Source organism: Rhinopithecus roxellana, chromosome 8 (assembly GCF_007565055.1).
Source record: "Rhinopithecus roxellana isolate Shanxi Qingling chromosome 8, ASM756505v1, whole genome shotgun sequence".
NCBI lineage: Eukaryota > Metazoa > Chordata > Mammalia > Primates > Cercopithecidae > Rhinopithecus > Rhinopithecus roxellana.
Window position 1 is genome coordinate 4,511,333 of NC_044556.1, and position 132,307 is coordinate 4,643,639.

The window sequence follows — 132,307 nt, forward strand, 5'->3', positions numbered from 1 at the left end:
AATAAAATACTAGATGTAGTTCAGAGAGATTACATCACAGTGACAATCAGTGTGTGTTTAAGGACATATAACATCTTTACATTTATTACATTTTTCCATTGATATCTTTGCATGGGTCCTTTTTGCATAATAATCATTTTATATCCTTTCTGAGACTTTTTGGGACTTCAAGAAAAGTAATTGCTTTTGGATGCTGAGGTGGGAGAATGGCTTCAGCCAGGGAGTTTGAGACCAGCCTGGGCAATATAAAGAGACCCTGTCTCGACAAAAATTAAGAAATTCGCCATGTGTGGCGGCAGGAGCCTATATTATCATCTACTCAGGAAGGGAGAGATAGCTTGAGCCTGGGAAGTCAAGGCTACAGTGAGCTGTCATCATGCCCCTGCACCATAGCATGGGTGACAGAGCAAGAACCTGTCCTTAAACAAAACAAAGATAATAAAAACATTTTTAAAAAGAAAATTAATTGTAATACAACTTTAATAGGCTATATTGTCTTTTTAAAAATTATATTCAACAGGTTGTTGCTGGTATTTCCATGTGCACTGATAGTCATTTCTGCATAGAGTTTCCACTCTAGAAACTAAAAATATTACATATGGTCAAAACACAGAAAACAATTTCACAGTGATCCAAAATATTGATGGAGCCAGTATTGTGAATGATAATTATTGTTTTCTTATTTTCTTATAGTTTCATAACCTTGATATGCATCCCTATCGGTATATTTTATTTTTACATTTTTTTAACGCAGTTGATATCAGATATGTGATATTTTATATCATATTTTATTTTTACTTAGTAACGAACCTTCCATGGAATGGTAGTTCACTTTCTTGATTTATGGATTTTGTTTTTTACGACAGTAGTCATTTGACCATAACATTGAGCAGATAATCTACACGGGTCCCACTTTTTTTTTCTTAGGTCATAGTTCTTCCTATGATACTTCAGTCCCAGGTACTGGGGAGGCTGTGGTGGGAGGATCACTTGAGCCCAGGTGGTTGAAGCCACAGTGAAATATGATCATGCCACTGCACTCCAGACTGAGTGGCAGAGTGAGACCCTGTCTCAAAAAAACAAAATTGAAAAAAACAAAGATAAAAGAGTATATGGTCATGCCGCTCTGAATGCATGATCTTAGCAGCTAAGCAGGTTCAGGCCAGGTTAGCACATGGTTTGTAGAATTCCTGGGAATACTGGTTGCTATAGGCTTAAAAAAAAAAGAGAAATTGCAAGGAGAATTCACCAAATGGAAGAAAGACATGCAAATTCTATACCTGGTCCTGACATACATCTATATCAGCTGAAGCCTAAGTACCGAGACCAGCTTGGTCATGGAGACCCTAACCCAATGGCGCTACAGGAATTCAAGACACACACAGAGAAATATAGAGTGTGGAGTGGGAAATCGGGGCTGACAGCCTTCAGAGCTGAGAGCCACAAACAGAGATTTACCCACATATTTATTGACAGCAAGCCAGTGATAAGCATTGTGTCTGTAGATTATAGATTAACTAAAATTATTCCTTACGGGAAACAAAGGGATGGGCTCTGGCGAGTTATCTGCAGCAGGAACATGTCCTTAAGACACAGATCGCTTATGCTATTTGTGGTTTAGGAACACCTTTAAGTGGTTTTCCACCCTGGATGGGCCAAGTGTTTCTTGCCCTCATTCCGGTAAACCAACAGCCTTCAGCATGGGCATCATAGCCATCATGAACATGTCACAGTTCAACCCATAGGTTGTATAACTGAATTAATGGCTCTTAAGTCAGTTAACATTCTCCATTTACATGATTTTCTCTTAATTACGAAACTGGAGAATTCCAAGGGGAAAATGTTGGCGCTCTGTCCTTTTTCTAATCGTTCAGTAACTAGGTCCTCTAAAGCCTCTAGTTTCTCTTTACTTAGTGGCCATTGTTTTATCCAAATTGGCTTATCTGTTAACCATTTTGAAAGTATAGGTTCCAGGCCGGGCGCGGTGGCAAGCCTGTAATCCCAGCACTTTGGGAGGCCGAGACGGGCGGATCACGAGGTCAGGAGATCGAGACCATCCTGGCTAACACGGTGAAACCCCGTCTCTACTAAAAAAATACAAAAAACTAGCCGGGCGAGGTGGCGGCGCCTGTAGTCCCAGCTACTCGGGAGGCTGAGGCAGGAGAATGGCGGGAACCCGGGAGGCGGAGCTTGCAGTGAGCTGAGACCCGGCCACTGCACTCCAGCCTGGGCCACAGAGTGAGACTCCGTCTCAAAAAAAAAAAAAAAAAAAAAAAAAAAAAAAAGTATAGGTTCTGGAGGCTTAACAGTGGCCACCATCAAAAATGGTATCCTAAACCTTGGTGGGAACTTTGTCTTTCCCTTGAAGCAGTTCCTTCAAACCTTGCAAATTTTTTCCTAGTCTCATACCAGGGACATACCCCATTTCATGCATCACATGTTGACGTTGAGGGCTGTATAGTTGCTCTGGAATTAGAACTTGTGCTCCCCATTGCTGTAATAAATCTCTCCCCCATACATTTATAGGTACAGAAGTTACAGTTGTTGAATAGTCCCAGGTTGTCCATTGGGCCCTTCACAATGCAAAATATTACTACTTTGATATACTTCAGGGGCTTTACCAACTCCACCTATGTTAAATTGAGCAGGTTGAATTGGCCATGCGGACGGCCAGTGGTGTAGAGAAATGATTGAAATGTCCACTCCTGTATCTACCAAACCTTTAAATTTCTTTCCCTGAATAGTTATTTCACAGGTAGGAAATATTTCAGTAATTTGATTCACCCAGTTAGCTACTTTGCCTTGTTTATTTGTGGTTCCAAATACTCCTGTTCATTTAATTTCACTTTTCCCCATTTCCACATACGGCACAATCAAGAGTTACGCTTTCATGGCTCTGCTTTCCAGGGAACAGAAGAAGATAAAACAATTTGAATTTCCCATTGTAATCTGAATCAGTGACTCCTGTATGTACTTGCACTCCTTTTAAATTTAAACTAGATCTACCTAGAAGTAATCAGATTGTTCCCACTGGCAAGGGTCCACAGATCCCTGTTGGAACTTTTTGGAGGGGTTCCCCAGGCAGAAGACTCACAGCTTTTGTGCAGCATAAATCTACTGTGGCACTACTGGCTGTGGTGGGGGACAGATATTGTATAAGGGTGAGGGAATGAATGGCCTCAGCTGGAAATGCCTCGTTTTGGAACAGACCCCTCATGGCGTTTCCCAAATTTAAAAGGAAAAGGCTCAAATGTAGCTATATTTCCCTGTTGATCTGGGGGGTGTATCCTAACAGGGAACTGCCAAGCCTCTATATCACCCTTTCATCTAGCTTGCTGAATTCCTGCCTGAGTAGAACTGAGAGCTGTTACTAGAGATGCTGCTCAAACAGTCATTGAGGAAACTACTTTTCACCCAGTGTCCTCCAGAAAAGAAAGATCTGGCAGGTCAGGCCACTCTTTTTCTTCAAAATAAGGAGGGGGTGCAGAAGGGTAGGGATGAACACTTCCTCCTTTGCTGCTTTAGCTTTAGCTGGCAAACAAACTTGCTCTGTCATCTCTTCTGTTACTTCATTATACTCTCCTTCCTCCTCCTCATCAGCGTGAAAAGGTTCCAAGTTGGAAGGAACCAGAGCTCACACTTGTTCCATTGTTACCCTGATGCTTCCGAGCTCCCCTTACTCACCATGGGCATTGCTTAAGAGTACTTGGGTATCCTCCGGCTTAGTTCCACATTCTCCAACCATTACTCCTGTGACCCTTCGACCCGGGTTCGAGCCCCACATATGGACACCACTTGCCAAGACCAGCTGAGTCGTGGAGACCTTAACCCAGCAGCACTAGAGGAATTAAAGACACACACAGAGAAATATAGAGTGTGGAGTGGCAAATCAGGGCACTGACAGCCTTCAGAGCTGAGAGCCAGGAACAGAGATTTACCCACATATTTATTGACAGCAAGCCAGTGATAAGCATTGTTTCTGTAGATTATAGGTTAACTAAAAGTATTCCTTTCGGGAAACAAAGGGATGGGCCAAAACAAAAGGATGGGCTCTGGCTAGTTATCTGCAGCAGGAGCATGTCCTTAAGGCACAGATCGCTCATGCTATTGTTTGTGGTTTAGGAACACCTTTAAGTGGTTTTCCGCCCTGGATGGATTAGGTGTTCCTTGCCCTCATTCTGGTAAACCAACAACCTTCAGCGTGGACATCACAGCCGTCAAGAACTTGTCACAGTGCTGCAGAGATTTTGTTTATGGCCAGTTTATGGCCAGATTTGGGGGCCTGTTCCCAACACCTAAGTCTCTATCACAGCATGATGGCTGAATTGGCAGCCAGTACCGCCAGGCATCCTGCATCATCACTGCAGGAGATAAGTTCCACCCTAGTACCCTGTCTGGGAAAGAGTGCACCCACAGTCCCCTGTCTTACCAAGTTTATGGGGTAACAACAGGGAGTGGTCTTTAGGAAATAAATCTGACCTGGTGTTTTGGTTTTGTGAGTGGGAGGTATTCTCAGCTGTCTCCCCACAGGGAGAGAGCCTATTATCCCCTATGCATTCTAGACTTCTGGAGCAGAGTCACCAGTTTAAATCCCTATCCCTTGTAAAGGGAGATTGTATTGAAAATGTGTTTAAAATATCAAGGAAGGCTTTATTCAGCACAATTGTAATATGTGTCATGAGAACTATAATATGGAGTGAGATTACAGTTCTGTATATTACATTTCTCATGACACGTAATAGGCTGTCTCCGAGTTTAATCTCCTTCCTATATTACAGGGCAAGGTGAGGGAAAGGATGGAACTTGGTGAGGTGTCAACAGTTAGGGAAGAGAAAATTGATGAATTATCATGAGTGGGGGAAATTGAACTTGATTGGAATACAAAGTTTTGGTCAGGGGGATTCTCTGTGAACTGCCTTAAAAGGGTTTTTGCTGTAACTGGGCTCTGCAGAAGAAGGCCAAAGCCTAGACAAGAAAAGGGCTGTGAGCTCAAGTTTGGTCAAAGAAGGAGTGCTGGCTAGGTGCAGTGGCTCACAGCTGTAATCCCAGCACTTTGGGAGGCCGAGGTGGGTGAATCACAAGGTCAGGAGTTCGAGACCAGCTTGGCCAATATGGTCTCTACTAAAAACAAAAAAATTAGCCGGGTGTAGTAGTGGATGCCTGTAATCCCAGCTACTTGGGAAGCTAAGGCAGGAGAATCAGTTGAAGCTGGGAGGCAGAGGTTGCAGTGAGCCGAGATTGCACCACTGCTCTCCAGCCTGGGCGGCAGAGTGAGACTACTCCGTCTCAAAAACAAAACAAAACAAAAAAACAGGAGTCCTTAAGACCCCTGTAGCTTAGCGCTGTTTTTTGTTTTGTTTTGTTTTGTTTTTGTTTTGCTTCTTTTGAGACGGAGTCTCGCTCTGTCACCTAGGCTGGAGTGCAATGGTGTGATCTCGGCTCACAGCAACCTCTGCCTCCCTAGTTCAAGCGATTCTCCTGCCTCAGCCTCCCCAGTACCTGGTATTACAGGTGCCCGTCACTATACCCAGCTCATTTTTGTCTTTCTAGTAGAGACAGGGTTTCACCATGTTAGTTAGGCTGGTCTTGAACTGACCTCAGGTGATCCACCCACCTCGGCCTCCCAAAGTGCTGGGATTACAGGCGTGAGCTACCACGCTCGGCTAGCTCTTAGGAATGACAATAAATCCCTAAATTTCTGGTTTTCTCACTACATTTCGAAACACTCAGTCCTCTCTCAAAAGGACGCCTTCAATTATGTGTTTCTCATGATGCATTTGAAACAGCTGCAGTATTTAAATTGTTTATTATTTTTTACTTTAATAAATGGCTATATTTAAAATGTTATTATTTTATGAATACTTTTCATGAGAGAAAGTGCTCAATAGCCACCAAAAACTACACTGTGTGAAATAATTATGCCTGTTGACTCCTGATGTTGAGCACCACTTCATATACTTATTGGTCATTTCTATGTATTGGAGAAATGTAATTCAAATACTTTTGCCCTTTTTTTAAAAAAAAAATTTTTTTTGAGACAGAGTCTTGCTCTGTTGCCCTGGCTGGAGTGCGGTGGTGTGATCTTGGCTCACTGCAGTATCTGCCTCTTGGGTTCCAGCGAGTCTCCTGCCTCAGCCTCCTGGGTAGGTGGGATTACAAGCATGCGCCACCACACCTGGCTAATTTTTTTTTTTTTTTTTTTGAGACCAAGTCTCACTCTGTTGCCCAGGCTGGAATGCAGCGGCATGAGCTCATGAGTTTTTGTTTTAGTTATCTATGATTCATCATTTAGATTGATAAGACCCCTTGTAAAATCCAGTTTTTTGGTTTTTGTTTCTGCTGCAGGAATCAGAACAAAATTCACTTTCTAGATAACATCAAAGGTTAAACTTTGTGCATAGGCATTTTTTTCAAGGATATGCAGCCTCAGGACTGTTAATGTTAACTTTTTCTGCACAGGAATTTGGAGGACTTTGTTATGGCAGGTGCTGTACTCCCACTTTACAAACAAACATTGGGGCAGCCCAGGCAGCACACCTTTCTGGATTTGCCAAAAATACACATTTTCCTATTCTACTGTTGCTTTACCACATGGTTCAGTTGTAGCCTCAGAATTACTTTATAGAAGAAGCTGAGTGTAGAAAGAGAGTATGAGGTCTGATGGTCATGGAATACTTGAGTCCACAGCATCATGGGAACTTCTTGGGAATAGAGTATAGGCTCCCAGTGCTGTTAGTCTTACCCATCCTCCTCTATACATGTGAGATGTTTCAGGATTCAGTGGCCTTTGAGGATGTGGCTGTGACCTTCACCCAAGAGGAATGGGCTTTGCTGGATCCTTCCCAGAAAACTCTCTATAGAGATGTCATGCAAGAAACCTTCAGGAACCTGGCCTCTGTAGGTAAGGGTGACAATATTACTTCCCTCAGTAAATGAGAGAACAAGTATTTTTAGCTCATGTATGCTGCTGAGTGATTTACAGTGTGGATAGGGAATATCTGATAAAGGAAGCATGCTTGCAGTGTACCATGAACATAGAATCAAGTAATTTTTAAAATAATTTTATACTAATTCAAGATTATTTTCCTTGTTCTGTGTTGTAGGGAAAAAATGGAAAGCCCAGAACATATATGTAGAGTATGAAAATCTAAAGAGAAACCTAAGGTAATTTGCACTAACAAGACAAAGAAGTGTCTCTTTAGAAAATCTTAGAATGGGAAAAAATGTTTAAAAAAAAAAAAAGAAATGAAATAAGCACCATTTCAATCTATTTATTCTCAGAAAATTTTCTCTGAACACATATTGAAGGGTGATGTAGGCTTGACACAATGGCTCAGGCCTATATTTCAGCCCTTTGGGAGGTTCAGGCTGGAGAATTACTTCAGTCCAGGAGTTTGAGGCCATACTAAGCCACAATGGCATCACTGCACCCCTCCCTGCCTGGGCAAGAGTGTGGGACCCTGACTTAAAAACAAATTTAAAAAGACAGATATTTAGTATTTGTAAAATAGTTTACTTTAAAATAGTATTCAGAGAGGTCGGGTGCGGTGGCTTACGCCTATAATCCCAGCACTTTGGAAGGCCGAGGAGGGCGGATCACTTGAGGTCAGGAGTTCAAGAGCAGCCTGGCCAACATAGTGAAACCCTGTCTCTACTAAAAGTATAAAAATTAGCTGGGCATCATGGTGGACACCTGTTATCTCAGCTACCCGGGAGGCTGAGGCAGGAAAATCACTTGAACCCAGGAGGGCGAGGTTGCAGTGAGCCCAGTGAACCCAGAGGTGAGTTTGCCCCACTGCATTCCACCTGGACGAGAGAGTGAGTCTCCATCTCAAAGAAAAAGAAAAAAAAAAAGAAAGAAAAAAAAAAGAAAACAGTATTCAGAAGCCTTCTATCATCTTTTTTGATAATAGATATAGCTGGGCCATCTTGTAGAGCCTGTGGTCCATTCAAATTCAGACAGGGCAGAAATCCTACAGTTTGCTGGATGATGTTAAAAATGGAAGTGCAGGCCAGGCACGGTGGCTCACGCCTATAATCCAAGCATTTTGGGAAACCAAAGCAGGTGGATCACCTGAGGTCAGGAGTTTGAGACCAGTCTGGCCAACATGGTGAAACCCTGTCTCTACTAAAATACAAAAAATTAGCTGGGTGTGGTGTCATGCGCCTGTAGTCCCAGCTACTTAGGAGGCTGAGGCAGAAAAATTGCTTGAACTCAGGAGGCGAAAGTTGCAGTGAGCCAAGATCACACCACTACACTCCAGCCTGGGCAAAAGAGTGAGACTCCATCTCAAAAGAAAAGAAAAAATGTAAGTGCAATACTTGTGAATGAATATAAAATCACTGATAAGCAGACCCATTACAATGTACTTCTCATTGTTCACAGAATTTTTGTGGGAGAGAGACTCTTTGAAAGTAAAGAAGGTCATCAGCATGCAGAAATTTTGACCCTGGTTCCAGATGACATGCTGAAGAAGAAAACAACTACTGGAGTAAAATCATGCAAAAGCAGTGTGTATGGAAAAGTAGGCAGTGCTCATTCATCTCTTAATAGGCACATCAGAGATAACACTGGACACAAGGCATATGAGTATCAAGAATATGGACAGAAACCATACAAATGTAAATACTGTAAAAAACCTTTCAACTGTCTCTCCTCTGTTCAGACACATGAAAGGGCTCATAGTGGAAGGAAACTCTATGTTTGTGAGGAATGCAGAAAAACATTTATTTCCCATTCAAGCCTTCAAAGACACATGATAATGCACAGTAGAGATGGGCCTTATAAGTGTAAATTTTGTGGGAAAGCCTTGATGTTTCTCAGTTTGTATCTTATCCACAAACGAACTCACACTGGAGAGAAACCATATGAATGTAAACAGTGTGGGAAAGCCTTTAGTCATTCTAGTAGCCTTCGAATACATGAAAGAACTCACACCGGGGAGAAGCCTTATGAATGCAGTGAATGTGGTAAGGCATTCCACAGTTCCACATGCCTCCATGCACATAAAAGAACTCACACTGGGGAGAAGCCATATGAATGTAAACAGTGTGGGAAAGCCTTCAGCTCTTTCCATTCCTTTCAAATACATGAAAGAACTCACACTGGGGAGAAGCCATATGAATGTAAGGAATGTGGAAAAGCCTTCAAGTGTCCCAGTTCTGTTCGTAGACACGAAAGAACCCATTCTAGGAAAAAACCATATGAATGTAAACATTGTGGGAAAGTATTATCTTATCTTACCAGCTTTCAGAACCACCTGGGAATGCACACTGGAGAGATATCTCATAAATGTAAGATATGTGGCAAAGCCTTTTATTCTCCCAGTTCACTTCAAACACATGAAAAAACGCACACTGGAGAGAAACCATACAAATGCAACCAATGTGGTAAAGCCTTTAATTCTTCCAGTTCCTTTCGATATCATGAAAGGACTCACACTGGAGAGAAACCTTATGAGTGTAAGCAATGTGGGAAAGCCTTCAGATCTGCCTCACTCCTTCAAACGCATGGTAGGACTCACACAGGAGAGAAACCCTATGCATGTAAGGAATGTGGAAAACCATTTAGTAATTTCTCTTTCTTTCAAATACATGAAAGGATGCACAGAGAAGAGAAGCCCTATGAATGTAAGGGTTACGGGAAAGCATTCAGTTTGCCCAGTTTATTTCATAGACATGAAAGGACTTACACTGGAAGGAAAACCTATGAATGCAAGCAGTGTGGCAGATCCTTCAATTGTTCGAGTTCCTTTCGATATCATGGAAGGACTCACACTGGAGAGAAACCCTATGAATGCAAGCAATGTGGAAAAGCCTTCAGATCTGCCTCACAGCTTCAAATTCACGGAAGGACTCACACTGGAGAGAAACCTTATGAATGTAAGCAGTGTGGGAAAGTCTTTGGATCTGCCTCACACCTTCAAATGCATGGAAGGACTCACACTGGAGAGAAACCCTATGAATGTAAGCAGTGTGGGAAATCTTTTGGATGTGCCTCGCGACTTCAAATGCATGGAAGGACTCACACTGGAGAGAAACCGTATAAATGTAAGCAATGTGGGAAAGCTTTTGGATGTCCCTCAAACCTTCGAAGGCATGGAAGGACTCACACTGGAGAGAAACCCTATAAATGTAAGCAATGTGGGAAAGTCTTTAGATGTTCTTCACAACTTCAAGTGCACAGAAGGACTCACTGCATAGGCACCCCATAACCCCAGGCTTTAGGAGGCTGAGGTGGGAGGACTGCTTAAGCCCAGGAGTTCAAGACCAGCCTGGGCAACATGGTGAGACTCTATCATAAAAAATAGATAAATAAAAAGACTTCCAGTTGGTGGTAATGGCAGTTGAGAAATCCATGGCTGGGATACAATGGCATCTGCTGGGCAGGGCAGATAAGTGACAGAGGGAGAATGGGTGGCCAGGGAGCTACTGGAACAAAATGGTGGTCTGGGTCCCACAGCAGCAATGACTTTAAAGGCCAGGGAGAGGTGGGAAAAGGTGAGGGTTCCCAGGATGCAATGCCAGAGACATGGTGATGTCCTTAGGTCCAGGACTGCTGGGGGCAGTGGCACCTGAGGGAGGTAGGTGTGGAAGGGCATCCTTGTGTGGACTGGGGAGGGAGCATGAAGGAGCACAGGGTAAAGTTCAAATCATGGCTGAGGCCAGTTCAAGCTGAGGGTAAAGGTGCCTGGGGGAGGGCATGAGAGTCAAGTCAGGTTTGGGGGACAGGGCAGAGAGTTTCTAAGTTGTGTGTATCTGCGGAGGGATCCAGCATGACTGGGTCCAGTCAGGGAGTTAGGGGCATTCAGAATGAAGGGTTGGATCCTGGACATTTGTGCAGGCCAGGAGGGAAGAGGAAAGTGGTGGCAGGGAGCATAGAGTTCATGGGTATTGGGTGTGTGTCCTGCCAACCTCACATCATGCAAAAACGTAGGACTGAGTTGTGAAGAGTTTATTCAAGTGAAAAGCTGGGAATAGCCATTCAAGAAAACACACACTTCAGAGAAATGGGCACAGGGCTCCCAAGACAAGAGTTCTTTCGTAGATTTTCAATGAATCATTTTCACCAGTCCTAACAGTCTTCAGGTCACCTTTCCTTCTGTTCTAACTACTCTCCTTGTACCCTTGGGAAGGTTTGTGATGCTGTCCTGTTTGGAAGAGCCACACTGCTCTCTTTACACTTTACAGTAGTTTGGTTTGGATCATTTCTGTGCTGTGCTCAGATGCTCCTTCCTTCATCTAAGGTTGAGGAAAAGGAGACATCTGACCCATCCATGTGTGTTTGTGAAACAGGCAGAGGCAAATAATTATTCAGTTTTAGGAATTAGCCTCACACTGCAGGGAGAGGTCAGAGCCCTTCGGGGGAATATTTATGAACAAATAACAGATGATTAAATTCTCCAGAGCAAATAACTTTTCTACTTGAGAATAACGTGTTTCTAGTTAACTTATGCAGTTCATTCAGCAATCTAATGTTTCATGTAATATTGATGATCCTACTAATTATTCTGATATTCTCTACTTAATGCTTAATGAAAAATATGGCACTTCAAAATAGCTTCTGCAGCAAGGCAAGATACATTTTAAGACCCTTTTCTGGGCTGGGCGCGGTGGCTCACGCCTGTAATCCCAACACTTCGGGAGGCTGAGACGGGCAGATCACGAGGTCAGGAGATCGAGACCATGCTGGCTAATACGATGAAACCCCGTCTCTACTAAAAAAAATACAAAAATATTAGCCGGGCATGGTGGTGGGTGCCTGTAGTCCCAGCTATTCGGGAGGCTGAGGCAGGAGAATAGCGGGAACCCTGGAGGTGGAGCTTGTAGTGAGCCAAGATCGCACAACTGCACTCTAGCCTAGGTAATGGAGTAAGACTCCTCAAAAAAAAAAAAAAAGAAAAAAAAAAAAAAAGACCCTTTTCCCCAAAGCATACTGGAATTCACAATTATAAAGAAATGTGGGTCAGGTGCGGTGGCTCATTCCTGTAATCTTAGCACACTGAGAGGCCAAGGTGGGTGGATTGCCTGAGCTCAGGAGGTAGCCTGGGCAACATGGTGAAACCCTGTCTCTATTGAAAATACAAAAAAAAAAATTAGCTGGGCATAGTGGCGGATACCTGCAGCCTCAGCTACTCAGGAGGATGAGGCATGAGAATTCCATGAACCCAGGAGGTGGAGGTTGCAGTGAGCTGTGATTGCATCCTTTCACTCCAGCCTGGGTGACAGAGCAAGACTCCGTCTCAAGAAAAAAAAAAAGGGAATGTAGAACAGAACTGGGGTCCACTCATGTTGCCCAGGAAAACTAGCTATTTACACTAAGGTTTGATGGGCTAGAAAGGCTTTTTACTGCAGAGCCCCAGGCAAGAAGGACCAGGAAAGTAAAGGTTCAAATCCTGGCCTCCCCGAAGGCACGGTGGCTCATGCCTGTAATCCCAGTGTTGGGGGAGGCTGAGGCAGGTGGATCACCTGAGGTCAGAAGTTTGAGACCAGCCTGGCCAACATGGTAAAACCCCATCTCTACTAAAAATACCAAATTAACCAGGTGTGGTGGCATGCACGTGTAATCCCAGCTACTCGGGAGGCTGAGGCAGGAGAATCACTTGAACCCAGGAGATGGAGGTTGCAGTAAGCTAAGATCACACCATTGCATTCCAGCCTGGGCAAAAAGAGTGAAACTCTTGTCTCAAAAAGAATAAAAACAAAACAAAACAAAAAAAATGTTATGCTTTGTTGTGTGTTTGAGAAAACATCTGGCTCTGTTGCCCAGGCTGGAGTACAGTGGTGCCTTCCTGGCTCACTGTAGCCTCCAATTCCTGGGCTCAAGCGATCCTCTCACCTCAACCTCCCCCGTCGCTGAGACTACAGGTATTCACCACTACTCCTGGGTAATTTTACTTTTTTTTGCAGAGATGAGGACTCTGTATGTTGCCTAAACTGGTTTGGAACTCCTGAGCTAACGCGATCTTTCTGGTTAGGCCTTGTAAAGTGCTGGGATTACAATGGGACCTGATAGCACTCAGAGATATGCCAACAGTCCAAGAGCAAAATTTTTTTGCAGGGGGTGGGAGGGGAAGGGCTATTTTCTTTCCTTTTTTTTTTTTTGAGGCGGAGTCTCGCTGTGTCGCCCGGACTGGAGTGCAGTGGCCGGATCTCAGCTCACTGCAAGCTCCGCCTCCCAGGTTTACGCCATTCTCCTGCCTCAGCCTCCCGAGTAGCTGGGACTACAGGCGCCCGCCACCTCGCCCGGCTAGTTTTTGTATTTTTTAGTAGAGATGGGGTTTCACCGTGTTGGCCAGGATGGTCTCGATCTCCTGACCTCGTGATCCGCCCGTCTCGGCCTCCCAAAGTGCTGGGATTACAGGCTTGAGCCACCGCGCCCGGCCAACGGAAGGGCTATTTTCAATTTCATTTCAGAGTTAAACTATAAGCTAAATTCCCTCCCAAGGTTAGTTTGGCCTATGCCCAGGCATGAACAAGGACAGCTTGGAGGTTAGAAGCAAGATGGAGTCAGGTCAGATCTCTTTTCACTGTACTAATTGTCTCATTTATAATTTTTGTAAAGGTGGTTTCAATCTCTCCCTTTGGGTTTCATAACACCTTATTGTTAAGGTGCGGACTATAAGGATGGACAAAGGATGAAGACCACTTTAACTTCTTCCTGCTGACAGGGGATGTAGTGGGGGTAGGTGCTTACCCCAAAGTGTGAGGAGTGGAACCACTTTGCAGCCATCTGGGCATACTCATGTAGGCTGCGTTGGGGCTCGAAGGCTTGCATGACAAAGGCAGTATTCTCATCTATAGTTTAAGTACAGTGTTAATATTTATGCAAACAGCATACTATAGTTTTAGCACAGAAGAGTGAACTATAAGGTAAATAATGAGTCCCAGGATAAAGAGTTGAAGTCTTAGCTTCAGAAGCCTTTGTAGAATTGATCTTAAGCTCTGAGGGATACAGGTAAAAAGCTCTGAGAACTGACCTGGGTGTGGTAGCTCACGCCTGTAATCTCAGCACTTTGAGAGACCAAGATGCGTGGATCACCTGAGGTCAGGTGTTTGAGACCAGCCTGACCAACATAATAAAACCCCGTCTCGGCCGGGCGCGGTGGCTCACGTCTGTATTCCCAGCACTTTGGGAGGCCGAGGCGGGCGGATCACGAGGTCAGGAGATTGAGACCATCCTGGCTAACACAGTGACACCCCGTCTCTACTAAAAATGCAAAAAATTAGCCGGGCCGCGGGCGCCTGTAGTCCCAGCTACTTGGGAGGCTGAGGCAGGAGAATGGCGTAAACCCGGGAGGCGGAGCCTTCAGTGAGCGGAGATCGCGCCACTGCACTCCAGCCTGGGCGGCTGAGCGAGACTCAAAAAAAAAAAACAAAAAACAAACAAAAACAAAACCCATCTCTACTAAAAATACAAAAAATTAGCTGGGTGTGGTGACGGGTGCCTGTAACTGCAGCTACTCAGGAAGCTGAGGCAGGAGAATTGCTTGAACCCAGGAGGTGGAGGTTGCGGTGAGCGGAGACTGCGCTCCAGTCCAGCCTGGGCAACAAGAGCAAAATTCAATCTCAAAAAAAAAAAAAAAGCTCTGAGAACCAATGAGCCATGGGGTCATTAGCAGCGAGAGATTTGCATCAGAGGTTGTTAGATTGGGATAAACAGGAAAGGGCAAATTTAAATATCCTCTCCCATATCTTTTTAGTCAATTTCCTAGTTCTGAGACTAAACCAGTTCAGTTAAACAACTCTTTTCTGTATCAGGAAGTGGCACTGCAGATGAGCTAGGCCTTTTTAGTTATAGAGTAGGAAGGCAGTAACAATCTGACATGTTTTTGTTGCCTGTGTTAGGAGGAATAAGCTTCAGCTTGCACGGTCTCAGGTAAAAGGTAGTAGCGATTTCATTGAGTCTAAGAGAAGTAGAAGAAAAATCTGAAAGCATTAGTTTGGGAACTTGAAGCCCACAAAGAATTCCGGATTTAGTTCAGGCTGTGGAAAATAATAAAAATTCAAGAACAACTAACAACAGGTACACCATAGTTTTGTGAAACATTTTTTTCTCTCTCTAGTCTCTACCTTTATTAAAGATATATTATAGTAGGTCAAATTTAGTTGCAAATAAGTTTTGGTCTTCTTATTCTTGGCCTGATTATTTTCATGAAATGCAAGAATAATTATTTGCCATCTAGGCTTTTTTAAAAAATTGGCTTTGCTGAAACTGTTCACTAAGGAATCTCAGATTGTACTTTTTAAAGCCTTGAAGCCCAGCCACAGCCTATGCCTGCAAATATCTGTATGAGTTGAGTGAATTTTCCTCAAGGTCCCAAGATAACTTGAGGCCGGCCCCTGGGCCTGGCAGAAAGTGACATTCTTTTTTTTTTTTTTTTTTTTTTTTTGAGACACAGCTTAATTCTCCTTGCCCAGGCTGCAGTGCAGTGGCACGATCTCGGCTCACTGCAACCTCCACCTCCTGGGGTCAAGTGATTCTCCTGCCTCAGCCTTCCAAGTAGCTGGGATTATAGGTGTGCACTACCACGCCTGGCTACTTTTGTATTTTTAGTAGAGACTGGGTTTCACCATGTTGGTCAGGCTGGTCTCAAACTCCTGATCTCAGGGGATCCTCCCACCTCAGCCTCCCAAAGTGTTGGGATTACAGGTGTGAGCCACCGTGCCTGGCCAGAAAGTGACACTGTTTACTTGCCACAGGTCAAGAACACTCTACAGATAATGTGTAGATAAGTTATGAGGCCAGTTTTCCCGAGGGCTGTTATTAGTTCCATAAGTCAACTTTGCTTCTTTAAGGAAAGCATGCCATTCCAGACAAAGCCTTGGTAAAATAACCAGTTTGTCCAGTTGTGTCCTGTTACAGTGGAAAATAGATTCTTACTGCACTTATGCAAATAACTATACTGCCATAAGTTGAGAATAATCACAAGTTGTTGTTTTCTTTTTTTAATTCTGGAGAAATCCAGTACAGGTAAAGCAATATGCTCAAAATTTTTTGCTTCCAGGAATATACTTTATTCAATTGCTAAATGTTCTAAATAGCTCAAAAGGTTTTCTTGACTAAAAAAAAAAAAAAAAAAAAAAAGAATTAGCAATATTTGACACATCAGCTCTTTTTGACAGTTCTGGAAGTTTTGTTTTTTTCCCCTCTATTCCAATAGCACAATTTCTAAAGTTATTAGATACCTGCATTCAAGAGTACATGTCAGAATCTTATATCTGATTATAAACTGCTTTTTGGAAAGGATCAAAACAAGACAATTGTCTATGGATGACAAAAGTCTGAAGACAGCTAGTATTAGAGTCACAATTGACTATGAATTTTGGTTACATGTGTGGCATACAACAATTTCACATAACATTTATATACTAAGTCATATCAGAATCATCAGTTTCCCAAAACTTTGGAACATACACCAATAACATTTATACAAATACAGCCCAAAGAAAGGCAAATACCATTTCATAATTGACAATGCTTCCTGTATGACTTTTATACCAAATAAGCCAAATGTGTCATTTTTGGACATCAGGGGACTTAATATCTAAAAGATTAATTAGGTCAGAAAGAGACATAATTTGTAATTTGATTTTGGAAAGTTTGTCAAATATTAAAGGTTTAAAGCACTGGATATCATAAAATATGATCACGGGTTATTCATTTAGTCAAAGTGGTAACTCAAAACTTTTTTAAAAAGGTAAAACCCTTTACTCTGAAGAAGATTCAGCTTTCCAAGCAAGTCCAAATGAAGACAGCATGAGGCCAACCGAATCTGTCTCCTCTCTCTTCTTTTTTTGTAGTTTACTCGAAAGGCAAACAAAAATCTTTTATTTTACTTATTTTTGTTTAGTGACACTGTCTTGCTCTGTCACCCAGGCTAAAGTGCAGTAATGCGATCTCAGCTCACTGCAACCTCCGCCTCCTGGATAAAAGTGATTTTCCTGCCTCAGGCTCCTGAGCAGCTGGGATTACAGGTGTGTGTCACCATGCCTGACTAAGTTTTGTATTTTTAGTAGAGGCAGGGTTTCACCATGTTGGCCAGGCTGGTCTCAAACTCCTGATTTCAAGTGATCCACCTGCCTCAGCCTCCCAAAGTGATGGGATTACAGGCAGGAGCCACCATGCCCGGCCTTTTTATTATCTCTTAATATTATATTTTTCAAAACAAAATCAAATTTTATTTATGCATTAGTGCAGTTTTTGTTTGTTTGTTTGTTTTGAGATGGAGTCTCTCTCTGTCGCCCAGGCTGGAGTGCAGTGGTGTACTCTTGGCTCGCTGCAACCTCAGTACTCCTGGTTTTGCAATACTCCTGCCTCAACCTCCTGAATAGCTGGGATTATAGGCGCGTTCCACGACGCCCGGCTAATTTTTTCTAGTTTTAGTAGAGATGGGATTTCACTGTGTTAGCCAGGATGGTCTTGATCTCCTGACCTCGTATCTGCCCGCCTGGGCCTCCCAAAGTGCTGGAATTACAGGTGCAGGTGTGAGCCGCTGCGCCCAACCATTTTTTTTTTTTTTTTCTTTTAAAGATGGAGTCCCACTCTGTCACCTGGGCTGGAGTATAGTGGCATAATCTTGGTTCACTGCAACCTCCACCCCCCAAGCTCAAGTGATCCTCCCACCTCAGCCTCCCAAGTAGTTGGGACCACAGATGTGTGTCACCACACCCAGCTAAGTTTCTGTATTTTGGGTAGAGACAGGGTTTCACCATTTTGCCAGGGCAGGTGTCAAACTCCTGAGCTCAAGTGATCCACCTGCCTTGGCCTCCTAAAGTGCTGGGATTACAAGCATAAGCCACCACACCTAGCCCATTAGTGTATCTTTAATGCTAAAGCTAGTTTTAAACAAAATTTTATAAATCTATCCAGTTCTAATTTGACCATAAGGTAAGATTTTCATAAACTTTTTATAATTTTTGCTTTGTTAAAGAACAAATCAATATTCCAGAAACCCTACTATTTTGACATATAGGCTGAGATTCTGGCCCTGTATCAGTGTGCTTTTAATATTTAATTTATGGAAGAGCTAAATATCCTTTTAATTTTAGTTAAGTTGCTCACACACAGAACTGTTTACAAATTTATTATTATTATTTTTGAGATGGAGTCTTACTCTGTCTCCCAGGCTGGAGTGCATTGGCACGATCTGGGCTCACTGCAATCTCCACCTCCAGGGTTCAAGCAATTATCCTGCCTCAGCCTCCTGAGTAGCTGGGACTACAGGTGCACGCCACCACACCTGGCTAATTTTTTGTATGTTTAGTAGAGATGGGGTTTCACCATGTTGGCCAGGCTGGTCTTGAACTCCTGACCTCATGATCCACCTGCCTTGGCCTCCCAAAATGCTGAGATTACGGGCATGAGCCACCGCACCTGGCCTACAAAGTTAATTTTTTATAAACTTTACCACATGCTTAAACTTTCAGTTTTATCCTAATTTTTTACTCCTTTAATCTAGGCCAAAAAAAAAAAAAAAGGAAAATCTACATTCCCATGTGTTATAATCTTTTTTTTTTTTTTTTTTTTTTTTGAGACGGAGTCTCGCTCTGTCGCCCAGACTGGAATGCAGTGGCCGGATCTCAGCTCACTGCAAGCTCCGCCTCCCAGTTTTACGCCATTCTCCTGCCTCAGCCTCCCGAGTAGCTGGGACTACAGGCGCCTGCCACCTCGCCCGGCTAGTTTTTTGTATTTTATTTAGTAAAGACGGGGTTTCACCGTGTTAGCCAGGATGGTCTCAATCGCCTGACCTCGTGATCTGCCCGTCTCGGCCTCCCAAAGTGCTGGGATTATAGGCTTGAGCCACCGCACCCAGCCGCATTATAATCTTTTACTAAAAACATATTTCACTTTCCTTACACATCTTGCATATGAAACTGTTTTTTCAGTAGACTCAATTACATGTTACAGTGTTAACTCTTAGCAACTTTTATTTTTGGTGAAAACCTTGGCAAGTAAGCGATTTTAATTATGTACTAGGTGTGGAGCCTACGACACTGGACAGAAATGCAGATAAGGTCTTTCTAGCATAGCTACTGGGCATGGCTAACTCCACATGTCCCCAGGTCTTTTTTTTTTTTCTTTTTTTTTGAGACAGAGTCTTGCTGTGTTGCCCCGGCTGGAGTGCAGTGGTATGATCTCGGCTCACTGCAACTTCTGCCTCTCAGGTTCAAGCAATTCTTCTGGCTCAGCCTCCTGAGTAGCTGGGATTATAGGTGGCCACCACCACACCCAGTTAATTTTTGTATTTGTAGTAGAGATGGGGTTTCACCACGTTGGTCAGGCCGGTCTCGAACCCATGACCTCGTGATTCACCTGCCTCGGCCTCCCAAAGTGCTCGGATTACAGGTGTGAGCCACCACGCCCGGCCGTCCCCAGGTTTTATGTAAAATCTAATGGCTCCAAAGCAGGTAAGTTGAATTATTTTCAAAAGTCAAATAAGCAGTGTATAATCTTACAGCATTTAGCAAACCTAGTATTTCAAATACCTAATTTAGACCAAGTGTCTCATTTTTGTTGTTGTTTTTGTTGTTGTTGAGGTAGAGTCTCTCTCTGTTGCCAGGCTAGAGTGCAGTGGTGCAATCTCAGCTCACTGCAACCTCCACCTCCCAGGTTCAAGCAATTCTCCTGCCTCAGCATTCCGAGTAGCTGGGACTACAGGTGCATGCCATGCCCAGCTAATTTTTGTATTTTTGGTAGAGATGGGGTTTCACCATGTTGGCCAGGATAGTCTCGATCTCTTGACCTCGTGATCTGCTCACCATGGCCTCCCAAAGTACTGGGATTACAGGTGTAAGCCACCATACCCGGTCTTTTTTTTTTTTTTTTTTTTTTTTTTTTTGAGACAGTCTCACTCTGTTGCCCAGACTGGAGTGCAGTGGCATGATCTCAGCTCACTGCAACCTCCACCTCCTGGGTTCAAGTGATTCTCCTGCCTCTGCCTCCCAAGTAGCTGGAATTACAGGCATGTGCCACAATGCCTGGCTAATTTTTTTTTTTTTTTTTGAGACAGTATCACTCTGTTGCCCAGGCTGGAGTGCAGTGGCGCAATCTCACGCCGTGCAGTGGCTCATGCATATAATCCCAGCACTTTGGGAGGCTGAGGCAGGTGGATCACGAGGTCAGGAGATCGAGACCATCTTGGCTAACATGGTGTAACCTCGTCTCTACTAAAAAAAATGCAAAAAAATTAGTCAGGCATGGTGGCACGTGCCTGTAGTCCCAGCTACTTGGGAGGCTGAGGCAGGAGAATCGCTTGAATGTGGGAGGCAGAGATTGCAGTGAGCTGAGATTGCACCACTGCACTCCAGCTTGGGTGACAGAGTGAGACTCCATCTCAAAAAAAAAAAAAAAAAAATTACTGAAGTCATGTGAACTAAAAAAATCAGTTATTTTTCTAATGAAATACTGAATTTAATCAATTATTATTTTCTTTAAAGCCAATTAATTAGACCTCCTTTGTATAAACGTTACATACATAACACAATACACAGAAAGAAGATCTAGTAGTTGTTAAGTTTTTCTTTTTCATTTAATGAACCCTATCACAACTTACACAGACCATCTATGCTTGGACTTTCTGACTTGTCCTGTATTTCCCTTTTTCCTAAATAGTCATTCTACTTTAGGAGAAGAATTTATGAGATTTTTTCATATAAAATTTTTCTTTATAACCTTCCTTGCCATAAATACATTTTCATATCCATACTTTCTTTATATTTGTCTAATCTGCTAACATAATTTCTGATGCTCCCAAAAGGAAAAAAAAAAAAAGGTCAAGTAATGTGATACAAAACAGAACAAAGCCTCACATTTTGAGAGGGACCTGTCTGCTTATAGTTCTTGGGGTTCCATGAGGAAAACAGCGGCTTCTTCCAAAATAAGTTCTGTGCACCTCTCTTTTTTCCAAGGAGTCCCAGCATGTCAGAAATTACCTTAGGTCCTCTCATGCAGGCATTGAGAGTGGTAAGAAGATAGATTTGGGAAATAATTCAGTGGACTGAGAAGAAAACAAAAACTTTTCCCTAAAACAACAAGATCCAAGAAGAGAAAGAACATAAAGAACATATCCTAAATACATGGCTTGGCTGTTTTTACTTTTTTTGGAGACAGAGTCTTGCTCTGTTGCCCAGGCTGGAGTGTAGTGGCATGATGTTGGCTCACTGCAACCTCTGCCTCCTGGGTTCAAGTGATTCTCCTGCTTCAGTCTCCCAAGTAGCTGGGATTACAGGTGTGCGCCACCACACCTGGCTATTATTGTATTTTTAGTAGAGATAGGTTTTGCCATGTTGGCCAGGCTGGTCTCAAACTCCTGGCCTCAAATGATCTGCCAACCTTGGCCTCCCCAAGTGCTGGGATTACAGGCTTGAGCTACCATGCCCAGCCAGATATCTGTTTTTAATTAACTCAATTTCAACCATAGGCCTCTTAAAATTTTTTTAAAAAATCTCTTATTACCAGACTGTAGCCAAGACAGACAGACAGTATTTCTGGCTTTTGAATTTAATTACAGGTAAACTCCCACATGAAGTCAGCAATTTTTTTTTTTTTTTTTTTTTTTTTTTGAGATGGGGTTTCACTCGTCACCCAGGCTGGAGTGCAATGGCGCGATCTTGGCTCACTGTAACCTCCGCCTCTGGGGTTCAAGCAATTCTCCTGCTTCAGCCTCCCGAGTAGCTGAGATTACAGACATGCACCAACACAGCTAATTTTTTTATTTTTAATGGCGGCGGGGTTTTGCCATGTTGGCTGGTCTTGAACTCCTGACCTCAGGTGATCCACCTGCCTCGACCTCCTAAAGTGCTGGGATTACAGGCAATAAGTCTTAATTAAGATTATAAGTTAACCACAGAGGCATAAAGTGTCTCAAATAGATGTGAGCAGTTTTTTACGAAATTTAGAATCTCCCCAACGATAGTTCAAAGAAAATTCAAGACAGCAGATCAGAAGCTGTCAATGGTGAAAAAGAATTAATAAATGGCCAAAAGTTACACAAATAACAAACCAGAAAGGACTCATTCTGTAAGCTGAATGGAACCTAGGATACCACTGTCAAAGAGCAGAGCTTTATTTAGCTCCTGAGTTGAAGCACAGGGCTTTTTAGAGCTTGCAAAGGCCTTTAACTGTTCAAGAGATTTTTTTTTTTTTTTGAGTCTCACTCTGTTGCCCAGGCTGGAGTGTGGTGGCACAATCTGCCCACTGCAGCCTCCCCATCCCAGGTTCAAGCGTTCCTCCTGCCTCAGCCTCCCAAGTAGCTGGGATTACAAGCATGCACCACCACACCCAACTAATTTTTGTATTTTTAGTAGTGACAGCGTTTCACCATGTTGGACAGTGTGGTCTCAAACTCCTGACCTCAAATCATCTGCCTGCTTTGGCCTTCCAACATGCTGGGATTACAGGTATGAGCCACTGTGCCTGGCCTGTTCAAGATAATTCTTAAGGCTAGACATGACACTATCATGTGTCTTCTCTGACCAGCCAAGTGACATGAACCCAAAAATGTACACCCTCTGGATGGTGGAGACCAAGAGAGGGTACCCCAACATGGTCCCAAAGTCATACTTTTTAGGACATGAAATAGGACAAGAGGGAAACCTCATCTAGTGGTGGTTACAGGGACCTGTGGCAAAGTTTGTAACTAACCAATCCGCTGAACTAATTTGAATAGTGGGCTTATAGGGGTCCTAAGCCCACGTTCTATCCTGTGATACCCCTGTCTCCATTACAGAATGACAAAAAGACAAATTCATAGCACAAAGTACACCAGATTTACTACAGCCTAAGACTAGTCTCACAAATCTTTTTTTCTATGAATCAAACCTTTGCAGAGACAAACAGTGATGTTTACTGTTCACACACACACACACACAAACACACACACACACACAGAGAGAGAGAGAGAGAGAGAGCGCGCAGAAACCTGGCTAGTAAGAAATTCTTACACTTTTTGCTGGTGTACCAGGTTTCTTGGTTCCCTTTCTCTGCAGCTTCCAGAACCGAGCAGCTTTTGATGGACCCTGCTTGCTTCAACATAGCTATGGGAGTCAAGCCACCTTACAAAAGAAAATCATCCTTTTCTGTTTTATGGAACTATGAGCAAAAGCTTCTTGATTTTGCAAGATGCTGCCTGACGGGCTGCATGGGGAACCAAACATTTTCCATCCAAGCCAAGGCAAAATACACGTAACAAACCAGACACTAGTCACCTTGCTCAGCACCCGATATCAACCTGGCCAGCCTCAAACTTTCTCCATCGGTCTCTCTGATCCACTCAAGGTGGCCAGGAATAACCTCCAACTGGGAATTTGATGGGTGGTCTCTGGGCAAGATGAAGAGCACACAGTCACTCTGAGTCAGACCTGTTAAGCTTCCCTCAGGGCTCACTGAATGAGACCAGATTTACTGAGGGTTCTCCGAGTTAGGCCTGCTGGACTTCCATCAGCAATTCCTTCAGAGATCCCCTCCACACATACACACACAACACAGGATGGACAGGCCTTCCACACCAAGATCCCTAACCAAGAATTTTAAGAGTATTCTTTCCAAACTAATCTATTCTCCAACAAATCTCCCCGAAATGTTCTTGATTGAGAAGTCTCCTGAATCAAGATGTTTCCTACTAATTAAGGTATGTCAACCAAGACCCTGAGGGAGCTGAACCAACTGGGAGAAGGCACTGGCAGCACCTAGAATACCCACCAAATCAGACACCCCGTAATGGGGCTACAGCTACAGACACTCCGTGATGGGGTTAGAGGAAGATACCTTGTGATAGGGCTACAGTTACACTCTACCATTGAACTACAGACAGACACCTTCTCATGGGGCTACAGTTATGGGATGTCTCCCCAGGACTATTTCTCTGTTGCAGTTAAATCCATACACATTGGGTCGGCAGTGCCCTGCTAGTCGAGAGGATGCCAGAGTCAGCCCCAGTCCAAGAGAACCACATGGCTGTTTGAGCTGTCCTCGGGATCCATCGCCAGAAGGCTACCAAATCCTAGATAGGCAGCCACAGGGCAATTCCTGATAAGCCCACAAAATTGTAACCCCCCAACGGGTTCACCTCTGCCTAGACAGAGGGAATTTATCAAGATGGCAATTGCAATAGAGAAAGTAATTCACACACAGCCGGTGGTATGGGAGACTAGTTTTATTATTATTCAAATCAGTCTCCCTGAGCATTCAGGGATCAGGATTTTTAAGAGTAATTTGGTGGTTAGGGGGCCAGTGAGTTGGGAATTCTAATTGGTAGGGTGGGAGATGGAACCATAGGGAGCTGAAGCTGTCCTCTTCCTGGGTAGGGGCGACAAGACCAGATGAGCCAGTTTACCCATTTGGGTGGTACCAGCTGATCCATCGAGTGCAGGGTCTGCAAAATATCTCTAACACTCATCTTAGGTTTTACCATAGTGATGCTATCACCAGTAGCAATCTGGGGAGGTTTAGAATCTTGCAGCCTGCAGCTGCATGACGCCTAAACTATAATTTCTAATCTTGTGGCTAATCTGTTAGTCCTGCAAAGGCAGACTCATCCCTGGCTGGGCACCGTGGTTCAAGCCTGTTATCCCAGCACTTTGGGAGGCTGAGGCAGGTTGATCACCTGAGGTCAGGAGTCCAAGACCAGCCTGGCCAACACGGTGAAACCCCATCTCTACTAAAAAAAATACAAAAATTAGCCAGATGCGGTGGCAGGCGCCTGTAATCCCAGCTACTAGGGAGGCTGAGGCAGGAGAATCATTTGAACCCGAGAGGCGGAAGTTGGAGTGAGCCAAGATCATGCCACTGAACTCCAGCCTGAGTGACAGGGTATGACTCTGTCTCAAAAAAAAAAAAAAAAACACACACACACTCACACAACAGACTCATCCCCAGGCAGGAAGGGGGTTTGTTTTGGGAAAAACTGTCTTTGTTTCAAAGCTAAACTATAAATAAGTTCCTCTCAAAGTTAGTTTGGCTTACACTTAGAAATGAACAAGGACAGCATGGAGGTTAGAAGCAAGATGGAGCCAGGACAGCTCTCTTTCATAATAACTCTCCTTACGTTGGGGGAAGCAAGGGAAGGGCATTCAGTAGGAGGAGCATCCTTTCTTGGGTGGGTGAGAAAGTGTGGGGGGTGCAGGGTGAAGTTTAAAGTGTGACCGAGGCTGGTTCAGGCTGAGAGTAGGGGTACCCAGGAAGGCACAGGGTCTGTCCAGGTTGTGGAGACAGGCCAGGGAGTTTCCAAGGTGAGACCAGGTATGTTGAGGGGCCCCAGGGCAACTGGGGCCAGAGAGTTAGTGGGGGTTCAGAGTGAAGGGTTGGAAGCAGGAGGTGTGCAGAGCCCAGGAGCAGGGAAGAAGATGGCAGGCATGGCTGAGCGCGGTGGCTCAAGCCTGTAATCCCAGCACTTTGGGAGGCCGAGACGGGCAGATCACGAGGTCAGGAGATCGAGACCATCCTGGCTAACACGGTGAAACTCCATCTCTACTAAAAAATACAAAAAAAAAAAAACCTAGCCGGGCGAGGTGGTGGGCGCCTGTAGTCCCAGCTACTCCGGAGGCTGAGGCAGGAGAATAACGTGAACCCAGGAGGCGGAGCTTGCAGTGAGCTGAGATCCGGCCACTGTACTCCAGCCTGGGCAACAGAGCAAGACTCCGTCTCAAAAAAAAAAAGAAGATGGCAGGCAGCCGGTAGATGTGTGTCCTGTCAACCTCACATCATGCAAAAGTTCAGAATCCAGTTGTGAAGAGATTATTCAAGTGGAAAGCAGGGAATTCTCATTCCAGAAAATACACTCCAGACAAATGGGCTCAGGGTTTCAAAGTTCAAAGTTAAGTTCTTGCAAACTTCTCCCCATCTTTTCTGTCTCTCCTTGGAGTTTCCCTCCCTCCCTAAAAAAAAAAAAGAGAAAAAAAGTTCTTGCATAGATTTTTTAATTACTCATTTTCACCAGTCCTAACAGTCTTCAGGTCACATTTACACCTGTCCTTTCCTTCACCATGAAGGGTCCTTTGTCCCGAACCCTAATTGCTCTCCTTGTACCCTTGGGAGGGTTTATGATGCTGCTCTTTTCACACTTTACAGTAATTTGAGTTGGATCATCTTTGTGCTGTGCTCAGATTCTCCTTCCTCCATATAAGGTTGAGGAAAAAGAGACACATCTGATCCATGCACGTGTGTTTGTGAAACAGGAAGCAGCAAGTAATTATTCAGTTTTAGGAATCAGGATCACCCTGAAGGGAGAGGTCAGAACCCTTCAGGGGAAATATTTGTGAACAAATAACAGATGATTAAATTCTCCAAAGCAAACAACTTTTCTACTTGAGAATAAAGTATTTCCAGTTAAATTATGCAATTCATTGAGCAATCTAGTGTTTCATGTAATATTGATGATCCTACTAATTATCCTGATGATTCTCTACTTAATGCTTAATGAAAAATAGCTTCTGCAGCAAGGGAAGATAAATTTTAAGACCCTTTTCCCCAAAGCATACTGGAATTCACAATTACAAAGAAATTCTCGATTATAAAGAAATGTGGGTCAGGCACAGTGGCTCACGTCTGTAATCCTAGCACACTGGCAGGCTGAGGTGGGTGGATTGCCTGAGCTCAAAAGGCAGCCTGGGCAACATGGTGACACCTTGTTGTAGAGAGCCGAAATGTAGACAGCCAGAGGCCAGAGAATTGTGACCAACTCAGCATTCCACTGAGGCTGTATGATAAAAGAGCAAACTGTTTATCATGAATACAGAATGTGGGCAAACTCACTTCTGTGCCTGCCACCAGAAGGTTTGCTGAGGGCAATCATTCCCTGGCACTGGGCTCCTTGATGTTATCTACTGGGACATCGACAGCCTATTGTTCAAGGAATGCAGTCTTGCAAGCCTACTCTGGACTGAGCAGCTGATCCCTTCTTCCACCTCCTTCCTCGCTATCTCCTTTACCAATAAATACAAAGGGCTGTGGAAGATCAGGGCTCTTGTCCACTAGAGGCAAGATGCCCCCTGACCCCTTCTTCCAAATAGACTCTTTTGTCTTTGTCTTTATTACCGCATTCATCCTGCTTTATTCAGCCCAATACAGGGTCATGGGGCCCATAACAAGTGGCGCCTGAACAGGGACTTCGAGGATGTGAATGAAGGTCTGCTGGAGCAGAGGAATTGAAATTGTTAAGACGAATGGGGACCCCAGGGTGAGTCTAGCAGCAGCAGATATAAGGTCAATGACCTAAAGAGGTACTGATCAGTGACCTAAAGACGTACTGGGAACAGTGCTTTAAAGTAGTACTGGGAACAGCAAGTTTTCTGAATCAGGGTAACATAGGGCAAAATTTGTCTATTGAAGAAAAACATTATGTGCTGTTGCTTAAAGTTCTGTTGAGACAGTCTGGAGCTCAGGTTAATTTGCAGACACTCACCTCCTGCAGAAGCCATAAAAGGTTATTATGCATAACCCATGGTTTCCACAGGGAGGCTTCTTTTTTTTTTTTTTTTTTTTTTTTTGAGAATTTTCCTCTCCAGCTTTTTTATGTTTTGTTTTGTTTTTGAGATGGAGTCTTGCTCTGTTGCCCAGGCTGGAGGGCAGTGGCACACGGTCTCGGCTCACTGCAAGCTCCGCCTCCTGGGTTCACACCATTCTTCTGCCTCAGCCCCCCAAGTAGCTGGGACCACAGGTGCCCACCACCACGCCCAGCTAATTTTTTGTATTTTTTTTTTAGTAGAGATGGGGTTTCACCATGTTAGCCAGGATGGTCTTGATCTCCTGACCTCGTGATCCACCCACCTCGGCCTTCCAAAGTGCTGGAATTACAGGCGCGAGCCACGACGCCTGGCCAAACAGGCATTCTTAATGTGGAATATTGGGACAGAGCAGGAGGATTAAAACAGGCTCATCAAAAAGGTCTTAAAGCTGATCCTTCTGTTTTCTTCACTTGGAGTCTAGTTCCTACTGTACTTCTGTCATCTCCTTATTTTGCTATGGGACAGCAGGCTGAGTCTAAAAATCTGAAAGAATCTGTTGTCCCACCCATAGCACCAATTGAAAACAAAAAACAGGAGATGGAGGATACAGATTGGCCTATACTGCCTCCTCCAATAGCAGAAACATCTGTACCACTTCTTTCAGTAGCAGAAATAGAGACCCCAATACAAAGAATTTTATGTTCTGCTGACCATAGCTGGAGAGCCCTCAGGATCTTGCGCTTTTCTGATTTCCGTAAGGCCTGATCCAAATAATCCACAGCAGTTTATGAACACACTCCACTAGAGTTTAAATTGTTGAACGAATTAAAAGCTAGCATAGTTAATAATGGAGTACAGAGGCCCTTCTCTTTGCGATTGCTATAATCTGTGTTTGGTGCTATGCATCTTCTACACTTTGATGTAAAGCATTTGGCTTGAACTTTCTTGTCTGCTAGTGCATATCTGACATGGAATTTAAATTAGCAAGAAATGTGTGCAGATCAGGCTATGCAGAATCGTGTTGCTGGACATGGTGACATTACAGAGGATATGCTGTTAGGTAACGGCCCTTATTCAGACCTGGAACGTCAACTGGCACTCCCAGATGCTGCTTATCAGCAGTGTGCACAGGCTGCTAAATGCTCCTGGGCCACAATTCCTGAAGAGGCAGTCCCATTACAATCCTTTTTATGTATCATGCAAGGGTCACAGGAACCCTATGCACAATTTCTTGCACGATTACGAGAGGCAGTGAAGTATCAGCTTCCTCATACCACTGCTGCAGAAAGGCTAACCTTAACTTTAGCTTTTGAGAATGCAAATATGGATTGTAAATGTGCACTGGCACCCGTGAAGAGTACTAAAAATTTGGGAAATTTTCTCAGAGCTTATCAGGATGTAGGAACTGAGCTTCATCACTCTACAATGTTAACTCAAACAATGAGGGCATTCCCAGTTCAGACCACAACCCCAATTCAGGGGTGGGTCCCAGGAGAAACACTGATTCCCTCACCCCAGGAACACCTGGAAGCACAGGATTAGATCTCCCAGTCAGAGAAATAATTACATTAGTTGGGGAGACAAACCCATCAAAGTTCCCACTGGTATTTGGTGATCTTTACCAACAGGATATGTGAGACTAATTTTAGGTAAAAGCCATCTTAACTTCCAAAGCATCACTGTAGTGCCTGGAGTAGTTGACTCTGATTATGAAGAAGAAATTCAAGTAGTTTTAATGTCACATCATCTTTGGGTTTTTGAACCAGGAGAATATATTGCTCAATTATTGCTTATTCCCTGCAAATTACACCCTTCTCCATGAAAGGAGAAACAAGGAAATAAAGGGTTTGGGAGCACGACTACAAGAGAAGTCTATCTATCCCAACCCATAGTCTCTAATAGACCCACCTGTGTAGTATAAAGGAAAGAAATTGTATGGGCTTATGGATACGTGAGCTGATGTGTCAATAATATCTAAAGACAATTGGTCCCCATCCTGGCCCTTGCAATTAACTTCCACATCCCTAGTGGGAGTAGGAATAGCTCAAAGTGTTCAACAGAGTGCTGATATTTTACCTTATCTTGGTCCGGATGGACAGTCATGTACTTTTCAGCCTTATGTTGCAAGTATACCTATCAATTTATGGGCTCAAGACTTACTTACATTATGGGATATGAGACTTACAAATTAAAACTTTGATAACTCAGGATTTAAAATGTTGAAGGACATGGGATATCAGAGTGGAAAAGTTTTGGGGAAGTTCCTAACCCAGTATCAGTAACTGGAAAAACAGATAGAAAAGGGCTAGGATGTCAGGATTTCTTACAGGAGTCACTGATATTTGATGTTTCTCCTCCGCCCACTGCCTTACCATTAGAATGGCTCACTGACAAACCTGTATAGGTGGATCAATGGCCCCTAACACAGAAGAAGCTACATCAACTTCATCTGCTGGTAAAAGAATAATTGAGGCTGGGCGCGGTGGCTCAAGCCTGTAATCCCAGCACTTTGGGAGGCCAAGATGAGTGGATCACGAGGTCAGGAGATCGAGACCATCCTGGCTAACCCAGTGAAACCCCGTCTCTACTAAAAAATACAAAAAAAAAAAAAAAAAAAACTAGCCGGGCGAGGTGGCGGGCGCCTGTAGTCCCAGCTACTCGGGAGGCTGAGGCAGGAGAATGGCGTGAACCCGGGAGGCGGAGCTTTCAGTGAGCTGAGATCCGGCCACTGCACTCCAGCCTGGGCGACAGAGGGAGACTCCGTCTCAAAAATAAAAAATAAAAAAAAATAATTGAATGCAGGATATATAGAAAAGTCAGCCCCTGGCATTCACGGGTATTTGTTATTCTTAAAAAATCGAGAAGATGCTGATTGCTGCATGATTTGAAAGCTATTAATGCACAAATTAAACTGATGGGCACATCACAGCAAGGTTTGCCTTCCCCAGTAGCTATTCCAAGAGACTGGACTCTTGTATTAGTAGATCTTAAGGACTGTTTCTTTACTATACCACTATACGAGAAGGATAAGCCTCGATTTGCCTTCTCTGTACCTTCTATTAATCATAGAGAACCGGTTTCTCGCTATCAATGGAAAGTTTTACCTCAAGGCCTGCTTAACAGTCCTACATTACGTCAGCATTTTGTAGGACAGGCATTAAAGGAGCTTTGAAATTTGTTTCCCACTGCGTGTAGCATTCATTTTATGGATGATATTCTTTTGGCCACTCCTACAGATCAAATATTGCCATCAATTATTCAGAGAAGTAAAGCAAGCTCTTGTTAAATGGAATCTCAAAATTGCTGAGAGAAGGTACAAACAACTTCCCCATACCAATACTTCGGAACGATTGTTATGGAGACGAGTATACGGCTTCAAAAAGTAGTTCTCCATAGACAGGTTACAGACTTTAAATGATTTTCAACAATTATTAGGAGATATTAATTGGCTATGCCCAATGCTAGGTATTGCAACATATCAACTTACACATCTTTACCAAGCCCTGCAAGGAGATTCTTCCTTAATTTCCCCATGGCAATTAACTAAAGAGGCTGAAGCGGAATTACGGCTTGTGGAGCAGATGCTTCAGCAGAGACATGTCTGATGGCTGCAAAAACCTTTGCTTTTGTTTATTCTCCCTACCCCCCATTCTCTAACGGGACTCTAGGCCAATGCTTAGACAAATCTGTAACAGTAATAGAATGGCTCTACCTCATCAGTCAAAACCTTGCAAATCTTGCAAATTTTGATTATCGGCAGCCATAGGTTAAAAATGCTTCCAGGATATGACACTGATAAAATTACTGTTCCTTTAGTCTCCCAGTAACAGTCTACAGCTTGTGAAATGTCAACTGTCCAGCAAACTGCTCAGACTTCGTGGGTGCTACAGATAACCACTATCCCTCAGACAAAATTTTGCGGTTTTACAAAGTCCATTCTTTCATTTTTCCTGTGATTACTCATCACAAACCTATTCCAGGTGGACAGACTTATTTTACTGATGGTTCTTCCAAAGGTCGTGCAACTATTTATGGACCTAAACGTACTCAAATAATAATGACCTCTGGGGTTCCAGCTCAATACTCAGAGCTAATTGCAGTCACTCAGTTTTTACAGTTCACAGCTTTAGATCCTGTCAACATTGTCTGTGATTCAGCTTATATTGTAAATGTAGCCAGTTTCATAGAAACTGCTACAATTAAAAGCACACTAGACCTGGAACTGCTTAATTTATTCTTAAGACTTCAAGTTATTCGCTGTCGTGCATTTTGTGAAACTTCTAACTTCACTTACTCATCGTGTCTGTAAAGCCTTAGGTATGATAATTTTTGCTATTATTTCTTTGGTCACGCTAATAACTTCTGTTGTGATATCCTCTGTAGCTTTGCATAGTTCTGTTCAGATGGCTCAGTACATGAAGAACTGGATGCGTACAGCCAACCAAGCATGGCTACTTCAGAATAAAATTAATACTGAATTACAAACTGAAGTGGCAATGTTGAAATCCACAGTCCTATGGTTAGGAGAACAAGGACAAAGCTTACAATTGCAACAGCAATTGTGCTGTCATTTCAATCACACTCATATTTGTGTAACCAACTAAGAATATAACCAAAGTGAGTATCCATGGGACCTTGTGACAGCCCATTTGCAGGGAGCTTTCACATCCAACATCACCTTTGATATTGGTGAATTACAAAGCACAATTCTTTTTTTTTTTTGAGACGGAGTCTTGCTCTGTCGCCCAGGCTGGAGAGCAATGGCACGATCTCCACTCACTGCAAGCTCCGCTTCCCGGGTTCACACCATTCTCCTGCCTCAGCCTCCCGTGTAGCTGGGACTACAGGTGCCCGCCACCACGCCCAGCTAATTTTTTTTTTTTTTAATGTATTTAGTAGAGACGGGGTTTCACCGTGTTAGCCAGGATGGGCTCGATCTCCTGACCTCGTGATCCACCCGTCTTGGCCTCCCAAAGTGCTAGGATTACAGGCGTGAGCCACCACGCCCGGCCCAAAATTCTTGATTTAAGTAAGCAAACTCAAGAATTTCAGCCGTTTTTAGAAGACTGGACCGAATTCCAGCAAGGCCTGGAGAGCCTCAATCCTTGGACCTATCTAAAGCCCTATGTTAACATCTCATATACAGTTCTTGGAATAATGTTGTTCTGTCTGTCTTCTGTTCATAGTCTGTAAAATCGGACGGACTGCCAATCAGAAAATGAGAACTGCCCAGCCTAGCCTTACATTCTTTCAATTAATACATTAAAAAAAAGGGGGGGAATGTAGAGAGCCGAAATGTAGAGAGCCAGAGGCCAGAGAATCGTGACCAACTCAGCATTCCACTGAGGCTATATGATCAAACAGCAAACTGTTTATCATGAATACAGAATGTGGGCAAACTGACTTCTGTACCTGCCACCAGAAGGTTTCTTGAGGACAATCATTCCCTGGTGCCAGGCTCCTTGAAATTATCTACTGGGACATCTAGAGCCTATTGTTCAAGGAATGCAGTCTTGCAAGCTACTCTGGACTGAGCAGCTGACCCCTTCTTCCATCCCCCTCCTATCTCCTTTACCAATAAATACAAAGGGCTGTGGAAGATCATGGCCCTTGTCCACTAGAGGCAAGGTGACCCCTGACCCCTTCTTCCAAATATACTCTTTTGTCTTTGTCTTTATTCCCACGTTCATCCTCCTTTGTTCAGTCCAGCACAGGGTTGTGGGGCCCATAACACCCCACCTCTACTAAAAATACAAAAAAATTTAGCTGGGCATGGTGGCATGCACCTGTAGGCTCAGCTACTCAGGAGGCTGAGAAACAAGAATGGCTTGAACCTGGGAGGTGGAGGTTGCAGTTAACTGTGATCATGTCGGCCAGGCGCGGTGGCTCAAGCCTGTAATCCCAGCACTTTGGGAGGCCGAGGCGGGCAGATCACAAGGTCAGGAGATCGAGACCATCCTGGCTAACACGGTGAAACCCCGTCTCTACTAAAAAATACAAAAAACTAGCCGGGCGAGGTGGTGGGCGCCTGTAGTCCCAGCTACTCGGGAGGCTGAGGCAGGAGAATGGCGTGAACCCAGGAGGCGGAGTTTGCAGTGAGCTGAGATCTGGCCAGTGCACTCCAGCTTGGGTGACAGAGCGAGACTCTGTCTCAAAAAAAAAAAAAAAAAAGTGATTATATGTACATGTATGTATATACACATTTGTATATGTATGTGTGGATATATATTTTTATATACATGTGTGTGTGCATGCATGTGTTTTTCTTAGAGACTGCATCTTGCTGTGTTGCCCAGGTTGGAGTGCAGTGGTATGATCACAGCTCACTACAGCCTCAAACTCTTTGGCACTAGTGATCTGTAGCTTGTCTTCCAATAATTCTTGACCTGAGAGTCACCATTAAAAAAGGTACTTGGGGCCGGGCGCGGTGGTGCAAGCCTGTAATCCCAGCACTTTGGGAGGCTGAGACGGGTGGATCGCGAGGTCAGGAGATTGAGACCAACCTAGCTAACACGGTGAAACCCTGTCTCTACTAAAAAATACAAAAAACTAGCCGGGTGAGTTGGCGGGCGCCTGTAGTCCCAGCTACTTGGGAGGCTGAGGCAGGAGAATGGCGTAAACCCGGGAGGCAAAGCTTGCAGTGAGCTGAGATCCGGCCACTGCACTCCAGCCTGGGTGACAGAGCGAGACTCCGTCTCAAAAAAAAAAAAAAAAAAAAGGTACTTGGCCCGGCTAGGCGCTACTGTAGCTCATGCCTGTAATTCCAGCACTTTGGAAGGCCGAGGCGGGCAGATCACAAGATCAGGAGAACGAGACCATCCTGGCTAACATGGTGGGGCCCATAACACCCCATCTCTACTAAAAATACAAAAAAGTAGCCGGGCATGGTGGCAGGTGCCTATAGTCCCAGCTACTCAGGAGGTTGAGGCAGGAGAATGGCATGAACCCAGGAGGCACAGCTTGCAGTGAGTCGAGATAGCGCCACTGTACTCCAGCCTGGGCGACAGAGCAAGACTGTCAAAAAAAAAAAAACAAAAAAAGGAGCCCTTGGCCCTTGACTTCCTTTCTCAAACCTACACAGGTTTTTATGGTATTAAACATACCACAAATCATGGCATGAGTGTGCCATCTCTATAAAAAGACTTACATACTATGGTTAAAGTAAGAGTAGAAACCTCCCCTTGGAAGCTTCTAATAATGACACAAACATCATGGGTAAGTAAGTCTCCAGACACAATTCCTGCACAACTTATTACAGGCTGCTCAAAGAGCCAGGCACAAGAGGGCTGGCATCCTCTGTTTCTCTGAAAAATGTGCGAAGAGGCTCTGCATTGTTCCCTACTCAGAGAAGTAGAGCCTTTCAGCCTGGCTTCCTCCAACGACATGCCGCTTCTGGGAAAAGCAAGTGGCACTGAAGAGCCTGGGAGATGCAGCACATCCACAGCTTTCAGCAAGATTAGAACCTACGACCTCGCTCAGTACACAACAGGTGGGGCACAGGGATGGGTCTCTCTCTGCTGCAGTTCTCATCACTGAAGTGGCATTTCAGATGATTGGCAGTAGAACTGTCATCTTATGACAGTGTAAAGCAGCACTCCTTCCCAGAAGACAAAGCAGAAGGCGGGAAATACAGCCAGGGGTGTTGGCTCACACCTGTAATCCCAGCACTTTGGGAGGTCAAGGCAGGCAGATCACGAGGTCAGGAGTTGGAGGTGAGCCTGCCCAATATGGTGAAACACCGTCTCTACTAAAAAATACAAAAATTAGCCAAGTGTGGTGGCGTATGCCTGTAGTCCCAGCTACTCAGGAGGCTGAGGCAGGAGAATCACTTGAACCTGGGAGGCAGAGGTTGCAGTGAGCCAAGATCGTGCCACTGCACTCCAGCCTGGGTGACAGAGTGAGACTTTGTCTCAAAAAAAAAAAAAAAAAAGAAGAAGGGAAATTCACTTAAGGCTAGAGAGCAAACTCCTTACAGAAAAGAGATGCCAGTGGGAGTTTGCAGACTCTCCTTGACAGGGAGCCAGAATCCCATTTTTAGGGGCCAGTGGACCCAAGCCTTGCAATTTAACAAAATCATCAAGTTTATTAAAGGGAAATTTCACACACCTAGCTAGGCCTAGAAGTAAATAATGAAGTACTTAATTTAGTAATTTATGAAACAAGAAATAATAGCCTAAACACAACAGCCAAGGAAGTAACATTTCCAGAAATGTTTGCTTTCCCCATAGAAACTAAGGATAGCCAGGCAGGGTGGCTCATGCCTGTAATCTCAGTACTTTGGGAGACAAAGGAAGGACGATCATTTGGATCTAAGTTCCAGAGCAACCTGGGAAAGATAGGGAGACCAGTTTTCTACCAAAAATTTAAAAACTAGGTCAGGCGTGGTGGCTCACGCCTGTAATCCTAGCATTTTGGCAGGCCAAGGCAGGTGGATCACCTGAGGTCAGGAGTTCAAGACCAGCCTGGCCCACACAGCAAAACCCCGTCTCTAGTAAAAATACAAAAATTAGCCACACGTGGTAGTGCACACCTGTGATCCCAGCTACTCGGGAGGCTGAGGAGGGAGTATTGCTTGAACCTAGGAGGTGGAGGTTGCAGTGAGCCGAGGTTGCAGTGAGCCGAGATTGCACCACTACACTCCAGCCTGTGTGACGGAGAGAGACTAACTCAAAAATAAATAAATAAATAAATAAATAAAAGTCAGCCTGGTGTAGTGACACATACCTGTAGTTCCAGCTACTAAGGAGGCTAAGATGGGAGGATCCCATGAGCCTGGGAGAGGTAGCCTGCAGTGAGTAGTGAACTTCAACCAACTCCCAACCCTCCTTGGCCTTTAGAGGAGCTGCTGCTGCTGGACCCAGGCCACCATCCATTCCTACAAACCCTTGCCCACACACTTTCCCTCTGCACCTCCTCCCTGCCCAACCTGGTGGGTGCCATTGTGTCTTGGCCTGGGGCTCCTCAGCTGCCACACCCAGTGCTGCCACCAAATGAAAGTCTTTTTCATTTTATAAGAGTCTCACTATGTTGCTCAACCTGATCTTGAACTACTGAGCTTAAGTGATCCTTCTGCGTTGGCTTCCTAAAGTGCTGAGATTACAGAGTTTCTCACTGGATTAAGTCCTCCCATGCATTCCAAGGAGTGAGGCAGATCTGAAGGCTTTCCCGTACTGCTTACATTCATAAGGTTAATCTCTAGTGTGAGTCTTTTTAGGATAGTAAAAAGCAGTGGAAGCAGCAAAGGCTCTGCTACATTGCTTACACTCATAGGGTTTCTCATCAGTGTGTCTTTTTATGATATTGAAAAGAACTGTTAAAGGTTTTGCCACATTACTCACACTCATAGGGTTTCTCTCCACTGTGAGCCCTTACATCTGAAGGATTGAGGCAGATGTGAAGGCTTTCCCACACTGCTTACATTTATAAGGTTTCTCTCCAGTGTGAATCCTTTCATGGTATTGAAAGGAACTGGAAGAACTGAAGGATTTGCCACATTGCTTACACTCATAGGGTTTCTCTCCAGTGTGAGTCCTTTCATGACACTGAAGGGAAGCAGAAAAAAATGAAGGCTTTATCATATTGTTTACACTCATAGCATCTCTCTCCAGTGTGAGTCCTTTCATGATATCGAAGTGAAGTGGCAGACGTAGGCTTTACCACATTGTTTACACTCAATGTTTCTCTCCAGTGTGAGTCCTTCCACTATACTGAACAGAACTGGAACAACTGAAGGCTTTCCCACATTGCTTACACTGATAGGGTTCTTCTCCAGTGTGTGTCCTTACATGTATTCGAAGGTTGTGGCAGATTTTACTTCTTTCCACACTTTGCATTCACAGGGTTTTCCTCCCATGAGTCGTTGGAAGGTGTGAGGCACATCTGGAGGCTTTTTCACATAGCCTACATTTACTAGGTATCTCTGCAGTGTGCAGTCTCACATGTCTCTGAAAGGTTCTAAGATAATGCTTTCCCACACTGTTTACATCCATCGAGCTTTTTTCTACAGTGGGTCTTTTCGTGCCTACGAACACACCTGGGACACCTCATGCCTTCCCACATTGCTTACATTTATACAGCTTCTCCCTAGTGTGAGCTCTTTCATATACTGGAGAGGAGGGGTGGTATTTGAAGGCTTTCTCATGTTGTTGACATTTATATGGCTTCTCTCCATATTTCTGAAACTCAGATCCCTTGTGTCCAGTGTCAGCTCTAACGTGTGTATTAATGGATGAATGACCAATGAAGACTTCTCCATACATACACACTGCTTTCCCATGATTTTACTCCAAAAGAAGTTTTCTTGTTCAGCATGTCATCTGAAATACAGGCAAAAGTTTCTCCAAAATGATTTTCTTGTGTACTTTCATTGGCTGTCTCTTGCATAAGACTTCTGTGAAAAATGAGAACCACATTATTAATGGTTTATTTATAAGTGATTTTATGTTTATTAACAAGTATTACACTTGCATTTTCTTTTTTTATCTTTTATTTTATTACATATATATATATATATTTTGAGAGAGTCTCGCTCCATCACCCAGGTTGGAATGCAGGGGTGTGACTCGGCTCACTGCAAACTCTGCTCCCAGGTTCAAGCAATTCTCCTGCCTTAGCCTCATGAGTAGCTGGGATTACAGGCACTTGCCACCACACCCAGCTAATTTTTGCATTTTTAGTAGAGATGGGGTTTTGCCAGATTGGCCAGGCTGGTCATGAATTCCTGACCTCAGGTGATCTGCCTGCCTTGGCCTTCCAAAGTGCTTGGATTACAGGTGTGAGCCACTGCGCCTGGCCTACACTTGCATTTTCAACATTATACAGCAGAGTGTAGGCTTTCTGCCCTGTCTAAATTGTGTGGAGGTGAACGGACCATATGCTCTACAAGATGGCCTAGGTAGATACCTAGTAATAAAAATTTTTTATATGGGAATTTTTTTTTTTTTTTTTTTTTGGTAACAGAGTCTTGCTCTGTCACCCAGGCTGGAGTACAATGGTGTGGTCAGCTCAGTGCAACCTCTGTCTCTCGGGTTCAAGCAATCCTCTTGCCCTAGCCTCCTGCATAGCTGGGATTACAGGCGCCCGCCACCACACCCTGCTAATTTTTGTGTTTTTAGTAAAGACGAGTTTTTCCCACGTTGGCTAGGCTGGTCTCGAACTCCTGACCTCAGGTGATCTGCCTGCCTCAGCCTCCCAAAGTGCTGAGATTACAGGTAGAGCCACCACGCACTGCCCTATGTGGAAATTCTTTGTTTTGTTTTTTTTTTTTTTTTTTTTGAGACGGAGTTTTGCTCTTTTTGTCCAGGCTGGAGTACAATGACACAATCATGGCTCACCGCAACCTCTGCCTTGTGGGTTCAAGTGGTTCTCCTGCCTCAGCCTCTCAAGTAGCTGGGATTACAGGCATGTGCCACCATGCCCCGCTAATTTTGTATGTTTAGTAGAGATGGGGTTTCTCTATGTTGGTCAGGTTGGTCTCCAACTCCTGACCTCAGGTGATCCACCCACCTTGGCCTCCCAAAATGCTGGGATTACAGATGCGAGCCACTATGCCTGGTCTTTTTTTTTTTAAAGATAATTCAGTTTTAATTTATTTTTAGTACTTTTTCTTCACAATCCAGATATTTTAAAATGCAGAGAAAATTAACTTTCAATGATATGTTCAGGGACTGGCACTAAAAAAATTTTCAGACTGCAAATGAGTTATACAAATGAAAGTATCAAATGGAGATCCAGTTATCAAAATGAAAGCACTCAACATATTAAAAGTTCACAAGTATTTGTATTAAGCACATTTAAAAAGTCAGCTCGCTGTTGATTTTAAAGAACTATTGCAGAAGTTTGAATAGATTAGTTAATTTATAAAGAGATTAAAACACCTGAAACAAGTATTAAAAAGAAATTTGTGCCCTTATTAGAATGTTGTTAGGCTTTAAGTATGCTAATTTTGATAAATTATTGTTGTTGTTTTGTTTTTTATAAGAAATGATACTACAGAACTGCAATACTGGTCCATCACTCTTGTCTTTACTCTTCTTTTAAAGCAAGAAACAGTGGCGTGATCTCGGCTCACTGCAACCTCCGCCTCCCAGGTTCAAGCAATTCTCCTGCCTCAGGCCTCCAAGAGTAGCTGGGATTACAGGCATGTGCCATGATGCCCAGCTATTTTTTGTATTTTTAGCAGAGACAGGGTTTCACCATGTTGGCCAAGCTGGTCTCAAACTCCTGACCTCCAGGACGCCTCCCAGGTTCAAGTGATCCACCTGCCTCTGCCTCCCGAAGTGCTGGGATTACAGGCGTGAGCCACCATGCCTGACCCTATAGGGATTTTTTTTTTCTTTTTAATACAAACTGTCACTCTGTCGCCCAGGATGGAGTGCAGTGGCACAATCTCAGCTCACTGCAACCTCTGCCTCCCCGGTTCAAGCAATTCTTGTGCCTCAGCCTCCCGAGTAGCTGGGACTACAGGCGAGTACCACCATGCCTGGCTAATTTTTATATTTTTAGTAGAGACAGGGTTTCATCATATTGGCCAGGCTGGTCTCGAACTCCTGACCTTGTGATCTGCCCACCTTGGCCTTCCAAAGTGCTGGGATTACATGCATGAGCCACTGTGTCTGGCCTGGAAATTCTTTTTTTTTTTTTTTTTTTTTTTTTGAGGCGGAGTCTTGCTCTGTCACCCAGGCTGGAGTGCAGTGGCCGGATCTCAGCTCACTGCAAGCTCCACCTCCCGGGTTCCCGCCATTCTCCTGCCTCAGCCTCCCAAGTAGCTGGGACTACAGGCACCCGCCACCTCACCCGGCTAGTTTTTTGTATTTTTAGTAGAGCCGGGGTTTCACTGTGTTCGCCAGGATGGTCTCGATCTCCTGACCTCGTGATCCGCCCGTCTCGGCCTCCCAAAGTGCTGGGATTACAGGCTTGAGCCACCGCGCCCGGCCAGAAATTCTTAATACTATTTTCTCATGGAGTACTTTACAAATACTAAACCTCTACCATTTTTCTTGAATGGGGGTCATCCTGTTGCCCAGGCTGGAGTGCAGCAGCATCATTGTGGTTTACGGCAGCCTCACAATCCTGGGCTGAAGTGATCCTGACTCAGCCTGCTAAGCAACTAGAACTACATGTACATGCCACAATGTCTAGCTAGTTCTTTGTTGTTAGGAGGTCTTGCTGTTTTGCCCGGGCTGTTTTCCAACTCCAGGCCTCTAGCAATCCTTCCACCTCCACCTCCCAAATAGTTGGATTACATGTGTGACCCACTGTACCCAGTTTATGTCACACTGAAATACAGGATTTTAGAGAAAATGTTTTAAGAATAAACAAATGTGGCAGCCGGGAGCGGTGGCTCATGCCTGTAATCCCAGCACTTTGGGAGACTGAGGCGGGTGGATCACGAGGGCAGGAGATCAAGATTGTGCCACTGCACTCCAGCCTGGGCGACAGAGCAAGACTCCGTCTCAAAAAAAAAAAAAAAAAAAAAAAAAATAGTGGCCAGGCGGCTCATGCACTTTGGGCAGATCACTTCAGGCCAGGAGTTTGAGACCAGCCTGGCCAAGGTGACGAAACCCTGTCTCTACCAAAAATACAACAATTAGCCAGGGGTGGTAGCGCGCTCCTGTAATCCCAGCCACTCAGGAGGCTGAGGCATAAGAATCGCTTTAATCTGGGAAGCAGAGGTTGCAGTGAGCTGAGACACGACACACCAACTGCACTCCAGCCTGGGCAACAGTGAAATTCTGTTTCTGAAAGAAAAAAAAAAATTATTATTATTATTATAAATAAACAAATTTGATGCTGGGCTTATTTCTTTCATTTGCCTTTTTTTTTTTTTTTGAGACAGAGTCTCGCTCTGTCGCCCAGCTGGAGTGCAATGGTGTGATCTCGACTCACTGCAACCTCTTCCTCCCGGGTTCAAGTGATTCTCCTGCCTCAGCCTCCCAAGTAGCTGAGACTACAGGTGCGTATCTCCATGCTCGGCTAATTTTTGTATTTTAGTAGAGACGGGGGTTTCACTGTGTTAGTCAGGATGGTCTCGATCTCCTGACCTCGTGATCCACCCGCCTCAGCCTCCCAAAGTGCTGGGATTACAGGTGTGAGCCACCACGTCCAGCCTTTTTTTTTTTTTTTTTTTTTTGAGACGGAGTCTTGCTCTGTCGCCCAGGCTGGAGTGCAATGGCACGATCTCCACTCACTGCAAGCTCCGCTTCCCGGGTTCACACCATTCTCCTGCCTCAGCCTCCCGAGTAGCTGGGACTACAGGCGCCCGCCAGGTCGCCCGGCTAGTTTTTTGTATTTTTAGTAGAGACGGGGTTTCACCATGTTAGCCAGGATGGTCTTGATCTCCTGACCTCGTGATCCGCCCGTCTCGGCCTCCCAAAGTGCTGGGATTACAGGCTTGAGCCACCGCGCCTGGCTTTTTTTTAAATATATTCTCACATTCTAAGATTTTCTAGAAAGACATTGCTTTGTTTTTTCAGTGTAAATTACCTTAGATTTCTGTAGTGATCTTCAATATTCTGATCTTTCCATTTATTTCCTAAAATACAGAACCAGGAAAGTAGTCCTAATTAGTATAAAGCTATAATAAAATCATATTCTATGTTCATGGTATACTGTATCCGTGCCTCATTTATTCAGACATATTCCCTGTCCATATTCCAAATCATGGAACACGATTAATGAGCTAAAAACACATGTTCTCTAAGTCGCTGAGGGAAGTAATATTGCCACTCTCACCTATAGAGGACAGGTTCCTGAAGGTTTCCTGTATCACATCTCTGTGGAGATTCTTCTGGGAAGGATCCAGCAAAGCCCACTCCTCCTGGGTGAAGCTCACAGCCACGTCATCAAAAGCCACTAAGTCCTAAAACATCTCCCACGTGTAAAGAAGGATGGGTGAGAGTGACAGCACTGGGGGCCTAGACTCTATTCCTAAGAAGTTCCCACGATGCTATGGACTCCAAACATTTATCCCATGACTTGATCATCACTTGGTGTACACCCACTTTCTTCCATAAAGCAATTCTGTTGCTAAAACTGAACTAAGCAATACCAACAGCAGAACAGGAAATGTGTCTTTTCAGTGAATCCAGAAAGAAAAGCATGCTGCCTCGGCTGTCCCCATTTGTAGTGTGCATCTACAGCACCTGTCATAACAAAGTCCTCTGAATTCATATGCACTAAAATGTTAACATTAGCAGTCCTGAGAGTGTGTTTTCCTTGAAAATGCCTGTTCACAAAGCTTAACCATTGAGGATACCTGAAAGGGAGATTTTGTTCCGATTCAATTAGCAGAAAGATAAAACAAAAAAACCACAACTTCATTTTTGCAAGGGACTCAAGCAACCTAACTGATGAGTCATAACGAACTAAATCAAAAACCGAAGAGCAGAAACCTTTGCGAGAAGCAGTATTGTGGTAGAAAAACTTAAATGGTAATTGATGAACTGCTGAAGGCTGAATGGGGACAAGGTTCAGAGGTAAAACCTCTAGGGAGCTCAATCTTAACAAAAAGCAAATGTTTATCAAAATTTAAAACTTTTGCCCATGAGAGGCACTACAGAGGGAAAAGGCATCCTACCGAAATGGGAAAGTTTCCCTCGTCCCCTTAGCAGGTGTGCGATGGGGGTGTGACTTGCTTCTACAGTGCCCTGTTGCTCAAACCTCTAGCGGAGCATACAGGTGGGCAGGCTGTGAGGCTCTGACCCCACAGCAGTGTCGAGTGGTGAATGTTTCCAGCTCCTGAAGCCACAGTGGGTGTGTGTTACAGGGTGCTCTCTTAGTCTGCCTATAGGCAGCTTGTGTTCATGAGCTCAGTGAGACCCTCTATCTTGTCGCAAGGACAGAGGGCTTTCTGTATCCCGGGTTCTTGTCTTAGTGAACCAGAAGAATCAGATCACACATGGGCTTGGAGAATGAGTGAAAAGTTTTATTGAGTGGAAGTGATAGGGGAGCCAGAAACGAGATGGTCTTCCCAGGAGTTGGGCTGCTCAATGGCCCCGGCTCAGCCAAACTCTGCCTTGTCCCGCCAGTCCCTGCCAGTTGATGGGCTGCCTCGTCCACCAGTTGATGGCCTGCTGGCGTGCCAGTGCCTGTCAGTGTGCTCTTCTGCTGGCGTGCTCCTCTTGACAACCAGCTGCTTGTGTGTCTGCCCACTAGGGTCTGGGGTTTTTATAGGCCCAGGATGGGGCAAGGTGGGCCACGGTGGTCTTGGGAAATGCAACATTTGGGCAGGAAATGACTGTCCTCACCTAGGTCTGGGAGGGGGTGGAGCCCTAGCCATGGATCGCACCTGCTTCTACCCAGCACTTCCCTTACCCTCTTCCATTTAAAGGGATCACGCTCTTCCCTTCCCAAAACGTCTGTATCACCATGACACTGGAGCAAATATAAGCAAGTCATGCATCTGGCAAGGTTTTAATATTCAGAAAGTATAATCAACTCCTACATCCAACTACAAAGAAAAAAATTCAAACACCCCAAATATAACGTTTTGGAAAGAATGTTGAGAAAAAATGGAACCCATGTGCTCTGTCCAAAGGATTGTAAAATGGCTCAACCTCTATGGAAAACGGTATGGTGGTGCTCAAAAGCTAATTTTAAAAATGTTGTCTTCCAGCAACCCACTTCCAGGTCTATTTTTATTCAATTTAAATAAATTGAAAATTGGATCTTGAAGAGATATTTGAAAACCATGGTTCACAATAGCCAAGAAGTAGATCAATCCATCAATGTCCCTTGATGGCTGAATGGATAACCAAAATGTGGTAAGCATATACATACAATGGGATATTATTTAGCCTTAGAAAATAACATCCTGTTCCATGGTACAAGCAATGGTATACTAATTGCAAAAAGCCAGTCACAAACATTAAAATACAGTATTATTCATCTTAGAGAAGTAGATTTGTCAAACTATCTTAACTGTACATGTAAAATTCCTTCAGCTGGTACATTTTAAGATTTCTTACAATACTTAACTATAACAAATTATTGTACCAAGTAAAAAACTAATTGCTTAAAAGATGGGAAAGTATCTGAATGACATTTCTGCAAGATATATACAAATGGTTAATAAGCATGCAAAAGATGGTCAACATCAGGATTCATTAGGCACAAGGATTTACACAATGTAGTTGAGTGGTTATTGAGTGTTTTCCACTCATGAAAAATATTTATAAACAAAATTTTAAAATTTACATAGGTCAGGTGTGCTGGCTCACATCTGTAAATTCCGGCACTTTGGGAGGCTGAGGCAGGTGGATCACTTGAAGTCATGAGTTCAAGACCAGTCTGGCAAGCATGGTGAAACCCTGTCTCTACTAAAAATATAAAAAACTAGCCCAGTGTGGTGGCATACATAGGTAATCCAGCAACTCAGGAGGCTGAGGCAGGATAACAGCTTGAACCCAGGAGGTGGAGGTTGCAGTGAGCCAAGATTGCACCACTGCACTCCAGCCTGGGCAACAGAGCAAGAATCCATCTCAAACTTACATAGAACCCCTTATTTCTCTGTCAAAAAATAAACAATATTGCAGCAGTTTCAAATGTATCATTGGGGACACATAGTGGATAATGTCCACTAGAGAGGGGAAACGGGTGTTCTGGAATGTGGGGAAGAAACCAGAAATTTAAGGATTTATCATCAGCCCTAGTAAGAACTAGGCTGGGGGGATCTCAAGGTCTGCTTCCTTGACCAAAGTTGAGTCAGGCTCCTCAGAACACTCTTCTCGACCAGGCTTTGAGCTTAGAATGCCCTCAAATTTGGCATCTAATCAAGTTCTATTTCCCCCATCTATGATAATTAATCAGTCTCCCAACTCTTGACACCTAACCAAGCTCCATCCTCTCCCTCACCTTGCCCTTTAGCTATAATTCTCTTGTTGATGCATTCAAGATTGAGTTCAATCTCTTTCCCACACTACCGTTCTCCGGACACATATTGCAGTTGTGTTGAATGAAGCCTTCGATGACATTTTTAAGAAGTTTTCAGTGCAATCTCCCTCTGCATGAAATAAGGACTTAGACTTGAGACCCTGCTTCCTATGTCTAGAATGGCTGGTGATAAAAAGCTGCCTTTCTTTCAGGAGGAAGGAGGGTGTCCTGAGAGTGTCTATACTCACAAATCCAAACACAAGGTCAGATTTCTCTCCTGATGACCACTTTGTTGTCACCCCATACACTGGGAGAGACTGGGGACTGTGGGCATACCACTGCCCGAGAGAACTGCAGGGTACAGTTCGTTTCCTGCAGTAATGGGCCATGATGCCTCACAGTGCTGGCTACCAATACAGACTCTACCCTATGTCATGAAGGGGAATGACCAGATTTTCAATATGGAAGCTTTTCTCTCATTTGGTGGATTCTCTTGTCAAATTCCCCACCTTTTTAAAAAAAAAAAAAAAAAAAAAAAAAAAAAAAAGCATATAGCACCCAGTATTCCCAGGCATTCTCCATCCATTTACTAACCGGGCCCAATCCTGCTTAGCTCTGGTGAACAGATGTGTTTAGGGTGGCATGGCCACACATGCTGCAATTTCTTGATGGTGTTTTTTGAAGCATAAAAGTTTTTTGTTTTTGTTTTTAGATGGAGTCTTGCTGCCCAGGCTGGAGTGCAGCGGCGTGATCTCGGCTCACTACTACCTCCACCTCCTGGGTTCAAGCGATTCTGCTGCCTCAGTCTCCTGAGTAGCTGGGATTACAGGCATGTGACACCCACGCCCAGCTAATTTTTCTATTTGTAGTAGAGACGGTGTTTCACCATGTTGGCCTGGCTGGTCTTGAACTCCTGACCTCATGATCCACCCACCTAGGCCTCCCAAAGTGCTGGGATTACAGGTGTGAGCCACCATTCCCGGCCAGAAGCACAAAAGTTTTAAATTCTGATGTAGTCTAAATGACATATTTGTTCTTTGATCCTAGGGCTCCTGGTGTCATGTCATAGAATCTTTTTCCTAAATCCAAGATTATTAAGATTTTTGGGGCCAGGTGTAGTGGCTCACGCTTGTAATCCCAGCACTCTGGGAGGCCAAGGCAGGAGGCTCACTTGAGGTCAGGTGTTGAAGACCAGCCTGGCCAACATGGTAAAACCCCCAATCTACTAAAATTACAAAAATTAGCTGGACACGATGGTGCACACCTGTAATCCCAGCTACTCAGGATGCTGAAGCACGATAATCACTTGAACCTGGGAGGCAGAGGTTGTAGTGAGCGGAGATCATGCCCCTGGGCAACAGAGCAAGACTCTGTCTCAAAAAAAAAAAAGCCAAACAAACAAAACACTAGGCGCAGTGGCTCATGCCTGTAATCCCAGCACTTCAGGAGGCCAAGGCCAGCAGATCACGAGGTCAGGAGATCGAGACCATCCTGGCTAACACAGTGAAACCCCATCTCTATTAAAAATACAAAAATATTAGCAAGGCGTGGTGGCGGGCACCTGTAGTCCCAGCTATTCGGGAGGCTGAGGCAGAATGGTGTGAACCCAGGAGGCAGAGCTTGTGAGATCACGCCACTGCACTCCAGCCTGGGTGACAGAGCGAGACTCTGTCTCAAAATAAATAAATAAAATAAATAAATAAAAGATTATGAAGATTTTTGTTTGTTTTTTTGGGTGGCACTTTCTGTAACATCAAGAGAGGGAGTTTCTCCTCTGTTCCCATGAGAGGATAAGACTGGAGTATCTGAATAATTCTGCAGGCTGACATGGTAATGAAATTCACTAAACTATGGAGGATAAAACTCAACTTATGCTATAATTTCATGCTATATACTATAATACTATTTTTATGTGCCAGTTATATCTAATGTGCAAGTTATATAACTAAATCATATATACATACACTGCAAGTGTACACAAGTGTACATGTATATACACGTATATATACACACATACACACCATACGCTATACAAGATGTCAGGCTATACCATAATACTGTACATGAATAGCTTCCTTAAATTTTGAAATAAGCCTCAGCAACATATTTGCAAAAAAAATTCAGCAATATGTGACAGTATCTCAACCTCATGATCAAGTGGAATTTAAACCAGGAAAGCAATATTGCTTTAATCTCTGAAAATCAATTCATTCAATACATCATAATAGAATCAACATGAAAAATCAGTGTCCTCACAGATGTAGAAAAACCATGTGACAAACCTCAACATCTCATGATTAAAAACAATAAACTAGAAATACAAAAGAATATTCTGGCCGGGTGCGGTGGCTCACACCTGTAATCCCAGCACTTTGGGAGGCCAAGGCAGGTGGATCACCTGAGGTCAGGAGTTCAAGACCAGCCTGACCAACATGGAGAAACCCCATCTCTACTAAAAATACAAAATTAGCCGGGCATGGTGGCAGGTGCCTGTAATCCCTGCTGAGGCAGGAGAATCGCTTGAACCTGTGAGGCAGAGGTTGTGGTGAGCCAAGATTGCACTATTGTACTCCAGCCTGGGCAACAAGAGAGAAACTCCATCTTAAAATAATAATAATAATAATAGTATTCTATGACAAGAGGTGCACTAAGAACAAAGAAAAACCTACTATAAGACAAGTATGAAAATGCAAAACTACCCTCATTCTTGATTATAAAAGACTGCTTTTCCCCACATTCCACAAGACACGGTGTATACTCTCATTCTTTCTGTTCAACTCAGAACAAAGGTACTACCTGGGCCAACCAGGCCAGAAAACACAAGCCCTTCAGATTTATAGAACATGTACATATAACACCCCTGACAAATTATAGACTTTGTCTCTGCATATACAGGTGTATAAACCAAGGTAGAAACATAGAACGGCAAAAGGGCTTCATTAGTTGGTTTTATGATTCTATGAAAGAAAACCTAAGGCTGGATAATACATATTGAAAAGAAGCTTGGCCGGGCGCGGTGGCTCAAGCCTATAATCCCAGCACTTTGGGAGGCCGAGACGGGCGGATCACGAGGTCAGGAAATCGAGACCCTCCTGGCTAACACGGTGAAACCTCGTCTCTACTAAAAAATACAAAAAAAAAAAAAAAACTAGGCCGGGCGCGGTGGCTCAAGCCTGTAATCCCAGCACTTTGGGAGGCCGAGACGGGCGGATCACGAGGTCAGGAGATCGAGACCATCCTGGCTAACACGGTGAAACCCCGTCTCTACTAAAAAATACAAAAAACTAGCCGGGTGAGGTGGTGGGCGCCTGTAGTCCCAGCTACTCGGGAGGCTGAGGCAGGAGAATGGCGTAAACCCAGGAGGCGGAGCTTGCAGTGAGCTGAGATCCAGCCACTGCACTCCAGCCTGGGCGACAGAGCGATACTCTGTCTCAAAAAAAAAAAAAAAAAAAAAAGAAAAGAAGCTTATGTGGCTCATGGTTACACAGGCTGTACAAGGAGCACGGCACTGGAATTTTCTATATGGTGAGGGCCTCAGGAAGCTCTTACTCATGATGGAAGGCAAGACCAGCCAGGATGTCACATGTCCTTAAGAATATTAGGTTGGTGCAAAAGTAACTGTGGTTTTCGACTGTGAATTTTAAATTATAACGAGGCTAACGCTTCAAGAGTTTGCAGTAAAAATCCTAAATATTCAGTTTCTCTCCTACATTTCCAATATTAACTCCATTCTCCAGTTCACAATATTAGCAACTATTTCTTCTGCATAGCATAACATTGTATTTATTCATCGTGTTTCAAACAGATGCAGTATATTTTGTTTTTTATTTTATCACAGAGCAATAGATGACTCTTTTTAAAGTATTTGTGTGCTATTTCTGAAAATTTCACAAGAGAAGAAGGCAGAGAAAAATCACCACACATCCCAGTGAACAAAACCTTTGTGCTTCTCCTTTTATTTTTTCTAGGCACAGACATCAGGACGCCTTTGGGTTGAGGTTCCTTTTTGGAAACTTTAAAGAATGATCTGTCTTCCGTTCCCCCTCCAATTTTTCCTGGTCCTCGGTTTCAGAACTGCCTAGGCTGAGCTAAGATGCCCACCACTGCCATGTCTCTTGGAGGGCCTAGTGCATATCAGCCCCTGAGTCATGACTCCAAGAGGACAGTCTGTGGTAGGGGAGTGGGGCCTCCCAAGGGAGCAGCTGAATGCTTTGTGGTAGGAGGAGACTCCTGGTATATTCTTCATCTAGGTAACTTTTTATCTGTAGCTATTCACTTAGGAACAAAAAGGCAACTTCTTGCTTGACTCAGCTTTTAACTTAATATTTTCCTTTTGGTATAAAAATTGGGGTCCTGAGGTTTTATTTTCCTTTCACATTATAAAAGCCTGTCCTCCAACCTATCAGCTATTAACAAAATTAAGCAGCCCCCCCACTAACAACTAAGTGAACTGACCTGCTCTTGGCCAATATCAACAATAAAAACCCTCAAAATGGCCAGGCACGGTGGCTCACGCCTGTAATCCCAGCACTTTGGGAGGTCGAGGTGGGTGGATAACCTGAGGTCGGGAGTTCAAGACCAGCCTGACCAACATGGAGAAACCCCATTTCTACTAAAAATACAAAATTAGCCAGGCATGGTGGCACATGCCTGTAATCCCAGCTACTCGGGAGGCTGAGGCAGGAGAATTGCTTGAACCCAGGAGGCGGAGGTTGCCGTGAGCCGAGATCGCGCCATTGCACTCCAGCCTGGGCAAAAAGAGGGAAACTCTGTCTCAAAAAAAAAAAAAACAACCCTCAAAATGGAGTTCTCCGCTGTGACAGGAAGATCAGAGCAGCCTCCTTATACTGTCTTTTAGAATATAGACACAGCAACCGGCCTACATTCATGTTCATTACACATCATCAGACTCACAAAACAGACTCTGTGGCAGTAAGACACGAAATTACAAACACCATCTAAAGGGACTTAAGGAAAAGGGTAATTCATGCCTCAGAATTCATAAAATCTGGTGACACAGGCCTGTTTTTTGGGCAGGAATGGAATCACGTGACAAGTAACAGCCCCTCTTCCTACAGCATTCCTTCCTACCACCTCTAAACATTTTAAATATATATATATATATATATATATATATATTTCCATAGGTTTATGGGGAGCAGGTGGTATATGGAGTATGTTCTTTAGCGGTGATTTGCGAAATCTTGGGACACCCATCACTGGAGCAGTATACACTGAATCCGATTTGTAGTCTTTTGGTTTTTCTTTTTTTTTTTTTCTGAGACAGAGTCTTGCTCTGTTGCCCAGGCTGGAGTGCAGTGGTGTGATCTCGGCTCACTGCAAGCTCCGCCTCCTGTGTTCACGCCATTCTCCTGTCTCAGCCTGCCGAGTAGCTGGGACTACAGGCAACCACCACCATGCCGGGCTAATTTTTTGTATTTTTAGTAGAGACCGGGTTTCACTGTGTTAGCCAGGATAGTTTTGATCTTCTGACCTTGTGATCCGCCCACCTTGGCCTCGCAGAGTGCTGGGATTACAGACATGAGCCACCACGCCCGGCCTGTTTGTTTTTTTGAGATAGAGTCTTGCTCTGTCGTCCAGGCTGGAGTGCAGTGGCAGGATCTCGGCTCACTGCAACCTACACCTCCCAGGTTCATGCAAATCTCCTGTCTCAGCTTCCTGAGTAACTGGGACTACAGGCATGCGCCACCACACCCAGCTAATATATGTACTTTTAGTAGAGACGGGGTTTCACAATATTGGCCAGGCTGGTCTTGAACTCTTGACCTCAGGTGATCTAGCGGTAGCATCAGTGCCTGGGGCAGGTACCCGTTACTTAGCAGTCTGGGAAATGGAGTCTCCCTTTCCCCAGGGGAGTTAGAGAAGACTCGGCTCCACCACCTCTTGTGGAAGGTCTGACATCAGTCAGGCCCACCCGCAGCCATCCGGAGGCCTGACCGTCTCCCTGTGATGCTGTGCTTCAGCAGTCACGCTCCTGGTCTGCTTACATGTTCCACCCTGGCACTGCCTTCTAGGTAGTAGTAGCACAATTAGTGAAAGTACTAAAGTCTTTGAAATGCATAGAAGAAATAATGACATAAGCCGTCTTCTCTCTCTCTCTGCTTCAGCTACCAAACAGGGAAGGGCCCCCTGTCCGGTGGACATGTGACTCGCGTGACCTTACCGATCATTGAAGATGGCTCACACTCCATACCCTCCCGCTTTGTCTTGTATCCAATAAATAACAGCGCAGCCAGACATTCCGAGCCACTACCGGTCTCCGCATCTAGGTGGTAGTGGTCCCCTGGGGCCAGCTGTCTTTTCTTCTATCTCTTTGTCTTGTGTCTTTATTTCTACGATCTCTCATCTCCGCACGAGGAGAAAAACCCACAGGCCCAGTAGGGCTGGACCCTACATCTGGCGCTCCAACGTGGGTTTCTCCCTCATTGTGTGAAGTTGCGCTTTGAGCGCAGGACTCAGCAGAGGATTTCAACCACAGATTCCTGAGGATTGTGGTCAACAAGCTTGGTGGTAACCTTGGGCACTCAAAAGAGTATCCCGGGGACACCATGGGACTGGCCAGTACTAAGTACTCAGCTTATTTAAACTTCATAAAAACTCTCCTTAAAGAAGGAGGTGTAAAAGTTTCTACAGATAAGTTAATTGAATTGTTTGAGGTTGTAGATCTTCCTTGCCCTTGGATTCCAACTGACGGAACTTTAGAATTTAAAGATTGGGATGAGACTAGCAGACAATTCAAAATTGCTCATAAAGGGGGACATATTATTCTGCCCACCATTTGGTCAATCTGGGCTTCGGTTCGCTCTGTCCTAGACTCCTTACAGACTCAGGAGGACAACATGGAGACTGATCCCTTTCCTCTCCTCTGAGGAGGCTGAGGAAGTTCTCAGTTCTCTTTCCCCTGAGGATACTGTGCAGATTGAGACCGTAATTCTACAGGTGGACTTCCACTCTGACATTCCTGTGCCACCGCCACCTACACCTAGAACCTGCCACGCCCCCATTATCGCTTTATGATGAACTTTTAACTGATCTCAATGAGCTTATTTCCCCCAACCAGCAAAATCCAGCTGAAACAAATTATCAACAGCCGTCACGGCCAGACCCTCCTACCTTTCCTCACACTCTCAACTCTCCAGCTATGCAGACAGAAGATGACATCACGCAGCCTGAAAAAGGGGCTCTAAACTGTTTCCATGTAGCCTGATACAGAGGCTCCGATTTCTACACAGCCTGGTGAAAACGCTCTCAATTCTTGGCCCGGTAATGAGGCCTTCAACCCTGTCTCTGTTCAGCCCTGCTGTAGGGCTCTCAACCTTCCGCTGTTCCGCCCGGTAACGAGACCCTCATCCCTATCCCTCCGCAGCCTAGTTTTTCATTTCTCATGCCTGTTTCTCTTTCGGCGACTCAGGCTGCCTTGAAGCGTGGGTCCCTTTCAACAATTCGGGATCCCTTGAAGTCTCATGCTCCCTTCAAGCCTGGTCCACAGATACCTCGGCAGCCTGGATTTCAGGCCCATGAAAGACCTGCTCAGCAGGTCATCTCCTCTTATCGGGGTCTACAGATCCTCAACTCTGCCTCCATTCAAAATTCCTATCTTTTCTCTGCTTCCAGTCTGGTCGCTACTGCTGTTGCCAACCCCACCATTGCCGCTCATCAGCAACAAGTTACATACATCCCTGAAAATGACACTCCGCTTATGAGGGCTACAGCACAGGCAAGAGAATATGGGGATCCCGAAGCCTGGCAATTTCCTGTAATTTTACAGCCTCCAATACCCGCCGTCCCAGCGGCACAAAATCAGCCACAGCCCGTTGATCCTGCTCAGCAAGCGGCTGACCCCGCGGCTCCTCAAGATCAACAGCCTGACAATCAAGCCCCTCAGCCTGACAATCAGGCTGCTCAGGGAAATAATCAGGCTCCACAACTGCCTGCCGCTGGGGCACAGCCAGTTCCTGGTATTCCTGCTGTCCAGGCAGTAGTTCAACCTGACCCCATACATCCAGGCCAGGTTCAGCTATGGCCTGCTACTTGGGAAAGTCTTTCTTTTAAATTCCTCAAAGATTTCAAAGAACCAGTGAAGCAGTACCGCACCAACTCCCCTTTTGTCCGTTCCACATTAAAAGCCCTGGCAGACGATAAACGTTTGGTGCCCTATGACTGGGAAATTTTAGCAATATCAGCCTTATCGAAATCCCAATATTTACAATTCAGGACTTGGTGGGGTGATGCTGTACAGGAACCCATTCGTCTTCATCAGGGCTCTAATCCTCCTGTTAACGTTATGGCTGACCAGTTCCTGGGAATGGGCCAGTGGGCTGCAATTCAAAACCAAACTATTCTAAATGATGAAGTTATTGAACGATTCTGAAAATGTTGCCTAGATGCTTGGGATAAGATTCAAGATGATGGCAAATTATGCCCATCTTTTACACCCGTCAGACAGGGCAGCATGAACCCTATCCAGACTTGATTGCTCTTCTTCATGACGCAGCAGAAAAAGCTCTCCCTGATAGCCACGGCCAACAACTTGTTGTAAAACTTAGGGCTTATGAACAAGCAAATCCAGACTTCCTCTCCTTACCACTATTTAGGAATGCAACCAGAAGACAAGGTTATTAAGCCCCCAAAAGTTCAACTCAGACAAGACTCTTTAAAAACTAAATGATTTCCAAAACTTACTTGGAGATGTTAACTGGATTCGCCCGTCCTTAGGCATTCCTACATACGCGACGTCTAATCTTTTTGCAACGTTGTGGGGCAATCCTGATTTAAGCAGCAAAGGGTCTTTGATCCCTGAGCAGATTCTGAATGACAATTTACAGAAAAACGCATTCAACAATCTCAGGTTACCAGGGCAAATCTACATTTACTTTTTGAAATACTAATCTTTCCTACTGAACATTCACCAACAGGACTCATTATGCAGGGACCTGATTTACTTGAATGGTGTTTTCTCCCACACAGCTCTTTACGGACACTTACCATTTACCTAGATCAAATTTCTATCTTAATTGGTCAGCCTCGTTCTAGTCTCCTTTGTCTTTCGGGTACAGAGCCCCAAAAAATCATTGTTCCCCTCACCTGATTACAAGTCCAATAGGCTTTTGCAGCCTGCATTGCTTGGCAGGTAGATTTGGCTGGTTTCCTGGGTATAACTGACAATCATTATCCTAAGCATAAAACTATTCCAGTTCCTTTAACTCACTTGTTGGATCTTACCTAACATTACTAGAAACACTCCATTAGCTGAAGCTGTCACTGTTTTTACTGATGTTTCCTGTAATGGCTGAGCAGCACATACAGGGCCAAAAGAACATGTTCTTAACACAGGAGCAACTTCTGCAGGAGCTGAGCTAATCCCTGTCATGGCTGTTCTTGAAGATTTCCCTGAACCAGTTAACATTGTTTCTGATTCTGCACACGTAGTACATGTTGCTCACAAAACTGAAACTGCCTTAATCAAATCTCTGCCTGATGATAACCTACTTTTTCTTTTCCAAAGGTTTCAGTCCCTACTCAAAGCAAGGTCTTCTCCTTCCTACATTACTCACATTCGGGCTCACACGCCCCTCCCCACCTCAGCAGCCAATGCCAAAGCTGATATATTAGTTGGTTAGAAAATTAGAAAGCAACTAATTAGAAAATTAGAAAATTAGAAGATTTTCACGCTTTAACTCATGTCAATGCTGCAGGACTCTGGAAAAAGTTCCCCCTTACATGGAAACAAGCTAAAACCATTGTAGGCCACTGACCTTGCCAGGTGTTAATTTTACAGCCACTTTCTTCATGAGTTAATCCTAGAGGACTTTCACAGAATGCTCTCTGGCAAATGGACGTGACTCATTATCCAGCTTTCCGCAAACTCTCTTTTATACATGTAACTACTGACACCTTTTCTCATTTTTCTGGGCCACATGTCAAATGGGGGAAAGTATGAGTCATGTTAAACGGCACATGCTTTCATGTTTCTTGGTTATGGGCTGTCCCGAGAAACTAAAAACTGACAATGGTCCCGGCTACACTAGTGCTGCTTTTAAAAAGTTCACTCAAACACGGGCAATTACTCACACAACTGGCATCCCCTATAACTCTCAAGGACAGGCATTGGTAGAACGAGCTAACAAAACACTCAAAGATCAACTTCGAAAACAGGACACTAGGCCAGGCATGGTGGTTCCTGCCTGTAATCCCAGCACTTTGGAAGGCCGAGGCAGGTGGATCACCTGAGGTCAGGAGTTCGAGACCAGCCTGACCAATATGGAGAAACCCCAACTCTACTAAAAATACAAAATTAGCCGCGTGTGGTGGCGCATGCCTGTAATCCCAGCTACACCGGAGGCTGAGACAGGAGAATCGCTTGAACCTGGGAGGTGGAGGTTGTGGTGAGCCAAGATCGTGCCATTGCACCCCAGCCTGGGCAACAGGAGTGAAACTTCGTCTCAAAAAAAAAAAAAAAAGAAAGAAAAGAAAAGAAAACAGGATACTAAAGCGAAGAGGGATGCTTCTACCCCCCATGTCAGTTAAGTCTGGCTCTTTTTACACTAAATTCTTGAACCTAGTAAGAAATCAACCTTTTACTGCAGTAGAACATTTCAGTGGAAATAAATTTGATCCACAAAAAGGAAAGCGGGTATAGTGGAAGGATGCAAAAACTGACAAATGGGAATTAGGCACTGTGGTAACATGGGGTAGGGGTTTCGCTTGTGTTTCCCCAGGAGAAGGACAACAACCCGTCTGGGTTCCCTCCCGGCAACTGAAATTGCATTATAACTCCAAAGATGAAAAGCTCTCAGAAACAAAAGGCGAAGAACTGTCAGAAATCGAAGGGCAAGGTTTGCCGCCCGACACATAAACTTCATGACCTCAACATTAGGACAAAATCTTGCCATGTGACCCACAATACCATTCTACTCCACCACCACGGGGTCAGATAAAGGTCTTATCACATCAAACAGAAAAATTACTACAAGAAAAAGGAATTCCAAAAATGACGGGTAATATAATTCTGCCTGCCTTTATGGTAGTCAGTGCGGTGGTGAGTATATCAGGGGTTGGGGCAACTGAAAATTATACCTACTGGGCATATGTTCCTTTTCCCCCTTTAATTCTGTCTCCTGGATGGACTCCTCAGTGAAAATGTACACTAATAATAATGCATTCATGCCAGTCCCTAATGATGACAGGTTTCCAGCTCAACCAGAAGAAGGTATGCACTTTTTTTTTTTTGAGATGGAGTCTCACTCTGTCACCCAGGCTGGAGTGCAGTGGAGCAATCTTGGCTCACTGCAAGTTCCGCCTCCTGGGTTCATGTCATTCTCCTGACTTAGCCTCCTGAGTTGCTGGGACTACAGGCGCCCGCCACCACGTCTGGCTAATTTCTCTATTTTTAGTAGAGACGGGGTTTCACCATGTTAGCCAGGATGATCTCAATCTCCTGACCTTGTGATCTGCCCACCTCGGCCTTCCAAAGTGCTGGGATTACAGGTGTGAGCCACCGTGCCCGGCCAAGGTATGCACTTTCATTTGTCAGTCGGCTACAAATATCCACCACTGTGCATTGGAACGTTGCCTGGCTGCTTAGCTTATTCTTATCAGAATTGGATGTGGACCATACTGTCCTCTAGTAATGATTCTTATCAAGTACCTAATGTGTTCAGTAGCAATTCTTTTCAACTTATGACTGTTAAAACCTAATCCACGTGAGGAATGGAGGGTTCCTGTTACCACAAATAATAAAACAATAGGACTGCCAGACTGCTCCAAGGAACCTACAAAGGGACCTTTTTTAGTAAATTCAATTGTATGGAATGATTGTAATGCTCCAAAGGCCATAGTGTTCCAGAGTCTAGCTACAGGTGTTGTTATTGACTGGGCTCCAAGAGGGTATTATTGGCGGAATTGCTCTGGCCAAAATACGAAATGCTCGTTGTTTAATTATTTGTTAGATTATGTAGAGGACGGATGGCAGTCCTATAGGTTGAGGGAACAGATGTCTCCTTACCCATTTAAGTGGATGGACACAGGCACAGTTTTTCCTAGATCAAAAATGATACACCCGATGGTTAACCCAGAACATCCTGAATCATGGAAATTAGCTGCAGCCATGACAGGAATAAGGCTATGGAACGCTATCTATCAACTCTCTCCTACTAATACCAAGACACCCATATTCAACATCGCCTTGATGTCAGAACAGGTGATACCTATCAAGAGCTGTGTCCACCCCCCCCCCCATATGCTGTTATGGAAATGTAATTATCACTCCCAATACACAAACTATAGAACGTGATAACTGTAAGCTGTTCACCTGTATCGATGCTACTTTTAATCCCAGAACAAGTAATCTCTTGGTAAGGGCTAGGGAGGGACTATGGATACCAGTTTATTTACATCGCCCATGGGAGTCTTCCTCCTCTATACACATAGTCAATGAAGTTCTTAAGTTGTATCCTCAAAAGAACCAACAGATTCATTTTTACTCTTATTGCAGTCATTGCAGGACTAACTGGTTACTGCAACAGCAGCGACCGCTGGAGTTGCTATCCATAACTCTGTTCAAACCACTCAGTATGTTGAATTATGGCAGGAAAACTCCACCAGACTCTGGGATTCTTAGGCTCAAGTTGATCAAAAATTGGCTAATCAAATCTCCGCCAGAGTGTAATCTGGCTGGGAGACAGAGTTATGAATTTGGAACGCTGTATGAAATTACAGTGTGATTGGAATACTTCTGATTATTGCACAATGTCTTATGCTTATATTAAACATCAACATAGCTGGGAAAAAGTCTCAATATGTTTAAAAGCCTGGGATGATACTTTAACCTTAGATATTTCAAAACTTGAACAAATGTTTGAGGCCTCACAGGCTCATTTAACTACTGTTCCTGGCTCAGACATTTTTGAAGGAATAACTAAAGGATTATCTGATCTTAATCCCTTTAAATGGATTAAACCCCTCGGAGGATCATTGTTGTCACTGGCATTATTAATATTGGTATGTTTATGTTGTCTGCTTCTAGTCTGCAGATGTCTCCAAGGAGTCCCAGGACAAGTCCGAAGTCAATGACAAGCAATGATGGCGAGGGTGATCCTAGTCAATAAAAACGGGGGAGATGTGGGCGGCAAGCTACTCAGGTGCCAAGGCAAGAGACCGAGGGAACAAGCTGTTCCAGTATAATAAAGAAAATATATAGAATAAGAATAGGTATACTAGAAATAGATGATAGATATGATTATATATGAATATCATTAATCATTAGTTTGTAGCATTACTCTTTATTCCAATATTATAATAATCTTTGTTCTACAATTATAACCTAGGAAAAACCAGTCCATAAACACAGATAGGAGCTGAAGGGACACGGTGAGAAGTGACCAGAAGACAAGGGTGAGCCCTCTGTTATCTCAGGACAGGGCCACTAGAGGGCTCCCTGGTCTAGCAGTAACACCAGCGCCCGGGGAGGCACCCGTTACTTAGCGGACCTTGGTCTAGCGGTAGCATCAGTGCCTGGGTCAGGTACCCCTTACTTAGCAGACCAGGAGAGGGAGTCTCCCTTTCCCCGGGGGAGTTAGAGAAGACTCTGTCCACCACTTCTTGTGGAAGGCCTGACAGCCAGGCCCACCCGCAGCCATCAGGAGGCCGGACCTCTCTCCCTGTGATGCTGTGCTTCAGTGGTCACACTCCTGGTCTGCTTTCATGTTCCACCCTGTACACCTGGCTCTGCCTTCTACATAGCAGTAGCAGAATTAGTGAAAACACTAAAGTCTTTGAAATGCATAGAAGAAATAACGACATAAGGTGCCCTCTCTCCCCGCCTCTGCTACCAAAGAGGGAAGGGCCCCCTGTCCGGTGGGCACGTGACTCGTGTGACCTTACCTATCATTGGAGATGGCTCACTCCTTACCCTGCCCCCTTGTCCTGTATCCAATAAATAACAGCACAACCAATAAATAACAGCGCAGCCAGGCATTCAGGGCCACTACTGGTCTCTGCATCTAGGTGGTAGTGGTCCCCTGGGCCCAGCTGTCTTTTCTTCAATCTCTTTGTCTTGTGTCTTTATTTCGTCTCCGCACACGAGGAGAAAAACCCACAGGCCCAGCAGGGCTGGACCCTACACAGGGGTTCACCATGTTGGCCAGGCTGGTCTCGAACTCTTGACCTCAGGTGATCCACCCACCTCGGCCTCCCAAAGTGCTAGGATTACAGGAGTGAGCCACCACGCCCAGCCAAAATAAAACTTATTTAAGTTATTTTACAGTTTGGCTTTTTTCCGTTAACAAGTCATGACTTGGTGTTTCTCCTTCATGATTGGCTGTTTGCCCAAAATACTCTTCACTTGTTAACAGTGTCTCAGTTTGATTTTTAACAGAAGTGTGACTGGGAACCCCACACAGGAGGCGGGATTCCCCCCACGACTTCCGCACAGTTTGGGGAGACGCGAGGCTGCCGGCGCAGAGCTGCCCAGAGAGAGCCTCGGGGCAGGGGCCCCAGTCGCCGCGCAGGGACGGAACAGGACGCCCGGGGTCCCGGTCCCAACTGCCGGCCCAGACCCACCCTGAGGCCAAAGGGACCGAGGTCTGAGCTGCGCCAGGGGTACTTGGGCCTCAGACCCCCCGAGTCGCAACCGGGAGGTCCGCGTTTCCCGGATTCCGCAGTTCTGACCAGACCGTCCCCTAACCCTCAAACCCCACCTCGGGGCTTCCGGCTCTGCGTACTCACCATTTTTCAGCTTCCAGATATTCCGGGGTCTCCTGCAGGACTCCGGTGAGCAGTCCAGGACACGGCGCAGGCAACAGAAAGACAAAAGCTACGGAGGAGGAACCTGGTCTGTCTCAGAGCAGGAAAGAATCCCGACCTCAGGTCGACGCTAGCAGCCAGGGAACAAGGAAAGCTGCAATGGGGGGCCCGCCTTCCGGCGGATAACAGCTGGCAGGGCCCCGCCCCAGCACCCCGATTGGATAGAGCATCCTGCCCCGCCCCCTCAGCCCTCAGTGACAGCAGAAGCCCTGGGTAACAGGGCCCTGCAGAGCAGGTGAGTCCTGTTCCAGTCGCTGGTTCTCTAAATGAGCTCAGTTTCAGCGCCCTGCTCTTCGGATATTGGCATTTCAGCTAAACTTGCTCTTAATTTCTACAAGGGACACTGCTGTCTTTTTCACTCAGTGGGCTCCTTCGCCCTGCAAAGGGTCACAAATGTGTGTAGGGAATTCCGGACTCAAGAGTCCAATAGAGGTGAAGGAAATTAAAATTTTTTTTACCCCAAAATATATTTCTTTGACTTTTTTTTTTTTTTTTTTGAGACTGGGTCTCACTTTGTCATCCACGCTGGAGTGCCGTGGCGCTGTCCTGGCTCACGGCAATCTCCACCTCCTGGGTTCAAGCGATTTTACTGTCTCAGCCTCCCTAGTAGCTGGGACTACAGGCGTGCTCCACCACCCCTGCTAATTTTTGTATTTTTAATAGAGATGGGGTTTCAGCCAGGCTGGTCTCGAACTCATGAGCTCAAGCGATCCGCTCCGGCCTCCCATAGTGCTAGGATTACAGGCGTGAGCCACTGTGCCCGGTCACTCTTTTGACATATTTTGAAATTGTGGCCGCTTGGCCAACAGAGTGGTCTTGCAAAGGTGCCTTTGGGAGGAAAATGTGCATTTGCGAGAATCTCCGTTAACGAAGCCATGGCCCCCTCCCTGCTTATTTCTCTTCACCGGAACTAGTAGAGATTCGGGGTCTGACATCTTTAAAACCTGAACACAGGCAGGAAGCCGTGACTCACGCCTCCAATCCCAGCAATTTCGGAGGCCGAGGTTGGAGGATCTTTTAAAGCAAGCTTGTCCAACCTACCGCATGTGGGCCAAGGATGGCTTTGAATAGAGCCCAACACAAATTAGTAAACTTTCTTAAAATATTAGATTTCGTTTGCGATTTTCTGCCGCGCACCGTGGCTCACTCCTGTAATCCCAGCATTTTGGGAGGCCGAGGCGGGCAGATCACAAGGTCAGGAGTTCGAGACCAGCCTGGCCAATATGGTGAAACCCCCGTCTCTACTAAAAATACAAAAATTAGCCAGGTGTGGTGGCAGGCGTCTGCAGTTCCAGGTACTCAGGAGGCTGAGACAGGAGAATCACTGGGACCCGGAGGCAGAGGCTGCAGTGAGCCAAGATCACGCCACTGCACTCCAGCATGGGCGACCGTGAGATACCAGATTAAAAAAAAAAAAAAGATTTTTTTTGCAATTTCTTTTTTCTTTTCTTTTTTTTTTTTTTTTGCTCATCAGCTATCATTAGTGTGTTTTATGTGTGGCCCAAGACAATTCTTCCAATGTGGCCGAGGGAAGGCAAAAGATTGGACATCCCTGCCTTAAAGCAAGGAGTTGAAGGCCTGGTCAACACAGGGAGACTCCCATCTTTATTATTTAAGTATCCAAATAAAAAGAAAAATGTTAAAAAGTTGGAAAAGAAGCATTTCTCTTTTCTTTGTGAGAGGCTTCATTTATATAACGTCCATCTCTGCTAGTCAAGCCCCTTTCTTTCCCTCTGTCAGAAGATGTCTTGCCACTAAATCCGATTTGCCAACATAACCTGGGATTTTTGGGCCACGCTGAGTCCGCATTCTTTGCTGTCCTCAGGATGGTATATGAGCTTTTCCGTGTTATTGTTGGGGGGGGGGTTTCATTCTGAAGGTTTCCTGCATGTACACTCTAAATAAATTTGTATGCCTTTTCAGAGTTAATCCAACTGCCTCATGTCAATGAGTTTTCAGCAAACCTTTAGAGCAGACACACCAGGAGCTTATTGCCCCCACAAAGCCACCCCCTTTGCCTCAGAGCAGGAGGGGAACCCAGACTAGGCCGAGAATGACTGCACCAGGAGGGAGAAGCAGATGTCCTCCAGGGAGCCAGAAATGGAGATGAGGCAGGCCAAGGCTTCCTCATCTTCGCTCTCCCCACTGCCCACCCTGCCCCTCACAGTATAGAAATGCTCTCTCCTTCCAGATCTTCATTTTCCTCAGCAGGAAACTCTCACCTGGTGACAGTTTAATCTTCTGACCTACATAAACTGTCAACTTCATAAGCCCTTTGTTATAAGACAAACCAAACAAGTCTCACTGAGGTTGACCTTCACAGATTTTCTTCATATGTCATAATTACAGTCTGACCCCAGCGACTCTATGCATGTCAAAACCAAAACACTTGCCAGAAAATGGCCCCAGGCTCCAGAGGGGCAACCTCAGAAAGGATGGAACCCCCAAGCACACCTGCATGTAGGTCTCCTGCTTTCCAGGGCCCTGCAGCTTCTCAGAATCCACACTCTCTGCAGCTGTTCTGGGCAGCTGGAGGCCACCTGCAGGGGAAGGCAGGGTGCCCCGGAAGCCCCAAGGAGCTTCCTTTCCCTTCCTTTGCAGGCTCCACACTGGCCTCAGGCTCTGCTGCCCCCTGCAGGTTATTCAGCTGCTTCCCACTCCATTGATTAGTTTCATGAGACAAACACCCTCAATCCCACTATGTGAATAATACACCAATAGAGTCCCTGCTCTCCTCATGATTGTGTGTATAAAATGGGGAAGGCACATTCTAAGATATTTAAATGCATTAAAAGACTTCTAAATCACGACGTCGGTGGTGGCAGCTGAGGGCCCTGCAGCAGCAGCTGCTCTAAAGCATGAGCCAGGCGGTGGGATTGGGGCTCCTGGGATGTGGTGCCCGAGGTCAAGAGACGCAGCAGCGCCCACAGAGCTCGGGCACAGAGGACCTGATGCCTGCCAAAAACCATAAAAATCCCACCACACTACCTGGGGAAACGCCAACTCCCTTGGATGGTCTAATTGTAAAACACAGTGGATGGTCACACTTCCTTATGGACTGGATCATTCTAGCCACATAAGAGGCTTGGCCTACTGAGGAGTTACCAGGAGGGATGACCTCCTTGCAGTCAATGGAAAAGGCCGCTGGTGAAACCATCCCTTTAAACTTGATCAAATTCATCAGGGAGGAAGGGAGGAGAAAAACTTAAACCTTCTTGTAGCACCTTCAGCGTTATTAAGTCAGCTTGCACTTGTTTCATACCTAGTATACTAGAATCCCACAGGCCATAAATGATAGTGCCCATTAATTGCTGTATAGATAACAACATGAATATTAGATGTTTTCCCTTTGAAATATTTCCTTTTCAGGGCTGGGTGCACTGATTCATGACTGTAATCTCAGCACTTTGGGAGGCTGAGGTGGGGGAAATCACTTGAACCTGGGAGTTCAAGAACAGCCTGGGCAATATACTGAGATTCAATCTGTACACAAAACAAAACAAAATGAACAAACAAAACAGTCAGGCATGGTGGCATGTGCCTTTATTCCCAGCTACTTGGGCGGCTGAGGCAGGAGAATCCCTTGAGCCCAGGAGTTTGCAGTGAGCTATGATCCCACCACTGCACTGCCAGCCTAGGAAACGGAACCACACTATGTCTCTTTAAAAAAATAAAAAGAAAAAAGAAATCCAGACATTTGTTGGTCTTTGGATTACTGAAGAGCATTTATCTGACACTTAGCCCAATGTTTGAGACTAACATATAGACTTATTAGAAAGGAGCACTTTGGGACTGGGACACGGCTCTGCAGGAAGCTTTGGACACATTAACATGTTAGTATGGCAGGCACAAGCCTCATGCACACCTTTAGAGGGTAGAGCTGTGACTCGGGATGTTACAGCTGCTGCTGAGGGTACAATTTGAGCCTTATAGCAACCACAGTGTGGTAAATCAGTTCCTTTAGGATTTTGGTTATAATTATGACAAGGAGATGAAACCAGACACTCTTGAGCAAGTGCTGGCAGTATATGATGCTTTCCAGCAGGTGGAATCCTTAAGAAAGAATCTTTCGCTGGGCGCGGTGGCTCAAGCCTGTAATCCCAGCACTTTGGGAGGCCGAGACGGGCGAATCACGAGGTCAGGAGATCGAGACCATCCTGGCTAACACGGTGAAACCCCGTCTCTACTAAAAAATACAAAAAACTAGCCGGGCGAGGTGGCGGGCGCCTGTAGTCCCAGCTACTCGGGAGGCTGAGGCAGGAGAATGGCGTAAACCCGGGAGGCGGAGCTTGCAGTGAGCCGAGATCCGGTCACTGCACTCCAGCCTGGGAGACAGTGAGACTCCGCCTCAAAAAAAAAAAAAAAAGAAAAGAAAAAAGAGAAAGAATCTTTCTATGACTGTGAGAGTGGGATTACCATGCCCAGTTAATTTTTTGTATTCTTAGTAGAGACGGGGTTTCACCATGTTGTCCAGACTGGTCTTGAACTCCTGAGCTCATGTGATCCACCCATCTCTGCCTCCCAAAGGGCTGGGATTACAAAATTTATACCTCTAAGTATAAATTTGGAATCACCTCGCCCGGCCTCCCATTAAATTTCTTTCATTTGGCCTGGCAGAGTTTCTCACGCCTTAATCCCAGCACTTTGGTTGGCTGAGGTGGGTAGATCGCTTGAGCCCAAAAGCTTGGGCTATAACCACCCTGGGCAACACAGTGAGACCTAGTCTTTATTTTTATTAAAAAAAGAAAAATAGGGCTGGGCACGGTGCCTCACGCCTGTAATCTCAGCACTTAGGAAGGCGGAGGGGGGCGGATCACGAGGTCAGGAGATTGAGACCATCCTGGCTAACATGGTGAAACCCTGTTTCTGCTAAAAATACAAAAAATTAGCCGGGCGTGGTGGCGGGCACCTGTAGTCCCAGCTATTTGGGAGGCTGAGACAGGAGAATGGTGTGAACCCGGGAGGCGGAGCTTGCAGTGGGCCAAGATCGCGCCACTGCACTCCAGCCTGGGCGATGAGCAAGACTCTATCTCAAAAAAAAAAAAGAAAAAGAAAAAGAAAAAGAAAGTAAAAAATATATATATATATGAGGCTGAGCACGGTGGTTCACACCTGTAAACCTAGTGCTTTGACAGGCCGAGGCGGGTGGATCCCCTGAGGTCAAGAGTTCAAGAGCAGCCTGGGAACATGTTGAAACCCCATCTCTAACTAACAATACAAAAATTATCCGGGTGTGAGCCAGGCGCGGTGGCGCACGCCTGTAATCCCAGCACTTTGGGAAGCCGAGGAAGGAGGATCACCTGAGGTCGGGAGTTCGAGACCAGCCTGACCAACATGGAGAAACCTCATTTCTTCTAAAAATACAAAATTAGCCAGGCGTCGGTGGCACATGCCTGTAATCCCAGCTACTCGAGAGGCAGAGTCAGGAGAATTGCTTGAACCTGGGAGGTGGAGGTTGTGGTGAGCTGAGATTGCACCATTGCACCCTAGCCTGGGCAACAAGAGTGAAACTCTGTCTCAAAAAAAAAAAAAATTAAAAAAAAATTATCCGGGTGTGGTGGAGTACACATGTAATCCCAGCTACTTGGGAAACTAAAGGGGGAGAATTGCATGAACCCAGGAGGCAGAGGTTGCAGCGATCCAAGATCACGCCATTGCACTCCAGCCTGTGCAAACTCCATCTCAAAAAAAAAAGAAAAGAAAAAAGAAAAGTTTCTTTTTTGTCCCTAGTTGTTAGGCTATTACCACAATTACCAGCAGTTGCCTATGAAGCAAACCTATTCTCACAATGGGTCCAAGAAGAAGAGTAGAAGATTTGGAGACATTCCAGGTAGAACCAAATGCAGCACTTCTACGATAATATATGGCTAATGTGAAGACTCTTGGGGTGACTTAGCTCAGGCTGATATAACAAAATACCGTGAACTCAGTTTCTTAAACAGCAGAAATTTGTTTCTCACAGTTCTGGAGCTTGGGAAGTCTGAAATCTTGCTGCCAGCAATTTTGTTCCTAGTGAAGGCTATCTTCCCGGCTTGCAGCTAGATGCCATCTTGCTTTGTCCTCACATGCTGGAGAGACAAAGTTCTCCTTTCTCTCTTCTTACTAATCCCATTATGAGGGTCTCCTTTATAAATGTACATGATCTCCTAAGAGGTCTGTGTCCAAATATGACCATATTGGGGTTTAGGGCTTGTAAGTATAACTTTTGTTTTTAAGACAGGGTCTTAGGCCGGGCGCGGTGGCTCAAGCCTGTAATCCCAGCACTTTGGGAGGCCGAGACGGGCGGATCATGAGGTCAGGAGATCGAGACCATCCTGGCTAATACGGTGAAACCCCGTCTCTACTAAAAAATACAAAAAACTAGCCGGGCGACGAGGCGGGCGCCTGTAGTCCCAGCTACTCGGGAGGCTGAGACAGGAGAATGGCGTGAACCCAGGAGGCGGAGCTTGCAGTGAGCTGAGAGCCGGCCACTGCACTCCAGCCTGGGCGGCAGAGCAAGACTCCGTCTCAAAAAAAAAAAAAAAAAAAAGACAGGGTCTCCCTATGTGGCCCAGGCTGGTTTTAAACTCCTGGGCTCAAGGGATCCTCTTGCCTCGGCCTCCCAAAATACTGGGATTACAGGTGTAAGCCACTGCAACTGGCCTCTAAGTATATATTTTGAGGAGAGTAAATGCAGGACATGCCAAGGGGTAAGTAGAAGTCCATAAATGAGACTTTGGAGATGATGTAATCAGACAGGACGTTACCACAATAGCAGATGGGGAGCAAGAGTCACAAAGGAATGAGGTCCGATTTTAGAATGGCAGAGAGAAGGGACATCAAGGTAGCGGTATGATTGCATGAAGGATGAAAATGCATGCCAGTGCCACTACATGGAAAATTATTGTAAATATCTAGGGAAAAATGAGGATAAAAAAGAAAAGTAAGTAGTCATAATGAAAACAGAAAACAGAAAATGAAAAACAGAATAACCTTTGTTAGCATGCAGTTGTTAAAGACTTTAAATAAAGTATTTGTCAGAAACATGTATGGATATCTTGATTTAAAAAAAAAAAAAAAAAACCCTCATTGCTGAGCATGGTGGCTCATGTCTGCAATCCCAGCACTTTGGGAGGCCAAGGCAGGAGGACTGATTGAGTTCAAGAGTTGGAGACCAGCCTCAGCAAAACAGTGAGACCCCTGTCTTTATAAAAACATTAAAAAAATTAGCTGGGCAGAAAGCTGAGGTGGGAGTTCAAGCCTAGGAGCTTGATGCTGCAGTGAGAAGTGAGTGACCACACCACTGCACTCCAGCTGGGCTACAGAGCAAGATTTTCTTAAATTAAAAAGAGAGAGAGAGAGAAAAGAAGGAATAATTACAAATCAGTCAACTGTAAGAGGATGACTAGAATGTGCTATACAGATGATGACAGATCATCTAGGAAAAATGCTCAACCAATGGCAACCAGTAACAAGCAATACATAATCACACAGAGATTGTGTTTCAGAATAGATGGGCAACAGGAAGTGATTTAGATAATTCAAAGTGTTGGCAAATCACAATAAAGACACATCCATGAAAGGTGAGATGGTTAATTCGTAAGTTACGTTCATACTCTATCAACATTTCCTAGTAAATTTGAATTTATCCATATTCTACAACCCAACAACTGTTTCCCGATGTGTAAAAATTTGTGTTGTATTTCCAATTAGGAATAAAAACAGAAGACCATTGTCAATAAGATCAAAAGATAGACTTGAACCAACTCAAGTCCCATTAAGTAATGGAACGGGCGAGTCAATTGCGTGACCCACAACTTCACAGAGCAGCATGTTTGCAACAGGCTCAGGCAAGAAAACCAGAAATACACCCTCTCAGCATAATATTAATGGTGTATTAATGGTAATATTATGTTACTGAGAATTCAGAAGTGGGAAAATTCTGATTTGTGACAAAGAGATGACAAAGCTACAAAGAATAACAAAAAGAATCAAAACTTTGATCACTTTTGCGTAAGAAAAGTGAGTGAGACCAAGGAGACACACCAGAACTGCCCAAGGCCTATTTATTTTTTGGGGTGGTACATCTCTGAATATTCATATTTTTATTATTTTGACTTGGCATACAATAGCTTGTTTCAAGAACTCTATTTCCTTCTTCAAAGATTATCAAACTATTCACTAAGGTTCCAACCACCTAATTAAAATCCTAACACCCAAATCATAATATAAAATTCCTAGATGTGACCAGGTGCAGTGGCTCATGCCTGTAATCCCAAAACTTTGGGAGTCCAAGGAAAGTGGATCAACATGAGGTCAGGACTTTGAGACCAGCCTGGTCAACATGGTGAAACCCTGTCACTACTAAAAACACAAAAAAAAATGAGTAGAGTGTGGTGGCATGTGCCTGTAGTCCCAGCAACTTGGGAGGCTGAGCCAGGAAAATGCTTGAACCTGGGAGGCAGAGGTTGCAGTGAGCCGAGATCGCGGCACTGCACTCTAGCCTGGGTGACAGAGTGAGATTCTGTCTCAAGAATAAACACATAAATAAATAAATAAATTATCAGATGTGTGGGGAGAGAGCAATTATATGGCAGCAAGATTCTATAAAAGAAACAAAACAGAGGGAGCTCAGGTACACAGCCTCCGTCACCCACAGCTCACGTGGAAACCCATACTCCAATAGTTATACATTCCCAAGCTTAGGAGCCACTTGGACTGTGGAGACAGAGGCCAGGCTGGCCCACTCCTAGGTAGTGTGTGAGCAGCCAGAAAATGAATTCTGGGACTTTCACACACACCCTGCTGTCCCCTCCCCACAGTGTGGACACAGTCCTTCCACCAGGGTCTCAATGCCCACCAAAGACCACTCACTCACTGAGTCAGTGGAAGGTTCTGACCTATGGTGTCTTCTTTTCTGACATCAAATGTGTGGTACTTGCTGAACACCAACCAATTCTCCAGCACTAAGCAGTTACGCAACCATTCAGTTCAGAAACCACCCAGAGTTAGCAGAGACTCCACGAGTTCCTGGCTCACCCAATACAGCCCCACTTGGCAGATGCCACTCAAAGCTGCAGGGGCCACCTGTACTTCTCAGCAACTGCATCTAGATCTGGGTCCTGTACAACAACCTCCTCAAGTTCCATGATTTGATAGAACTACTCACAGTTCACTTACGTTTACCCACTTACTATGAAGGATACAACTCAGCAACAGCCAAATCAAAGACATGGACAGGGACAGAGTAAGGGGTGTAGAAAGGAGATGGGGGTAGGTGGGTAATCCTGAAAATAGCTGTGATTCAAGAAATCCCCCATCCTTTATGTTGTGCAAGGGCACCTTACTGCAATGAAACAACCTTCCCATTATGACTTAGATGATGCCACGTTTGTTATCTATGACAAACCAGACACAGACTAGAAATTGCAGTATTTACCTCACAAACCATTAGGCAAAAAGCTTTGTCTTTAGTGATCAGTCAAAATGAAATATCTAATAATATTTGTTTTTTTGAGACAGAATCTCGTTCTGTCACCCAAGCTGGAGTGTATTAGCACGATCTTGGCTCACTGCAACCTCCACCTCCCTGGTTCAAGTGATTCTCATGCATCAGTCTCTGGAATGCCGGGGTTACAGGTGTGTGCCATCACACCCAGCTAATCCTTGTATTTTTTGTACAGATGGCATTTCACCAAGCTTGCCAGGGTGGTCTTGAACTCCTGACCTCAGGTGATTGCCCATCTCAGCCTCCCAAAGTGCTGGGATTACAGGCATGAGCGACCACGCCCAGCCACCCCTGAATTTCTGACTGACCCCTTCTAAGCCTATATGCAACCCCACTTTATGTAGTTATTTAATATTTTTATTTTTACTTGTAAGTTCAGTACCTAGACTCTTTTTATGACCTCTCCTAATGATAAGCTGATTTCAAGGTCTAGAATTAAAAGTTATTTCTTACCTAAACCTACATTTGTTTCACTAGAAATGTCTAGAAAAACCTCCATGACAAAAACTGTCACTTGTGGAGGGCATCACTGAGTATCTGCCTGTGGATTCCTAGCTTTCCAGGGCTCTGAGGTTCTCTTAGTACAAAGCGCTCCTCCCATGGTCAATTTGAGCAGCTGAAACACCTACAGTGGGGGGTACCATGGGAAGAACCAGGTGAGCTTTATTTATTTTTTTTGGAGAGTCTTGCTCTGTTACCCAATCTGAAGTGCAATGGTGTGATCTCGGCTCACTGCAGCCTCCGCCCCGAATTCAAGCGGTTCTCATGTCTCAGCCTCCCGAATGGCTGCAATTACAGGCTTGAGCCACTACACCTGGCTAATTTTTGTATTTTTAGTAGAGATGGGGTTTCGCCATGTTGGCCAGGTTGGTCTCGAACTCCTTACCTGAGATGATCCACCCACCTTGGCCTCCCAAAGTGCTGGGATTACAGGCATGAGCCACCACGCCTGATGTTAGCTTCCAATGACCTCTCTTTGTAGGTTTCTCATTGGCCTTAGCTTGCAGTCACTGGACTCAGGCCTCTGTTTCAATGAGAAAATACCCAGTGTTTGAAGAATCCAGCTTTTCTCTCAAACTCGGTTTATTATAGGCTGGAAGTAAATTATAAGGCACTTGCCTATCACCCCTCATCAGGAAAAGTATCTAACCCTTTCAGTCAATAAACATATTGAGAAATGTGTTGGCTGGGCGCGGTGGCTCAAGCCTGTAATCCCAGCACTTTGGGAGGCCGAGACGGGCGGATCACAAGGTCAGGAGATCGAGACCATCCTGGCTAACATAGTGAAACCCCGTCTCTACTAAAAAATACAAAAAACTAGCCGGGCGAAGTGGCGGGCGTCTGTAGTCCCAGCTACTCGGGAGGCTGAGGCAGGAGAATGGCATAAACCCGGGAGGCAGAGCTTGCAGTGAGCTGAGATCCGGCCACTGCACTCCAGCCTGGGTGACAGAGCAAGACTCTGTCTCAAAAAAAAAAAAAAAAAAAAAAAAAGAGAAATGTGTTTACACTATCATGTAATTGCTCCTTCCATGTGCATGTCAAAAAGATTAATTCTCTTCCTTGTTCTTGGGCTATAAGTGATTAGAAAACACGAAGAAGAGACAGAGGTAGGATCCTTTTGAGACCACTACCCCTCCTTACAAAAAGTTAAAGTAATCATCCTTGAAATTTGGTAAGCTGCAGTTTGGCAAGTGGCAACCAATGAAATCATTGAAATATATGCACTGGCTTTGTATAGGAAAATGTAACCCTATTAAGCATCTTCATTTTGCCCTACAGAAGTGAAGACTTAACTTCCCCATGTTGGAGCAGTGACCCCACTCTTCAGGATCTGTTTCCCCAGTGGCTATCCTCAAACTTTGTGCTCAGATATACTCAATATTTAATCATATTCTCTGAATCTTACTATCTTATTAAGGTGGACATTATTACTTCATTATGATTTCCACAACAAAGCACATACTACACATATGTGAACACAAACCTATGACAACAGTTGCCAGCCAGGTCTTACCCCACAGATAACAGGAAAAGAACAGTTTATCCATCATTACAAGTTCTCCACCCTGCAAAGGAGGACTGATATATTGCTGAATCTTTGTAATTCACCAATTTATCTACTATACTTTGTTGTGGAAGTTTACTCATTTTTCCCAGCTGTAATAAAAGATTTTCCCTATTTCTTTTCCCAAGCTGCATTCCCAAAGCTAAGCCCTGAAACTCTGTTAGAAATTGTCCATAAACAGCCAGGCATGGTGGCTCACACCTGTAATCCCAGAATTTTGGGTGTGGTGGCATGCACCTGTAGTCTCAGCTATTAGGGAGGCTGAGGTGGAAGGATAGCTTAAGCCTGGAAGATGAAGGCTGCAGTGAGCTGAGATTGTGCCACTGCATCCCAGCCTGGGCACCAGAGCCAGACCCTGTCTCAAAAAAAAAAAAAAAAAAAAAAGGAAAGAAAGAAAAAGAAATCATCCACGAAAAAAGGACAGACCAAGAAATGTACTACACCGCCTCTAAGGAAGAAAAAAATTAAACAAGAAGTTTGAGGCTGGGCACGGTAGCTCACGCCTGTATCCCAGTACTTTCAGATGCTGAGGTGGGCAGATCACAAGGTCAGGAGTTTGAGACCAGCTTAGCCAATACGGTGAAATCCGGTCTCTACTAAAAATACAAAAATTAGCCAGGCATGGTGGCATGCGCCTGTAGTCCCAGCTACTCGGGAGGCTGAGGCAGGAGAATTGCTTGAACCTGGGAGGCAGAAGTTGCAGTGAGCTGAGATTGCACCACTGCATTCCAGCCTGGGCAACAAGAGCACAACTTTATCTCAAAAAAAGAAAAAAATAAAAATTTTGAAACTAACACTATGTAAGACAAATGATTTTTTCCTGAAATCTGTCTTTATCTGGGCTCTGTGCAAAATTTTCTTATCTTTCCAATTGTAATGAAAATACAATTTACAATTCATTTAAAAAATCTGAAGCTGCAATAGATGGACACCTTTTTTTTTTTTTTTTTTTTTTTTTAACAAAGGCTCTCACTCAATTGTCCAGGCAGGAGTACAGTGGCACAATCACAGCTCACTGCAGCATCAACCTCCCAGGCTTCGGTTATTCTTCTGCCTCAGCCTCCTGGATAGCTGGGAGTACAGGTACATCCCACCATATCCAGCAAATTTTTTGCATTTTGTGTAGAGAGAGGGAATCGTCATGTTGCTGTGGCTGGTCTTGAGCTCCTGGGCTCAAGTGATCCTCCTGCCTTGGCCTCCCAACTGGTTGAGATTACAGATGTGAGCCACTGTACTCAGCAATGAATAATTCTTTATAAGGGGACAAACCCTGTCTGAGCATGATGGCTCATGCCTGGAATCCCAGCACTTTGGGAGAATTGCTTGAGACAAAGAATTAGAGAGCAGCTGGGGCAACATAGCATAATCCTGTCTCTATTACTTAAAATTCTAAATGAAAGTCTGAAAAGCAGAATTTCCCACCTATTCTCTCTGAGGGAGCCTTCATCTACACAACAAGGTCTGCTTTGCCAGCCAAGCTTCTTCCTTTCCTCTTGCAGAATCTGTCTTGCTATTAAATCTGACTTACCCATCAAACCTGGGATTTTTTTGGCCATGCCACGTCTGCATTCGTTCCTACCCTGGAATGGTAGTTTTTGTCTTATTGATGGGTGGGTCTTCATTCTGAAGGCTCCCATATATACATGTTAAATTTGTATAACTTGTCTCCTATTAATCTGCTTAACTTCCTTGATCTGAAATTTTTTCCCTGTTTTTCCACTTTATTTTAAAAAGCACAGAAGTAAAACAGGCATATCTAAAAATGAGCATTTTCATATCTCATGAATCAAGGTATTTTCCATATATAACCAGAAAATGCTGTTCATATTTAATAATTCCTTAACATCAACACAAGAGTAATACCAAAACCTTATTAATTGTATAACTGTGGAATTCTGAAAGCTTAGTTTGAATTCGTTTCATTTTCTCTGTTGTACATTGAAGAGAGTGTGGTGTTATGGTATGTATTTGTTCTCATCCAGGGTAATGTTGGTTGTGTTAGGCCTCTGGGGAAGGCCCCTGACCTTCTGCTGCCCTCCTTCCACTCTAGTTTCCCCACCTTTTTGATTGTGGGTCTTAAAACCCTCCCATGAGAGGGTCCCACTGACTTTATGAAGAGTTTTAGTCTTGGAAATACTCATGATATTCCCTATCTGTAGCTGTGTGTCTCAAGTTAGTTCAGAATAAATAAGTGTGTGGACTGCTAAAATAATTTATTTCTAAATGCTGAAAGTCAAAAATTGCAGATTTCCTTGTCTAACCAGATGCAGAAAAGCATATGTTATGAAGGATCAGGACTCCAACAGGCACTAACGTCACTGCCTTCCAAAATTAGTGGCCTTCCTGGCATATGAACACTCTTTGGGACTGTGCTCCAATGTCTCTTTGGGTTGCTACTTGGCTCTTTGTGAAGGATCAAGACACTGTCATAGTCTAGGCCAATGTCAGGCTCTCCAGTGTGTCCTGTTCATCACCCTCAACCTGCACTTCTATTGTTACTGTCATTGGCCATTCCAACACTGTGCTTGCATCCTGTGGAAAGTCACATTTGGGGTCAAGTAGAATGGTGGTGTTTCTACTCTTCGGTGAAAAGTATCAGGGTGCATTTGGCCTTCAAGGCAGAAGGATGAGACAGGGGTTAGATCCAGGTGCACCCAACTGTTTTTTAAATTTATTTTTATTTTTTGTGACGGAGTCTTACTCTGTTGATCAGGCTGGAGAGTGCAATGGCCTATTCTCAGTTCAGTGTAACATCCGCCTCCCAGGCTCAAGCAATTCTCCTATCTCAACCTCCTGAGTAGCTGGAATTATAGGCACACACCATGATGCCCATCTAATTTTTGTATTTTTAGTAGAGATGGGGTTTCACCATGTTGGCCAGGCTGGTCTTGAACTCCTGACCTCAAGTGATCCACCCACTGCAGCCTCCCAAAGTGCTGGGATTACAGGTGTGAGCCACTGCACCTGGTCAGGTGCCCCCATCTCTGCCACTGCCCTGTCTTCCCTGCTGTGAGTCACTTTGTGTGATCTGACAATCAATGATTCCACCCTTCACTGATGTGGATACATTATCTGGGACTGGGTATGTCCTCTCCAAACACAAATAGGGTTTGGTCAACAATTGATGCTGAACCCTTTGGTGCCTGATTTTGACCTTAGGGTTTTTTTTAAATAAGGGTTTCTGAAGAGAAGCTTCATTGGTACCTTAAGGGAAGTGATTGAATTGTTCTACGCCATTGAATAATATATAAAAGTCACTTTTCCACGTTGCTGTTAACTTTACACTGCTGAAATAAGCAGGTTGTTGACAAGTTAGCATCAACAGCACATTATCAGAGAAAGAAAGGCTTGTATTTAGAATATTTACACAAATTTATTACCCTCCTATGTCTCAGTAAAGCAATTTGAAAAAATATAGCTTTATAAGGCAAAATGAATGTGTATGTTTTAACTAAGGTACTTTCTAGTAAACAATGCCCATACATTTCAGGAAATATTTTAGTCTTTAGAGAATAAGTAAGGCAAAAACAGGACCAGGAGTCTAGAGCTGACCTCCCCTCACCACAAGGCCAAGTTTTTTTTTCTTGAGATGGAGTTTCACTCTTGTTACCCACGCAGTAGTGCAATGGTGCCATCTTGGCTCACTGCAACCTCTGCCCTCCCCCTGGATTCAAGTGATTCTCCTGTCTCAGCCTCCTGACTAGCTAGGACTACAGAAGCATGCCACCACGCCCGGCTAATTTTTGTATTTTTAGTAGAGATGGGGTTTCATCACATTGGTCAGGCTGGTCTCAAACCACTGACCTCAGGTGATCCACCTGCCTTAGCCTCCCAATGTGCTGGGATTACAGGCATGAGCCACTGTGTCCAGCCAAGGCCAAGTCTTTTACCACTGGAGAGACAGAAGTCACACACCGGGCATATGAGACAACGCTCCTCAGTGACCACGATGGATCAGGACAAAAAAAGAGAACATTTTATAACTACATTTCTAAATGTGATAACAGAAAACATATTTCAAATCATAACCATGACCAAAATTTTTCTCTTCTTACTAATGTGACTTGGAATTCTCATACATCCCACAGTCATTGATGACTTGTGGTCATATTTACCACTACGGTATATTACACCCTTGCTGACAGCAGGTATGGCACTGGTGGTTTTGGGGAAGAAGGCACTCAGAGGTATATGAGATAACTTTTGGTATTATGAGTGAATGAAAAATTAGGGTTGAGGCTGGGCCCAGTGGTTTATGTCTGGAATCCTAGCACTTTAGGAAGCCAAGGTGGGCAGATCACAAGGTCTGGAGTTTGAGACTAGCCTGGCTAATATGGTGAAATTCCATCTCTACTAAAAAATACAAATATTAGCTGGGTGAGGTGGGGCACGCTTGTAGTCCCAGCTACTCAGGAGGGTGAAGCAGGAGATTTGCTTGAACCTAGGAGGCAGAAGTGGCAATAAGCTGTGATTGCACCACTGCACTCTATCCTGGGCGACAGAATGCGACTGTTTAAAAAAAAACAAAACAGGCCGGGCGCGGTGGCTCAAGCCTGTAATCCCAGCACTTTGGGAGGCCGAGACAGGCGGATCACGAGGTCAGGAGATCAAGACCGTCCTGGCTAACACGGTGAAACCCCGTCTCTACTAAAAATACAAAAACTAGCCGGGCGAGGTGGCGGGCGCCTATAGTCCCAGCTACTAGGGAGGCTGAGGCAGGAGAATGGCGTAAACCCAGGAGGCAGAGCTTGCAGTGAGCTGAGATGCGGCCACTGCACTCCAGTCCGGGCGACAGAGCCAGACTCCGCCTCAAAAAAAAAAAAAAAAAAAAAAAAAAAAAAAAAAAAAAAACACACACACACACATACACACACAGCAAAATTAGGGCTGAAATAAAAAATAAGTACATAAGCATGAAAAGTAAAATTTCTTTTTTTTTTTTTTTTTTGAGATGGAGTCTCGCTCTAGTTGCCCAGGCTGGAGTGCAGTGGCGCGATCTCAGCTCAGTGCAAGCTCCACCTCCCAGGTTCACACCATTCTCCTGCCTCAGCCTCCTGAGTAGCTGGGACTACAGGTGTCCGCCACCACGCCCGGCTAATTTTTTTTTTTTTTTTTTGGTATATTTAGTACAGACGGGGTTTCACTGTGTTAGCCAGGATAGTCTCAATCTCCTGATCTCGTGATCCACTCGCCTTGGCCTCAGAAAGTGCTGGGATTACACGTGTGAGAGACCGCGCCTGGCATTTTTTTTTTTTTTTTTGAGATGGAGTCTTGCTCTGTTGCCAGCCTGGAATGCGGTGGTGTGATCTCTGCTCACTGCAATCGCCGCCTCCCAGGTTCAAGCGATTCTCCTGCCTCAGCCTCCCGAGTAGCTGGGACTACAGGTGTGCACCACCACGCCCAGCTAATTTTGTATTTTTAGTAGAGGCAGGGTTTCACCATGTTGGTCAGAATGGTCTCGATCTCTTGACCTCATGATCTGCCTGCCTCAGCCTCCCAAAGTGCTGGGATTACAGGCGTGAGCCACTGTGCCTCATCAATTTCCATGAGGAAAAAGATGTCTGGCATTTTATCCACATGGTAATACTGACTCACAAAGTCCAAATAATAACAATGTAATATTATAAGCTTGATCTAATACATAAAACCAATAGGATATTTTATTATAGCTTCTTAATTATTTAAAAATAACATGTTAGTATACAGTTATGATAAAGTTAATTGTTTACATTCATTAATCTGTATTCAAAGAATCTTGGCAGATCTGAAGGCTTTCCCACACTGCTTACATTCATAGGGTTTCTCCCAAGTGTGAATCTTTCCATGCTGTTGAAGGTGCGAGGCTGATCTAAAGGCTTTCCCACATTGCTTACATTCATAGGGCTTCACTCCAGTGTAAGTCCTTTCATGATATTGAAGGGAACTAGAAGAAATGCTTTCCCACATCACATACACTCATAGGGTTTCTCTCCCATGTGAGTCCTTTCATGACATTGAAAAGAAGTAAAATGAAGGCTTTACCACATTGCTTACATTGATAGGGTTTCTCCCCAGTGTGAGTCATTTCATGGTATCGAAAAGAACTGAAACATGTGAAAGTTTTGCCGCATTGCTTGCATTCATAGTGTTTCCTTCCAATGTGAGTCTATTCACATCCATAAAAGGAACCAGGCTAGCTGAATGCTTTCCAACAACCCTTACATTCATATGGCTTCTCTCCCATATGAGTCCTTGCATGTATATGCAAGGAAGAAAAATAATTGAATGCTTTTCCGCATTCCTTACATTCATAGTGTTTCTCTCCAATGTGTGTTCTTGCATGTACTTGAAGGATCTTGGCAGACGTGAATCCATTCCCACAATGCTTACATTCATAGGGCTTTTCTCCTCTGTGCTTCCTTTCATGTTTTTGAAAAGAAGAGAATTTACAGAATGCTTTTTCACATTCCTTACATTCATAGGGTTTCTCTCCAGTGTGAGTTCTTTCATGCATCTGAAGGTTTGAGGCAGATCTGAAGGCTTTCCCACATTGCTTACACTCATAGGGTTTCTCTCCAGTGTGAGTCCTACCATGCTTTCGAAGGTTTGAGGCACAACTGAAGGCTTTCCCACATTGCTTACACTCATAGGGTTTCTCTCCAGTGTGAGTCCTACCATGCATTCGAAGGTGTGAGGCAGATCTGAAGGCTTTCCCACACTGCTTACATTCATAGGGTTTCTCTCCAGTATGAGTCCTTTCATGATATCGAAGGGAATTGCAACATCTGAAGGCTTTACCACATTGCTTGCATTTGTAGGGTTTCTCTCCAGTGTGAGTTTTTTCATGTGTTTGAAATGACTTGGCAGAATAAAAGCTTTTCTCACATATCTTACATTTATAAGGTCTTTCTCCAGAGGGCATTCTTATGTGTTTTTCTGTCCTTTCATGAATTTGAAGGTACTTCACATATCTGAAGGCTTTCCCACATTCCTTACATTCATAGGGTTTCTCTCCAGTATGAGTCCTACCATGCACTCGAAGGTGTGAGGTAGATCTGAAGGCTTTCCCACATTCCTTACATTCATAGGGTTTCTCTCCAGTGTGAGTCCCACCGTGCACTCGAAGCTGTGAGGCAGATCTGAAGGCTTTCCCACACTCCTTACACTCATACGGTTTCTCTCCAGTGTGAATCCTTTCATGATATCGAAAGGAACTGGAAAGATTGAAGGCTTTACCACATTGGTTGCATTTATAGCGTTTCTCTCCAGTGTGAGTTTTTTCATGTGTTTGAAATGACTTGGCAGAATAAAAGCCTTTCTCACATATCTTACATTTATAAGGTCTTTCTCCAGAGTTCATTCTGTGTGTTTGAAAATTTATAAGATAGGATAAGGCTTCCCCATATTGCTTACATTCATACGTCTTTTTCCCAGAGTGGATCCTTTCATGTCTACGAACAGAACTGGTATACGCGAATGCTTTTCCACATTCTTTGCATTGATAAGGCTTCTCCCCCATGTGACTCCTTTCATGTCTATGATAGGAACTGGAACTATGAAATGCTTTATCACATTTGCTACATTCATAGGGCTTCTCCCCAGTGTGAGTTCTTTTATGTATTCGAAGGGTAGCAGAATAACTGAAGGATTTACCACATTGTTTACATTCATATGGTTTCTCTCCAGTGTGAGTTCTTTCATGGATAAGACATAAACTGAAACAATGGAAGGCTTTCCCACAAAATTTACATTTAGAAGGTCCATCCCCTTTGTGCATTACCATGTGTCTTCGAATGCTTGAATGGAAAATAAAGGTTTTTCCACATTGTTTACAAGCATAGGGTTTCTCCCCAGTGCGATCCCTTTCTTGTGTTCTAAAGGAGGGGCGATATATGAAGGCTTTCTTAGGTCGTTGACACTTAGATGGCTTCAGTCCATATTCCTCATACTCATATGCCTTGTGTCCAATGTCACCTCTGATGTTCATATTAAAAGATGAGTTACCTATGCCAACTTCTCCACACACAAAGCTGTCACATGATTTTACCTCAGGAGAAGTTTGCTTCTCCTGGAAGTTCAGCCTGTCATCTGGAACCTGGGTAAAAGTTTCTCCACAATGACTGTCTTCTTTAATTTCATTGACTTTCTCTTCTATGAGACTCCTGTAAAACATGAGAAGCACACTATGAAGGATTTGTTTATAAGCAATTTTATATTCATCAACAAGTATTGTACTTGCATTTTTAACCCTGTCCATCAAAGTATAGGCTTTCTGCCCTGGCTGAATTGTTTAAAGGTGACTGGACATATTCTACAAGATGACCCAGCCATACCTATTGTTTTAAAAAATATTCATAAGGGGCTTAATACTATTCCCATGTAAACTGTTTTATAATTACTAAATACTCTATGTCATTTTTCTTTTGAGTCCGGTACTTGTCCTGTTGCCCATGCTGGAGTGCTGTGATACTATCATAGCTTACTGCAGCCTTTACTGGCTCAAGTGATCATCCTGCCTCAGCCTCCTGAGTAGCTGGGACTGCTGATGAATACCACAATGCCCAGCTAATTTTTGGCCGTTGTTGATATATGGTCTCGCTATATTGCACACAGGCTGTTCTTGAACTGCTGGCCTCAAGCTATCTTCCTATCTCCACTTCTCAAAGGACTGGGATTACAGGAGTGAGCCCTCAGCCTCAGTCACATTTAAATATATGTGTTTTGAGAAAATATTCTAAGAAAAAACGAATTTGAAGCTGGATTTCGTTCTTTGTTTTACTTCTCTTCAACATATTCTCATATTCTAAGATTGTGTAGAGAGACACTGCTTTCTCTTGTAAGTGCAAATTACCTGAAGCTTCTTCTGGGGATTTTGTACTCATATTCAATGTTCTGGTCTTTCCACTTTTTTCCTAAAATACAGACACAGAAAAATAGTCCTGAAGCGTATAAAATTGTGAAAAAATTATTAGATTCTATGCCCATGATTTACTGCAGCCATGTCTTATTTATTCATCAAAGTATTTCCTGTCTGTGTTCAAAATCACTCAGCAACATTGATGAGCTAGAAACACTGGTTCACTAATGCACTGAGGAAAGCAATACTGTCATCCTTACCTATAGAGGTCAGGTTCCTGAAAGTTTCCAGCATCACTTCCCTGAAGAGATTCTTCTGGGAAATATCCAGCAATGTCCACTCCTCCTGGGTGAAGTTCACAGCCACATCCTCAAAGGCCACTGGGTCCTGAAACATCTCACATATGTAGAGGAGGATGGGTGAGAGTGACAGTACTGGGGGCCTAGACTCTATTCCCAGGAAGTTCTCAGAATGCCGTGGACTCCAAACACTTATTCCCCGCTTTGGTCATCAGATCCCTTTCTCTCCTTCTATACTTACTTTCTTCCATAAAGCAACTTAGTTTTTTATTTTTTTAATTTTAATTTTTATTTTTAATTTAATTTAATTTTTTTTTTTTTTTTGAGACGGAGTCTCACTCTGTCGCCCAGGCTGGAGTGCAATGGCCGGATCTCAGCTCACTGCAAGCTCCGCCTCCCGGGTTTATGCCATTCTCCTGCCTCAGCCTCCCGAGTAGCTGGGACTACAGGCGCCCGCCTACCTCGCCCGGCTAGATTTTTGTATTTTTTAGTAGAGACAGGGTTTCACCGTGTTAGCCAGGATGGTCTCGATCTCCTGACCTTGTGATCCGCCCGTCTCGGCCTCCCAAAGTGCTGGGGTTACAGGCTTGAGCCACCGCGCCCGGCCCTTTTTTATTTTTTTGAGACAGAGTTTTGCTCTTTTGCCCAGGCTGGAGTGCAATGGCGTGATATTGGCTCACAACCGGGGTTCAAGTGATTCTCCTGCCTCAGCCTCCCGAGTAGCTGGGATTACAGGCATCAGCCACCACGCCCAACTAATTTTGTATTTTTAGTAGAGATGGGGTTTCTCCATGTTGGTCAGTCAGGCTGGTTTCGAACTCCCAACCTCAGGTGATACACCTGCTTCGACTCCCAAAGTGCTGGGATTACAGGCGTGAGCTACTGTGTCCAGCCAGCAATTTTTTTTTTTCTTAACAGAGTCTCTCTCTGTTGCCCAGGCTGGAGTTGAATGGCACGATCTTGGTTCACTACAACCTCTGCCACCTGGGTTCACATGATTCTCATGCCTCAGTCTCCTCGGTAGCTGAAACCACAGACATGTGCCACCATGTCCAGCTAGTTCATAAAGCAACTTGTGATGCTAGAATTGAACAAGTGGTAGGCAACAGTGGTAGGATACGAAAATGTGTTTTCGCTGAAACTAAGGAAGGAGACCACCTCTCTTATTGTCTCATATTTCAGAAAACGAAAGAGGAAGCAAAAGTTAGAGGAAGGCAGAAACGAGATCAATAGTCAGTCTGGTGCCACACCCCAGGCCTGGCAGTTAAAAATCAACTCCTGACCTAACCACTTGTATTAGCTATAGATTCCAGACATTGTATGAGAAAGCATTGTGAAACTCTGTTCTGTTCTGCTCTATCCTGTTAATGATGCATGCAGCCCCAGTTATGCACCCCATGCTTGCTCAATCGATCACGATCCTTTCACGTGGACTCCCTTAGAGCTGTAAGTCTTTAAAAGGGGCAGGAATTTCTCTCTCTCAGGGAGCTTGGTTTTTAAGATGTAAGTCTGCCAACACTCCCAGCCAAGTAAAGCCACTTCCTTCTCTAACCCAGTGTCTGAGAGGTTTTGTCTGTGGCTCGTCCTGCTACATTTCTTGGTTCCCTGACCGAGAAGCAAGGTGACTAGCAGACGGCCGAGGCAGCCCCGTAGGTGGCTTAAGCCTGCCCCGTGGAGCATCCCTGCAGGGGACACTGGCCAGCTTGAGTGATGCGGATCCTGAAAGTGCTCCCAGGTAGGCAACTGCACCAGTGGAACGCCTCACCAGAGCAGTGCATGGCAGGCCCTCATGGAGAATCAACACAGTGGCTGAACACCAGGAAGGAATTGGAACTTGGAGTCTGGACATCTGGAACACGGTAAGACCAGTCTTGGGAACTTGCCCACTCCATTTGAGTGGAAGTGTGGCCTGATCACCCACGGTGTGCCTTTATCAGCACTTTGTTTTTGGTTTTGATTTTGACTTTGCTTGAAGTGCTTGACGAACAGGCGTGCCCTTATTGGCACTTCGGCTTTGGTTCTGATTTTGATTTAGTGTGAATTAGACAAGTGAGTGACCTTTACCCTTTCCCTCTTACAGTGTGAGTGTTGTCTTGTCTCGAGAGAAAAATGGGTCAGACACAAGGCAAGCCCACCCCACTAGGAACTATGTTAAAAAAATTTTCAAAAAGGGATTTAAGGGAGACTATGGAGTTACTATAACACCAGGAAAACTTAGAACTTGGTGTGAGACAGACTGGCCAGCATTAGAGGTGGATTGGCCATCAGAAGGAAGCCTGGATAGGTCTCTTATTTCAAAGGTATGGCACAAGATTACCTGTAAGCCAGGGCATCCAGACCAGTTCCTGTACATAGAGACTTGGTTACAGCTGGTTTTACACTCCCCCACCCGTGGTTGACAGGACAGGCAGCAGCACTATTAGTGGCAAAGGGACAGATAGCCCACGAGGGATTTCACTCCACCCGCTGAGGGAAGTCAGCTCCTAAAGTTCCATCTGACCCAATGTCAGAGGACCCATGGCAGGAAATGGCACCAGCAATGCCCCCTGCCCTTACCTGGAAGAGAGACTCCCCACTCCTGAGCCCACAGCACCTGTGCCTCCACCAGACACATACACCCCTAGACCAACCAGAGCAGACAAGAGAGAATGTGAAGCTGCAGGAGAAACCCCTCCCTTGGCAGCTCGTTTACAACCTAAGACTGGAAAGACAAGCGCCCCCAGTTAAAGAAGAAACAAAATGGCTCCAAGCCAGAGGGGTCTCCGGCAAGGACGAAAGGGCCTTGTTTAATCGGGCAGAAGGGTTACTGGACTAAGGGGGACTGGGCTCAGGTGCCCCCAATGAGCCCATGGTCAGGATGACAGTTGGGGACAAGGACATTGACTTTCTTGTCAATACTAGTGCTGAACATTCAGTAGTAACCAGCCCGGTCGCCCCCTTATCCAAAAAGACTATTGATATAATCGAAGCCACAGGAGTCTCGGCAAAACAAGCTTTCTGCTTGCCCTGGACTTGTACTGTAGGGGGACATGAAGTAATTCACCAGTTCTTGTACATTCCCAACTGCTCCTTGCCCTTGCTGGGAAGGGACTTGCTTAGCAAGCTGAGAGCCACCATCTCTTTTACAAAGCACAGCTCTTTTACAGTTAAAGTTACCTGGAAAGGGAGTCATCATGGCCCTTACGGTCCCCCGGGAGGAGGAAGGAAGACTTTTCTTAACCAAGCCAGGCTAAGAGACAAGACCAGCTCTGGCTAAGTGGTGGTCAAAGGTGTGGGCGGAAGATAACCCGCCAGGGCTGGCAGTCAACCAAACCCCTGTACTTAGAGAAGTTAAGCCTGGGGCCCAGCTGGTCAAGCAAAAACAGTACCCCGTCCCCCAAAGAAGCTCTTGAAGGTATCCAGGTCCATCTCAAGCACCTGAGAGCCTTTGGAATTATAGTCCTTTGTCAGTCTCCATGGAACACTCCCCTCCTGCCTTTTCCCAAGCTGGGGACCAAGGACCACAGGCCAGTACAGGACTTGCGCTTGGTCAATCAAGCTCAGAAAGAAAGCGGGTCATCTGCAGCCTACCGCAGCCTAAAGCCAGAAGGCAGGTGAGAGAATTCTTAGGGTTCTGCAGACTGTGGATCCCAAACTTTGCAGTACTGGCCAAACTTCTATATGGGGTCACAAAGGCGGGTGCCGGGAACCTTTTGAATGGGAATCCCAACAACAGTGAGCCTTTCATGAGTTAAAAGAAAAACTTATGTCAGTCCCAGCCCTGAGGCTACCTGATCTGACAAAGCCTTTTACACTGTACGTGACAGAAAAAGAAAAAAACGGCAGTTGGAGTTCTAACCCAGACTGTGGGGCCCTGGCCAAGGTCAGTGGCCTACCTTTTACCTACTTATTCTAAAGAAGAAAAGGACTTTCTCCAGGCAGAGGGAGGACAGGTGATGGAAGAAGGATGGATCCGGTTACTGGATGGGAGAGTAGCTGTGCCACAGCTGCTGGGAACTGCAGTCATAGTGGCTGTGCATAAAACCACCCATCTAGGCCAGGAGTCACTTGAAAAGTTGTTAGGCCAGGCCAGGCGCGGTGGCTCGAGCCTGTAATCCCAGCACTTTGGGAGGCCGAGACGGGCGGATCACAAGATCAGGAGATCGAGACCATCCTGGCTAACACGGTGAAACCCTGTCTCTACTAAAAATACAAAAAACTAGCCGGGCGAGGTGGCGGGCGCCTGTAGTCCCAACTACTCGGGAGGCTGAGACAGGAGAATGGCGTGAACCCGGGAGGTGGAGCTTGCAGTGAGCTGAGAGCCGGCCACTGCACTCCAGCCTGGGCGGCACAGCAAGACTCCGTCTCAAAAAAAAAAAAAAGAAAAAAAAAAAAAAAAAAAGAAAAGTTGTTAGGCCAGTACTTCTACATCTCACATTTATCAGACCTTGCCAAACAGTGGCACAGCGATGTATTACCTGCCAACACAATGCAAGGCAGGATCCAACCATCCCGCCCAGCATACAAGCTTATGGAGCAGCTCCCGTTGAAGATCTGTTGGTAGACTTCACAGAAATGCCAAAATGTGAAGATAGCAAGTATTTATTAGTTCTTGTGGGTGGGTGGAGGCTTATCCAATGCGAACTGAGAAAGCTGGTGAAGTAACCCGTGCGCTTCTTCGAGATCTTATTTCTAGGTTTGAACTGCCCTTATGAATCGGCTCTGATAACGGGCTGGTGTTTGTGGCTGACTTGGTACAGAAAACAGCATAGGTATTGGGGATCACATGGATACTGCATGCTGCCTACCGACCTCAGAGTTCCGGAAAGGTGGAGCGGATGAGTCAGACTATCAAAAATAGTTTAGGGAAAGCGTGTCAAGAAACAGGATTAAAGTGGGTGCAAGCTCTCCCTATGGTATTATTTAAGATTAAATTTACCCCTTCTAGAAAAACAGGATATTCCTCTTATGAAATATTATATCATAGACCTCCTCCCAAACTATGGGGACTTCCAGGCACTCCCTGAGAGTTAGGTGAAATTAAGTTACAGCGACAGCTACAGGCCTTAGGAAAAATTACACAAACAATCTCAGCCTGGGTAAATGAGAAATGCCCCATTAGCTTATTCTCCCCAGTTCACCCTTTCTCCCCAGGTGATCGAGTGTGGGTCAAGGACTGGAATGTAGCCCCCTTGTGCCCATGGTGGAAGGGACACCAGACCACTCCCACTGCCGTGAAGGTAGAAGGAATCCCGGCCTGGATCCACCACGGTTATGTAAAACCTTCTGTGCCTAAGACCGGGGAGGCGAGACCAGGCCCAGAGAACCCATGCAAAGTGACTCTGAAAAAGATGCCGAGCCCTGCTCCGGTCACATCTGGAAGTTGACTGGTCTACGTGAGGCCGAAGCATGAGGAAACGTGTCATGGGACTCATTCTCCTTAAAATTTGGACTTCAACAATAAGGACTTCAACTGATTTTCCCCCCATGGAAGACTGTTCCCAGTGTATTCATCAGGTTACTGAGGTAGGGCTACAAGTTAAAACAATCTTCCTGTTTTATAGTTATTATGAATGCCTAGGAACTTTAAAAGGAACTTGCCTGTACAACAACACTCAGTACAAAGTGTGTAACCCAGGAAATGCCCGACCTGATGTGTACTATAACCCATCTGAGCCTCCCATGATCACAATCTTTGAAATAAGATTTAAAAACTAGTTCTTTTCTAGGCAATAGAAGTAAAAAAAATAGCTAAAACAGAAAAAAAAGAAAGCCCCATTTACATGCTCAACCGGATCATACGGTTACAAGCTATTTTAGAAATAAACACTAATAAAATTGGCAGAGCTTTAACTGTTTTAGCCCAGTAAGAAACCCAGATGCAAAATGCTATCTATCAAAATAGATGGGCACTAGACTACTTTCTAGCAACTAAAGGAGGGGTCTATGGAAAATTTAACCTAACCAATTGCTGTCTGCATATAAATAATCAAGGGCAAGTAGTCAAAAATATAGTTAAGGACATAACAAAGTTGGCACATGTGCCTGTACAGGTTTGGCATGGGTTTAATCCTAAATCCGTATTTGGAAAATGGTTTCCAGCACTAGGAGGATTTAAAATGCTTATAAAGGTTGGGCGCGGTGGCTCACGCCTGTAATCCCAGCACTTTGGGAGGCTGAGGTGGGCGGATCACAAGGTCAGGAAATTGAGACCATCCTGGCGAACATGGTGAAACCCCGTCTCTACTGAAAATACAAAAAAATTAGCCGAGCGTGGTGGCAGGCACCTGTAGTCCCAGCTTCCAGGGAGGCTGAGGCAGGAGAATGGCATTAACCCAAGAGGCAGCAGAGCTTGCCATGAGCAGAGATCGTGCCACCGCACACCAGCCTGGGCGACAGAGCAAGACTCCGTCTCAAAAAAAAAAAAAGAAAATGCTTATAAAGAAATCATAATAATAATAGAAACCTGCTTGTTGCTCCCTTGCTTGCTACCTCATACCTCAAAAAAAGAAAGAGGAGGCAAAAGTTAAAGGAAAGCAGAAATGGGATCAATAGACAGCCCAGTGCCACACCCTAGGCCTGGTAGTTAAAAATCAACTCCTGGCCAGGTGCAGTGGCTCACGCCTTTAATCCCAGCACTTTGGAAGGCAGCGGCAGGCAGATCACGAGGTCAGGAGATCAAGACCATCCTGGCTAACACGGTGAAACCCCGTCTCTACTAAAAATACAAAAAATTAGCCAAGCGTGGTGGCGGGCACCTGTAGTTCTGTAGTCCCAGCTACTCGGGAGGCTGAGGCAGGAGGATGGTGTGAACTCGGGAGGCAGGGCTTGCAGTGAGCCGAGATCGAGCCACTGCATTCCAGCCTGGGTGACAGAGTGAGACTTTGTCTCAAAAAAAAAAAAAAAAAAAAATCACCTCCTGACCTAACCACTTGTGTTATCATAGATTCCAGACATTGTATGAGAAAGCATTGTGAAACTCTCTGTTCTGTTCTGCTCTGTCCTGTTACCGATGCGTGCAGACCCAGTTACGCACCCTATCCTTGCTTAATCAATCATGATCCTTTCACGTGGACCCCCTGAGTTGTAAGCCTTTAAAAGGGGCAGGAATTTCTCTCTCTCTCGGGGAGCTGGGTTTTTAAGACACAAGTCTGCTGATGCTCCCGGCCAAATAAAGCCACTTCCTTCTCTAACCCGGTGTCTGAGATGTTATATCTGTGGCCTGTCCTGCTACAATCCAGGGAGAAAAGTGAGCTGCCTGGGCTGTCCCTAATGTCTCTTTGGACTGTGGGTCTGTAGCACCTGTCATAACAGAGTCCTATGAATTAATATGCAGAAAAAAGTTAACGTTAGCAGTCCTGAGGCTGTGTTTCCTTGAAAATGTCTGTTCCCAAAGTCTAATCTTTGATGACATTGTTAGAGAAGGCAGATAGCTAGTCAAGAGCAGGAGGGGAAGTCCAGGGGAAAGCCCACACCCCCAGGGACCACCCCAAACAGGCATGCTAGATATAAGCAGAGAGGAGGAGAAACACCTAAGTAGAAAGAAACATCCATTATGATGCCCAGGATTCACTCACTTCACAGTTATCCTGTCAGAATGTAGCTAGATAGATGCTAAGAAGGGCAAAGGGGCCATTCCTAAGAAAAGTCCGGCACCCTAAGCACATAAGAGGGCAAACAAGAAACTCCTAAGAGATACCCAGGTGTAAGAAGCATAGATTCAATCACTATACGACCCTCCTGGCATGGCAGGAATGAGCAATGCAGCCACCCACATATCCACTGATGGCTGAATGGATAAACAAAATGTCCTAAGTATATACATACAACGGGATATTATTTATACTTAGAAAGTAACATCTTGGCCAGGTGCTGTGGCTCATGTCCATAAGCCCAGCATTTTGGAGGCTGAGGTGGGTCAATCACCTGAGGCTGGAGTTGGAGACCAGTCTGACCAACGTGGAGAAATCTTGTCTCTACTAAAAATACAAAATTAGCCAGGCATGGTGGCACATGCCTGTAATCCCAGCTACTCCGGGGGCTGAGGCAGGAGAATTGCTTGAACCTGAAAGGCAAAAATTGCAGTGAGCCGAGACTGTGCCATTGAACTCCAGCCTGCCATCTCAAAAAAAAAGAAAAAGAAAAAGAAAAGAAAATAACATCTTGCTCCATACTGCAATATGCACGAAACCTCACCTCAGGATAATTGCAATAAGCAAAATACAATAGAATTCATCTTACAGAACTTATGTAGATCTGTCAAACTATCTCAACTGTACATGTAAAATTCCTTAAGCTGATAAGTTTTAAGTTTTGTTTTACAATAAGTAATGATAATAAATCATGGTAGCAGCCAGGTGTGGTGACTCATGCCTATAATTCCAGTACTTTGGGAGGCCAAGACAGGTGTAATTATGGAGGTTAGCAGTTTGAGATCTGCCTGGCCAAAATGGTGGAACTCCATCTCTACGAAAAATACAAAAATCAGCCAGGCCCAACAGCATGGTACTGGTACCAAAACAGAGATATAGACCAATGGAACAGAACAGAGCCCTCAGAAATAATACCACACATCTACAACCATCTGATCTTTGACAAACCTGACAAAAACAAGGAATGGGGAAAGGATTCCCTATTTAATAAACGGGGCTGGGAAAGCTGGCTAGCCATCTGTAGAAAGCTGAAACTGGATCCCTTCCTTACACCTTATACAAAAATTAATTCCAGATGGATTAAAGACTTAAATGTTAGACCTAAAACCCTAAAAACCCTAGAAGAAAACCTAGGCAACACCATTCAGGACATAGGCATGGGCAAGGACTTACGACTAAAACACCAAAGCAATGGCAACAAAAGCCAAAATTGACAAATGGGATCTAATTAAACTAGAGAGCTTCTGCACAGCAAAAGAAACTACCATCAGAGTGAACAGGCAACCTACAGAATGGGAGAAAATTTTCACAATCTACCCATCTGACAAAGGGCTAATATTCACAATCTACAAAGAACTCAAACAAATTTACAAGAAAAAATGAAACAACCCCATCAAAAAGTAGGCAAAGGGTATGAACAGACACTTCTCAAAAGAAGACATTTATGCAGCCAAGAGACACATGAAAAAATGCTCATCATCACTGGTCATCAGAGAAATGCAAATCAAAACCACAATGAGATACCGTCTCACACCAGTTAGAACGGCGATCATTAAAGGGTCAGGAAACAACAGGTGCTGGAGAAGATGTGGACAAATAGGAACACTTTTACACTGTTGGTGGGACTGTAAACTAGTTCAACCATTGTGGAAGACAGTGTGGCGATTCCTCAAGGATCTAGAACTAGAAATACCATTTGACCTAGCCATCCCATTACTGGGTATATACCCAAAGGATTACAAATCATGCTACTATAAAGACACATGCACACATATGTTTATTATGGCACTATTCACAATAGCAAAGACTTGGATCCAACCCAAATGTCCATCAATGATAGACTGAATAAAGAAAACGTGGCACATATACACCATGGAATACTATGCAGCCATAAAAAGGATGAGTTTTGGCCGGGCGCGGTGGCTCAAGCCTGTAATCCCAGCACTTTGGGAGGCCGAGACGGGCGGATCATGAGGTCAGGAGATCGAGACCATCCTGGCTAATACGATGAAACCCCGTCTCTACTAAAAAATACAAAAAACTAGCCGGGCGACGAGGCGGGCGCCTGTAGTCCCAGCTACTCGGGAGGCTGAGACAGGAGAATGGCGTGAACCCGGGAGGCGGAGCTTGCAGTGAGCTGAGAGCCAGCCACTGCACTCCAGCCTGGGCGGCAGAGCAAGACTCCGTCTCAAAAAAAAAAAAAAAAAAAAAGGACTGAGTTTGTGTCCTTTGCCGGGACGTGGATGCAGCTGGAAACCATCATTCTCAGAAAACTATCACAAGAACAGAAAACCAAACACCGCATGTTTTCACTCATAGGTGGGAACTGAACAATGAGACCCCTTGGACACAGGGCAGGGAACATCACACACTGAGGCCTGTCAGAGGGTGGAGGGCTGGGGGAGGGATAGCATTAGGAGAAATACCTAATGTAAATGACGAGCTGATGGGTGCAACAAATCAACATGGCACATGTTACACCTATGTATCAAATCTGCACATTGTGCACATGTACCCTAGAACTTAAAAGTATAATTAAAAAACAAAACACAAAAAAACAAAGTAAAAGTGTTTGTTTTGGAAATGACTTTGTTAACAGAATAAAAAGACAAGTGACAGACTGGGACAAAATCTTTGCAGAACACCTATCTGATGAAGGACTGCTATCCAAAAGGTAATGAAGAACTCCTAAAATTCTACAAGAAAAAACCAACCAATCAAAAAAGAAGCAAAAAGCCAGGCACAGTGGCTCATGCCTGTAATCCCAGCACTTTGGGAGGCTGAGGCGGGTGATCACCGAGGTCAGGAGTTTGAGACCAGCCTAACATGGTGAAACCCAGTCTCAACTCAAAATACAAAAATTAGCTAGGCCTGGTGGCGTGAGCCTGTAATCCCACCTACTCAGGAGGCTAAGGCAGAAGAATCGCTTGAACCCAGGAGGCAGATGTTGCAGTGAGCCGAGATTACACCATTGCACTCCAGCCTGGGCGACAGAGCCAGACTCCATCTCCAAAAAAAAAAAAAAAAAAAAAAAAGGCAAGATCTTTCCAAGTATACCTCCCCGCAAAGACTGTAATTATGGCAAACAAACATATGACAGGATGCTTTACATTACATGTCATTTCAGAGCAAAATGAAAACAGGCCAGGCGCAGTGGCTCACGCCAGGCGAAGTGGCTCACGCCTGTAATACGACACATTGGGAAGCCGAGGTGGGTGGATAACCTGAGGTCAGGAGTTTGAGACCTGCCTGGCCAACATGGTAAAACCTCATCTCTACTAATAATACAAAAATTGGCCAAGTGAGGCAGCGCACGCCTGTAATCCCAGATACTCTAGAGGCTAAGTCAGGAGAATCGCTTGAACCCGGGAGGCAGAGGCTGCAGTGAGCTGAGATTACTCCATTGCACTCCAGCCTGGGCAACAAGAGTGAAACTGCATCTCCAAAAAAAAGAAAAAAAAGAAAAAAAGAAAACAATGAGGCAGCAGCAAATACCTGGTGGAGCAGCTAAAATCTAAAACACTGACACTTCCTAATGTCAATGACAGTGAACTCTCATTCACTACCGATGTGAATGGAAACTTCTACAGCCAATTTGGAAGACAGTCTGCGGAGCTCTGAAGAAAATAAGCGTGGTATCCTACTGATTCAGTAGTCTCATTCCTACAATATTGACCCAAATGAACTAAAAACTGATGTCCACACAAAAGTCCTCCCACAAACATTTTTAGCAGCCTTACTCATAACTGCCAAAAACTAGACTCAAACAAGGTGAGTCTTTAAAAAAATAAATAAATAAAATAGACAAGGTCTCACACTGTATCTACCAGGCTGGTCTCTAACTCCTGGCCTCAAGCAATCTTCTCACCTCAGTGTCCCACGTGCTGGGAACTCAGGGATGAGGCATCACACCAGGCTCAAGAGGAATCTTTCAACAGGGGAATAAAGAAACAAACCATGGTAACGTCCATCCAGTGTTAATGCTACTCAGTGGTGAAAGAAAATGAGTGGCCGGACATGGTGGCTCACAAGTGGGATCCCAGCACTTTGGGAAGCTGGGGTGGGAGGATCACCTGAGCTGGGGTGTTTGAGACCCTGTCTCTAACAAAACAAAAACAAAAACAAAATTTTTTTTTTTTGAGACAGAGTCTCGCTGTGTCGCACAGGCTCGAGTGCAGCGGCGCAATCTCGGCTCACTGCAAGCTCCGCCTCCTGGGTTCATGCCATTCAAAAACAAAATTTTTTTAGATAAATAAACAAAAATAAAAAATACATGAGTTGTCAAGCAACAAAGCTTTCGAGAGACCTTCACCGCATATTTTTACATGAAGGAAGCAAGTCTGAAATGGCCACTTACAGCATCATTCCAAATATGTGATATTCTGGAAAATGCAAAACTCTAGAGGCAGGAACATCATCATTTGTTGCCAGGGATAAACAGGGATGGCAAAAGAGGGAGGAGAGAGCCATGATTAGGAGGAGCACAGGGGATTTTGAGGCCTGAGAAATGCTTCTGTGTAAGACTGATGGTGAATACATGACACATGCAGTTGTCTTAAACCACAGAACAAAAGAGTGAAGTTTAATGTAAAAGATGGACTTTAGGTAATAATAGCATTGGCGTCTTCAATTTTCATCATGTTCACATGTAATGTATTCTTGCATCAACTGTAGGATACACTACACACAGTCAATCTGGTTTCTTCGGTTTAAAACCTTTTTTTTTTTTTGGAAACAGGGTCTTGCTATGTTGCCTAGGCTGGCCTCCAACTCCTGAGTCCAAGCCATCCTCCTGTTTCAGCCCCTCTAAGTGGTAGGATTACAGGTATGAGGCACAGCATCTGGCCAGTCAAGATGTTTAAAATACGGGGAACTATGAGCTTGGAAGAAAAATGCGGGAACTCTGTGGATTATCTGCTCAATGTTTTGGGTAAACAACCACTGTCCTAAATCATCAAATCAACTAAATAAAGTGAATTAACGATCATTCCCCATGTAAGGTTCACAACTGAGTTTAAATAAAACCCAATATAAAATACGACATACTGGCCGGGCGCAGTGGCTCATGCCTGTAATCCCAGCACTTTGGGAGGCCGAGGCAGGTGGATCACGAGGTCAGGAGATCGAGACCATCCTGGCTAACACGGTGAAACCCCATCTCTACTAAAAATACAAAATATTAGCCGGGTGTGGTGGCGGGCACCAGTAGTCCCAGCCTCTCGGGAGGCTGAGGCAGGAGAATGGCGTGAACCCGAGAGGTGGAGCCTGCAGTGAGCCAAGATCTCGCCACTGCACTCCAGCCTGGGCAACAAAGCGAGACTCTGTCTCAAAAAAAAGAAAAAAAAAAATCACATGTTGGCATATTGGTTATCATTTCCATAAAAAACGCACAAAAATAAAATATACTGATATGGATGGGTACCCAGGTTGGGGAAGCATAACGAAAAGTAGGGCAGTTGTCTCATCATTCACAGTACTGGCTCCATCAATATTTGGATTCGTTGTGCAATTTTTTAATGTATTTTGTGCGTATATAATACTTTTAGTTTCTGGAATGCATACCCTACACAGAAATAAATCTCAGTGAATTCTAATTATCTGTAACAACAGTATAACAGATTGAAACTAATTTTTTTGTTTTTCGTTTTTCTCGAAACAGGGTCTCATTCTGTTACCCAGGCTGGAGTGTAGTGGTGCAATCATAGCTCACTGCAGCCTCGAACTCCTAGGCTCAACAGTTCTTTCCACCTCAGTGTCCTGAGTAGCTAGGACTACAGGCACACATCACCATGACCAGGTAAGTTTTTGTGTAGACAAGGTTTGCCATGTTGCCCAGGCTGGACTAATTTTTTTCTTTCTTTCTTTCTTTTTGAGACAAAGTTTCACTCTTGTTGCTAGAGTGCAATGGCATGATCTTGGGATCTTGGCTCACCGCAACTTCTGCCTCCCAGGTTCAAGCGATTCTTCTGCCTCAGCCTCCTGAATACCTGGGATTACAGGCCTGTGCCACCATGCCTGGCTAATTTTGTGTTTTTAGTAGAGATGGGGTTTCTCCATGTTCATCAGGGTGATCTCGAACTCCTGAACTTAGGCTATCCGCATGCATTGGCCTCCCAAAGTGTTGGGATTACAGGCATGAGCCACCACACCCAGCCACTAATTTCTATTAAAATTAATTTTCTTGAAGTCCAAAAAAGTCTCAAGAAAGATAAAAAATGATTATTATGCAAAAAGTTTACACTGAAAAACATCAATATAAAATGCAATAATGGAAAAAATGCCATGTGTCCTTAAAAGGAGATTAAGTATCACTATGATGTAACCTCTCTGAAATATGCCTAGTTATATTTTATTTTATGAAATGTACAAGGCAGTTTGTTTCCTTCACTAAAATTAAGAAAAAAGTACTTCTAAAAACTGAAATACAAGACAATGACTAAAAATAGCCAAGATCCTCTATAGAATATGGTTGGGGGGTGTTACGGTGTGAATATTTGCACCACTCCAAAAAATCATACATTAATAACCTACCCCCAATATAGTATTAAAGTTGACATCTCTGGGAATTAATTAGGATTAGATGAGAGCATAGGAGTAAATCCTTTCTGAATGAGATTAGTGGTCTTATTAGAAGACACAGGAGAGCCGGCTCCCTCTCTTTTCTGTCAGGTCAAGAAAACACAAGATGACCATTTGCAAACCAGGAAGCGGGCCCTTACCAGACACTAGATCTGCCAGCTCCATGAACGTGGACTTCACAACCTCAAGAACTGCCAGAAATAAATGTCTATTCTTTAAGTCACCCAGTCTATGGTAATTTGATACAGCAGCCCAAGATAACTAAGATACAGAGGCACTATCCCTACTATACACCGCAGCTTTGAACTCTAAACTAATTAACAGAAAATGGTATTATCAGAGATGGAAAGACAGGCCAATGGAAAACAGCAAATTGTGAAACTAGGGCACCTATTTTTTTTTTTTTTTTTTGAGACAGAGTTTTGCTCTTGTTGCCCTGGCTAGAGATCAATGGTGCAATCTCAGCTCACTGCAACCTCCACCTCCCAGGTTCAAGTGATTCTCCTGCCTCAGCGTCCCGAGTAGCTGGGATTACAGCCATGCACCACCATGCTTGGCTAATTTTCAATTTTAATAGTGATGGAGTTTCATCATATTGGTCAGGCTTATCTCAAACTCCTGACCTCAGGTGATCTGCCAGTCTTAGCCTCCCAAAGTGCTGGTATTATAGGCATGAGCCATCACACCCAGTCTGGGCATCTATTTAAGGTAATGTGAAACTATGACAAACCAGGTATTGCCAGCCAATGATATAAGTGGTGAACACTTAACAGAAAAAGCAGGGACAAATGGTTCTCTACCAGAGAATAATCAATCTACTAATCATCTCCATATACAATAATTTAATTCATTCTACAGCTGCCGGTTATAGTGAGTTCTTATAATCATATGCTACCTTAGCATGCATTTTCTTTATGGATTTCACATTCTCATAACAGAAGAAACCTTTACTCAAACTCAACAGAGTTTCCAGTTCTCCACCTCCTCCCAGTTCCTCCATGGGGTCAACTCACATATAAGACTTATACAGCTGCATTCTGGTGACCACCTCCGTGTGGGACAGCTAGATACAACCTTGTTGGAGTGGCCTTTCCTTGTCTTTTGGGATATTTCTCTCTTCACAGTTGAGATAATCCAAAGGACAGATATCATTTCTGCTTTTCCTCAATAGCAACATCCGATTAGCTGACCTGCCATGCGTCTCCAATTAATGGAAACTGAAGTTGGGAGAGAGAAGCGGAGCACCCATGAATTGGGTATCTAGATGAAGAGTATACCAGGCATCTATCTCCTCCACCATTAGTCATTCAGCTGCTCCCTTGGGAGGCCCCACTCCCCTAGGCACTGATACCCACTAGACCCTCCAAGAGACATGGCAACTGTGGGGGTCTTGGGTCAGCAACAGGCAGTTCTAAAACTCAAAACCTGGAAAAGATAGAAGGGTGTACTGAAGACATACCACCCTGTAAAGTTTCCAGAAAGGAACCTCATCCCAAAGATATCCTGATAAGGTGTCTGTGTCTAGGAAAGATAACAGGAGGAGAGGCAGAAAGGATTTTTCAGGAAAATGTCTAGTGGTGATTCTCTGCTTTCCTCTCATGTGAAATGTTCAGACACTGATTTTACTGTAAGCCCTTGAAGAGTTAGGCTGTGGTATGAGGGTGGAGGATTTGAGACCCTGCATTGCATATATTTGGAAAATGTAAGCTGAAACCAATCGCCCTGGAAAGTGTGAAAAAATTTAAATAAGAAGCAATGAGACTGAACTGTGTGTAGTACCCTAGGGTCCTACCTAAGGGCCCTGAAATCAAATTTAAATACAACTCTTGGAAATTACTAATTTATAGGAAAATAAAATTTATGCTTAATCAGGCACAATTTACCAATTACCTTGTAATTACATACATAGAAATTTTCTACCTATATAGGCTGTGTGAACAAGTAAGTCAGGCCAGGTGCAGTGGTTCACACCAGTAATCCCACCACTTTGGGAGGCCAAGGTGGGCGGACCACTTGAGGACAGGAGTGTGAGACTAGCCTGGCCAACGTGGTAAAACCCCGTGTTTACTAAAAATACAAAAATTTGCCGAGTGTGGTGGCACATGCATGTAATCCCAGCTACTTGGGAGGCTGAGGCAGGAGAATTACTTGAACCCAGGAGGTGGAGGCTGCAGTGAGCTATCACGCCACTGCACTCCAGCCTGGCCGACAGAGTGAGACCTTGTCTCAAAACAAACAAACAACAAAACCAACAAAGTAATTCCAAAATTTAAGCTGACAGATCTCTCAATTATCTTGAAGCAATATGATCATGGGGTTCAGTCACATGACACACAGCTTTCACATAGCCAGCTGGAACTCTCCTTTCCCTGATTACAGATTCACCTTCTTTCTTACCTATAGTGTTTTGTAAAATGTTCTAAATGACTGAAGGGAAACAGGAAAGACCCTTTCCCTCTTCACTTTTTTTTTAAATTTAATATGATTTTTCACAATTGAGATAGGGTCTCGTTATGTTGCCCAGGCTGGTCTTGAACTCCTGAGATCAAGCCATCCACCTGCCTCGGCCGCCCAAAGTGCTGGGGTTCCGGGTGTGAGCCATCCTGCCAGGCCCCTCTTCACTACTGATCTCTGTAGTAAACTAACTTCCCTCTTTACTTCCTCACACAAAGACTTCATGCCTATCACATTGTCTTCAGCTGGAATGTTAAATTCACTCTTTTAAATTGAAAAGGAAATAAAAACCAGCTAGAAAGAAAAGAATACAAGCTCTGGAGGAAAAAAAGCAAACCCTAACAAATTAAGATGTTAGCCAGGTGCAGCGGCTGATATCTGTAATCCCAGCGCATTCCTGGGGGCCAAGGAAGGAGAACTGTTTGAGGCCAGGAGCCAGAGACTAGCCTGGGCAACATAACAAGACATAACCTCTGCAAAAAATAAAAAATTAGCCAGGTGTGGTAGTGGGCAACTGTAGTCTCAGCTACTTGGGAGGCTGAGGTGCTTGAGCCAGGGAGGTCAAGGCTGCAGTAAGCCATGATCGCACCACTGCTCCAGCCTGGGTCGCAGAGCAAGGCATTGTCTCCAGAAAAAACTCTTGTATCTCATACATCAGCCTTCTAAGGAAAATGTAATCCTGTTATATTTATTTGTCTTTTGCCTATATAAGTGTTAGGGAAGCAGGTGCCTAGGGGAGCCAGGGCAACACCAATTCAAGTTCAGCTCTCCCTTGAGACTAACAAGAAACACTCCTTGCCAGTCACAACCCATGATCATCAAATGTTTCCCATGAAGAAAACAGCCTACAGATGCCTGCAAGTATCCTTACACTCTCACAACAACAGAACGTCCTGATGTCCCAATACCCATAACAACATGTGCTTTCAAGATAATTACAGTTGTTTTAATGCACGTGTATGCTAAAATGTAAAGGATAGTTTTCTTTAACTCAACAGAGTAATAAATTGTGTGACGCTGTCAGCCCACATGCAAGTAGGCACAGGTAGTTTATTCTTTACATAGACAAGATCGCTACATAAGAAAAACTTAAAGACAGTACGTTCCCCCACTTGCTGTATGAGGATGCCCTACTCTGAAACAGAGAAGCTTTTTCTTTCTTTTTCCTTTTCTCTCTCTTTTTTTTTTTAAATAGAGACAGGGTCTTGCTGTGTTGGCCAGGTTGGTCTTGAACTCTTGTTTGTTTGTTTTGTTTTTGCTTTTTGAGATGGGGTCTCACTCTGTTACCCACACTGGAGTGCAGTGGCGCATCCTCGGCTGGGCTGCAACCCTTGCCTCCGGGATTCAAGTGATTCTCTCACCTCAGCCTCCCGAGTACCTGGGCAGTACAGGTGCAAGCCACCACATCCAGTTAATTTTTGTTAGTTTTGAAAGAGATGGGGTTTCACTATACTGCCCAGGCTGGTCTCGAACTCCTGAACTCAAGTGATCCTCCCACCTTGGCCTCCCAAAGTGCTTGGATTACAGGCCTAAGCCATCATGCCGGCCCAGAGTAGCTTTCAACAAACTCTCTTCTCACTACACTTTGTGACTGGTCTTGAATTCCTTCCTGTGTAAGATTCAAGAACTCTCCTGGGGTCTGATCAGGACCTCATTTTCCAGTAATACAAGCAAGAACTTAACTTCCAATTTTGGAGTACTGAGTCCATTTCTCCGGAGTCTTTTTCCCAAATGGGCCATTGCTATCTTTTTGCTTGAATAAACTCTTCCAATTGAAATCTGAAGCTTTCGATTATTTTGGAGTGACAAGTCCAAAGAAGGCAACTGCATCTCTGCAACCAATCAAGCATTTATCTGGTTTGTCTCCTCATGTAACTTATAACAGCCTACCCCTAAACTGGTAAACTAAAAACAAAAACATACCTTCTGGCTTGGCGAGATGGCTCACATCTTTAATCCCAGCACTTTGGGAGGCCGAGGTGGGTGGATCACTTGAGGTCAGGAGTTCGAGAACAGCCTGGCCAACATGGTGAAATCTCATCTCTACTAAAAATACAAAAATTAGGAGGGTGTAGTGGTGCGTGCCTGTAATCCCAGCTACTCAGGAGGCTGAGGCAGGAGAATCGCTTGAATCCGGAAGGCGGAGGTTGCAGTGAGCCGAGATAGAGCCATTGCACTCCAGTCTGGGTGACAGGAGGCTCTGTCTCAAACCAAAACCAAAACAAACAAAGTACCTTCCCAGCTAAGTGAAGTGACCGGCTCTTGGCCAAGGGGACCCCCAAAAAACCCTGAAAATTGAGTTCTTCTGTATGACAAGATGGAAAGTGAGACGGTCTCCTTATACCCTCTCCCTTTAGGAGTTTAGAAATGCAGCAGCTTGATGCACATTCATGTAAAAATAGGTATCATCAGAATGGAAAAACAAACTCCTTGGGGCAATAAGATACCACATTACAAACAAGATCTAAGGCCACGCAAGGCAAAGGTAAAGTCACGCCTTAGAATTCATAAAATCTAGAGAAACAGGTCTGTTTTTGGCTGGGATGAAACCAAGTGGCAGATAACAGACCCCCTTCCTTCAGCATTCCTTCCTACCTCCTCCAAACTTTAGACAAAGCCTCACACTCTCAACCAGCTGCCACCTACTGAATCCCTCAACCACCTGTGCCTTCTAATCCCCCTTCCACAGGTCCCACCCTTTCTACCAAAGGAATTTACATCTTTCAGGCACTGATTCATGATTTTCCCTGCAATTCCTGTCTCTCTGAAATGAATAAAACCAAACTGTCTTGAGCCGCCTCGGGACCGCTCACTCCAGGCTTCTCGGGGCTGTGTTTCCCTCGGCCAAGGTCTCTCCTATTCGGCTCCGAATAAACTTATTTTACATAGTCTGGCTTTTTCCGCTGACAAACCACAAGCCAGGACTGGGTGTTTCTCATTCGTGAATCGCTGTTTGCTCAAATGAACTCTTTAATTGTTAACGTACCTCAGTTTAATTTTTAACAGGAGAAAGTGGGGGCTGGGGGCCCCACAGACCGCTGCTCCTCCCACGCATGAACCCTACACCCGAGTCAGGATTCCACCCATGACCCTCCCGTTGCTTCCGCTCAATCTGGGGAGATGTTGGGCTGCGAGCGCGGAACTGCCCAGAGAAGGCTCCGGGGTCGTGGTCGTAGTCGCCGCGCAGGGACGGGACAGGACGCCCGGGGTCCCGGCTGCCGGCCCGGCCCCGTCCAGCGGCCGAGGGGACCGAGGGCCAAGCTGCTCAAGGAGGACTCGGTCCCAGACCCCGGAGTCGCCCACAGGGAGGCCCGGGTCCCGCCACAGTCTGTTCCCGCCTGTTCCAGGCAGCCCCTCCCCCGTCTCACGACACCCGGCCCTGCACACGCACCATTTCCTGGCTTTCAGATGTCCCGAGGTCCTCTCGACAGCTCCTGTGACTACAGCAGGGAATAGCACAGGTGACAAAGCGACAGAAGCCTGGATAGAGGCACCAGGTCCCTCTCGGGCTGGACAACCGCCGCCCGCGCAGCGACAAAAGGTGTGGGGATGAGGAGGAACACAACCCCTACATTTCCGGAAGAACTGTGCGCAGGGCCACGCGCCGGCGCCTCTGACTGGATGAAATGCTAGGCCCCGCCCCCACATCTGAGTGACAGCTGAAGCCCTGGGTATCAGGCCCCCCAGAGCCAGACTGACGGATTCTCTAAGGCTTCTCTAAGAGCTAGCTGCTTTCTGCACTCTGGTTATTGGATATTTGCATTTCAGCCAAACTTGGTATTGATAGAAGAGAATACTAGCGTCATCTTCACTCAAGGGGCTGTCCCTGCTCCTTCGTTCTGCACGGGGTCACAGGAGTGTGCAGGGAATTTCAGACTCAGTGTCCATAGGAGCCATCTACTGGCCTCAGAGCAGCAGTGGAAGCGAGACCAGGCCAGGCATGACTGCACCAGGAGGCGAGGCATATGTCCTCGAGCGGCCCGGAATTGGGAATGAGGCGTGGCCAAGCCTTGGTCACACACCCCATCCCCTCCTCACAGTGTGAAAATGTTTCCTCCTTCCAGATCTTCATTTTCACCAGCAGGAAACTATAACCAGGTTTTAAGTTTCTGACCTGAGTAAACTGTCAACTTCATGAACGCTTTATCCAGGTGACACCACCAAACAATTCTGCCTCTAGCTCTAGCCTGATCTTCACACTTTTTTTTTTTTTTTTGAGACGGAGTCTGTCTTGCTCTGTAGCTCAGGCCGGAGTGCAGTGGCGCGATCTCAACTCATTGCAAGCTCCGCCTCCCGAGTTCACGCCATTCTCCTGCTTCAGCCTCCCGAGTAGCTGGGTCTAAAGGCTCCCGCCACCACGCCTGGCTAATATTTTGTGTTTTTAGTAGAGACGGGGTTTTATCGTGTTAGCCAGGATGGTCTCGATCTCCTGACCTCGTGATCGGCCCGCCTCGGCCTCCCAAAGTGCTGGGATTACAGGCGTCAGTCACCGCGCCCGGCCACACATTTTCTTTATCTATACAAATAACTCTGACCCCAGCGACTCCATGCATGTCAAACCCCAAACCCTGCCCAGCTCCAGGCTCCAGCGGCACACCACCACAAAGGACAGAGACGCCACAAATGCTTCTGCACCTGGGTCTTCTGCTTTCCAGGGCCCTGCAGCTTCTCGGGATCCACACTCCTTCTGCAGCTGCTCTGAGCAGCTGGAGGCCACCTGTAGAAGGGGGTGGGCTGCCCGGGAAGCCACCAGGGAAGCTCTCTTTCTCTCCCTTTGTAGGCTCCAGACTGTCCTCAACGTGGAGTCACTGGCCTCGGGCTCTGCTTCCTTCTGCAGGTTATTCAGCTACTTCTCACCCCATCGGTTAGTTCTGCTAAACACCCTCAATCCCATTGTGTGAATAACACACCAGCAGAGTCCCTGCTCTCCTTCCATGCTTATGTGTGAAGTGGGGGAGGAAAAATCTAAGATAACTTAAGTGCATTTGAAAGACTTCCAGGTCCCGGTGGGGGTGGCAGCTGAGGGACCCGCAGTCAATGACACTGCAGCACCTTCAGGCCAGGCTAGGCTGATGGGAGAGAGGGTGGAGAGCTGCAGCTGGATGTGGATAGGTGGAAGCCGCAGTCCTGGGAACTGGGCTCTGCTGCAGTGCGGCTCTAGGGCCTGGAACCCGTGAGAGCAGAGATGGGGGTGCCCAGGACAGGAAACTCGGGGAGAGAGTCGGGTGGCTTCGATGGTAGGGGGTGCTGTGGCAGGTGGTGTGGGCCTGTGGCTATCATAACTAAGCCCAAATGGGACTTGAAAACTTGGATTCCGTGGGAATTTATGAAGAGGAAGGCTCTGATAACAAAGAAGTCAGCAGTGAGGAGAGGGATGAGGGTCACTGGCAACCTCACTCCCTTATGGAAAGAAAAGTGAATGCTCAACTACTGCTGCAAAGTGGGGTCAAAAGATGAGACTCTCGCTGTCAGGGAATAGACAGCTGCAGAACTCTTAGAGATTGCAAACAACAGCCTGGGAGGCCGGGTGCCATGGCTCCTGCCTGTAATCTCAACATTTTAGGAGGCAGGATCACTTGAAGCCCGAAGTTGAAGACCAGTGAAGTGAGACACTCGGATCTAAATAAATTTATTTTTTAATTAGCCAGGAGAGGTGGTGTGTACCTATAGGCTCAGCTACTCAGGAGGCTGAGGCAGGAGGATCACTCGAGCCCCAAAGTTTGGGGCTTCTGTGAACTATGATCAGGCTACTGCACTTCAGCAAGACACTGTCTCAAAACAAACGGAAATCAAAAACAAACAAACAAAAAACATAAAAAGCCCACCAAACTCCCTGGGGAAACCCCTTGGATGGTCTAATTGTAAAACACAGTAGGTGGTAATATTTCCTTATGGACTAGATCATTCTAGCCACGTAAGAGGCTTGGCCTACTGAGGATTTACCAGGCGGGATGACCTCCCTGCAGTCAATGGAAAAGTCCCCTGGTGAAACCATCCCTTTAAACTTTATCAAATTCATCAGGGAGGAAGGGAGGAGAAAAATTTAAATCAAGCGTGCAGCACCTACAGCATTAAGCATTAGGTCAGCTTGTTCCCTGACCTTCCTCATATTTGCTTCATACCTGGTGTCCTAGAATCCCATTGTTGTGGTAAACTGAGGAACGGAAAGACCAATATGGAGTACAGGAGGATTTGTTTATATTTTAGGTATGCACCGGCTCAGATGATTCATATCCAAAAAGCTGAGAATTAAACGAAGACAAAGCGGGATTTTAATAAGCTGCCTTACAGATGCAAAACAAAAGCAGTTACTCATACAGTGATAGGCCATGTAGTCTATAGCATAATTTATGACCTTGCATAGCCAGTGTCCTTATACTTGCATTGAAAGAAAAACAAGAATTGACTAAATAGAGACATTTGTAAAACATAATAATGCTTAAGAAGCCTCGGAAAAGAGTAACAGTAAAAGTATCTGTCTTTCTCTTTTTTTTTTTTCCTCCAACCTTTCTCTGAACGGGAGGGGTGTCTGGAGCCCATTCCTTTGACCTTGGCTATTTGGACAGCGTTATCTTCTGTCCTTGAAGTGAGCTGCTAGGCAGAGGAAAACCTGTGCTTTTCAACCCTTGCCTTGCCACACTCTGGGCCTTAGCTTTTACTTTTCTTGGAGTAACTAAATTCAGTACTTATTATTATTTTTAAATTTCTGCCTCACGATAGACCCTAAATGATAGTTCCTGTTAACTGCTGTATAGATAACAACATGAACGTTAGATGTTTTCCCTTTGAAATATTTCTTTTTTTTTTTTTTTTTTTTTTGAGACGGAGTCTTGCTCTGTCGCGCGGGCTGGAGTGCAGTGGCCGGATCTCAGCTCACTGCAAGCTCCGCCTCCCGGGTTTACGCCATTCTCCTGCCTCAGCCTCCCAAGTAGCTGGGACTACAGGCGCCCGCCACCTCGCCCGGCTAGCTTTTTGTATTTTTTAGTAGAGACGGGGTTTCATCGTGTTAGCCAGGATGGTCTCGATCTCCTGACCTCGTGATCCGCCCGTCTCGGCCTCCCAAAGTGCTGGGATTACAGGCTTGAGCCACCGCGCCCGGCCCCTTTGAAATATTTCTATTTCAGGGTTGGGTGCATTTGTTCATGACTGTAATCTCAGCACTTAGGGAGGCTGAGGTAGGGGGATCACTTGAGCCTGGGAGTTCAAGAACAGCCTGGGCAATATAGTGAAACTCCATCTGTCCAAAAAATTTAAAAACAGCCAGGCTGGGTGGCATGTGCCTTTATTCCCAGCTACTTGGGAGGCTGAGGCAGGAGAATCCCTTGGGACTAGGAGTTTCTGCAGTGAGCTATGATCCCACCACTGCACTCCAGCCCGGGAAACAGAGTCATACTATGTTTCTTAAAGAAAGAAAAAGGATCGGCCGGGCGCGGTGGCTCAAGCCTGTAATCCCAGCACTTTGGGAGGCCGAGACAGGCGGATCACGAGGTCAGGAGATCGAGACCATCCTGGCTAACACGGTGAAACCCCGTCTCTACTAAAAAAAAAATACAAAAAATTAGCCGGGCGTGGTGGCGGGCGCCTGTAGTCCCAGCTACTCCGGAGGCTGAGCCAGGAGAATGGCGTGAACCTGGGAGGCGGAGCTTGCAGTGAGCCGAGATCGGGCTACTGCACTCCAGCCTGGGCGACAGAGCAAGACTCCTCAAAAAAAAAAAAAAAAAAAAAAAAAGAAAGAAAGAAAAAGGAAAAAAGAAATCCAGACATTTGCTAGTCTTTGGATTATTGGAGAGCATTTATCTGACACTTAGTCCAATGTTTGAGATCAATATATAGATTTATAGAAAGGGGCACTTTGGGTTTGGGACACAGCTCTGCAGGAAGCTTTGGACACATTAACATGTTAGTATGGCAGGCACAAGCCTCAGGCACACCTTTAGAGGGTAGAGCTCTAAGTTGGGATGTTACAGCTGCTGCTGAGGGTAAAAATCGGGCCTTATGGCAACCACAGTGTGGTAAATCAGTCCCTTTAGGATTTTGGTTGTAATGATGACAAGGAGATGAAACCAGAAACTCTTGAATTGAACAAGTTCTGGTAGTAAATAATGCTTTCCAGCAGGTGGAATCCTTAAGAAAGAACCTTTCTGTGACTGTGAGAATGGGACTACCATGCCTGGCGAATTTTTTGTATTTTTGGTAGAGACGTGGTTTCACCATCTTGTCCAGGCTGGTCTGGAACTCCTGAGTTCAGGTGATCCACCCCCTCAGCCTCCCAGAGTGCTGGGATTACAGGTGTGAGCCACCGTGCCCAGCTTCCCACTAAGTCTCTTTCATTTGGCCTGGCACAGTTTCCCATTCCTTGATCCCAGCACATTGAGTGAACGAGGTGGGTAGATTGCTTGAGCCTGAAAGTTTGGCCTATGACCACCTTGGGCAACATAGTGAGACCTAGTCTGTATTTTTTTAAAAAGAGAAATACACACACACACACACACACACACACACACACACACACACACACACACATTTATATACATAAAACATGGTGAGCGTGGTGGCTCACACCTGTAATCCAAGAACTTTGGGAGGCCAGTGAGTGGATCACCTGATGTCAAGAGTTCAAGACCAGCCTGGCCAACATGGTGAAACCTTGTCTCTAACTAACAATACAAAAATTATCCGGACATGGTGGCGCACACCTGTAATCCTGATTATTCTGGAAGCTGAGGCAGTAGAATCCCTTGAACCCAGGAGGCAGAAGTTGCAGTGAGCCGAGATCACGTCATTGCGCTCCAGCGTGGGCAACAGAGCACAAACTCCATCTCAGGAAGAAAAAAAAAAAAAAAGTGAAAGTTCCCTTTTTGTCCCTAGTTATTATGGGCTATCACTACTAGCACCAGTAGTTGCCTATGAAGCACAGCTATTCTCACAATGGGTCCAAGAGGAAAAGTAGATTTGGAGACTGTGGGGAAAAGAAAGATCAGACTGTTACTGTGTCTATATAGAAAGAAGTAGACATAAGAGACTCCATTTTGTTCTGTATTTGAGATGCTGTTAATCTGTGACCCTACCCCCAACTTTGTCCTTGCAAGAGACATGCGCTGTGGTGACTCAAGGTTTAATGGATTTTGGACTGTGCAGGATGTGCCTTTGTTAAACAAGTGCCTGAAGGCAGCTTGCTGGTTAAAAGTCATCACCATTCTCTTAATCTCAAGTACCCAGGGACACATACACTGCCAAAGGTAGCAGGGACCTCTGCCTAGGAAAGCTAGGTATTGTCCAAGGTTTCTCCCCATGTGATAGTCTGAAATATGGCCTCGTGGGAAGGGAAAGACCTGATCGTCCCCCAGCCTGACACCCGTGAAGGGTCTGTGCTGAGGAGGATTAGTACAAGAGGAAAGAAGGCCTTTTGGCGGTTGTTGACAGTTGAGATAAAGAAAAGCATCTGGGCCGGGCGCGGTGGCTCAAGCCTGTAATCCCAGCACTTTGGGAGGCCGAGACGGGCGGATCACGAGGTCAGGAGATCGAGTCCATCCTGGTTAACACAGTGAAACCCCGTCTCTACTAAAAAATAAAAAAAAAATTAGCTGGGCGAGGTGGCGGGCGCCTGTAGTCCCAGCTACTTGGGAGGCTGAGGCAGGAGAATGGCATAAACCCGGGAGGCGGAGCTTGCAGTGAGCTGAGATCCGGCCACTGCACTCCAGCCTGGGCGACAGAGCGAGACTCCGTCTCAAAAAAAAAAAAGAAAAGCATCTGTCTCCTGCACGTCTCTGGGCAATGGAACATCTCGGTGTAAAACCCGATTGTATGCTCTGTTTACTGAGATAGGAGAAAACTGCCTTACGGCAAAAAGTGGGACTTGCTGGCACAATAAACTCACTCAAGTCACAGAGATCTTTATTCATATGTCTTACTGCTGATTTTCTCCCTACAATGATTCTATTATCCTGCCACTCCCTTATCTTTAAGACAGTAAAGATAATTATCAATAAATACTAGGGAACTCAGAGACCAGTGCCGGCACTTTGTCTCTGTGTCTCATTTCCTTTCTCAAGTCTCTCCTTCCACCTAACGAGAAATGCCCACAGGTGTGGAGGGGTAGGCCACCCCTTCATCTGGTGCCCAACGTGGGTGCTTTTCTCTAAGGTGAAGGTACACTGGAGCATGGTCATTGAGGACAAGTTGACGAGAGACTCCCGAGCACGTCTACAGTCAGCCTTGCGGTAAGCTTGTGCGCTCGGAAGAACCTAGGGTAACAATGGGGCAAACTAAAAGTAAATATGCCTCTTATTGAAGTTTTATTAAAATTCTCTTAAAAAGAGGGGGAGTTAAAGTCTCTACCAAAAATCTAATTATGCTATTTCAAACAGTAGAACAGTTTTGTCCATGGTTTCCGGAACAGGGAACTTTAGATTTAAAAAACTGGGAAAAAATTGGCAAAGAATTAAAACAAGCAAGTAGGAAAGGTAAAATTATCCCACTTACAGTATGGAATGATTGGGTCATTATTAAAGTAGCTTTAGAACCGTTTCAAACAGGAGAAGATAGCGTTTCAGTTTCTGATGTCCCTAAAAGCTGTGCAGTAGATTGTGAAAAAGAGGCAGGGATAGAATCCCAGAAAGGAAAGGAAAGTTCTCATTGTAAATGTGTAGCAGAGCCAGTAATGGCTCGGTCAACGCAAAATGTTGACGATAATCAATTACAGGAGGTGACATATTCTGAAACGTTAAAATTAGAAGAAAAAGTTCCAGAATTAGCAGAGCCATCAGAGTCTAAACTACGATGGCCAGCTTCTCTTACAGCAGCTCAGATGCCTGTAACTTTACAACCTCAAATGCAGGTTAAATAAGTACAAACTCCAAAAGAAGATCAAATAGAAAAAGATAGAGTCTCTGTCATGGCAATGCCAATCCAAATACAGTGTCCACAATATCAGCCGGTAGAAAATAAGACCCAGCCGCCAGTAGCCTATCAATACTGGCCGCCAGCCGAATTGCAGTATCAGCAGCCCCCAGAAAATCCGTCTGGACAGCCAGGAACATTTCCAGCGCCACAGGGCAGGGCGCCATATCCTCAGTCGCCCACCATAAGACTTAATCCTACAGCACCGCCTAGTACACAGGGTAGTGCATTACATAAAATTATTGATGAGGCAAGAAAACAAGGAGATTGTCTTAATTTAATTTAGGAGAACTAAATAATTAAACATGAGGCCAAAGTACGTAAGAAAGTGGCGGTCTTTTGTTGCAAATATGCACACACTCTCGGGCGAAGTTCTCCAGTCCTCAGGTATGAGGCCAGGGAAGTCGCGCCAGCGCTCTCGGGTGAGGTTCTCTGGTCCACAAGTAAGAGAGGCCGAAGAAGTCACAGCGGCTCCTGCTGGTGGCGGACTTTTATGCATTGGTACTGGAAGGGGGAGGGGGCAGTGGGTGGGATAAGGGCGTGATAGGGGCGTCTCCATAGGCATGGCCGGGTAAGTTTCGGTTTCCTCAGATTGAGGTCACGCAGCACCTGCTCAGTTGATCTGCATTTTCCCCGGCGCAGGCTGCATTTTCCTGCACGCGGGTAAGTTGGTGATGAAGAACCCGGAAACAACAGGTACTGCTCCATCTTGTTCACCTTCCTCCATTTTGTCCCTTCTCCCTCACCCAAACAGTCCAACCTCTTATTTATTATAAGAATTTGGGGCGCCGTTGTCTGTCTGACTGCTTCCTGCTGTTAAGGGGCGTAGTTAGGGTCTGAGGTTGGCAGTTGGGTGTAGGGATGCAGGAGCATTTGATTGAAGGTGACTCGGGTGATTCCTTGGACCCTGGCTCAGAGAAATTTTATTAGAACAGGAGCAAGACATAACATAAGACAGAGGATTAGTATGGGAATTAGGAATGGAAGCATCTGCTGTACTACAGGCAGCAGCCATACCAGCGGTCCGGGAGTTAAGGGGGCGTTAAATTGTTGAAGCTCCTTTTTGATTTTGTTTAATGTTTGGACGTTGGTGTCAACCAGGCCTGATTCATTTATGTAGTAGCAACCCCTGTTCCAAGTCCTGAGGCTATTAGGGACGATGCTAGGGAAACCCCGATAACTAAGGGAAGAAAAACGGCCCATTTTTGAATTTTATTGCTGGAAGTGGTAAGCTGTGAAGCTAGCTCGGACAATTCTGCTTCACCATATAGGGTTAAACTAGGCACTAAAGACACTGGAACACAAAGGGATTGGGTGATGGAGGTGGGGTTAAGAGTTTTAGATAAAGTTTGGTTACACCAGAAGTAGCCGCCAACAGGGGCCGTCTGGGTTCCCTTGGGAGCTTGGGTGTGATTACACCATGAAGAGTTGGAAGCACTTGAGGCAAGGATGTTGCTTGAGAGGAGCTGGTAGAGTCGGTGGTGATATTGAAAGTGGCTGGTAGAGGGACTGCCACTAAGGGAGCCTTTCCGACTACAGCGCAAAGGAAGCAGTGAGAGAGGTTTCTTACTCCGGCAGCCTGGGTTAAGTTAAGTCCCTGGCGAATAAGTGTTAGCCATGAGAATGGGTCCTCATTGTTAGGGGGGCTTCTGTATTTTTTGTTCATGAAATTTTACGGCTGAGGTTAAATTTTGTAGGGTCTGTACATCCTTAGGAAATTGTACTTGATGAACGTATATTCTCTTTACCTGGATGGTTGCAGTGGGATATGAGGAAGAAGATGATGCATATAGTCCACCTTTTACTCCCTGAGCCCACCGAGGGAGGGTCCCAGGGATCATTAATAATAAGACTATATGTTCCTGGCGAAGGGCTTTGAAACATGTTCTTATGTTGGGATTGTGCATTGAAGTCATACAAAGGATGGATTTTGCAGTAATTGTATGGACACCCTAGGTTGGTTTCTTGCCAGTAGTTCTTACAATTATATTCTGTTTGGTCATATGAGAAACATATGGTCGGGAGGCCTCCAGTGATGGAACTTAGGGAAAAGTTTAGGGAGAGGGCAGATTGACAGCCTTGGGGGGCACATTCTGCAGTGCCCTGCATGACTGAGTGTACCTGGTTGTCTGTAGACCAGGTTTCAGTTATAGAAAATTTCTATACAAAGTTAGGATTAGTAGGAGTAACTAGGGGGATTAGAGTGAACCATAATAATGGTGGCAAAAGTGTAGAGAGTAAGTTCAACATTTCTGAAATCACAAAGGGCACCCTGCCAAGCTAGGTCTTCTATAAGAGTAAAAAGTCAGGAGACCTACTGGTTGGGGGATGGGTCGGGGAGGAGGGTATCTATGGGGTTTGTGAGGGAAAAGTCAGTTAAGTTGAGATGAAGAATAGTGAGGAAATGGGAAAATTTGAGGAGGGTGTAGCTCATCTAGCTTGTTTCTATCTTGGTTATTTTTAGATGGGTGGGCGACAGTTGGGTGGACTGCTACTTAGACTGAGGGGGCTGGGCTCTCTTCAACTGGGTAAAATGGACCTAGGAACTGTGACCTAAAAGCTTGGCTGCTGTAGAAGTGGTAAGAATTACTGTGTATGGGCCCTTCGACTTAGGAGTAAGGCCTTTTGCATGTAGATCCTTGAGTAGAACCTGGTCACCTGGAGAAAGGGCCGAGGGGGGTCTGGATTTCCTTGTGTAGGTGGGGGAAGTGACTTTTTGGTGTATTCTCTAAGTAATTGTCTTAAGAGAGAGAGATAGGGCAAGTAGGGTGCCTTTGGTGTGGGAAGAATAGGAAGTTCTTGTAATGTAAGAGGGCGCCGGTAAACTAGTTCAAATGGGCTAAGGCCTGTAGGGCTTCTAGGTGTCACCTGTAGTCTGGTAAGGGCAAGGGCAAGTAGGGTTACCGACGACTGACGTGTCTCTATGGGGAGTTTGGTTAAGATGTCTCGTCCTAAGAGGGGGGTGGGACATGAGGGCATGATGAGGAAAGAGTGGGCAAAACATGCATAGTCCAGGCAACAGTTTAACATTGAGTCTAGGCAACAGTGTAACATTGAGGTCTGGCGAGGGTTAGATGGCTTACTGTCTACTTCTACTACTGAAATAGTGGAGAGTTGGCTAGGTCCACTATAGGATGGCAAAACTGAGTAGGTAGCCTCTGTAACAAGGAGAAAAGAAATTGGCTTACCTGCTACCTGTAGCGTTACCCTGGGCTCGGTGAGGGTGACCAGGTCTCCGAGTGTGGGCACCGTCAGTCGTCACCCAGGTGTAGGAGCTGGAAGGAGCCTTCCAACCCTTGAGGAGAGGCACCACGTTGAGGCACAATGCCTGCCCTGCTGGCGGGGCAATCAGACTTCCAATGTCTCTTCCTGATGGCACACTGGACATGGCCGCGCTGGGCGAGCGAGGATTTGGGCACTTACTGGCTCAATGCCCAGTTGTGCCGCACTTGAAACAAGGATTGGACGGTAGACTCCCCTTTGCCTGAGGGCACTTACTGGCCCAATGCTTGGGGTCTCCGCATTTGAAGCAAGCGCCCTTAGGAGACTTGCCCTGTGTCTTCCCTGCCGGCAGAGTGGGCAACGCTGGTTGGAGGGCAGCCACTAAGGCTTGCGCCTGAAGCACAGCCCTTCTTTTCTCCTTGTCTAGCTCTGCGGCCTCAGCTGCTGCTTCTCTGGAGTTAAAAACTTTAAAGGCCAATTTTACTAAGTCCCGTATGGAGGTTTGAGGCCCATCTTCAACCTTTTTTAGCTTTTTTCGAATATCTGAGGCTGACTGGGAGGTAAAATAGGAGGCTAGGACAGCTGCCCCGGCTGGGGAGGTGGGGTCTAGCTGGGTAAATTGGGCTAGTGCCTCTGTAAGGCGATTTAGGAAGGAAGCCGGGTTCTCATCTGGGTGCTGGATGATTTCCTTTAGTTTATCAAAATTGACCACTTTGTTAGAGGCTGCCTGCATACTGGCCAATAGACATTGAACCTGGCGGCTGCAAGAATACGCTCTCTTTCCTCTTGGTTAAGGGAGGAGGACAAAATGACCTGTAAGTCATGCCAGGTTAGATCATATGCCTGACATAGGTATTGAAACTCCTTGGAATATAGGGTGGGGTTAGCAGACAAATCGCCGAGCTGTTTTCCAATCTTGGCAAGATCTGCCAAGGAAAAAGGGACATGGACTCTAACTAGTCCTTCGACTCCGGTGACCTCTCAGAGGGGGGCCGACAAACTAACAGGGGAGGTTGAAACAGACTGACCAGTTGGGTAGGTTGAGACGAGCTGACCGGTAGGGGGGGGTTGGGGCAGGCTGACCGGTAGAGGGGATGGGGCAGGCTGACTGGTAGAGGGGGTTGGGGCTGCTACCACGGTCTTGGAGCCAGCGTGGGCGGAAATGGGAGAGGTAAGAGGAGTGGCTGAGGGAGGGGCGGTAGGAGGAGCATAGGGAGGGGGGGTTGGTAGGTCGGGAGGGAGGTGCCCCGCTGTCGGCCCCATCTGAGATGGAAGTAGAATCTTCCTCTGCTTGTGGTGTGGGGGCCAAGGGCTGGGTTTTAGCTAACAAGACCTGGGCCATTGAACACTGGGCACACAGGTCTGGGTGAGAGCACAAGTCCTAAAAGCCTTGGACATAGATGATCTCTGACCACTTTCTGAGCCTTTGGCAGAAATTAGAGAGATCTAATTAAAATATTATGGTCTAACGTGCCTTCAGGCGGCCATTGGGACTGGTTGTCTAATTTATTTATTTATTTATTTATTTATTTATTTATTTATTTATTTTTTGAGATGGAGTCTCGCTCTGTCGCCCAGGCTGGAGTGCAGTGGCCGGATCTCAGCTCACTGCAAGCTCCGCCTCCCGGGTTTACGCCATTCTCCTGCCTCAGCCTCCCACGTAGCTGGGACTACAGGCGCCCGCCACATCGCCCGGCTAGTTTTTTGTATTTTTTAGTAGAGACAGGGTTTCACCGTGTTAGCCAGGATGGACTCGATCTCCTGACCTCGTGATCTGCCCATCTCGGCCTCCCAAAGTGCTGGGATTACAGGCTTGAGCCACTGCGCCCGGCAGTTGTCTAATTTATATTGTGGCCACACCACAGTGGAGAGGAAAATAAGTCGTTTCTGTTTAAGATCTTGTTCTAATTGTAAAGTTTTGAGATTGGCCAGGAGACACCCTAAAGGGGTGTCTCTTGGTATTTTGGATTGGGGATTTCCCATTGCCTTCCTCTCGCGGTAGGCGGCAGCCGAACTCTATCTGGCTCCAAAGCGTCCCTTGGAGCCACCAGAGACTGGGAGGCTCGTGGAGCCAGAATGGAGAATACCTCCAGGCGGACGTCTCCGTCCTGGATGGGTCTCCCATGGATTGGAAGGGAGGGTCCTTTGGGCAGACGTCTCCACCTTTGGGAACCTCCTTGTGGGTCACCTGGTGACCATAGAAAAAGCCTTGGGCCTGCACAGGACTTCTGGCCAAGGAGTATGAGAGGGAGGCAAGAGGTACTCACCCCTAGGAGACTTGGAGGTGTGGAAAGCAATGTCTAGATCCTGGTCCATCCGCGGTGTGGAAGGAGGAGGCTCCTTGGACCTTGGGGGGCCCTGAGGAGGGATCTCCTCCCGGGTTTTGGCACCACCTGTCTTAATTTAATTTAGGAGAACTAAATAATTAAACATGAGGCCAAAGTACGTAAGAAAGTGGCAGTCTTTTATTGCAAATATGCACACATTCTCGGGCGAGGTTCTCCAGTCCTCAGGTATGGGGCCAGGGAAGTCACCCGGCGCCCTCGGGTGAGGTTCTCCGGTCTACAAGTAAGGGGGGCCGAAGAAGTCACACCGGCTCCTGCTGGCAGTGGACTTTTATGCATTGGTACTGGAAGGGGGAGGGCAGTGGGCGGGATAAGGGCGTGATAGGGGCGTCTCCATAGGCGTGGCCAGGTATGTTTTGGTTTCCTCAGATTGAGGTCACACGGCACCTGCTCAGTTGATCTGCATTTTCCTGGGCGCGGGCTGCATTTTCCCGCGCGCGAGTAAGTTGGTGATGAAGAACCCGGAAACAACAGGTACTGCTCCATCTTGTTCACCTTCCTCTATTTTGTCCCTTCTCCCTCACCCAAACAGAGATATTGAGGCATGGCAATTCCCAGTAATATTAGAAGCAAGACCACCTGGAGAAGGGGCCCAAGAGGGAGAACCTCCCGTAGCTGAAGCCAGATATAAGTCTTTTTCTATAAAAATGCTAAAAGAAATGAAAGAGGGAGTAAAACAGTATGGACCCAACTCTCCTTACATGAGAACATTATTAGATTCCATTGCTCATGGACATAGACTCATTCCTTATGATTGGGAGATTCTGGCAAAATCATCACTCTCACCCTCTCAATTTTTACAATTTAAGACTTGGTGGATTGATGGGGCACAAGTACAGGTATGAAGAAATAGGACTGCCAATCCTCCTATTAACATAGATGTAGATCAACTATTGGGAATAGGTCAGAATTGGAGCACTGTTAACCAACAAGTAATAATGCCAAATGAGGCCACTCAGCAAATTAGGGCTATCTGCCTTAGGGCCTGGGAGAAAATCCAAGACCCAGGAACCGCCTGCCCCTCCTTTAATACAATAAGACAAGGCTCTAAAGAGCCCTACCCTGATTTTGTAGCAAGACTTCAAGATGCTGCTCAAAAGTCAATTACCGATGAGAATGCCCGTAAGGTCATAGTGGAGTTGATGGCATATGAAAACGCCAATCCTGATTGCCAATCAGCCATTAAGCCATCAAAAGGAAGGGTCCTGGCAGGATCAGATGTAATCTCAGAGTATGTTAAAGCCTGCGATGGAATTGGAGGAGCTATCCATAAAGCTATGCTTATGGCTCAAGCAATCACAGGAATTGCTTTAGGAGGACAAGTTAGAACATTTGGGGGAAAATGTTATAATTGTGGTCAAATTGGTCATCTAAAAAAGAATTGCCTAGTCTCAGATAAACAAAATGTAACTGCTCAAGCTACTACAACAACAGATAAAGAGCCACCTGGCCTATGTCCAAGATGTAAAAAGGGAAAATATTGGGGTAATCAGTGTCATTCTAAATTTGATAAAAATGGGCAACCACTGTCGGGAAACGAGAGGAGGGGCCAGCCTCAGGCCCCGCAACAAACTGGGGTGTTCCAAATTCAACCCTTTGTTCCTCAGGGTTTTCAGGAACAACAACCCCCACTGTCACAAGTGTCTCAGTGAATAAGCCAGTTATCACAACACAGCAATTATCCCCTGCCACAAGTGGCAGCACAGCAGTAGATTTATGTACTTTACAAGCAGTCTCTCTGCTTCCAGGGGAGCCTCCACAAAAAATCCCCACAGGGGTATAAGGCCCATTGCCTGAGGGGACTGTAGGACTAATCTTAGGAAGATCAAGTTTAAATCTAAAAGGAGTTCAAATTCATACTGGTGTGGTTGATTCAGACTATAAAGGCAAAATTCAATTGGTTATTAGTTCCTCAATTCCTTGGAGTGCCAGTCCAGGAGACAGGATTGCCCAATTATTACTCCTACCTTATATTAAAGTTGGAAACAGTGAGATAAAAAGAACAGGAGGGTTCGGAAGCACTGTTCCGGCAGGAAAGGCTGCATATTGGGTAAGTCAGGTCTCTGAGAGCAGACCTGTGTGTAAGGCCATTATTCAAGGAAAACTGTTTGAAGGGTTGGTAGACACTGGAGCAGATATCGCCGTCATTGCTTTAAATCAGTGGCCAAAAAATTGGCCTACACAAAAGGCTGTTACAAGACTTGTCGGCGTAGGCATAGCTTCAGAAGTGTATGAAAGTATAATGATTTTACATTGTTTAGGGCCAGATAATCAAGAAAGTACTGTTCAGCCAATGATTACTTCAATTCCTGTTAATCTATGAGGTCGAGATTTATTACAACAATGAGGTGCGGAAATCATTATGCCTGCTCCATTATACAGCCCCACGAGTCAAAAAATCATGACTAAGATGGGTATATACCAGGAAAGGGATTAAGAAAAATGAAAATGGCATTAAAGTCCCAATTGAGACTGAGAAAAATCAAGAAAGAAAAGGAATAGGGTATCCTTTTTAGGGGCGGCCACTGTAGAGCCTCCTAAACCCATTCCATTAACTTGGAAAACAGAAAAACCAGTATGGGTAAATCAGTGGCCGCTACTGAAACAAAAACTGGAGGCTTTACATTTATTAGCAAAGGAACAATTAGAAAAGGGACACATTGAGCCTTCATTCTCACCCTGGAATTCTCCTGTATTTGTAATTCAGAAAAAATCAGGCAAACGGCGTATGTTAATGGACTTAAGGGCCGTAAATGCTGTAATTCAACCCATGGGGCCTCTTCAACCCGGATTGCCCTCTCCGGCCATGATCCCAAAAGACTGGCCTTTAATTATAATTGATCTAAAGGACTGCTTTTTTACCATTCCTCTGGCAGAACAAGATTGTGAAAAATTTGCCTTTACTATACCAGCCATAAATAATAAAGAACCAGCCACCAGGTTTCAGTGGAAAGTGCTACCTTAGGGAATGCTTAATAGTCCAACTATTTGTCAAACTTTCATAGGTCAAGTCCTTCAACCAGTTAGAGACAAATTTTCAGATTGTTATATCATTCACCATATTGATGATATTTTATGTGCTGCAGAAACAAGAGACAAATTAATTGACTGTTACACATTTCTGCAAGCAGAGGTTGCCAATGCAGGACTAACAATAGCATCTGATAAGATCCAAACCTCTGCTCCTTTTCATTATTTAGGGATGCAGATAGAAAATAGAAAAATTAAGCCACAAAAAATAGAAATAAGAAAAGACACATTAAAAATATTAAATGACTTTCAGAGATTGTTAGGTGATATTAATTGGATTCGGCCAACTCTAGGCATTCTTACTTATGCCATGTCAAATTTGTTCTCTATCCTAAGAGGAGATCCAGACTTAAATAGTAGAAGAATATTAACCCCAGAGGCAACAAAAGAAATTAAATTAGTAGAAAAAAAATTCAGTCAGCTCAAATAAGTAGAAGAGATCCCTTAGCCCCACTCCAACTTTTGATTTTTGCCACTGCACATTCCCCAACAGGCATCATTATTCAAAATACTGATTTTGTGGAGTGGTCATTCCTTCCTCACAGTACAATTAAGACTTTTACATTGTACTTGGATCAAATAGCTACATTAATTGGTCAGACAAGATTACGAATAATAAAAATGTGTGGTAATGACCCACACAAAATAGTTGTTCCTTTAACCAAGGAACAAGTTAGACAAGCCTTTATCATTTCTGGTGCATGGCAGATTGGTCTTGCTGATTTTGTGGGAATTATTGATAATCATTACCCAAAAACAAAAATCTTCCAGTTTTTAAAATTGACTGCTTGGATTTTACCTAAAATTACCAGACATGAACCTTTAGAAAATGCTCTGATAGTATTTACTGATGGTTCCAGCAATGGAAAAGTGGCTTACACAGGGCCAAAAGAGCGAGTAATCAAAACTCAATATCAATTGGCTCAAAGGGCAGAGTTGGTTGCAGTCATTACAGTGTTACAAGATTTTAATCAACCTGTTAATACTATATCAGATTCTGCATATGTAGTACAGGCTACAAGGGATGTTGAGACAGCTCTAATTAAATATAGCATGGATGATCAGTTAAACCAGCTGTTCAATTTATTACAACAAACTGTAAGAAAAAGGAATTTCCCATTTTATATTACTCATATTCGAGCACACACTAATTTAGCAGGACCTTTAACTAAAGCAAATGAACAAGCTGACTTACTGGTATCCTCTGCATCCATAAAAGCACAAGAATTTCATGCTTTGACTCATGTAAATGCAGCAGGGTTAAAAAACAAATTTAATGTCACATGGAAACAGGCAAAAGATATTGTACAACATTGCACCCAGTGTCAAGTACTACACCTGCCCACTCAAGAGGCAGGAGTTAATCCCAGAGGTCTGTGTCCTAATGCATTATGGCAAATGGATGTAAACATGTACCTTCATTTGGAAAATTATCATATGTTCATGTAACAGTTGATACTTATTCACATTTCATACGGGCAACCTGCCAGACAGAAAGTACTTCCCGTGTTAAAAAACATTTATTATCTTGTTTTCTGTAATGGGAGTTCCAGAAAAAATTAAAACTGACAATGGACCAGGTTATTGTAGTAAAGCTTTCCAAAAATTCTTAAATCAGTGGAAAATTACACATACAACAGGAATTCCTTATAATTCCCAAGGACAGGCCATAGTTGAAAGAACTAATAGAACACTCAAAATTCAGTTAGTTAAACAAAAAGAAGGGGGAGACAGTAAGGAGTGTATCACTCCTCAGATGCAGCTTAATCTAGCACTCTATACTTTAAATTTTTTAAACATTTATAGAAATCAGACTACTACTTCTGCAGACAACATCTTACTGGTAAAAAGAACAGTCCACATGAAGGAAAACTGATTTGGTGGAAAGACAACAAAAGTAGGACATGGGAAATAGGGAAGGTGATAACCTGGGGAAGAGGTTTTGCTTGTGTTTCACCAGGAGAAAATCAGCTTCCTGTTTGGATACCCACTAGACATTTGAAGTTCTACAATGAACCCATTGGAGATGCAAAGAAAAGCACCTCCACGGAGACAGAAACACCGCAATCGAGCACCATTGACTCACAGGATGAACCAAGTGATGATATCAGAAGAACAGATGAAGTCACCACGCACCAAGAAGGCGGAGCTGCCGACCTGGGCACGGTTAAAGAAGCTGACACCGTTAGCTGGAAAAAGCCTAGCTAGCACAAAGGTGACACAAACCCCAGAAAAAATGCTGCTTGCAACTTTAATGATTGTATCAACGGTGGTAAGTCTCCCCATGCCTGCAGGAGCAGCTGCAGCTAATTATACCTACTGGGCCTATGTGCCTTTCCCACCCTTAATTCGGGCAGTCACATGGATGGATAATCCTATTGAAGTATATGTTAATAATAGCGTGTGGGTACCTGGTCCCACAGATGATCGTTGCCCTGACAAACCGGAGGAAGAAGGAATGATGATAACTATTTCCATTGGGTATCGTTATCCTCCTATTTGCCTAGGGAGACCACCAGGTTTAATGCCTGCTATTCAAAATTGGTTAGTAGAAGTAGCTACTGTCAGTCCCACCAGTAAATTTACTTATCACATGGTAAGCGGAATGTCACTCAAACCACAGGTAAACTATTTACAAGACTTTTCTTATCAAAGATCATTAAAATGTAGGCCAAAAGGGAAACCTTGCCCCAAGGAGATTTCCAAAGAATCAAAAGGTTTAGTTTGGGAAGAATGTGTGGCCGATAGTGTGGTGATATTACAAAACAATACATTCGGAACTGTTATAGATTGGGCACCTCGAGGTCAATTCTACCACAATTGCACAGGACAAACTCAATTCGGTCCTAGTACACTAGTGAGTCCAACTGTTGATAATGACTTAACAGAAAGTTTAGACAAACATAAGCACAAAAAATTACAGTCTTTTTATCCTTGGATATGGGGAGAAAAGGGAATCTCTACTCCAAGACCAAAAATAATAAGTCCTGTTTTTGGTCCTGAACATCCAGAATTATGGAGGCTTACTGTAGCTTCATACCGCCTTAGAATTCGGTCTGGAAACCAAACTATAGAAACAAGAGATTGTAAGCCATTTTACTCTATCAACCTAAATTCCAGCCTAACAGTTCCTTTACAAAGTTGTGTAAAGCTCCCTTATATGTTAGTCATAGGAAATATAGTTATTAAACCAGACTCCCAAACTATAACTTGTGAAAATTGCAGATTGTTTACAAAACAAGACAAAAACAAGAAGAGCATTGTCAATAAGATCAAAAGATAGGTCAGGCATAGTAGCTCATGCCTGTAATCTCAGCACTTTGGGAGGCTGAGGCGGATGGATCACCTGAGGTCAGGAGTTCGAGACCAGCCTGGACAACATGGTGAAACCGCCTCTACTAAAAATGCAAAAATTAGCTGGGCGTGGTTGCGGGCGCCTGTAATCCCAGCTACTCAGGAGGCTGAGGTAGGAGAATTGCTTGAGCCCAGTAGACAAAGGTTGCAGTAAGCCGAGATCCTGCCACTGCACTCCAGCCTGGGTGACAGAGCAAGACTCCATCTTAAAAAAAAAAAAAAAGGCCGGGCGCGGTGGCTCAAGCCTGTAATCCCAGCACTTTGGGAGGCCGAGACGGGTGGATCACGAGGTCAGGAGATCGAGACCATCCTGGCTAACATGGTGAAACCCCGTCTCTACTAAAAATACAAAAAACTAGCCGGGCGAGGTGGCGGGCGCCTGTAGTCCCAGCTACTTCGGAGGCTGAGGCAGGAGAATGGCGTAAACCCAGGAGGCGGAGCTTGCAGTGAGCTGAGGTCCGGCCACTGCACTCCAGCCCTGGCGACAGAGCAAGACTCCGTCTCAAAAAAAAAAAAAAAAAAAAAAAAAAATCAAAAGATAGACTTGAACCAACTCAAGTGCCATTAAGTAGTGGAATGGGCGAGTCAATTATGTGACCCACAACTTCACAGAGCAGCATGTTTGCAACAGGCTCAGGCAAAAAAACTCAGAAATACACCCTCTCAGCATAATACTAATGGTGTATTAATGGTAATATTCTGTTACTAAAAATTCAAAAGTGGCAAAATTCTGCTTTGTGACAAAGAGATGACAAAGCTACAAAGAACAATAAAAAGAATAAAAACTTTGATCACCTTTGCGTATCAAAAATAAGTGAAACCGGCAGGCACGGTGGCTCACACCTGTAATCCCAGCACTTTGGGAGGCCAAGGTGGGCGGATCACGAGGTCAGGAGATTGAGACCATCTTGGCTAACATGGTGAAACCCCGTCTGTACTAAAAACTTCAAAAAATTAGCCGGGAGCAGTGGTGGGCACCTGTAGTCCTAGCTACTCAGGAGGCTGAGGCAGGGGAATGGTGTGAACTCGGGAGGCGGAGCTTGCAGTGAGATCGCACCACTGCACTCCAGCCTGGGCGACAGAGTGAGACTCTGTCTCAAAAAAAAGAATAAATAAATAAGTGAAACCAAGGAAACACACCAGAACTGCTCAAGGCCTATTTATTTTTGGGGGTGGTACGTCTCTGAGTATTCACACTGTTATTATTTTGACTCGGCATAAAACAGCTTATTTGAAGAACTCGATTTCCTTCTCCAAACATTATCAAACCGTTCACTAAGGTTCCAACCAGCTAATTAAAATCCTAACACCCAAATCACAGAATAAAATTCTTATATGTAGCCAGGTGCAGTGGCTCACGCCTGTAATCCCAGAACTTTGGGAGGCTGAGGCAGGTGGATTACTTGAGGTCAGTACTTTGAGACCAGTCTGGTCAACATGGTGAAAACTTGTTGTAAATAAAAAAAAAAAAAAAAAAAAAGCAGGGTGTGGTGACATGTGCCAGTAGTTCCAGCTACCCAGGAGGCTGAGCCAGGAGAATCTCTTAAACCTGGGAGGCACAGGTTGCAATGAGCCAAGATCGCGCCACTGATCCAGCCTTGGCCATAGAGTGAGATTCTGTCTGAAAAATACACAAACAAACAAGTAAATTCTCAGATGCATGGGAAAAGAGCAATTCCACGGCAGCAAGATTCTATAAAAAAACAAAAGGGAGGCAGCTCAGGTAGGCAGCCTGCCTCACCCACAGCTCACAAGGAAACCCACACTCCAATAGTTACACACTCCAATAGTTACACATTTTCAAGTTTAGGAACCACTTGGACCGTGGAGACAGAGGCCAGGCTGGCCCACTCCTAGGTAGTGTGTGAGGGAAATGTGAGCAGCCAGAAAATTACTTCTGGGACTTCCACACACACCCTGCTGTCCCCTCCCCACACTGTGGACACAGTCCTTCCACCAGGGTCTCAATGTCCACCAAAGACCACTCACTCACTGAGTCAGTGGAAGGTTCTGACCTATGCTGTCTTTTTGTCTGACACCAAATGTGTGGTGCTTGCTGAACACCAACCAATTCTCCAGCACTAAGCAGTTATGTAACCATTGAATTCAGAAACCATCCAGAGTTAGCAGAGACTCCACAAGTTCCTGGTTCACCCAACACAGCTCCACTCGGCAGATGCAAGTCAAAGCCTCAGGGGCCACCTGTACTTCTCAGCAACTGCATCTAGACCTGGGTCCTGTACAACACCCTCCTCAAGTTCCATAATTTGATAGAACTACCCACAGTTCTGTTACATTTACTCGCTTACTATGAAGGATACAACTCAGGACCAGTCAAATCAAAGACACGGATAGAAAAAGAGTAAGGGGTGTGGAAAGGATATGGGGGTGGGTGGGTCATCCTGAAAATGGCTATGATTCATGAAATCCCCCATCCTTTGTGTTGTGCAAGAGCATCTTACTGCAATGAAACACCCTTCGCATTATGACTTAGATGGTGCCACGTTTCTTACCTATGACAAACCAGACACAGACTAGAAATTCCAGTATTTACCTCACAAACCATTAGTTGAATAGTTTTCTCTTTAGTGATCAGTCAAAATGAAATATCTATTAACCAAAGCATGCTTCAGTTTCTCTCCTTCCTCCAGGTCCCTGAACTTTTTTCTTTTTTTGAGATAGTCTTGTTCTGTAGCCCAGGCTGGAGTGCAATACCATGATCTTGGCTCACTGCAACCTCTGCCTCCCTGGTTCAAGTGATTCTCATGCCTCAGTCTCTGGAGTAGTTGGTGTTACAGGTGTGTGCCACCATGCCCAGCTAATTTTTATATTTTTCATAGAGATGGTGTTTCACCACGCTGGCCAGGGTGGTCTTGAACTCCTGACCTCAAGTGATCTGCTCGCCTCAGCCTCCCAAAAGTGCTGGGATTACAGACATGAGCCATCATGCCCAGCGGCCCCTGAATTTTTGACTGACCTCTTCTAAGCCTATATACAAGAACATTTTATGTATTTATTTAATATTTTTATTTTTCCTTACAGGTTCAGTACCTAGACTTTTTTGTTATGACCTATTTTAATGACAAGCTGACTTCAAGGTCTAGAATTAAAAGTTATTTCTTACCTAAACCCACATTTGTTTCACTAGAAATGTCTAGGAAAAGCCCCATGATAATACTGTCACTTGTGGAGGGCATCACTGACTATTGCATCTGCCTGTGGATCCCTAGCTTTCCAGGGCTCTGAGGTTCTCTCAGTATAAAGGGTTCCTCCCATGGTCAACATGAGTAGCTGGCACACCTGCAATGGGGGCACCATGGGAAGAACCAAGTGAGCTTTTTTTCTTTTTTGGAGACAGAGTCTTGCTCTGTCACCCAGGCTGAAGTGCAACGGCATGATCTCAGCACACTGCAACCTCTGCCTTGCAAGTGTGAGCTATTCTTGTGCCTCAGTCTCCCAAATGGCTGGGATTACAGGCATGAGCCACTATACCTGGTTACTTCTTGTATTTTTAGTAGAGATGGAGTTTTGCCATGTTGGCCTGGTTAATCTCGAACTCCCAACCTCAGATGATCCACCCACCTCGGCCTCCCAAAGTGCTGGGATTACAGGTGTGAGTCACCCCTCCTGGTGTGAGCTTTCAATAATCACTCTGTGTAGGGTCATGACTCAAACAGGCACCAATGTTGCTGACTTCCAAAATTAGTGGCGTTCCTGGCATATGAAGATCCTTTGGGACTGTGCTCCAGTGTCCTCTTTGGGGTGCTCCTTGGGCTCTTTGTGAAACATCAAGACACCCCCATATCCAGGCCAATGTCAGGCTCTCCAGTGTGTCCTGTTCATCACCCTCACCCTGCACTTTGTCACTGTCATTGGCCATTCCAACACTGTGCTTGCATCCTGTGGAAAGTCACATTTGGGATCAAGTGAACTGTGTTGTTTCTACTTTTTGGTGAAAAGTATCAGGGTGTATTTGGCCTTCAAGGGAGAAGGATGAGGCAGGGGTTGGATTCAGGTGCACCCAACTCTTTTTTTTTCTTCTTCTCTTGAGAGGAGTCTCGCTGTGTCGACTAGGCTGGAGACTGCAATGGTGTGATCTTAGTTCACTGTTATCTTTGTCTCCAGGTTCAAGCCATTCTCCTGCCTCAACATCCTTATTAGCTGGGATTACAGGCACACACACCACTATGCCCAGCTAATTTTTGTATTTTTAGTAGAGACAGGGTTTCACCATGTTGGCCAGGCTTGTCTTGAACTCCTGACCTCAAGTGATTCACCTGCTTTGGACTAGCAAAGTGCTGGGATTACAGGTGTGAGCCACCATTCCTGGTCAGGTTTCACTGCCTTGTCTTCCCTGCTCTGAGTTACTTTGTGTGATCTGACAATCAATGATTCCACCCTTCACTGATGTGGATACATTATCTGGGACTGGGTATGTCACCTCCACACACAGAGGGGGTTTGGTCAGTGGCTGATGCTGCATCCTGTGGTGCCTGGATTTTGAACTTAGGGAGTTTTAAATAACCGTTTCTGAAGAGCAGCTTCATTGGCACCTAAAAGGAAGTGACTGAATTGGTCTATGCCATCACATGATATAGATAAGAAACTTTTCCATGTTGCTGTTAACTTCACACTGCTGAGATAAGCAGGCTGTTGACAAGTTAGCATCAATAGCACATTATCAGAGAAAGACAGGCTTGTATTTTGACAATTTACACAAATTTATTAGCCTCCTATGACTCAGTAAAGCAATTTGAAAAAATACAGCTTTATAAGGCATAAATGAATTCATGTTTTAACTAAAGTACTTTCTGGTAAATAGTGCCCATACATTTTAGGAAATATTTTAGTCTTTAGAGCATAAGTAAGGCAAAAACGGGTCCAGGAGTCTACAGATGACCTCCCCTCAACACAAGGCCAAGTCTTTTTTTTTTTTGTTTTTTTTGAGACACAGTTCTGCTCTTGTTGCCCAGGCTAGAGTGCAACAGTGTGACCTCAGTTCACTGCAACCTCTGCCTCCTGTATGCATGTGGTTCTTTTGTGTCAGCCTCCCAAATAGCTAGGATTACAGGAGCATGCCACCACACCTTGCTAATTTTTCTATTTTTAGTAGAGATAGGGTTTGATCATATTGGTCAGAATGGTCTTGAACTCCTGACCTCAGCCTCCCAAAGTGCTGGGATTACAGGCGTGAGCCACCATGCCCAGCCAAGGCCAAGTCTTTTACTGTTGGAGAGACATGATGCTCCTCAGTGACCACGATGGATCAGGACAAAAACAAGAGCATTTTGAAACTATATTTCTAAAGGAAATAATATATTTAATTAATATTTATTTTTACTTACAAGTTCAGTACCTAGACCTTTTTGTTATGACCTATTTTAATGACAAGCTGACTTCAAGGTTTAGAATTAAAAGTTATTTCTTACCTAAACCCACATTTGTACATAAAAATATATAGAGGAAAACATATTTCAAATCATAAACATGGCCAAAAGTTTTCTCTTCTTACTAATGTGACTTGTAATTCTCATACATCTCACAGTTATTTATGGCTTTTGGTCATCTTTATCACTATGGTATATTACACCCTTGCTGACAGCAGGTATGGCACTGCTGGTTTTGGGGAAGAAGGCACTCAGAAGTACATGAGCTAACTATTGGTATTATGACTGAATGAAAAATAGGGTTGCAGCTGGGCACGATGGCTCATGTCTGTAATCCCAGCATTTTGGGAGGCCAAGGCAGGTGAATCATGAGTTCTGGAGTTCAAGACCAGCCTGGCCCATATGGTGAAATCCTGTCTCTACTAAAAAATACAAAAAATTAGCCTGGCGTGGTGGCACACGCCTGTAGTCCCAGCTACTCAGAAGGCTGAGGCAGGGGAATTGCTTGAACCCTGGAGGCAGAGGTTGCAGCTACCTGAGATCATGCCACTGCACTCTAGCCTGGGTGACAGAGTGAGATTTTTTCTGAAAAAAAGAAAGAAAAGAAAAGAAAGGAAAAGAAAAATTAGGGTTGAGATACAAATTTAAGTACATAAGCATTAAAAGTAAAATTTCCGAGGAAAAAGATGCCTGGCATTTTATCCACATGGTTATACTGACTCACAATGTCCAAATTCAACAATTTAACAGTATAAGGTTGACCTAATACATGACACCAATGGAGTATTTTATTATAGCTTTTTTTGGTTTTTGAAACAGAGTCTCACTCTGTCGCCCAGGCTGGAGTGCAATGACGCAATCTTGGCTCACTGCAAGCTCTGCCTCCTGGGTTCACACCATTCTCCTGCCTCAGCCTCCTGACTAGCTGGGCACCCGCCACCATGCCCGGCTAATTTTTTGTATTTTTAGTAGAGACGGGGTTTTACTGTGTTAGCCAGGATGGCCTCGATCTCCTGACCTCGTGATCCACCTGCCTTGGCCTCACAAAGTGCTAGGATTACAGGCATGAGCCGCAGCACCCAGCCTTACTATTATAGCTTAATCATTTAAAAATAACATTTGTTAGTATACAGTTATTATAAACAGTTAATTGTTTACATTCATTATGTGTATTCAAAGAATCTTGTCAGGTCTGAATGCTTTCCCACACTGCTTACATTCATAGGGTTTCTCTCAAGTGTTAGTCCTTCCATGGATTTGAAGGTGTGAGGCTGATCTGAAGGCTTTCCACATTGCTTACATTCACAGAGCTTCTCTCCAATGTGAGTTCTTTCATGGTATCGAAGGGAACTAGAAGAAATGAAGGCTTTCCCACACTGCATACACTCATAGGGTTTCTCTCCCATGTGAGTCCTTTCATGATATTGAAAAGAAGTGGAAGAAATAAAGCCTTTCACACATTGCTTACATTGATAGGGTTTCTCCCTAGTGTGAGTTCATGATACTGAAGAGAACTGGAAGAAGTGAAAACTTTGCCATATTGTTTGCCTTCATAGGGTTTCCTTCCAGTGTGAGTCTTTTCATGTCTATGAAAGGAAGTAGGCAAGCTGAATGCTTTCCTGTATTCTTTACATTCATAGGGTTTCTCTCCAGTGTGTGTTTTGCATGTATTCAAAGGATCTTGGCAGATCTGAATGCTTTCCCACAATGCTTACATTCATAGGGCTTCTCTCCTCTGTGCATCCTTTCATGTACTTGAAAAGAAGAGAAATTATGGAATGCTTTTCCACATTCCTTACATTCATAGGGTTTCTCTCCAGTGTGTGTCCTTTTATGAATTCAAAGATTTTTGACAGATCTGAAGGCTTTCTCACATTGCTAATATTCATAGGGTTTCTATCCAGTGTGAGTCCTACAATGATTTCGAAGGTGTGAGGTAGATCTGAAGGCTTTCCCACATTGCTTACACTCATAGGGGTTCTCTCCAGTGTGAGTCCTTTCATGATATCAAAGGGAAGTGAAAGAAACAAAGACTTTACCACATTTCTTACACTCATAGCGTTTCCAGTGTAAGATTTTTCATGTATTTGAAATGACTTGGCAAAATAAAAGCCTTTCCCACATATCTTACATTTATAAGGTGTTTCTACAGAGTGCATTTTTTTTTATATATACATTAAGTTCTAGGGTACCAGTGCACAACCTGCCGGTTTGTTCCATATGTATACATGTGACATATTGGTGTGCTGCACCCATTAACTCATCATTCACGTTAGGTATATCTCCTAATGCTATCCCTCCCCCTCCCCCACCCCACGACAGGCCCCATTGTGTGATGTTCCCCACCCTGTGTCCGAGTGTTCTCATTCTTCAATTCCCACCTATGAGTGAGAACATGCGGTGTTTGGTTTTTGGTCCTTGCAATAGCTTGCTCAGAATGATGGTTTCCAGCTTCATCCATGTCCCTACAAAGGACACGAACTCATCCTTTTTTATGGCTGCATAGTATTCCATAGTGTATATGTGCCACATTTTCTTTTTTTTTTTTTTTTTTTTGACACGGAGTCTGGCTTTGTCGCCCAGGCTGGAGTGCAGTGGCCGGATCTCAGCTCACTGCAAGCTCCGCCTCCCGGGTTTACGCCATTCTCCTGCCTCAGCCTCCGGAGTAGCTGGGACTACAGGCGCCCGCCACCTCGCCCGGCTAGTTTTTTGTATTTTTTAGTAGAGACGGGGTTTCACCGTGTTAGCCAGGATGGTCTCGATCTCCTGACCTCGTGATCCGCCCGTCTCGGCCTCCCAAAGTGCTGGGATTACAGGCTTGAGCCACCGCGCCCGGCCCACATTTTCTTTATTCAGTTTATCATTGATGGACATTTGGGTAGGTTCCAAGTCTTTGCTATTGTGAACAGTGCCGCAATAAACATACATGTGCATGTGTCTTTATAGCAGTGTGATTTATAATCCTTTGGGTATATACCCAGTACTAGGATGGCTGGGTCAAATGGTATTTCTAGTTCTAGATCCTTGAGGAATTGCCACACTGTCTTCCACAATGGTTGAACTAGTTTACAGTCCCACCAACGGTGTAAAAGTGTTCCTATTTCTCCACATCCTCTCCAGCACCTGTTGTTTACCAACTTTTTAATGATCGCCTTTCTAACTGGTGTGAGATGGTATCTCATTGTGGTTTTGATTTGCATTTCTCTGATGGCCAGTGATGATGAGCATTTTTTCATGTGTCTGTTGGCTGCATAAATGTCTTCTTTTGAGAAGTGTCTGTTCATATCTTTTGCCCACTGTTTGATGGGGTTGATTTTTTCTTGTAAATTTGTTTAAGTTCTTTGTAGATTCTGGATATTAGCCCTTTGTCAGATGGGTAGATTGTGAAAATTTTCTCCCATTCTGTAGGTTGCCTGTTCACTCTGATGGTAGTTTCTTTTGCTGTGCAGAAGCTCTCTAGTTTAATTAGATCCCATTTGTCAATTTTGGTGTTTGTTGCCATTGCTTTTGGTGTTTTAGTCATGAAGTCCTTGCCCATGCCTATACTGTATGGTATCGCCTAGGTTTTCTTCTAGGGTTTTTATGGTTTTAGGTCTAACATTTAAGTCTTTAATCTATCTGGAATTAATTTTTGTATAAGGTGTAAGGAAGGGATCCAGTTTCAGCTTTCTATATATGGCTAGCCAGTTTTCCCAGCACCATTTATGAAATAGGGAATCCTTTCCCCATTCCTTGTTTTTGTCAGGTTTGTCAAAGATCAGATGGTTGTAGATGTGTAGTATTATTTCTGAGGGCTCTGTTTTGTTCCATTGGTCTATATCTCTGTTTTGGTACCAGTACCATGCTGTTTTGGTTACTGTAGCCTTGTAGTATAGTTTGAAGTCAGGTAGCCTGATGCCACCAGCTTTGTTCTTTTGGTTAGGATTGTCTTGGCAGTGCAGGCTCTTTTTGGTTCCCTATGAATTTTAAAGTAGTTTTTTTCCAATTCTGTGAAGAAAGTCATCAGTAGCTTGATGGGGATGGCATTGAATCTATAAATTACCTTGGGCAGTATGGCCATTTTTATGATACTGATTCTTCCTATCCATGAGCATGGAATGTTCTTCCATTTGTTTGTGTCCTCTTTGATTTCGTTGAGCAGTGGTTTGTAGTTCTCCTTGAAGAGTTCCTTCACATCCCTTGTAAGTTGGATTCCTAGGTATTTTATTCTCTTTGAAGCAATTGTGAATGGGAGTTCACTCATGATTTGGCTCTCTGTTTGTCTGTTATTGGTGTATAGGAATGCTTGTGATTTTTGCACATTGATTTTGTATCCTGAGACTTTGCTGAAGTTGCTTATCAGTTTAAGCAGATTTTGGACTGAGACGATGGGGTTTTCTAAATATACAATCATGTCATCTACAAACCGGGACAATTTGACTTCCTCTTTTCCTACTTGAACACCCTTCATTTATTTCTCCTGCCTGATTGCCCTGGCCAGAATTTCCAACACTGTGTTGAATAGGAGTGGTGAGACAGGGCATCCCTGTTGTGTGCCAGTTTTCAAAGGGAATGCTTCCAGTTTTTGCCCATTCAGTTTCATATTGGCTGTCGGTCTGTCATAAATAGATCTTATTATTTTGAGATACATCACATCTATACCTAGTTTGTTGAGAGTTTTTAGCATAAAGGGCTGTTGAATTTTGTTGAAGGCCTTTTCTGCATCTATTATCACGTGGCTTTTGTCTTTGGTTCTGTTTAAATGATGGATTATGTTTATTGATTTGCATATGTTGAACCAGCCTTGCATCCCAGGGATGAAATCAACTTGATTGTGGTGGAAAAGCTTTTTGATGTGCTGCTGGAGTCAGTTTGCCAGTATTTTACTGAGGATTTTTGCATTGATGTTCATCAGGGATATTGGTCTAAAATTCTTTTTTTTTGTTGTGTCTCTGCCAGGTTTTGGTATCAGGATGATGCTGGCCTCATAAAATGAGTTAGGGAGGATTCCCTCTTTTTCTATTGATTGGAATAGTTTCAGAAGGAATGGTACCAGCTCCTCTTTGTACCTCTGGTAGAATTCAGCTGTGAATCCATCTGGTCCTGGACTTTTTTTTGGTTGGTAGGCTATTAATTATTGCCTCAATTTCAGACCCTGTTATTGGTCTATTGAGGGATTCAACTTCCTCCTGGTTTAGTCTTGGGAGGATGTATGTGTCCTGGAATTTATCCATTTCTTCTAGATTTTCTAGTTTATTTGCACAGAGGTATTTATAGTATTCTCTGACGGTAGTTTGTATTTCTAGGGGATTGGTGGTGATATCCCTTTTATCAATTTTATTGTGTCTATTTGATTCTCTTCTCTTTTCTTATTTATTAGTCTTGCTAGCAGTCTATCAATTTTGTTGATCTTTTCAAAACACCAGCTCCTGGATTCACTGATTTTTTGAAGGGTTTTTTGTGTCTCTACGTCCTTCAGTTCTGCTCTGATCTTAGTTATTTCTTGCCTTCTCCTAGCCTTTGAATGTGTTGGCTCTTGCTTCTCCAGTTCTTTTAATTGTGATGTTAGGGTGTCAATTTTAGATCTTTCCTGCTTTCTCTTGTGGGCATTTAGTGCTATAAATTTCCCTCTACACACTGCTTTAAATGTGTCCCACAGATTCTGGTATGTTGTACTTTTGTTCTCATTGGTTTCAAAGAACATCTTTATTTCTGCCTTCATTTTGATATGTACCCAGTAGTCATTCAGGAGCAGGTTGTTCAGTTTCCATGTAGTTGAGTGGTTTAGAGTGAGTTTCTTAATCCTGAGTTCTAGTTTGATTGCTCTGTGGTCTGAGAGACAGTTTGTTATAATTTCTGTTCTTTTGCATTTGCTGAGGAATGCTTTACTTCCAACTATGTGGTCAATTTTGGAATAACTGTGATGTGGGTGCTGAGAAGAATGTATATTCTGTTGATTTGGGGTGGAGAGTTCTGTTGATGTCTATTAGGTCTGCTTGGTGCAGAGCTGAGTTCAATTCCTGGATGTCCTTGTTAACTTTCCATCTCGTTGATCTGTCTAACGTTGACAGTGGGGTGTTAAAATCTCCCATTATTACTGTGTGGGAGTCTAAGTCTCTTTGTAGGTCTCTAGGGACTTGCTTTATGAATCTGGGTGCTCCTGTATTTGGTGCATAAATATTTAGGATAGTTAGCTCTTCTTGTTGAATTGATCCCTTTACCATTATGTAATGACCTTGTCTCTTTTGATCCTTGTTGGTTTAAAGTCTGTTTTATCAGAGACTAGGATTGCAACCCCTGCTTTTTCATTGTTGCTGTTGTTTTCCATTTGCTTGGTAGATATTCCTCCATCCCTTTATTTTGAGCCTATGTATATCTCTGCACGTGAGATGGGTCTCCTGAATGCAGCACACTGATGGATCTTGATTCTTTATCCAATTTGCATGTCTATGTGTTTTAATTGGAGCATTTAGCCCATTTACATTGAAGGCTAATATTGTTATGTGTGAATTTGATCCTGTCATTATGATGTTAGCTGGCTATTTTGCTTGTTAGTTGATGCAGTTTCTTCCTAGCATTGATGGCCTTTACGTTTTTGCAAT

The 132,307-nt window shown here is 44.7% G+C and overlaps 2 protein-coding genes, 1 long non-coding RNA gene and 1 pseudogene across 8 annotated transcripts in view; 1 reads left to right on the forward strand and 3 right to left on the reverse strand.

The window, feature by feature from the left end:
• Nucleotides 1-10,329, forward strand: part of ZNF433 (zinc finger protein 433) — a 16,808-nt gene extending 6,479 nt beyond the window's left edge. The window contains exons 2-4 of one of the 5 annotated variants that reach the window (XM_030935163.1): nucleotides 6,766-6,901; nucleotides 7,104-7,164; nucleotides 8,387-10,329. In XM_030935163.1, coding sequence (XP_030791023.1) covers nucleotides 6,766-6,901; nucleotides 7,104-7,164; nucleotides 8,387-10,214 — 2,025 coding nt within the window. In that variant the 3' untranslated portion in view covers nucleotides 10,215-10,329. Of the gene's footprint in view, nucleotides 1-6,240; nucleotides 6,902-7,103; nucleotides 7,165-8,386 lie in introns of those variants that run through there. The other 4 variants (XM_010361677.2, XM_010361676.2, XM_030935164.1 and 1 more) reach the window with 4 other exon arrangements.
• Nucleotides 10,330-36,883: 26,554 nt separating this feature from the next.
• LOC104661153 lies at nucleotides 36,884-60,246 on the reverse strand. The gene is made up of 3 exons (XR_004058647.1): nucleotides 60,061-60,246; nucleotides 41,929-41,977; nucleotides 36,884-37,834 (listed from the first exon to the last, which is right to left on the reverse strand). It is a non-coding gene; the product is annotated as an uncharacterized LOC104661153 (long non-coding RNA).
• Nucleotides 60,247-77,323: 17,077 nt separating this feature from the next.
• Nucleotides 77,324-101,084, reverse strand: ZNF700 (zinc finger protein 700). Of its 2 annotated transcripts, XM_010361679.2 has the most exons (4): nucleotides 100,881-101,084; nucleotides 80,787-80,913; nucleotides 80,521-80,581; nucleotides 77,324-79,831 (listed from the first exon to the last, which is right to left on the reverse strand). In XM_010361679.2, exons 1-4 carry the CDS (start codon nucleotides 100,881-100,883, stop codon nucleotides 77,863-77,865), a joined length of 2,160 nt encoding a protein of 719 aa, XP_010359981.1. In that variant the 5' UTR covers nucleotides 100,884-101,084; the 3' UTR covers nucleotides 77,324-77,862. The 2 variants fall into 2 exon arrangements, with proteins under 2 accessions (XP_010359981.1, XP_010359980.1); XM_010361678.2 differs by lacking the exon at nucleotides 100,881-101,084 and having other exon boundaries at nucleotides 80,787-81,143.
• A 25,606-nt stretch (nucleotides 101,085-126,690) lies between these two features.
• Nucleotides 126,691-127,997, reverse strand: LOC115899043 (annotated as a pseudogene).
• Between the last annotated feature and the right edge of the window lie 4,310 nt (nucleotides 127,998-132,307).

Coding starts and splice junctions, on each gene's coding strand:
- ZNF700 (XM_010361678.2), bottom strand. CDS start 80,922: ATGTTTCAGGACCCAGTGGCCTTTGAGGATGTGGCTGTGAACTTCACC. Junction 80,582..80,786: donor CAGGAACCTGACCTCTATAG/GTAAGGATGACA, acceptor TCTGTATTTTAG/GAAAAAAGTGGAAAGACCAG. Junction 79,832..80,520: donor ATCCCCAGAAGAAGCTTCAG/GTAATTTGCACT, acceptor CATGTTTTACAG/GAGTCTCATAGAAGAGAAAG.